Below are 111,989 nucleotides of genomic sequence, written 5' to 3'. Positions count from 1 at the left end.
AAGAATCTCAAAGATTTCATATGGAAATAATACTTAACCTGACAGTTAAAGTTCTGCAGTCCCCTTCAGCCTGTTACCCACTACTCTCTACCTCACCTTTGGACAACAACCCGTAACCATGGCAACAACCCGTAACCATGGCAACCACAATGCCAACAACCCGTAACCATGGCAACCACAATGCCAACAACCCGTAACCATGGCAACAACCCGTAACTCATGGGCAACCACAATGCCAACAACCCGTAACCATGGCAACTTCCTTGTTCGCGAACGGCAGGTAAAGTGCTGAACGGCAGGTAAAGTGCATCTTTTTGTTTGTTTACTTTTGTGTGTTTGTGTTTTCTCTAATGGGCCTCAGATGACGGTTTGCTTAAATTTGGGTCTCAAAGAATCTCAAAGAAGCAACAACCATGGCAACAACCCGTAACCATGGCAACAACCCGTAACCATGGGCAACCACAATGCCAACACCCGTAACCATGGCAACAACCCGTAACCATGGCAACCACAATGCCAACAACCCGTAACCATGGCAACAACCCGTAACCATGGCAACCACAATGCCAACAACCCGTAACCATGGCAACTTCCTTGTTCGCTGAACGGCAGGTAAAGTGCTGAACGGCAGGTAAAGTGCATCTTTTTGTTTGTTTACTTTGTGTGTTTGTGTTTTCTCTAATGGGCCTCAGATGACGGTTTGCTTAAATTTGGGTCTCAAAGAATCTCAAAGAAGCAACAACCATGGCAACAACCCGTAACCATGGCAACCACATGCCAACAACCCGTAACCATGGCAACAACCCGTAACCATGGCAACCACAATGCCAACAACCCGTAACCATGGCAACCACAATGCCAACAACCCGTAACCATGGCAACAACCCGTAACCATGGCAACCACAATGCCAACAACCCGTAACCATGGCAACTTCCTTGTTCGCTGAACGGCAGGTAAAGTGCTGAACGGCAGGTAAAGTGCATCTTTTTGTTTGTTTACTTTCTAATGGGCCTCAGATGACGGTTTGCTTAAATTTGGGTCTCAAAGAATCTCAAAGAAGCAACAACCATGGCAACAACCGTAACCATGGCAACCAAATGCCACAACCCGTAACCATGGCACAACCCGTAACCATGGCAACCACAATGCCAACAACCCGTAACCATGGCAAACACAATGCCAACAACCCGTAACCATGGCAACAACCCGTAACCATGCAACCACAATGCCAAAACCCGTAACCATGGCAACTTCCTTGTTCGCTGAACGGCAGGTAAAGTGCTGAACGGCAGGTAAAGTGCATCTTTTTGTTTGTTTACTTTGTGTGTTTGTGTTTTCTCTAATGGGCCTCAGATGACGGTTTGCTTAAATTTGGGTCTCAAAGAATCTCAAAGAAGCAACAACCATGGCAACAACCGTAACCATGGCAACCACAATGCCAACAACCCGTACCATGAACAACCCGTAACCATGGCAACCACAATGCCAACAACCCGTAACCATGGCACAACCCGTAACATGGAACCACAATGCAACAACCCGTAACCATGCCACAACCGTAACCATGGCAACCACAATCCAAAACCCGTAACCATGGCAACAACCCGTAACCATGGCAACCACAATGCCAACAACCCGTAACCATGGCAACACAATGCCACAACCCGTAACCATGGCAACAACCGTAACCATGGCAACCACAATGCAACAACCGTAACCATGCCAACAACCCGTAACCATGGCAACCACAATGCCAACAACCCGTAACCATGGCAACAACCCGTAACCATGGCAACCACAATGCCAACATCCCGTAACCATGGCAACCACAATGCCAAAACCCGTAACCATGGCAACAACCCGTAACCATGGCAACCCAATGCCACAACCCGTAACCATGGCAACTTCCTTGTTCGCTGAACGGCAGGTAAAGTGCTGAACGGCAGGTAAAGTGCATCTTTTTGTTTGTTACTTTGTGTGTTTGTGTTTTCTCTAATGGGCAACTCAGATGACGGTTTGCTTAAATTTGGGTCTCAAAGAATCTCAAAGAAGCAACAACCATGGCAACAACCCGTAACCATGGCAACAACCGTAACCATGGCAACCACAATGCCAACACCCGTAACCATGGCAACAACCCGTAACCATGGCAACCACAATGCCAACAACCCGTAACCATGGCAACAACCCGTAACCATGGCAACCACAATGCAACAACCCGTAACCATGGCAACTTCCTTGTTCGCTGAACGGCAGGTAAAGTGCTGAACGGCAGGTAAAGTGCATCTTTTTGTTTGTTTACTTTTGTGTGTTTGTGTTTTCTCTAATGGGCCTCAGATGACGGTTTGCTTAAATTTGGGTCTCAAAGAATCTCAAAGAAGCAACAACCATGGCAACAACCCGTAACCATGGCAACCACAATGCCAACAACCCGTAACCATGGCAACACAATGCCAACAACCGTAACATGGCAACAACCCGTAACCATGGCAACCACAATGCCAACAACCCGTAACCATGGCAACAACCCGTAACCATGGCAACCACAATGCCAACAACCCGTAACCATGGAACCACAATGCCAACACCCGTAACCATGGCAACAACCGTAACCATGGCAACCACAATGCCAACAACCCGTAACCATGGCAACTTCCTTGTTCGCTGAACGGCAGGTAAAGTGCTGAACGGCAGGTAAAGTGCATCTTTAAATCCTTAAATTTGGGTCTCAAAGAACCATGGCAACAACCCGTAACCATGGCAACCACAATGCCAACAACCCGTAACCATGGCAACCACAATGCCAACAACCCGTAACCATGCAACAACCCGTAACCATGGCACCACAATGCCAACAACCCGTAACCATGGCAACAACCCGTAACCATGGCAACAACCATGGCAACAACCCGTAACCATGGCAACAACCCGTAACCATGGCAACCACAATGCCAACAACCCGTAACCATGGCAACCACAATGCAACAACCAGTAACCATGGCAACCACAATGCCAACAACCCGTAACCATGGCAACAACCCGTAACCATGGCAACTTCCTTGTTCGCTGAACGGCAGGTAAAGTGCTGAACGGCAGGTAAAGTGCATCTTTTGTTTGTTTACTTTTGTGTGTTGTGTTTTCTCTAATGGGCCTCAGATGACGGCTTGCTTAAATTTGGGTCTCAAAGAATCTCAAAGAAGCAACAACCATGGCAACAAACCCGTAACCATGGCAACAACCCGTAACCATGGCAACCACAATGCCAACAACCCGTAACCATGGCAACAACCCGTAACCATGGCAACCACAATGCCAACAACCCGTAACCATGGCAACAACCGTAACCATGGCAACCACAATGCCAACAACCCGTAACCATGGCAACAACCCGTAACCATGGCAACCACAATGCCAACAACCCGTAACCATGGCAACTTCCTTGTTCGCTGAACGGCAGGTAAAGTGCTGAACGGCAGTAAAGTGCATCTTTTTGTTTGTTTACTTTTGTGTGTTTGTGTTTTCTCTAATGGGCCTCAGATGACGGTTTGCTTAAATTTGGGTCTCAAAGAATCTCAAAGAAGCAACAACCATGGCAACAACCCGTAACCATGGCAACCACAATGCCAACAACCCGTAACCATGGCAACAACCCGTAACCATGGAAACAACCATGGCAACAACCCGTAACCATGGCAACAACCCGTAACCATGGCAACCACAATGCCAACAACCCGTAACCATGGCACAACCCGTAACCATGCACAACCATGGCAACAACCCGTAACCATGGCAACACCCGTAACCATGGCAACCACATGCCAACAACCCGTAACCATGGCAACCACAATGCCAACAACCCGTAACCATGGCAACAACCCGTAACCATGGCAACCACAATGCCAACAACCCGTAACCATGGCAACTTCCTTGTTCGCTGAACGGCAGGTAAAGTGCTGAACGGCAGGTAAAGTGCATCTTTTTGTTTGTTTACTTTTGTGTGTTTGTGTTTTCTCTAATGGGCCTCAGATGACGGTTTGCTTAAATTTGGGTCTCAAAGAATCTCAAAGATTTCATATGGGAAATAATACTTAACCTGACAGTTAAAGTTTCTGCAGTCCCCTTCAGCCTGTTACCCACTACTCTCTACCTCACCTTTGGACAACAACCCGTAACCATGGCAACAACCCGTAACCATGGCAACCACAATGCCAACAACCCGTAACCATGGCAACAACCGTAACCATGGCAACAACCATGGCACAACCCGTAACCATGGCAACAACCCGTAACCATGGCAACCACAATGCCAACAACCCGTAACCATGGCAACAACCCGTAACCATGGCAACCACAATGCCAACAACCCGTAACCATGGCAACAACCCGTAACCATGGCAACTTCCTTGTTCGCTGAACGGCAGGTAAAGTGCTGAACGGCAGGTAAAGTGCATCTTTTTGTTTGTTTACTTTTGTGTGTTTGTGTTTTCTCTAATGGGCCTCAGATGACGGTTTGCTTAAATTTGGATCTCAAAGAATCTCAAAGAAGCAACAACCATGGCAACAACCCGTAACCATGGCAACAACCCGTAACCATGGCAACCACAATGCCAACAACCCGTAACCATGGCAACAACCCGTAACCATGGCAACCACAATGCCAACAACCCGTAACCATGGCAACAACCCGTAACCATGGCAACCACAATGCCAACAACCCGTAACCATGGCAACAACCCGTAACCATGCAACCACAATGCCAACAACCCGTAACCATGGCAACTTCCTTGTTCGCTGAACGGCAGGTAAAGTGCATCTTTTTGTTTGTTTACTTTTGTGTGTTTGTGTTTTCTCTAATGGGCCTCAGATGACGGTTTGCTTAAATTTGGGTCTCAAAGAATCTCAAAGAAGCAACAACCATGGCAACAACCCGTAACCATGGCAACCACAATGCCAACAACCCGTAACCATGGCAACAACCCGTAACCATGGCAACCACAATGCCAACAACCCGTAACCATGGCAACCATAATGCCAACAACCCGTAACCATGGCAACAACCCGTAACCATGGCAACCACAATGCCAACAACCCGTAACCATGGCAACTTCCTTGTTCGCTGAACGGCAGGTAAAGTGCTGAACGGCAGGTAAAGTGCATCTTTTTGTTTGTTTACTTTTGTGTGTTTGTGTTTTCTCTAATGGGCCTCAGATGACGGTTTGCTTAAATTTGGGTCTCAAAGAATCTCAAAGAAGCAACAACCATGGCAACAACCCGTAACCATGGCAACCACAATGCCAACAACCCGTAACCATGGCAACAACCCGTAACCATGGCAACCACAATGCCAACAACCCGTAACCATGGCAACCACAATGCCAACAACCCGTAACCATGCCAACAACCCGTAACCATGGCAACCACAATGCCAACAACCCGTAACCATGGCAACCACAATGCCAACAACCCGTAACCATGGCAACAACCCGTAACCATGGCAACCACAATGCCAACAACCCGTAACCATGGCAACTTCCTTGTTCGCTGAACGGCAGGTAAAGTGCTGAACGGCAGGTAAAGTGCATCTTTTTGTTTGTTTACTTTTGTGTGTTTGTGTTTTCTCTAATGGGCCTCAGATGACGGTTTGCTTAAATTTGGGTCTCAAAGAATCTCAAAGATTTCATATGGGAAATAATACTTAACCTGACAGTTAAAGTTTCTGCAGTCCCCTTCAGCCTGTTACCCACTACTCTCTACCTCACCTTTGGACAACAACCCGTAACCATGGCAACAACCCGTAACCATGGCAACCACAATGCCAACAACCCGTAACCATGGCAACAACCCGTAACCATGGCAACAACCGTAACCATGGCAACAACCCGTAACCATGGCAACCACAATGCCAACAACCCGTAACCATGGCAACAACCCGTAACCATGGCAACCACAATGCCAACAACCCGTAACCATGGCAACAACCCGTAACCATGGCAACTTCCTTGTTCGCTGAACGGCAGGTAAAGTGCTGAACGGCAGGTAAAGTGCATCTTTTTTTTGTTTACTTTTGTGTGTTTGTGTTTTCTCTAATGGGCCTCAGATGACGGTTTGCTTAAATTTGGATCTCAAAGAATCTCAAAGAAGCAACAACCATGGCAACAACCCGTAACCATGGCAACAACCCGTAACCATGGCAACCACAATGCCAACAACCCGTAACCATGGCAACAACCCGTAACCATGGCAACCACAATGCCAACAACCCGTAACCATGGCAACCACAATGCCAACAACCCGTAACCATGGCAACAACCCGTAACCATGGCAACCACAATGCCAACAACCCGTAACCATGGCAACTTCCTTGTTCGCTGAACGGCAGGTAAAGTGCTGAACGGCAGGTAAAGTGCATCTTTTTGTTTGTTTACTTTTGTGTGTTTGTGTTTTCTCTAATGGGCCTCAGATGACGGTTTGCTTAAATTTGGGTCTCAAAGAATCTCAAAGAAGCAACAACCATGGCAACAACCCGTAACCATGGCAACCACAATGCCAACAACCCGTAACCATGGCAACCACCATGGCAACCACAATGCCAACAACCCGTAACCATGGCAACAACCCGTAACCATGGCAACAACCATGGCAACAACCCGTAACCATGGCAACAACCCGTAACCATGGCAACCACAATGCCAACAACCCGTAACCATGGCAACCACAATGCCAACAACCCGTAACCATGGCAACAACCCGTAACCATGGCAACCACAATGCCAACAACCCGTAACCATGCCAACAACCCGTAACCATGGCAACCACAATGCCAACAACCCGTAACCATGGCAACAACCCGTAACCATGGCAACCACAATGCCAACAACCCGTAACCATGGCAACAACCCGTAACCATGGCAACCACAATGCCAACAACCCGTAACCATGGCAACAACCCGTAACCATGGCAACCACAATGCCAACAACCCATAACCATGGCAACCACAATGCCAACAACCCGTAACCATGGCAACAACCCGTAACCATGGCAACTTCCTTGTTCGCTGAACGGCAGGTAAAGTGCTGAACGGCAGGTAAAGTGCATCTTTTTGTTTGTTTACTTTTGTGTGTTTGTGTTTCTCTAATGGGCCTCAGATGACGGCTTGCTTAAATTTGGGTCTCAAAGAATCTCAAAGAAGCAACAACCATGGCAACAACCCGTAACCATGGCAACAACCCGTAACCATGGCAACCACAATGCCAACAACCCGTAACCATGGCAACAACCCGTAACCATGGCAACCACAATGCCAACAACCCGTAACCATGGCAACAACCCGTAACCATGGCAACCACAATGCCAACAACCCGTAACCATGGCAACTTCCTTGTTCGCTGAACGGCAGGTAAAGTGCTGAACGGCAGGTAAAGTGCATCTTTTTGTTTGTTTACTTTTGTGTGTTTGTGTTTTCTCTAATGGGCCTCAGATGACGGTTTGCTTAAATTTGGATCTCAAAGAATCTCAAAGAAGCAACAACCATGGCAACAACCCGTAACCATGGCAACAACAGTAACCATGGCAACCACAATGCCAACAACCCGTAACCATGCCAACAACCCGTAACCATGGCAACCACAATGCCAACAACCCGTAACCATGGCAACAACCCGTAACCATGGCAACCACAATGCCAACAACCCGTAACCATGGCAACTTCCTTGTTCGCTGAACGGCAGGTAAAGTGCTGAACGGCAGGTAAAGTGCATCTTTTTGTTTGTTTACTTTTGTGTGTTTGTGTTTTCTCTAATGGGCCTCAGATGACGGTTTGCTTAAATTTGGGTCTCAAAGAATCTCAAAGAAGCAACAACCATGGCAACAACCCGTAACCATGGCAACAACCCGTAACCATGGCAACCACAATGCCAACAACCCGTAACCATGGCAACAACCCGTAACCATGGCAACCACAATGCCAACAACCCGTAACCATGGCAACAACCCGTAACCATGGCAACCACAATGCCAACAACCCGTAACCATGGCAACTTCCTTGTTCGCTGAACGGCAGGTAAAGTGCTGAACGGCAGGTAAAGTGCATCTTTTTGTTTGTTTACTTTTGTGTGTTTGTGTTTTCTCTAATGGGCCTCAGATGACGGTTTGCTTAAATTTGGATCTCAAAGAATCTCAAAGAAGCAACAACCATGGCAACAACCCGTAACCATGGCAACAACCCGTAACCATGGCAACCACAATGCCAACAACCCGTAACCATGCCAACAACCCGTAACCATGGCAACCACAATGCCAACAACCCGTAACCATGGCAACAACCCGTAACCATGGCAACCACAATGCCAACAACCCGTAACCATGGCAACTTCCTTGTTCGCTGAACGGCAGGTAAAGTGCTGAACGGCAGGTAAAGTGCATCTTTTTGTTTGTTTACTTTTGTGTGTTTGTGTTTTCTCTAATGGGCCTCAGATGACGGTTTGCTTAAATTTGGGTCTCAAAGAATCTCAAAGAAGCAACAACCATGGCAACAACCCGTAACCATGGCAACAACCCGTAACCATGGCAACCACAATGCCAACAACCCGTAACCATGGCAACAACCCGTAACCATGGCAACCACAATGCCAACAACCCGTAACCATGGCAACAACCCGTAACCATGGCAACCACAATGCCAACAACCCGTAACCATGGCAACAACCCGTAACCATGGCAACCACAATGCCAACAACCCGTAACCATGCCAACAACCCGTAACCATGGCAACCACAATGCCAACAACCCGTAACCATGGCAACAACCCGTAACCATGGCAACCACAATGCCAACAACCCGTAACCATGGCAACTTCCTTGTTCGCTGAACGGCAGGTAAAGTGCTGAACGGCAGGTAAAGTGCATCTTTTGTTTGTTTACTTTTGTGTGTTTGTGTTTTCTCTAATGGGCCTCAGATGACGGTTTGCTTAAATTTGGATCTCAAAGAATCTCAAAGAAGCAACAACCATGGCAACAACCCGTAACCATGGCAACAACCCGTAACCATGGCAACCACAATGCCAACAACCCGTAACCATGGCAACAACCCGTAACCATGGCAACCACAATGCCAACAACCCGTAACCATGGCAACAACCCGTAACCATGGCAACCACAATGCCAACAACCCGTAACCATGGCAACAACCCGTAACCATGGCAACCACAATGCCAACAACCCGTAACCATGCCAACAACCCGTAACCATGGCAACCACAATGCCAACAACCCGTAACCATGGCAACAACCCGTAACCATGGCAACCACAATGCCAACAACCCGTAACCATGGCAACTTCCTTGTTCGCTGAACGGCAGGTAAAGTGCTGAACGGCAGGTAAAGTGCATCTTTTTGTTTGTTTACTTTTGTGTGTTTGTGTTTTCTCTAATGGGCCTCAGATGACGGTAACCATGGCAACAACCCGTAACCATGGCAACCACAATGCCAACAACCCGTAACCATGGCAACCACAATGCCAACAACCCGTAACCATGCCAACAACCCGTAACCATGGCAACCACAATGCCAACAACCCGTAACCATGGCAACTTCCTTGTTCGCTGAACGGCAGGTAAAGTGCTGAACGGCAGGTAAAGTGCATCTTTTTGTTTGTTTACTTTTGTGTGTTTGTGTTTTCTCTAATGGGCCTCAGATGACGGTTTGCTTAAATTTGGGTCTCAAAGAATCTCAAAGAAGCAACAACCATGGCAACAACCCGTAACCATGGCAACCACAATGCCAACAACCCGTAACCATGCCAACAACCCGTAACCATGGCAACCACAATGCCAACAACCCGTAACCATGGCAACCACAATGCCAACAACCCGTAACCATGGCAACAACCCGTAACCATGGCAACCACAATGCCAACAACCCGTAACCATGGCAACTTCCTTGTTCGCTGAACGGCAGGTAAAGTGCTGAACGGCAGGTAAAGTGCATCTTTTTTTTGTTTACTTTTGTGTGTTTGTGTTTTCTCTAATGGGCCTCAGATGACGGTTTGCTTAAATTTGGGTCTCAAAGAATCTCAAAGAAGCAACAACCATGGCAACAACCCGTAACCATGGCAACCACAATGCCAACAACCCGTAACCATGGCAACCACAATGCCAACAACCCGTAACCATGGCAACAACCCGTAACCATGGCAACCACAATGCCAACAACCCGTAACCATGGCAACCACAATGCCAACAACCCGTAACCATGGCAACAACCCGTAACCATGGCAACCACAATGCCAATAACCCGTAACCATGGCAACAACCCGTAACCATGGCAACCACAATGCCAACAACCCGTAACCATGGCAACAACCCGTAACCATGGCAACCACAATGCCAACAACCCGTAGCCATGGCAACAAAAAGCTGTGACTTTGGAGCTGTCTACATGTTTCATAAACACTGTTTAAAGTGTTTTTGTTTTCTTTTTGACTTCTTTGACCAGAGCCCTACACACTTTCAAGACTGTGAAGGTTAGCATTGTTTCTTTTAGCAAATTTAATAATGACAGCACCACAGTGGATTTTAAATGAAACATGTGGCATCTATGAAACAATAGATGCCACATGATAACATGTGTACTTTTTCCTCACCAAATGTATTATTACAAGATCTTTGACACTGGATTTGGTCTAGGTTTCAGAGAAACTAACTGGCAAGCTAGCTAACTGATATTATTAGTGTCTTGTGTTTAGTCATGTCTTCACCAGGGTCTTTGACATTTCGCTGCTGTACTGTTCACTTCAGTTTTACGTTTGATTTCTCACATATTGTAATGGCAGAGATATTAGGATATTTAAGGGCCTGCAGTGGCTGCTACAGCTGTGGGGGGCAATACTTTGGTGAAATGTCCTGGACCCTGGAAAAGAGACTGTGTAGACTGGGTAAGCAATTAAAGGTTACTGGCCCAGAGTCATTGGGCAACTGGGTAAAGGTGGATGTTGATATTCAGTGCCAATTATGCAACCTGTTCAGCCATGTCTATGTGCTCTTTTTTCATGCTGTTAATATAGGGGGAAAAAATAAACTTTAATCAATAAACTGATTAAAGAAGCATTGTCTATGGAGCCACAATCTGATCCTGTAGTGTAGCTGCAGTTTGCACATTTCATGTATTCTCAGCCAGATTTGGTTTAGAGCACAGCCAATATTTAGCATAAGTAGATTTAAATTCACACACAGATGATGGCAAGCTACATTGTAGCCATAGCCACCCTGGGGCGCACTGACAGAGGCGAGGCTGCCGGACACTGGCATCACCGGGCCCTCTGATCACCACCAGTAGGCAACAGGTGAAGTGTCTTCCCCAAGGACACAATGACTGAAACTGTCAGAGCCGGGGCTCGAACCGGCAACCTTCCAATTATAAGACGAACTGGCAACTCCTGAGCCTCGATTCAGTCATCCACCCATGTGTGTGAATGACTGAATGTGTAAAGTGCTTTGGAGTCCTTAGGGGACTAGTAAAGCGCTATACAAATACAGGCCATTTACCATTTAAATTGAAAATTTTGTTTGAATTCTGCAATTGAAGACATGCTCAGTTATTTATGAACATGGTCTTTGTTTAAAGCAAGAAATGGATTTGTAACATTGGGGTGCATATCTCATTCTGAAAAAACTTTAACAACTAATAAGTGTTACCCAAAGCCAATCACCATCATCCAAGGCATCAGTATGGCTCTTCTTTGGAAAGACATGAATTCTTAAACACAAGGGATATTGTGTAATTGTAATTGTGTAATTTTATTTATTTTTTTGTCTTTGAACCCTTTTATAGCCGACAGGTATTGAAGACACGTTTTCTAACAGGATGAAAGTTGGCATTGTGATGGTGAAAGAAGAAGACATCATCGATGTGTTGGTTGTCCTTGAGGCGGCAGTAATCCTGTCTAATCTGAGGGATGTCTCAAGTGCCATTTCCATGCTGATGGGCCTTCTTTTTGCCCTCAACATAGACTATCCAAAGGAACTTAAGGGCATCTTTGAAGTCATTCAGAACGTCCTAATGAACATTGGTGGAAGGCAGTGCATCTCACTAGTGCATGGTCTAAGAAACAGACTCTTGCAGAAAGCCATGCAGAACTGTAATTGTATGCTCCTTAGTGTTAAGGACAGTTTTTATTTTACTGTTTGTTTTTTTATTCTTGCAAGTTCTCATTCTCACTTTTGTATGTCACTAAATGACTACACTTTACATTCCAGATTAGACAATTACTCATTAGTTCATGGTTTAAGAAACTTATGTGAACAACAATATAATGGTGGACTTTGCAGATGCGTATCTCATGCAAGTCAGTAGTTTTTCCTTTGTTTTACAATTGAGCAGACTCAAACTAAAGTTTCTGAAATATCCATCTTATCAAATGTTTCAGAAGCATGCACTCATTTTCAGAGATATTGGTTCTGTGGAATTTGTTGCAATTGTAAACAAAGACAAATACAAGAGTTTGATGTCTTAGTTGTTATAAACTGATCTTTACTGTCACTTATCAAATGTTTTGTACTATTTTAATATTTCAAGTTTTATGCTAACAGGTGTGACTGAGCACAATGAAGTTTAAAAATTTTGCAAATGTAAAGAATAACTTTTCTAAAATAGCAAGTGTCCCGTTTATACATTACATTAATGCAGACTTTATGTTGTTACTTCACAAGAATCACTACTGCTCCTAGAGTATTGGTCAGAATTTAATCTTCACCCAAACTGGGCTCAAGACCAAGTTCAAATTTATTGTTTCACGGGGAGCAACCTTTGAGTTTTGATGGATTGTGAGCCTGATGAGCTACGTCACTGATTTTTCTGTTTCTCAGATGACTAAGATGGCACAATAAATGGTGAATGTTGGGTGCTCATGAGTAATTGTCTTGTCATGTTCTTAAAACAAACTTTCTGCCTGAAATGATCAGATACACTTTAATGGAATCTGTGGGGTTTTATTTTTTTTCTGTAAACAACAGAAAATTAATTTAAAGGAATGTAGATATTTAAACCTGAGATCTAAGATTAACCTAACAGGTAGTTTTGCTGAAATGGATATTAGAAAGCTAAAATTAAAAAAAAACTTAAGATGTTCAATAAACATTTTTCTTTACATCCAGTCAATCAACTCTGATAATTAAAATGAAACTGATTTACAAGTTCACTAAGCTACCTTAAGGAGCTCAGTTAATTAATAAACTTAAATCAACTTAGCTAACAGGTTATGTTAGTTAAGCTAAAATAGATTCCTAAGTTAAAAGAACTACTAAAGTATTTGAATTAACTAAAAAACCCAAGTCAACTGAACTTGGACAAGAGTTTAAACAATAGATTATTTTAATTTAGCTGAAAGGGTTTTCCCAAGTACAAATGACAATTAAAGGAGTTGAACTGACTAACAAATCTCAGTCAACTAAACTAAGACAAAAGTTTAGACAACATGTGATTTTTCATCAACATAACATTTGGTTGTGTTACAAGAACAAACTCTATTTCTTGACTTAACTTAAAATTTTAAGGCAGCCCTGTACCTGATATTTTTAAGTTGAAACAACAAGTTATATTTTACAGTGTAGTTGACTCAAGTGTTTAATGGTAACAGACCTAACAGTTATCATTCCGTCATTGATGACAGCAGGTTCCAATTATCTAACGAAGCAAATTTAGACTGCCCTTTTTCAATTTGCACAATTCATCCTTGGGGGATTATGAATCAAACAAATTTGGTGACAGTCTATTTAATATTTTTCCAATATTGATAACTAATTCATAAGACTGACAGACCAGCCATAATTGCAATCCTGAGAATCACACCTCATCTGTGACTAAAATTATATCTGGTGAATGAACAGTATAATTTTTCTTCCATAGACTTAACTGATTAATCACTTCTCAATGGATCCCAAACCTCCATCAGATAGGCTACATTAGGGCTTTTTAATCAGTCTGTTGAGCAACTGCAATCAAATTAAACACTAAAACTGTAGTGATGATTTAAAAATTCTCAGGAACACCTTGTTAGAGAGAACATTTTTATTTCTGCAATACCTACAAAATAACAGCACCATAAACAGTAAGATTAGTATGTTGCAATACTTTTATGAAATATGGACTCCTGCGCACACCAGCAAATTGCAAAAATGCATATACTTCATGTATCACAAATGTAAATGCACGTATTTAGTCTGCCTTAAAATACTACTTACAGCATACGTGCAAAATATATGCAGGAGAGCAATGCCAATTGTGTCTGTTCAACTAGATATAAATGCCTCTATGGAGTGCTACCAAATCAGCAAATACACGTTATGAGGGATTGGGCTTCGTGTCAGTTATTGCCAAGCATGCATCCAGGGTGCCATCAAATCCAATCCCCACACTGATGATGTTTAAACAAATCAGCGACATCCGTCATCTCCGATGAGAGCGTGAGCAGTGAGTCAATACCCTCATTAGCTGTTAGAACACATGCTCATGTCGATAAGAAACAGTCCGGCTCTGACAGGCCAGATTATTTTCAAATGTCAAACTGTTTAAGCTAGCAGATCGGGAAGTCATCCTAAAACTGTGTATGTCTTTTATGGATAAACTAGGACACTCGAAGAGTACAGTACAGACGAACTCCTGGGTACACATTTAGAGAAGATACTTAAAAATACCAAACTGTTGAGGGGATCAGATGTTAAAACAAAGAACCTGTAAATGATTTATTGCTCATCGTGACTCAGTAGTACTGGAGTAGACTCGTATTCTGCGCCAAAACTCCTTTGAGGTGTAACAAATGGATGCGAATGCTTCCACGGCATGATTCACACAGCTAATTACCCCTGTCTAATAGAAAACCTCACTGCGAAAGGGAAATGAACACTGATATACACTGATGTATGAAAGACACGAGACATCAAAAGAACGTAATGTAGTCGTTAAATACATTTTTGTTTGGACACCACTTGAGTTTACATTAATAACCAATTGATTAACCGCCAGAACAGCTTTCAAATGGGCACTTGAGAAGTGTTTAGAATTTAGCCCGGGGGTTATTATTCAATCTATGATTCTTCCTACTGTATGCATTAAAAAAAGAAGGCTTTGGTGCATAAGAAAGTAATTATACCCAGATCACTGTGGGCTTGCTCAGCAAATACACAAAGAATTTTGGATGCATTCGTTTAAATTACACCTACGTCTGCTTAAAATTCTGTGCACATTGAGTTATATCTTACATGTAGGAGGTCTTGCTGATTATTTGCAGACAACTCACTGGAGCAGAAAAGACTTGTGGGTATCAGTCTGTGGATATACATGTGTGGCATGAAGGCTTGTGTATGTTTTAGCCAGATTAGAATCTGTTGGTTTGTCAAAACCAGCATTTTAGTCAACATTCACTCATTCCAACATGTATTAGACTGCCATGACTTCAGTACAAATATTCACTGTCCACAGATAAAGCCAGCTGACTTTGATCATCCTCTGACTGAGTGCTCAGCAGGTTAACTTTTTTTGCTCTTAGTAAAATATCTTGATAACTACTGGATGAATTCCCATTAAACAATATGCCCACTTTCAAGAGAATCATGCCCGAGGTTTCCTACAGAGATGGATACACATTTGTGATTAAAATTTTGAACTAGCTGCATGAGCCGATATGAAATAAATGACCACAGAGATCTAAAATAAATCCCATCAGCCTCTGAAGCACTTAATGCTCGCTACTAATCACAAATGCTAACATGCAGATAAATGCCCAAGTGCACTTATTACGGATCCAGATATGCTGCCGTGATGCTCCTTATCCATTTCGGGATGTTAACACAGGTCTGATTCAAAGCTTAAAAAACTGGTAATGGACACATTAATTAAATTAAAATTGAAGAGATTCAAATTGATTGCAGGCTTTTGTACCAACATACTCACTCTATCTCTCAGTTTCCATAGAAACAGTAAGACAATAAAACCTAACACAGTTGCTTTCATTACATCATTTAGTTCGTTTTTTAACAAAAAGCAATAATGAGCAGCTGTTGAAGTTCAAAAATCCCCATTTTGACATGCTTTATAATTCTGAGTTTCGCTGAGCTGTGCAAAGTTGTAACCAGTTTCACATTCAGATAAACCAGTTTTGTAGTTTTGTAACATAACACAACCCTCGACAAATAAAATGTGACTTTTATAAAAACCAAAGAATTACCTGTTAGATATAAAAAAAACCCTCATCATGCTCAACATTATTACTTACTCTCTCACTAACCTCACATTCAGAACCTTGCAAAGCAACAAGACAGTTTTCATCCAGCCAGTCTCCAAACTGCTGTTTGAGAAACCATTTCTTCCTGTGAAATGCTGTTCCCTGCTGCTCAGTTCACCCACAAACTGCACAACACTAATACTTCGGATAGCTAGAACCCTGTTGCAACATAGCAGCAGTAGAAATGTAGCTCCCAAGCCGGATGAGGTTATGTACATACATCGTTCTATAAATAGTATTTAGCAAATGTCAACATTCTAACGCACTGAACCACGACGCTGAACATAATAAACAGTGGTCGTCACTACTGTGTCTTGCTCGAAGCACTGTTGTGTTTAAGTCTGGTTTGAATTTGTCAAGTGTTTTTTTGCAGGGCAACAGTACACAGACCACGGCAAGAGTTTCAGTTGGCACAAATCCGCAAAAGTTGCAGATGATTTTAATACACAAATCAAAGACACGGCACATCTCGCTGATTAAATATTGAAGGCATTCACAACAAAGTTGTTTCCCGCGTGATTGTGTGAAATATTTTTAATAAAGACATCTTTTGGAAGTATTGCGCTCTATTGCAATATGCTTTGCTCCAGTCTTGCTTAAGCATGCAGTTAGAAGCATCTTTTTTTTACCATCATACCTTAATTCTAAGGCATTATTTAACTTCTATATTTTCCAAATAGTAAAGTACAGCAGGACTTGGAGAAACATGCAGTCTGTACACTATAACTTGGCTTGATGTAAATGCTGTGTGGCTGCTACTATTCTTGTGCATGTGGGTTTCACATGTGCAGAATGTTTAATTATTGATAATAATTTGAGACTTGATCAATATTTTATTGGATCCCGCTGATTAAACATCTTAAGGATATGCTAGTGTTGTGGGAGATTTTCAGAGATGTTCAAAGTTAAATCATCCGGGGGGGGTCTACATAATGCAAAGAAGGGCACTGCACACAATGGCTTTGATTTATTTTGAATGAGCGAGATGAGCCGCACGTGTGTGCATCTTCATGGCAACCAGCGTGTTTATGGAAGAGTTCATATGTAAATGCTTGCTAATAAAAACACACCCACTCTCAGAGGTTTAAGCTTTGATTAAAGTATGCCAAGCTACATGTATTCTGTCAAAACACTGAGCAGAGTAGAGTTATCTTTGGAGTGTGAGATATTTCTGCTAGCAGCTGTGAACCTGGATGGACCTCACTGGTGTGCTCTTTTCCCCCCTTGCTTTCCTCATTATAACTTCCAAGCATTTAAAATAAAATAATAAATTATAAACAGCTAACAAATCACTTTTGACTCATCTTGTTTATCTGAATTCATGCTTGCAATGAGCCTCCTGGTGAGAAAAATAGGAGCTACAGCCTTTTCTGTTTGTTTGTTTGTTTTTTTCCCTCCTATTCATGTTCGAGAAATGCCAGCGATTAATTTCTCTACTGGTGCTTCATTGTTTATCTTTGTTCTCCACCTTGGTGTGCATCAGTGCAGCTGACAAGATTGTGTCATGCGGTTATATCCTCATTAAATGTGGCTGGTGTCTGTGCACCGGTCCAAAGATAACTCGCTGCTCATGGATCATCTCTTAATGGCATTTCAATTTCCTTTCTCAGTTTACAAGAGACCGCGATGCAAACATGCCGTGCTTTGGCAAAATAATATTCATGATGGGGTGTAAACAGAAGCTGAATGGAAGTAAAATCGGCTACTGCACCCTGACTGGAGCTTTGCGTTTATTCGCTGGATTGGATTTCAACTCGCTCTTCCATGGCTTAAATTAAATTTTGCTAAAAAAAAAAAAAAAGTCCAGGCTTTTCTTTTATGTAGTCCGAGATGGTTCTTTGTGAATATGAACAATTGCTAAAGCAGCCTCAATGACAGTAAATTAAAGCCAGATATTGCGTTCACTGTGAAAATGCCCTGGTTGTTTTTTCCCCGGAATACTGGCACATTCATTTTTTTAAACTGTTATATTACTCTTGTTTTAAAACACTCTTGGGAGTCGGTTAGGGGCAGGTTATTTCCATTTCCTGCAATGACATTAAATATTGAGGCCTTGGTCCAAGTTTCTGGACTTTTATTTGGGGTTCCCCCCACCCAGACGTATGTTGGCTCAGTGTTAAATGATTACAATGACAATATCTTGTATTTATAACTATGTGTACAGCAGGACAGGTGTATTGTAGCTGCATTGTGGATTAAATGCTCACACATTTTGCATTATATGAGGCTATTCATCACCATAAAGCACCAACTGTGTTGGCCAGATTGCCTTGTTACTGCCGGGGTACAGGAACTGAAAATATCACTTACACAAAACAAATGTATTCTTTTAAAGGCAGCCCTATTATATCCACTTAAAACTCTTGGTGGAGCCCTCAGTTCATCCTCTGGCACAGTCCTCTGGAACAAGCTCCTTTCCTTTTACAAAAACCTTCTGATTGGCTGTCTGAACAACAAGTGGCCTCCTGTTTTCGGCACAACATGATTGTGCTAGTGATATCTGCACTCAATGACATCATCCAGTGGAAAGCACAGAAAAAATTTGCTTCAAGTGGGCAGACAGGAGCCTTAGACTTTGGTTTACAGACTTTCACTGTCGAAGAACTAATTATTTGATCCCCTGCTTAATTTGCAAGCTTGGTAAATTTTGGCTGATATTGTGTCTCTCTCCATTAAAATGAAACTACCAGTAATTTCTTACAAATAATAATAAACAATAAACTTACAAATTCAGCAGGGGATCAAATCATTTCTTCCTCTACTGTGCATAACCTAACCTCATTGTTTCAAACTTTAACCATGATAAAAATAAATACCCACCACTTTAACAGTGTATATATGACATAAAATAAAGGAAAGTATAAGATTAATATTAAATTTTTGATTCAGTGTCTTTAAAAACCCACCTGTAGTATAGGTGTCATGAAAAAATGCATGTTTGTCTAACTGATATTTGCATTTGGTGACCTAATATAAGGTTCTTGCATAAAAAAGTCTTATTTTTAAGTACCTACCAAACCCAGAGATTTTCATCTCTTCTCCATTTTCACCTCTGAAGTGTCCAGTCTATAGATAATTCTCTCTCTGCTGCTCAGTCATAGACCAAAAGTATAAAACATAAAGTCACAAGCAACAGCACTGTGGCATGACAGTTGTGAAATTTTAACCAACAAATAGAAGTGCCAACTCAAACCATTAAGTAGGTCAAGTGACAGAGGAAAAATCTCTTCCAGAAAATAATTATATATTTCACACTTAAAGCCATTCCAGAAGCTTTGTGTGTATTTTAAGACAGATCCCCACGATGAACTGCTTAACAAATTTGCTTGAGGGCCACCGAGGAGCTATCTATGCTGCTTTGAACTGCTGGCAGGTAATACATACTTCTGTCAATTAAACCTCAAACCCGGAATCCTAAGTATGTACTGAAAGTACAGCCACAGCCGTTTGCCTTCCCTCTCGACTTTGTCCCCTGTCACATCTGCTGCAGTATGTGGTTTGACCAAGTAAATTATATTTGCACACTAAGCGACCTGATTTCTATAATGATGCACTTTGAAGTAAAGAAGTGCTTTTTGTACCCCTGTGTGTGTGTGTGTGTTCATAACAGCAAAGGGAGAGATGTTATTTTGCTTTTGTTATGCACCATCTTTTCATTTTTATTCATACCTTTTGAAGTAATAAAAATGTATTGTGAAAATATGCATCGTGCCAGTAAAGCCTACAGGCTAAGGATTTTACCAAACTGTAAATAAAAGATGGATATAGGCATTGGTTCGGGAACTCACACTCATCATAATATTTTATCATAATATTTGTAATATAGCCATTGTGACATATTTAGTTGTTTTTTCTTTTGTTTGTTGGGGTTTTTTGTAGCTATAAGTGACCATATTTGGACAAGAATGTGGAGGTCTTAGTTACTACAATCATCTAATGTTAGCAAGCTTGGTTAGCAAAGTGCACTGCACGGATACAGATAATTTTAGGAATCAGCCAAATAGAAATCTCATTCAGGTTAAAAAGCTCTCTTTTTAGAGTCGCCTTTTTAGAGTCACAAAAAGGAACATTAAAACAAACATAGAAGAACAATTAAAACTCTTGTATGAATGTGTGGGTGTGATCAGGCTTGTAGCAAAGAGTGCTTGAGTGCTAAGTCAGAGTACAAAATGCAGATGTACCAGATAACTGCTAAGTCGTGCTGTAACCATAGTCAGTATAAAAGATGGACCACTGTAGTCATGAAATCCACCACTGGTTTTGCAGTTATTTTAAAGCTTCAGTACTGGTGTTTTGGCCGCTGACATTTTGGATTTTTGGAGTCCTACGTGACCATTTTAGATGGAAGCGTAAGGCGGTAGGTTGCTACCCCTACCAAACTGCATCTACAAGCTACACTAGTACAATGCACACACACAAATATGTGATAATTAGTACTAAATAACAGACTCATGAAATACTAAATTACTGAAGCACATGCTTTAGTATTAACAAATGAATTGTGAATGGGTCGTACCATATAATAGTCAGATAATTACATCAAATGCTCCATAAAACACCAACAGCACAGACTGTGTTGCAGTGTTAATCTTCATTGACTCCAGTCACCAAAGGTGAGACCTAAACTATCCATAGAGGCCAAAACTGTGTTTTGTAAAAGGATATAAAAATGTTGTGTCTCCAAAAGTGATTATTTTAACAAGTAATGGTTTTTGGAACCAACCAAACGGCTAATAAAGAAGCTACCGTTTTTTGTTGTTGTTTTCTGGCACTTCTCTGTTTTTTGTTTTTGTTGTTGTTGTTGTTGTTTTTGTTTTGTTTTTTTGTATTCACAAAAACTAAAGCACATTCTTGGGCTTCTTATTAGGTAATGTCATTAAAGTTCTTCAAAAAGCATCAACACCACTGGTGGAGAAGTCCAATTAACTGAGAGTGTTTGCTTTATATTTTGTAGGCTGCCAGTTCTGCATTTCGCTCACAGAATCTAGTTAAAGTCAAGTTAGTGCTGTTAACTGAGGTGGCCTGTTAATGACCGCGCTGTCAAAGCCAGCCTTTTGGTCCTATCCGTACACCGTAGTTCAAGCCCGGTTGCTTAGTAACACTCCCAAACTGAAAGCACTGACTGGCTACTACAATTCAAGGAAGTATTTGCTATTTTCGATGGGTTGCTCTGTATTCAAGAAAGCAGTAGCTAAATGGGACATGAAATAAAAAGAAGTAAATTGTCATTAGTGTAACGTTAGCAAAGTAACGCTTTGAAATGGACTTAGATATTCGCCTGCATCTAGCCAAGGCTAAAGAGAACAAAGGTTTGTCGCGCAGTCAGTTAAGTAAATGAAGAGTTGTGAAAACAAGCTTACTGTGTTTATTTCGTACATGCAGACTGTGGAGCTCTGCAGTCAGCCTACGATCTAATCAAGGGGGCAGCAGTAGTTGGAACCGGCGGACGAACTCCACGCATTGATCCGGAGTGGTGCGTCCTGTGCGCCGAAGCTGGGCTACAGGTGAGAGAGGACGTGGAGTTACTGTCGGAGCTGTTGATGAAGAATTCACTTGATGATCGTTTTGCCACCAGGGTCGAGGTGATGAGTTGGAAATAAAAGAAAAAAAAGGTTGCAATGCTAATCTTATTTTATCAATTAGGTTTTGAGTATTAAATTTTTATGCTTTAGTACAGTGGTTCCCAAACTTTTTTTGCCAGGCCCCCCTTTTTTACAAGAAAAATGTTCGCGCCCCCCCCACAAACACATCCTCCAAACACACATACCCATATTTTTGCTCCATTGCGGTTTATTTCACACCTCAAACATTTAGTAAACAATTAAGCAAATACAAGTAAACGGCAATAAATTACAGGTAGTAATAAAATATACTACTAACTCTTTTACGCTACGTCCACACCTACACGGGTATTTTTGAAAACTCAGCTGTTTCTATGCGTTTGGGCTTTTCGTCAACACGTAAAAGGCGTTGCGATTCACCGAAAACGGAGATTATTTAAAACTCCTTTTTTGCGTTTATGTGTGGACGAGGATTACAGAGTTCGTCACGCAACGTCAAAGGTATGTGCCTCTTTTCACGTCACGCTGTGCGCCACGTTATTGTTTACATGAGATGAATTGCAGAATGGCAGATAGAGACAAAATACTGTTAATCTGACTATCTTCAGGTTTTACACGCTTATATATACACACACAGTTACTGTCCCTCCATTTAGAAAGGCAGAGGCGTCACGGTGTGATTATTTTACGTGTAGTTGTTTTTTTTTCCTGTGTAATAATATTCAACATTGCTGTCAATACATTTTTCAAAAAATGTCTCTCTGTGCAAAATGGGTTTAAACACATAAACAGCTGTGGGATCCTGTTTGTCCGTGATTTGGAGAGCCCAGCGCTGCTCCCGATGCAGGGAAACTAATTTTGCAGGGGAGACCTACCTCGGCACTTGTGCAGGTGAAGCCAAAGGGAAGATATGCTTCACCATATTTTCTAGTCTTTGGCTTGGAAGGAAGTTGGTTTGGAAACATATTTGGCGATGCTTCATCTCCTGCTTTGCGTTTATGTGGGAGCCCCGTCAAAAACCTGTCCACAGTGTCCAAGCGCTCTTTTTTTTTTTTTTCCTTTTCATACCGTGCCCCCCCTGCAATGGCTCTGCGCCCCTCCTAGGGGGCGGGCCCCACACTTTGGGAACCTCTGCTTTAGTGTATGCTAAATTAGTTTGAATTATATTACTCTTCTTGTTTATTTCCTAATTGGAGAATCAGAGAGTACCAAGTTGATTAAATTCTGTCTCATAACAGGCCATGTTTGTAGCTATTGTTCGTAACGTATATTGTAGATAGGTGTATTTATTTTAATTTATGAATCCCTGGACTTTCTGCACACACATCTGTATTTTTGGATGAAAGGCTAAAAGCTACAGGAGGGGGCAAAATTACCTTAAAATGACTTGGCAGACTACCATTACTTCTTCTAAATGTGATGAAAACATGGCACATAACAAAAAAATGTCATGTGCCATTGTTGTGTGTTTCCGTTATATGTGTTTCCATTCTAGTTCCTCTGTCAAAATTTAAAAAAGGTATTTTACTAAGTATGGGTTATCGAGTTGAATCAAAATACAAAATACTACTATTACTACTAATATATAATGGTCTTCTATCCTTCAAGCATAGGTCCTCTACCAGAGGCTTATAGCTTGAAGGTCCAGTGCATTATATTTGCTGTTCCTAGGACTGCACTCTTCTGGACAGAAATCTCAGATGTCGCTGCTGGTATCTGTTGGAGCCACTCACCCAGTTTTGGGGGAGTCACTGTACCAAGTGCTCCAATTGCCACAAGGACAACTGGTGCATTAACCTTCTAGCTTCTCTCATCCCTCTTCAGCTTCTCATTTTATTTCTTCCTGATGTTTCTATCACCTGGTATAGCCACATCTATCATTACAGCCTTATCCACCACTACTATGTCAGGTTGTTCGCACGCACACATCAGTTAAAATCTCACCAGGTTTATGTTGGTAGATCAGTGAATACATCAAATGTAGATGTGTGTATTAACCTACACTCAGCATCAGACTCAGACAGGCTGAATTTCTTTGTTTGAAAGACTATAATGAGAACACACATTCTCTGAAGGTGCCTGCAACCTTGCTTTCCAACTGCTGTGAGAAGTGTTTTTTATGATGTGAGAAGCTCTTGACTGCTGAGTTGTGGCATAAGACATGGTGCTTCAAGCAGCCTCCTAGAACAAAAGATTGGCATCTGACTGTGAAGATGTGAAGCTTACATTTTATAAGCAAATGCCTGCTACAGTTGTGAAAGCTCCTGAATTATTAAAGCTCCATAATAAAGCAGGTCCTAGACATTTGGATGGGTTGTTTGTTGATTAACATCAGTGCTTTGTTGCTGATGGTATCTACAGGTATTGATATAGAAAAATCAAGGTAATAAAAAAGCCGGCAGGACCTCCCTACTGGAGGACTCGTTTCATTATGTCACTGTTTTCGTGCAGTAACTTTAGTTCGTCTAATCGAGCTATTTTCCCAGTAGGGAATAGTAATGAATATTCACTAATACAAGCTGAGCTGTCCTAAGGCAAGGGAAACATATTTGTATAATGAAACACAGGGATATTCCATAATGTGATTTGTTCTCTCTCCTTTATATCACGCAGCAAGTTTTCTATGAAAATGCAGCTTAGCCTGAAGACTTAAGTGTCAGTGAATGCTGAATTAGTCTTCATCCGCAGTACAGTTCCGTTGCAGTTTTCTTCAATTTTCCAGAGAAGCATAAATATTCTTGTTGTATTAAGACATTTGCTAACATACTAATCCATTGCTCATTACTGTCAGGTTTTACTTATTCAATGATCTTCCAGCCTGACTTATTGTGCTTCACAACACATATAAAAGCTTGCAGAACAAAAATTTCTGCTGCATGATCATCTTCCACGATAGTGCTGAGTATAAAGCAGCTGAGTTTGAATTAATTTTACAATTAACAGGAGGCAGTTTGTAAAACAGCATGGAATTAATTTGTCGTGCATAAAATAAATGTGCACCTCCCCATACATTAAGCCCTTTCGCAATAGTTTTTAATAATGCATCATACAGGGCAAATTACCGGTTACACGATCTAACTGCAGATGAGGCTGAATTTTTTTCTTTTTCTCTCTGGCCTTTGTGCCGCTCTGTCTCTGTGTTTTCAGCTGGGCTGTTTGGAGATAAGCGCAGCGTGTCTAAAGATGTACTTTGAAGGGAATCCGCCGGCTAATCAATTTCTGTGTCGAGCCTACCTCTGCCAGGGCCAGCTGAAGTCTCCGCCGGCCACTGGGAGTGTGGTGAGGACAGTAAATTGGACACATCCCCTCAAGTGTATTGTGTGTGTGTGTGTGTGTGTGTTTCTGCGCCCCAGAGATATATACACATGCAATTACTGTAGCGGCATACTGTACTCATTTGCACTAAAAACATGCAGCAGCTTTGCAAACAAACTCCAGTGGTTTTACCATGCTTCTTCGGTCTCAAACAAATATTGGCCTTTGCCACATTTGAGTGCAGCTTGAAGTCTTTTTTTGCTAAACCGTTTGTCAGCGTTTTTATGCTTTCTATGTTCTGACAAGTTCTCATATCCCCTTTTTGCATTATTTTCTATTTTAGGAGGACTTTGAAGAGGCTGTGATGTATTTTCTGAAAGCAATTGAGATTTCAAAGCAAGAACCAAGGTATGCGACCTCGAGTATGCTCGTCTTTGTTGTTACAGTTTCGAGAAAGATGGATGACCATTTTCTGTTGTGTACAGTTGATCATCTCTGATATTATTTGGCAGTTGCTGCCACAGCGGTAAGGTGCGCTGGTAAAACACGTAATGAAAGCCAGACATTCTCACCAGGGATTGTTGTTTAGCTGTGATAGGTTAGGTTCTGTCTGATGCGCAGAAATATGCTACGAATAAGAATCAAACATAACACGATTTTTCATGCTTCACTCTGACCCCTTAGTCACAAACGGATCGTTTTCATTGTGTTTTCATCTCAGTTTTAACAGCCGACTGGATGCATCTGTGAGCAGGGTGAAACGGGTGATGCACATATCGATGCAATAATAGAAATTGTGACAGATGCGTTCCCTTGTTATTCGCTTTGACGGATGCATTTGGAGGTACTCGGTTAGCCTTTGTAAGCAATGAGCGCTGGTTTTCTTTGCTAATGAACTCATAACCTGTCAATAAAAAGGCTCAATGAGGAATTCCAATTAACACCAAAGGGAATACATATCTAATTCAAGCAGCCCACGCTAATGCGCAGCACGCTCTCTGGTGAATAAATTAGCAGCGCTCAAACAGTCTCTTCGCACAGTTTTCTTTAAAACTGCAGCTTAAATTCATTAATTCCTTATTATTTCACAACGAAAAGATTCGGCGAGCCACTCTCCTGTGGCTCATTGGTCGATTGTTAATCCACACAAATTTGGAATTCACAGGACTTCCTCACAGAGAGCTGACACTTGGTTTGAATTGAGTCATACTAAGAGATAAAATGGCTTGCATGTGTATCACATAAATAATTCATTGCTCGGTGTTTACTTTCTTCTGCATTTGATTTGTGCCTTACAGATTTCACTTTATGGTGTTCAACGCCTCGGTGCTGTACTTCCAGACAGTGCAACCTCTCCTCCAGCCGGGGCGGAGCCTCCACCTGGTGCCCTCTCTCAGGGAGGTGGTGCAGAGTCTGGAGGAGGTGGCAGACCAGGATCACAGCTGGAGGGCTGAACTCATGATGCAAGTGACCGCGCCGTGCTCTCTTACTTAGACCTCATTTATGACCACAGCTTCATGCAGCCCCAGTCAATGGGCTGCTTATTTCTCTTCTATGGAGTCAAGTATCTGTTTTATTCCAAGCTGTTTAATCTTTTCTTTCTCCAGAGCCCAAATATTAGTTTTATCTTTGATCAGAGGAAAAAAAATGTATCATTCATATATATAATGATGGGTCAGTGAGAGATCTAATCAGATTAACATGGTGTGCTACATTTGTTATAAGAATAAGAAAAGTATGTCCAATTTATGATTGGCTGTGAAATGTTCCATCACAACTGGACATACTAAGGGCTTCTCTCCCTTTCTGTGGGGAACTCAGAAATTTTGGGGACTAATCCTGTTGTGCTTGTATTCTTGGAAATTTGTTTCTTAAGATGCAAAATTAGGGAGAAGAACATTTAAATCCAGCACGCGAACTGATTGACAAATGTTTGCCACACACAATTTACAGCACAACTTTTGTAAACCACCCGTAAAACTAGCCCCACCTATAAAGACTATTTGGTGATTGCGCGCATGCTATTTTGCTCCCTTTAGTAAATATGGCTCATTGTGTTGCTACATTAATGCAGTATGAGAGGAAGTCTAAAACTCAAGCTACATATTGACCATGGAGGCAAGCATTGTCTGATATCCCTATGTTGGGATAAATATATACATATATATTTTTATATATATTGCCTCAGGACAATCAATGTCACACTGTAGCTGTGACTAGTGTTTTGTGTGCATCCACAGACGAGCACAGTTTCAACCCAGACTACAGTCCTTTCCTAAACCAAACAAAATTTAAACTGAAATAATAGAAATATTCTTGAACTGAGTACAAGAAAATAAGAGTCAACATCGACTTTTGGTTTTACACAGAACAAAATACCCAGTCTGTCAGGTGAAGCGGATCCATACATCCACCACCAACCTGCTCCTCACACTCACTTTGTAGCCCTGACTTCTGAAAGCCTTTCTACTTTAGAGTGTTTTTGTCAGAAAGCTTTTCTGCCAGAACGCCCTAAAGGCACCTTCACCCACTGCTGTCTTTTTCCCTAAGATAGTCCTTGAATAACATGAATTATGTTGTAGTAACAACACCAGCATGGTAATATCAGATAGCTCATGCCACACAAGTGTGAACATGACAAGCTTCAGAAAAGAAAGGCTGTTATTTGATTATTGGCACATTAATTACATTAAATGTACAGTAGCATAGAAAAACTGAGCACTTGGCTAATAGCACTTCGGAGACTGTGAAAGTCGCCTTGTGACACATGCCCACATGTTTGCTCTCTGTCTCTGTTTCTGCTCAGGCACCTGATCAAATGTCTTGTGGACTTGAAGAAGGTTGAGGATGCAACAAGTTTTGCAAAAGTTACAGAAGAATTCATCAAGTCGCATACTCCAAATCTTTATCCAGGACTCTTTACTTTATTGGTAAACACAACATGTTGCTTTCATGGCAGTTTTTGGTTGCTTATACATCCAGTAATAACTAAATATATCCTCAATAATAAATAAATTTATTAAGTGCTGTAAAACTACCTTAAAGGTTTGTGACATTGCCCCAAATAAAGTTCAGAGCTGTACTTCTCCTGTGCGTGTCCAATTCAACACTACACCATGGCTTCATTAACGTGTCCAGTTCTCTGGCTTGTCCCAACAGAGCAATTAACAAAGCATTAATTAGAGTAGATGTTATAGATGCAGTAACACAAAAACAATAAGCCTGTTGATACCTACTCAACACAGCAACATGATTGGCTCATGTTTCCTGGTTGAGCTTCTGAGTCACCTTTGGGGGCATTAAGAATTTGATTGCCATGCAATTGTATCTTTATACAAGTCTTATAATATGAAAATACACGATTCACATGTCTTCAGGAGTCTTATTTGCACTACATGCATAACAGTAGCTCGCTAAACTCCTTGATGTTGACATTAATCATAAAATTCAGCCCTGTCATAACCTGATAATAAAGCATAACTTCCAACTTCACTCTTCTTAGGTGCGACACCATCTGTCACACAGTGATGTCCTCCTGGAAACAAGCAGGCAATGCACTACGTTAGCAGTCATTTACAAAATGCAGGAATTAAAAAAGTAAGTTTCTGTGTTACATTCATATAAATGTTTGCTTTTTTTTCTGCTTGGACGTTGCTGGAGGGTTTGTTTTGCTGAAAGCGTCGTTTTTGTGCTGTCAGGATGAAAGTCCTTTGCATTTTTATCTGTCGCTAGGAAAAACAAGATGTACGGTATCACCAAAAAGAAGCCCTTGATCTACTCCAGAAACGCTTGCTTTGGAGATTAAACTGTTTGAAAGCAGGCTTTTCTAATTGACTGCATGTTTATTGTTTTTAGAATGCTTCTACAGTATGCTAACAGTAGAGGCAGGTTGAGTCCTAAACCTCAATTATGACCTTGTTTAAAGGTCTAAACATTTTAAATCTAGGATTCTGCGTATGTCTTTATTTTATTCTGTGCAATGTTATGTTAAGATGTGGGGCTTAGAGTGAGGATTTTGTTGTGGTTTTTTTTTTATATTAAAAATTTATGCCTCCAAATACGTTTAAAAACTGGGAGACATAGGTCAGCGGGTCCATTATCCATTGGCTCTCAGCGCATCCTGTGGTGGCCATGTTTTTCTGCTGGCCTGCATACATTTGTAGTACAGTACCATGTCTTCTGGTGTGGCTTATTCTTGTACAGTCCCATCCCCCAGCCCATTCCTGCAGGCATGTACTCGACATGTCACAGCTCCTTATGGCTCCTCATTTCAGTGTGACAGCATGACTAAGTCAGACTCAGCTGTCATCAGCACCATATAGGTTATTTAGCCTAAGGTTTATGCACTGTTTTGTGTGAGTCTGTTAAAGGGCAAATGAAAGTATCAGTTTAATTCTGGATGCTCACATGCGTGTACATTAATGTAAAGAGAGTTTTCCTGATGTTGTAGCAGGTTGGGAGGACTTAACAAGGACATGCTGACAAAAGAGAATTCTACTAGGCTTGAGGAGATTTTCCATCTCTTGGTGGACTGTAGCAACGAGCCTGCTACGCCTCTGAACTCCAGTCCTCTTCAGAGCTCAACACCCATCCAGCCATCTGACAGGTCTGTGACCTAAAGTGTCCTGATCAAATCTCCTGCGAGATTACCTTCTATTGCTCCCTGTTCTCTTCCTAAACCGCTCTCTACCATAAACCCACACATGGCTATCCCAGGGGCAGTACATGTCTCAGATTACTGTACTGAAGGATTGTGAATTGTATAAATTACGTTTTATCTGGGATTTGCAGAGTTGCCTTCCTCCTGGAGTTGGCTCTGCTGGCCTTGCAAGTGAAGCATCAGAAAGTAGCTGCCGACTGTCTGAAAGAGCTAAAGTCGTCAGGAGAAGCCGTGAGTGTCCGATATTCTCTTAAAACCTCGGGCAGTAGGGGCAGAAGATGTAACTGCACACATTTTACAAATATGCAAATGTATGCATGGGGTTTGACATTAACTGTGACCTATTATGCCTTCCCTTATTTTTTGTCACAGGTACAATGGTGAGTGCTCTTATGTAACGTGGCCAAAATTTAAATAATGAGGTTAGCATACGTACAGTTAATCACTTTAAACCGGGACTCAGACTGCTCTCACTGCTCTGCTGTTTCTACTCTTGGCTCCCTGTGGTGTCAGTGAGAGCACATATCCCTAATTTTTGTGACCACAGGAGCGGTACCCCCGTACTGTTTAAACCTTCTGTTTATAAGGAGCTGCCAATCAGAAGAAATAAGGGAGGAGGGAACTAAAGCAGTTTGTTTCAGACAGTGGACAAATTGATGGGAAAGCACAGAATAAATAAGGATTATTTTGAGCTGTGAATCATGCAAAGCTATTCTAGTAAAGGTCAATAATAAAAACAGGCCCTTGACAATACATGAGATTAATTGCGTTTGACTTACAGTAACTTAGCATTCCCAAAGTTACTGTAAGTCTGTCACTGCCTGTTTAGAAATGTGAACTTTTTCTTTTGCCCAAATCTGAACCTGTGGTCGCAAGTCTTATCATCAGATGAGCCCAAAATGAAGCGCTTCTTCATACATTTGCTGACATTATTTAAAATCTCACTGTCTTCATTTTTAAAATGTAGTTGTTGTAAACTATTTCTGATATACCAGGAGGCCACGCCCAGACTTTGGGAATATCTGGCTTATTAATAAAAGCTACAGAGATGCTGCATTTTTCTTTGAGCAATATAGAACCTACAGGGTGTATCAGGGTGTATTTAATTCCACAGCCGTTCACCCGCAGCGACTGAAAAACCTACTGTCAGAAAGAGCAGATTCGTGCAGTGACTCTAGACATGCTTACAAAAGTAAGACACACTGAGCATTTGTGAGCATTGTTCAAGTTTTGTATGTAAAACTTTAGCCATATACTTTAGCTTTTTTTCTCCTGAGTGAATTATGTGCAATGACAACATAATTAGTGATGCTGCGTATGGAGGATCTTCTGAAAAAATCTGGTGATACAAATTTGTAGATTTTTCAGCCCATTCTCTGATTCCTGACCTCACATGTGTTTTTTTTTCTTTCTAGAGTGTTAGCCAACGCTTAGTAATGGAATGTGTCCAAGGTGAAATCAACCTCCTGAAGAAAGAAGTGAAGATGAATGACTATTCCAAAGCTAGTGTAGAGGTGCTTGGCCATATGTTTGAATTATCACCCATATGTTTTAGCCTCATGTTAGAGTGAAAGCAGCAGATCCATTAGCAGATGCTTCATTTAATAATTTTTTTTTTACAATAAAATGGCTTTTTTATTGTCATTAAATTCAGAGATCTGACTTGAATAGGTATCTCTGACGAACTGCAAGTCAAGATTTTGAATTATAATCATCCTAATATAAGTTCTGCAGTTTTTTCCCCTGTAATGAGAAAAAATGATGTTGGAAAGTAGGATCATGTAATCTCATTATACACTGCTGTGAAAACTGTCACATTTAAGAACTGGCACATACAACATATTCAACCCACTTTAATCCAAATTTGCTTGCCAAGTGATGGAAGTGTTGTGCAGTCGTTGCGACTGGAGAGATTCTCAATCTGTAGTTGTTATCCCACAGGCTCGGCTGAAAGAGATAGGCAAGCTGGATCAGTGGCTGCAGACTGCAGTGAGGGAGGGGGGCCCTCAGGCTGTGCAGGCAGTGTGCGCTACCCAGTGGAACTTGTGCCTGCCCCTCTTGCAGCACAACCTCAGAAAATGCATCAAGACACCTCTGCTCAGGGTCGCTCAGGCACTGGAAGAGACACAAAGGTTTTCATCTTTTTACATAATCATCGTGGCCTTGTGTGCATGTCCTGGAGCTTTTCGGGCTGCTTTTCGTTATTCTACTTGCGTTTCACTGAATATGTTTAGCTGAGTGTTGCCCTCTTAGAAACTTCCAGTTTAGCCATGATTTGATATGAGAAAGTCATTCTTTGCTCAGAATAACAATCACACACAGTTCATACAGACCTACACATTTCCTTACTTCCACAGTATATACTGGTAATAAAAAGTACACAATCCGTCAGTTCTCAGATTGCATAATCATAAAAAGGCCTTAAATTATAAATAAATGCACAACTCTCTTAAGGTCCTGCCAAGCATTTCAAATGGGTTGAGGTCTGGAATTGGGTGATGACTGGGTCATTGCAGCACCTTTATTCTTTTCTTTTTCAGCCATTCTGTTGGATGGTTGGTGTGCTTAGGATCATTGTCCTGTTGCATGACCCAGTGTGGCTCAAACTTTAGTTACTGGACAGATGGTGTCACATTTGAACCTGTCTTTACATGGTAGACAAAGGGACTCCAAGGTGCCCAGGTTATGTGGCTGCAAAACAAGCCCAAATCATCACCCCTCCTCCACTGTGCTTGAATGTTGGTTTGAGGTGATTGCTCTGATATGCTCTGTTTGATTTTCATCAACTGTGGCACTGTGCATAATTACCAGACATCTTTGGTGAGATCAACTTTGAGCTGGTCTTTCCAAAGGATATTATCTCTAAAGTGCTTTAGTTTGTTCATATGCACTTTTGCAAAGCTAAAGCTATGTCCACGCAGGAAGCAATTCGCCCATTGCACAACATTAGTGACCTGATGGTTGATCACTGGTGGAAATTCCTGGCTACAGTTGCCTAGGTAACTCTAATATATTTAGTACCCTGTCAAAAGTCATTCACTGGTATGCTGCACTCTCAGTGGACTTCCTATGGCCTCTCATCACTATGCTGCTGTGAGCTGCTTTGTGTAGAATGATGGACTTTAAATTGTTTAGAAATGGCCTTATAAGTCTTCCCACCCTGAAGAATTACTGCTTTAAGATCCTTCCTGATACCTTTCCTCTTTGGCATTTTATTAGCACACACCTGAATGTTCCAGACATACAAAATGATAAAACTTCTGCTTTTAGTAAGGTGCTCACAACTTGCTGATGGTTTATTAATCAAGTGCATTTGAATAGCAGCACCGAGCTGCTACTCACCCTCTTAATTCTTGGAAACGAAGTAGTAAGGCAGTACTTAGTTTTTTACACACTGCTTCTTCATTTTGGAATCATTAGTGTTAAATAAATAATGACACAGTGTAACATATCTTGTTGTTGTGCATCTGAACCTGTATTTACCATATTTTAAAATCTGTTGAGAACCATTTTATCACATTCTGATATGTAGAAACTCAGAATTGAGAAAGGGTTTACTTTTGCTTTTTTACATGACTGTATTAAGTCATACTGGAAATATTTGTGTGCTACTATTCCAGTATGTTGTTGGAGCTGCGCTGTCAAGTCCACTCAGAGCTGGCAGTGACTGAAGAGGAGGAGGGGCGCCTTGAGGCTTCTTTGACTCACCTTCAGAAAGCCATGCTGCTGGACAATGGGACACAACAAGAACGCCTGTCTTCAGCTTTCCGCCTCGTGCAGCTTAGGCAGACCCTCTACCAAACCCCTTCCCGCATTGAGGACAAAGCTGCTAAGCTTATGCAGCAGGTTTCTTGTCCATCTGTACTGTGTAACATTACACAACAAACAAAAACAAATTTAGAGTAGGCTGCTGAAAACAAGAGTTTTTAGTTAAGCTAAAGAACTTTGAGTTAAAACATACCTGACCTTTCTGGGTATGGTGTGTTAGAGCTTTAATAATATGCCCAAATAAGTTCACTTTTAAAATATATGCTTTGCTTGAATGTGGTTGCTGAAGGACTTTAAGAGTCTGTCTAGTCTACAAGTTAATTCCCTTCTTCCATGTCTTTCTCAGGCAAGAGACATGCCGCCCCAAGATAAGACAGACTTTCGATCCGTCCTGGTCGCTGTGGGCCTTCTTTTGGCCCCTGATGATTTTCAGATGGTCCTGGATGCAGATGACACTTCAAAAAGTACAGAATTCTCTTCCTTACTTTCACTTTTCAAAAAGTCAAACTAAGACTTTTTCTTATGTTGGATTTGCAATAAGATGTTCTCTTGAAACAGACGTCCAAATGAAATGAAGTTCTTTTATCTACACCAGGAATAACGCACGTCGTTAGTACTTCATAAACTGACAGTATACATGCTTGAAGGACAGGTTAGCCTAGAAGAAGAAGCAATTCATATTGTTCAGCTATACCTTTGGGACAGTTATTTTGGAGTATAAATAAAACTGAAATTAGACAGGATTTCTTTTTCACCTGGAAGTTACAGTTCTGCTGCTATCTTTGCTATTTATTCTCTCATAGAAATGTGACAGTGATGTACAGTAATGTGACAGTGGCTAGTGCTGTCATCTCACAGCAGCTCCAGGCTTTTTGTGTGGAGTTTGCATGTTCTACCTGTGCCTGTGTGAGCGTCAGGTACTATTTCTCAAAACATCCAGATTAAACTTAACATGGTTTAACATGGACGGGCGATTCTAAATTGGCCATGGATGCATGGTAATGGTTCACTGTGGCAATCTTACTTCTGTTAGTGAGTCATATGGCCTAGGACCAGGAGACCGTATAAATTATTGTATAATCATATCTGGAACTGTAACATACATATATACTAATGCTTCACAGCAGAATGTCTTTGTGAGCTACTTGATCTTAGATAAACCCCACTGATTTGTGCTGACAGAGCCTTCCTACATTTGTAGAATGCACCTAGAATGCAAACTCATGCAACAACTGTTTAGTCATAAGTAAAGTTGGCAGTCATTGCATGCAGGCTGATTGAATGTCACAGACCTACACTGATGTGCACTGATGTGTTGCATTTAAATTTGACGCACAGTCTTCAGAGTTACTTCCCGGGGTCACATTGAGCTTTTGTTGCTCAGTCGTGTGCAATTTCTCAGAAAAAAAAACTGCTTCGACAGTGTGTTCTAGTTTTGCTAACAGTGAAAGCCACATCGACAGTGTGCGATGAATCATGGAGCAGAAGGGCCAGAGCTTGGGGAGAGCCTTTGATCTCGCACTTGTTCAAGGCTCCTTGCTTCATAGCATCAAATGAACATTCAGCAGTCCTAATGACCCGGGGAAAAACTGACAGCTTGTCAAAGGGCTCCTACTGCAGGCACGGGTTAAAAGCTTTGGTCCCTAGAGGCACCTCTTGTTTTTGTCCATGAACCTTAAGCATGCCCTAGATGAAGCCACTTAATCATTGTGTTGTGAGCTTCAAAACCAGCACATAAAGTAACCCTTGAGACTACAAGAATTAATTAAGTGCGCCATGGTGCCACAAATTATTTTATAGTTCCTAAGATGTTCATCAGTGAGAAGTGTGTGTGTGTGTGTGTGTGTGTGTTTGAACTTTCAAAGTGAGCACACCGGCACTTGTGCATTTCGCCGCTCTACACACAGTCAGTGTATTCATAATTCAGCCCCATATTTGTGTTGGTGCAGATGCATTTTAGTAAAAATGTGGAATATGCTGCCATCTAATCTGATTACACCGGACTCAGCAGTGTTCCTGTTTGAAAGAGTTAGCAATTGAAATAGGCTGTTTTCTCTTCAGTGCCCTAAGTTGTGTTTCCTTTTGCTTATGTGGATGTTGCATAAAACAGATAGTTGTGCAGCTTTGTCATAATTTCTATGCTGATCTTCTGAAGTCATGTAAGCCTGAGAATTTGTACATTAGAATAAGTGTGCCTTTTATTCATACCTACGATTTTCATTACAAAAAAAGGGGGGAAAATAGAAAAAGCTTTTCCGGTATTAATAAGGTTCGACTTGTGCAGTGTTTCAACATTTGTCTAGTTCCCGCAGGCGGTCTTGGATCTGGACCAGTGACTCAGCTCGCTGCAAAGGCTCAGCATCACTCTACATCCATACAGAGGGTGGAAGGACACCTGGACAAACAGGGCAGCGATACAGATCATACAGAGATGTGTGTGTTTGCAAATGCAAGTCTATTAATTGTGCGCATGTGCTGTTGATGTATTAATGTAAGCAAAATCATCCCACCAGTGTAAGGTTTTCTCAGCGGTTAGTTTTACTTGTCACACTTCCCAGAAACCCAGTTGGAAAATTGCCTGTATAATCAGACTTTTATGGCTTGTTGAATTTATTACTTCTTGCTTTTACCGAATATTAGATACTAATGAATGTTTGATCTATTGGTCCTCTCTGCTGTTAAGGTTGTTGTGCGACTATAAGTCTGCACCCTTCCATTTCATTTCCCTATTCAAAGCGCATAGCTGATTTCCTCATGTCTGCCCCTGTCATTACCGTTAAAGAGATGTGCACGTCAGTAATGGCAGACTTAATGCTCAGGAGACGGCAGAACCATCACAACTTGAGAGCAGATTTTTATTATTCATGACCCTGCAAACAAACAATATTCGATCATATACAACACGTAGCTGTGCCCTTGTCCCAACCTTAACCTTTTCAAAAAGTACTTATCTGTAATTTATCTTTATTTCGTGGCTGTTTCAGGGTGAGGCTGTGGGCAACATTAGTGAAGACAGCCAGGAAGCATGAAGTTTGGGATGTGTGCCGAGCTGCTTGTCGATTCTGTTTGCTTTATGATGACGGGAGATGGAAAAAGACTGACAGTAAGATGATGAATGATCTTAAGAGTAACACTAAAATAACAGAAATATTTCTAATACTGAGTTTCAGAATACAGAATAGTAATGAGAAGTCAGGCTTATACTCCTATGGCTATAGTGTAAGTTTTTGTGCTATTGCTAAATACAAAAAGAGCAGGAGAGCTGTCACTGATTATTCACATAACATATTTTGCTAATTCTCTCCAGCGCACAACTACTTAGAGGGGGAAAGCTGTGCACAGTGTCTTCACGGTTCCAGTGAAAGCCAAAGCTTTGTGCACCTGCTGCGCCTTTTAGCTGAAATTCGCTTCATTAGTGCTGAGGTTTGTTCTTACTAACTAACACACACAGCCACTCTTCAGCTCCTGTGTTCCTAGAGATGTAACCAACACACTCCAGCAGGTTTCTTATAACTCCAGTATTATAAGGTTGGTACTTTTGATTAGTTATTACAGGGAAGTATTATAGAAATATAAAAAAAATGTGGAGCAAAAACTTCTTGCACAATGGTCAATAGAACAAGAGGAGACTGAAGAATGTTGTGATTAAACAAACACAGCGAATTTGACCGGCCCAAACTGAGCAACAGAATGGGGTAGAACGGTAATGTAAGTGACTTGAATGTGTAATGGTGTCAGTGTTCTGAGTATTTCAGGAACTGCTGATATACTCGGATTTTCCCAAACAACCATCTTGAGAATTAAAAATTAATTAAGGCAGTTGTGAAAGCCAAAGGGGCTTCAGTTCTGTACTAGCAAGGTGTAACTACTTAAGTGTCTAGTGAGTGCAGGGTAGCTGTTCTGTGACATAATTGTTTTTGTGAGTATCATAAACACACTGAGAGGTTTCTTGGTTTCTCTTAAAATGTAATTCCAGTATGATCTGAAAGCGTGTTTTGGATGAGATAGTAGTAACTGAAGTTGAAGGTTTTCATGTTCCTACTGTAATGTACATTCAGAACAGTGACTGGTGTAGCATCAATGGGCTCATGTTCCTTCTGCTTTTGATAATTAAAGATGGTAGATTTATTATTGAATATGTTCTTATACAGATCAGACACAAACTCTTCACACTGAAAGTCATTTGGCTATAAAGGCTCCATTCCTGGTTTGTTGGCCACCAGCTTTTGAATTAAACTTTATTTGAATTCAGATGTTTTTGTTATAAGGTGTTCATGTTCATTTTTTGGATGATCTTAGATCAAGCTGTTTCTTTTAGGCTGCGCCATCCTTTTGAAATACACCATTAGAAACAAAGACTGCTTGCAGCAGTAGACATGCATTATGGGAGTTTTAACAAGCCTGTGAAGTTGTTGGTGATTGGTTGGAGTCAGACTGTTGTGCTTGTCTCATGAGTTTGTCTTATTCTGCATACTTGCTTCCCATCAAATGTGTAGCTCCAAGTCTTTATTAAGTCTATAGAGACGTTAACTTGACAGCACTTTAAAGAAAATGAAGACAACTATCCACACCCATGGCACAACCTTGCCAAAACTGACACACGCTGTAGCCTCTTTTCTTATACCTTTGTTCTATGACACAGGGATATGTTTTCTGAAAATTTGATTAGATTTCATTAATTCAAAAGCTACATTCTTCTCAGTCTGATGATGAAGACTGGTTCCTCTTGTCTTAACCGAGTTGTCCACCCCTGGATAAAATGTTCACCAGTCATTTCTTTTTGTCTTTGATCTGTATATCTGAGCTTTAATACCTTTAAAGAATCTGTCATCCCCGTAGCAGGAGGTTTTTCTCGTTTTTATTATAAAGTTGTCAAAACAGGAAGTCATCTTTAATATTATAGTTTGTGAAATTAATGTATTCTTTCTTGTTCAGGCCACTATCCAAAAGCTACTTGAAGAGGGGGTGCAGCTAAATAGCCCTGCTGTCCCCCCACAGGATAAACGGTTTTGCATGTCAGAAGAGGATCCACACTGGGTTATTTACAGGTGAAAACACAATATACACATATGCACCTGTATCAGGACACCAGATATTTTGATTTTGTGTGTCTTTGCTGTTTACTGCACCTTGTTCTTTATAACTTGAATGTGAAAGTAATTTGATACAACATTTTTTACTTTTTTAAAACTAAGGTTAGAGTACTTTGTCTTACCGAAAAAGCAGTCTTTGCATTTAGGTTGCACACGGTGGTTATGTTGTCCCAAGTGTGTGCACTCTGTTCTGTAGCAACAGTGGAACTAAGTTCCATCATAGTGACAACTTTAGCTAAAATTACAAGTTAGCGATGGCATAGCTGCAGCACCAACATTGGTCTCCACTTCAGTGGGGCTCACCACTGTTGCAGTGTTGTGGAGCTGTACTGAGCATGCAGGTGCTTCTTCAAAATGTGATCCTGGCACAAAGTATACTTCCACATTGTAAGCCATTCGATCCACCATCTTGCTAGCTAAGTTCTAGAGACATGCTTGGAAGACTTGTCTGCAAATCTTTGCTGAAAAAATGCTACACAACAGGGAGACATAGATGATAGACAATTTGCATTCTAAGAAGAAGTTCTGCCTTTCCAGTAAAACCAACACATTCAAAAGGGTTTCACAAGTTTCACAAATGCTTAGTGAGCAGTTGGAAAGTGTTTGCTAACTACTTGGCATCTTCCATGCAAATTACAAGAGACTGGAGCAGTCTGCTCGCGACTAAAGTATTGGCAAGGTTTTACAATATACCTCATAACCACTTTCACCTAGTGACAGCATGCCTTCCACAACCATTAACCAACCAGCTAGGGAATAAACATTTTCCCTAGCTGGTTATCAGGGGATCACTGACTGCTCTTGGGGTGTGGCTGGGGCTAAAGAGTTGATTTCACATCACATTCCAGCAACCTCTCACAACCAGGAAGTATTCCTCAGTTTCCTGGTTGACCCTGGTACAAAACAAGGGTTCCAATTTCTTCTGTAATGTGATTACCAGGCCACCACTCACCGGCCTCTAGGCCTGTGTGACTGAAGCCCAAGGTTAATATGTGCACTGGCATGGACCTAGTATTGGATACATTCCACTTGTACACATCTGTGTGCCAAAGAGTTGGGGGGGAGACACAAACATTGGGAAGGTCATGAGCTTTTTTCCTGTTCTTTTTCTTCCATCAAAATAAAAGTAACAGAGAAATACCGTCATATTTAACAGAATTTGATTGCCTCTTTGAAAAAGCATCTAAATACCTGATTAATTGAAACTAAACTGTTACATTAACTTTTACAATTAAACAGTAATCGAGTACTCTGCTTTGCACCTACTAATTAAATGAGCTTAATTTCCTTATTTGTCAAACTAAGAGTTCAAACCTGATCTGGGAACATTTCTAAAGCAATCAGATGTTATGGAAGAAGGGTTCAGATATCTTGTGTAATGTAGTTAAAGACAAAGTTGTTGCAAAGGATCACATACTCCTCATTGCTTGTTATAGTGAGATCAGCATTATGGTGGTCAGGGTCACTATAGTATGTTATTATTTATCATTTGTTTAATATATTTTGGGACTGGAAAATGGGAAATTGGATAAATGGACATGTGCATTTTTTATTTTCTATTTTTCCAGAGTGTTTTCCATCTTGTCTTCTGTCTTGGATCCCAGCCATCGTTGTATTAGATAAAACTGCAGCCTATTTTCTTTATTGACTTGACAAGACTTGACACATGACATTCACCATTGGAATTACTGTACTGATGTACTGTGCCTGAAATTTGCCTGAAATCTATTTCTGGCATTATGTAGAATTACGAGGGCTGCGAGCTATTACTGTGAATTAAGATGAATACCTTGTTAAGTAGAATTTGCAAATTCTGTAAAAACTTGATTGAGTAATTTTCCTTTAGTAGATGAACAAGTTCATGCAAAAACAAGTTTAAAGATGAAACTGGAAAATATTGTACTGCACACAAACACGCACAAAGAGTACTTTTTCTATCCCTTTTTCACTCTCTTCTATATTTCTGTGCTTCTCTCACCCAGGGACTGGATCCAGGCTCTATGTGCCTACACCACCTCCAACTTCTTGCGGGCAGGGGAGCTTGGAGCAGAGATCAGAGAGTCGTGGGTGGTAGCTAATGCAGCCATTTACCTGTGGAATTACAGTAGCCACTTGCTGGCAGCTAGGGAATACACACGCCTGCTTCCCACCTTCCAGAGTCTGGTGGACATGCTCCAGAAGACGGGGTACACTGGGTAGGCTTTTTTTTTAGAAAATTATACCTTACCTGCGGTGTCACAGCGTCACTAATCTAACATAAAGGTAATTAAAACACACCCTAAGAATCTGTAAAAACACCACAGAAAAACTATGAAACAAAATCCATGACATTCTAGATGAAATCTGCCTCTTATCAAGTTGTTAAGTTCATACTCATTACTTCTCTAAATCAAGGTCATGCGCTGCATTAGTTATAGCCGTTGTTGTTTTTGCCAGCACTTAGGATTATCATTAAATTAGTTTTTTACTTCAGGGCAGCTGGGATAGGCTCCAAGATATGCATTTAGTAGTTTCACAGCACAGCAGACATCCAGGAGACACCACATTGTTAATTTAGTGAGTATATTCTATGTTCAGCTGGATTCTCAGAGCATATTGCATTTTCTGTGGTCTTATAAATTCTTCTTCCCACCTTTCCTTGACTTCATGACATTTTCCACTAAGGTCAAGGATAAGTGGTTGTGAAAATGAGCTATTCGATGCGCCCTTAGATTCTGATTAAGTTCATATGTTTCTTCTTAGTCCTTGTCTTTGTCTCTGTCTGTGTCAGATTGTTGTCATTGCATACCAGACTTTGTTCTTATTTTTTACCCTTTTGAGATGCCATCATAATGCAGCACTCTTTTTTTAGTTGGTTATTATAGTGCCTTTTTGAGTCCCTGCAAGCCTCAGCTAGTTTTCTGTCTGCTTTGGATCTTTCCTCATCAGCATGACACCTGCAGCTCCTCGCACTTTGTAGTTTAGCTTAAACAGAGTAAATTACACAGGATATTAAGTCTTGCATCTAACTAAAAAGGTTAGATGAAATCACATAAATATCTCTTGTAAATTCATTGTGTGTTGAGCAAATAAGAGCAACCTCTAATTGACAAAACCAATTTTGATTTTCATCCATTTTATTTACATTATTATTTAGATTTTATTTTGATTATTCTCTACCTCCCCCAAGGTGTTTTTTTGGTAGCCTTTGAATGTGTATTATTCTGTCTGTAAATACGATAGCTTGAAACATTTTGAATGAAACTTGGTGCAGATTCAGTTCTTGTTAACAATCCGTTAAAATTTGTTTTACATCCACTAAGGTCAACTTAACGACCTATTGGTCTAAAATTAAAAAGCCTTAGAACTTATAAACTATCATTCTTACATGCGTGGTGTGTATTGTCAACACATAGGAAATAACATGCAGAGATGTAAAACCTCTGACCACTTATTCAAGCTCAAGAGATTGATATATAGAGAGCTATATGATTATGGAGCTATTTCACACTTTGTTTCTTACTGCTATTGTATGTCTATAACATACAATACCTTTCCCTTAAAAGTAAATACTGCCCAGAGAATGAGCTGCCTTGACGGAGTGCTTCTTGTTTTTATTTGTTTTATATGTTAGAGCTGCTTAACCAACAATTAATTAATAGTTTTATGCATTTTTGTGTGTTTCTTTGTTTTGTTTTTGTTGATACACTCTGTCTTTATTCATGAGTACATTGTTCCCCATTTCTTAGAAATGAAAATGTTTTTAGACTGATGATCACACACATTTGATCTTATTCTGAAAGACTTTCATCAGGCCACACATTTTTTATCTACCCTCTGTGGAATAAAGTGAATACAAAGTCCTTCAGTTCAGGTAAAAACTTACAAAATGTGCATTCATCCTCAGAAACGTATCTGAAGCTTATTTCTTTTGTTGCTCCTGACAGTAGAGGAGACCATTTAAGCACTGCTCTTATTTTTGGCTATGGAAAGAAGCAGTGAACGCTCATGAGAACAGACCAAACTCTCCTTGGGCATAACAATAATTGTGCAAATTTTAGAATACACTGGCATTCTCATGTGACATGTGACCCAGGGAACACTTCGTTTTTTCCTGGCCAAATCTGTGGTGATGGTTTCTAATTTCAGGAAAAGCCAAAATAAATAAATAAATAAATAAATAAATAAATGAATATTTGGCCTTCAAGACAAACTTTGAGTCCTTATCCTTCCAGAAAAATGTCACTTTGGAACATTCGTTGTTTGTGTTTCTCAGGAACCGTGTTCTTTTTGTGCTGCTGTGTGATGCTGTGGCCCAAGGGTTGATTCAGCCTCTGTCTGGGCCACACAGCATTGTGCCGGCTCCAGCAGAAGACAAGGGCAAAAAAAGAGCTGAGAAAGGCATAGCAAAGGCTGCCAGCACCTGTGGGGGTTTCTTAGACCCTGCTGGCCTCCAGGATGTCCACAAGGCATTAGAGGTGAGTCTCTTAATGTGGCTGTGCATTTCTATATATTACACAAGTTATATTAAAACTTCCTGACCTAGGAATTTCTGAAGCGGTTTGTTAGGTCATAGAGATATTTTCATCAAGATTAAACATGTTTATCTTGGGATTTCTTTAAAGCAAAGCTATCTCCAGGGGCACTGATGATTGGAGCTGATTTTGGCTGATACTTGTGGAGACGATAAGATATAATTAGACCACTGTCTCTACAGGGACGTGTTTAGAAAGGTTATGTAACATGTAATTATGACAAACAGGGTGTATATGTATGATACATTCCAACTAACCAAAGCACATTTAGTTAGAAACCTGCTAACATCTTGGATGGATATTGTGGAAGAACACAGAATCAGCCTTGTGTCTGACTGATTGGAGTGTTTTGAGTTTGTTTTTGTTCAGTTTTTATCTTTTCACTGTGAAAACAATGTCTGAAATCCCAGCGCTGAAAGCTTAAGAACTGATTGGAATCTGTGAAAAGAGTTCAGCACACAGTGTGTACAATCTCTGAATGCAGTTTGCTGAATGTTTGCAAGACGTGTTCAGAAATTCAAGCGTTAATCTCTTTGTGCAGATATTACACAGCTAACAGTGTGAATTTAACATTTACAGACTGACATCTTTAAAAAGAAAAAAAAGCTTTAGACTTTCAAATCTAAATTTTCACTTTCCAAATCAGAGTTTAAACCATCAGGACTTAGTAGAAACCTTTGAAATGCTCCCCAGCTGATTCTACTTTATGCAAACAATGATCTGTTTGTATAGAGAGCAGCCTTCATGCTCTCTTGATTTGGCCACTGAGCATTGAATTGTAGTTTAGCCTTCTCAGCTTTAAAATGGGTGCTTTTTTAGTGGTCTGTGACTACTCAGTCACTCAGCAGTCACTTGCCCTCTGGTGTGTCAAGACAGCAATAAAATGAGACATAGATGGAGTCAATCTGATATTAGTTTGTGATTGGCGGGGGTCAAGTTGTCCATTATATCTGCTTGTGATAGTTTGGCAATTAGCTAAAATAAACTTGTGACAATTGTAAATTTGTTGCCATCCACATTCAAAGTCAAGTCAGAATCTCCCTAAATAGCAATGTAGTTGCTGCAGGAGAGCAACATAACAGCAAAATGATATAAGGTGCTTGGCAGCCTTGCTTTTATAGGCACATTTAATGAGAATACAACGAGCTGGAAACACATTTGGGTCAAGTCCCTGATTGCAAAAAGATGAGTTGTCCTAACCAGCGCAGACTGACTCAGATTTATTGCAGCATAAAGGCAATCTGTCTGCATTTATTAACTACATGACAATTATTTGTAAACCTTCCCAGTCTAACAGTGATTGCAGTCACTTCAAGTCGCTTACAAGACAAGGGGACTACATGCTCAACCGCTCAAGAAACAGCCGGTCACTGCAACTATTACAATTGCAACCAGGCACCGAATGCAAAAAAATTCAGGGCAATAACTGGACAAACATGGATAGTGTGACCACCCACAGGGGAATATCAGTTCTTTGATGAAACATCACACAACTCTTAAAACAGGAGATGTATTTTCTTATTCTGCACATCCACCCATTTATACACAGACACGCACACACACACTCACATGCACATACGTGCGGACACGATCACATGTTGCTTTCAAGACTACGTCTTTGTTGAAGACTGATTCCTCTGTTCTCTCGCCTGACAATTAAACCTTGTTTCCTTTCTCCTGATGTATTCTGATGGTCTGCCATGAAATCCAGCTGTAACTTCAGATGAAAGACACGTTATCAGTGAATTATTCACTAAATTTCATTGTGTCTATTTCCATTTTAAAGAAAAGAAGAAAAAAACTATCCTTTGCGGTGTATGTTTTATTAATGGTATAGCAGGGTCAGATCCAGTGTCCAACTTGAACAAAGTCTTACTGAATTCTGACTCCTTTGTAGCTTGCATTAGGGAAGTATAATTATGCATCATGATGTATAATAATTGACTAACACCTGTTAAGTGTCTCAGATAGCTCATTATTGTTTTCTGCTCCTCCTTCTAGCTATGCGAGCACGCCCTTCGCATATCAAATTCTACCATCCCAGGGGAGACTGTCCCCATCGCAGCAAGGAAACAGGTGTTGGCTACATGGGTGCAGATCCATGGGCTCTTGCAACAGCAAATTGGTTCAAAGATGAATATCCTGAAAGAAGAGGTACTATTCTTAGCAGTTCTCTTTAGATTCATTTAAGGGTGCTAGTTCATGTCTAGGGCCTAATCATTCTTACGAAACCAAGTATCACCATTGAAAATTAGTTAGCATTTCAGAGTTAATTTAGAGTTTGTGTAATTTACAGTCTCGAAGATTTACTATACACTATACACTATATCAAATATTAGTTCAGACAAACAACTGTTAAACTAACAGTCACTGGGTATAAATAGTGTATGTGGCAACATAAGAAGTATTTTGATGTGTGATAATGTTTGTTTTAAACCAGCTCTGTGTCCATTTATGTTTGACCTTTCTCTACATCTGCAAGCTGCTTGTATACCCACCTCTCCTGCAGCGCTTCCATGTCGTGCTATTTTTGATTCAGTCAGCTCCCGCCACTGTTCTCACTGGCTTCTCAAGTATAGACATGAAGGGGACAGAGATGTAGACTTTCCTCATTTTAGACTTTGCGCATACATATGTACAGAAGGGTTGGTCCTAGAACAGAGCCAGGACGGAATAACAACTCTGTTTTGACTAAATTAATCCTGACAGAATCAAATTAAGTTAGGTTAATGCTTCAGAGGTTGTGTTTTTTATATCGCTGCGTTTGCAGTTTTCCAATGGAGTTGACATAAGTGGATAAAAAAATAAAGAAATAAAAAAGTTAACTTCAGTGATATAAGCCCTCAAGCAATTCAATTTTCCTCATGTGACAAGAATGATTAAGAAGAACAAAGCTATTTTTCTACCCTCCTGTGCATGCATTATTTGAATTTTCACTTTGAGGGTCACTTCTATAGTTTATGATAAGCCTAAAACAGTAATTGTGGAAGCCTCTTGTTACATAACAAAATACGTCAAATGTAACATAGGATGGATTGTTGCTGAGTCATCTGTGTGGCTCAGTGTCATAACATAATAATGTCATTATTATAAAGTATTAATGTGCTTATGATACTGTTACGACTGCTGATATGCTCTGTGATGCTGTAGGTGTTGCATCCGCCCTTTTCATATTCAAGCTTTGTATTTGCTAGTGTGTGTGTGTTTGTCTCCAGATGTCGTATGGTTGAGTGGCTTCAGAGGGGGACAAAAACACGGGGAAAGCACAAGTGCGATTTGTCATTCGAGCAGACCGTTCAATTAGTCACCGTAATCCTTTAACTGTTCGTCAGCCGAGAATCTCCCGCCCTACATTAGTTCCTTTGGCCTGATGTGTTTTTGACTCACAGCTAGATGAGGTTCGCTTCTTGTCATGCAAATTAGGAATTGCACTGTTAATATAAGTGCGGCTCATCTCTAATTGCAATCAATAAATCATTCATCGACTCATTTTCCACACAATGGGAAGTCATACATTATCAACAAGACCATCTCCGCAGCATTTGGAACACATGCGATATGTTAATTATACTACATCTTTATGTGTAATTTATACACAAATAGTAATACATGTATAGGAGTTTCAGTTAATTAAACTGTATGTATATATTGAGTAGATTGCAGCTGAGTATGAGTCGTTTTCCACTGTGTTTGCAGAGTGAGAATGAGGACATGTCTGCGATGGCGTGTGTGCTGGTTGGAGTGGAGATGCTCCAGTGCAATAGGAACCCGAGGCATATGGAGTTCTCTGTTCCCAGTCTCTCCACAGTACGTATTTCTCTGTTTTCCTACTGTAGCCGATGCCCAGATTGCAACAACAGATGTCAACATGACCCTTTGAGCCCTCGCAGCCTGTCTGCATCTCATCATTTGTCAGTAGTGTCAGTAAATGAAAAAAGTACTGTGCCAACCTTGATCATCCAGCTTTACTAAGATTATGGTTGTCACTTCTTTGATATGACTAGCACGTGTGCATTTATTTTATTTTAGTTTCCCATTGAAAATTGCTCATTTAGACAGTTTGGCCTTATTCCACCCCTCTATCTGCTTCCAGTCTTTCTCTTATTCTTTTATCAGTGAGGACAGATCCTCGATGTTTCTGCTTTTTCCATTCACTCTTTTCGATCTTGCTCCATTCACTCTTTTCGATCCTTGTCCTCCTTTTTCTTCCTCCTGCTTCATCCTTTACACCCATGCATTCACTTCCTTCTCTTGCCTTTTCACTCGCCACTCCTTTCCTTATTTCTCACCTTTCTTTTTCTGCCTCCGTTCAATCACTTTTCTGGCCCTGCCCCAATCCTCCCTCTGTCTGCCCCTACCTTCCCTTAATTTCATTCTCTTCCAACTTCCAGCCCTCCTTCTTTGTAGTCCCACAACCCTCTCATCATTTCCTCTTCCCTCACCACCACTGCCACCACCATCATTTTCATTCCCTCCCCTCTCTTCACTCTTCACCTAAAGCTGGTGAGCATGGCGTCGGAATGCAGATGGTCCGACGCCGTGGTGGAGTTGCAGGTGTGGTGCCAGCTGGCTGCCTTCTGCCACGATGTCAAGGACTACAGCTTAGTGTGCAGCTGCACCAAGAGGGCTCTGTTGCTGGAGGAAGCAGCCACAAAGAGTCTCCGCACCATGCCGTGTGTTTTGTAAGTGTGGTTGGTTTATTTCAACTGTAAAATAAGTACCAGGGTCATTTTTTAAGATGGGGATCCCTTATAGAAAGCATTTCGGGCAAAGTAGTTGAGACTTTGAGGCTCAGTTGACATCTTGTCCATAACCCACTGATAATTCAAGAAATCGATGTGTATTAAGCTACCTGTCTATTTGCCTGCTCTGTTTGGCTTTGACAACTATTCAGCCAGTCCGCTTCAGATTTGGCAGATGTATTGCTTTCGTCCCGAGTAAGTCCGGTGCCAGGTTTGATCTCGTTTGATTGAGATATTCTCATATGTTTTTGTTCTGTGTTACCAGTATTTCACCTAGAGCTTACATGGGCAGAGTATAGCCTGAGGGCCAGAACCAGCCTGTGAACCATGTGAATCCTGCCTCTGAAATCTTAAAAAAAAACCCATTTTATTAATGAATCTTAAGGTGACTAACTTAAATGAGTATTTGATTCCAACAGAGGGCGCACCACTTATGATTGCCACCTTTAATGATTCGTTATTCAAATAGACAATATGGGTCTTAAATGTCTAATATCTGTTATAAGTAGAGATGCAGTTCTGTACTGTGAAGATCTTAAAGTTACAGTTACACATATTAGTCTAAAAAAGTCTTTTTGCACAGCATTTAGTTCGTTTTCCAATAAAAACTATACATAAATATAGCAAGTTATAAAAAGTCAAAAAGTAAAAAAAAACATGTCTTGGGGTTTGTTTTGTTTTTTTCAATAGAAATTCAGGCCTTCAGGACCGACAGATCCCTACTGCAAAATGTTCTCTTATTTCTCCTCTAAGTTATTAGGTTTAACAGATTGTGAGATATGTCTGTCAGTTCAGTTTTCCAGTGCTCTTCACTTACTTTGTCTGAGTCAGTATTGACATCTTCTCCACGCCGTGAATGAGGGGAAGTGGGGTGGGCACAAATAAAGCTCTCACCCAGGCGTTCTTGTTTGGCTGTCAATGTGAGTGCATTCACTGGCGTTAAAGCTACAACGCCAAATCTGCCTACTGTGTGCAGCCACTTTTTGATGAGGTACATTCACACAAATAGCGGACAAATGCTGTCCACCTAAAACAGCTACTTAACACCCTTGACAGGTCTCCAACCTCTCGCAGGGATAACACTTAAAGACAGACAACCATTCCCACTCACGATAACACAGACGGCCAATTTAGAATTACCAGTTAACCTAGCAAACATGTTCAGCCCATAGGTTGCTAACATATGTCACTTTTACAGTTTGGTTTGTTGATTGATAATACCTGATAGATGATCTCACATGTGTAGGTATGGCCCAACTGCAGTGAATGAAATGCTGAGCATTGCAATCTGCCTGAGAGGTTTGAGCTTAGTCCATGAGTCCAGGGGAGATCTACACTCTTACAGGGAGGCAATGGAAGTGCTCCTGTCAAGTGTCAGGTACTGTAAACTGATTTATTGATTAATGCTTTAGGCTGAAAATGTTTTTTGTTTTTTTTAGTCTCTAAGTCTGCACTTTCAGGCATTTTAAATTTCTGCCCTTAAATCAGAGTTCTCCCTTCTCTCGTCCATAGTTTTGCAGAGAAAGCTGTGAGTCCAGCATTGTGTGTCACTGCTGCCAGGCATTACTGGAATACTTGTCTACCTCTGACAGGGAGCACTGAGGAAAGGCAGCAGCTCCGGGAGAACCTAAAGATGATCCTGAATGCCTTGGTTCATACCACTAAACAAGAAAATGTATAAATCGTTTGTTATTTAATGAGCTACTCTCATGTTCATCCATATAAATTTATCCAACAATTCAGAGCAAGAATTTTACATAGATGACCCTTCATATTTACGGAAATCAAAATAATTAGTTATCCAGCTGTAGTAGAAATAGATACATTGCACATATAAATTAAATATCTTAAAGTAGAAGTATTTCCCATATGTAGAAAAATCTCCAGACTGCAGGTATTTGCTACTGTTCTTTGTCTGCACCTGGCCAAAATACATATGTAGGAAGGCATTTTTTCCACAACTACAATGCTAGATTTCTGTGATGTTTAACAATGTGGTGGTACAACACTAACACAGAGCTCAGCAGTAACGAAAGCAGACACTGAGCCTCCATGTTATGGGAAATGGTTTAGACAAAGCGTCAGACAGCCTCTCCCAGATTTTCTACTATATCAACAGCCGAAAAGACAAAACATCAGCCTAAAAAGTCAACAACAAAAACAGCCACTAATGAGCAAAACATTAAAAATAAAAAAATCTCTATTTCTTTCATGCCATTTTTTAATTTTATCTTTTTGAACGCTTGATTTTTGTTGCTATCAAGGTGACTAAGGTGTCTTAACATCCTCTGAAAATCAGTGCAGTTTTTTTTTTTTCTTTTGGTCCTAAAGGGGAAAAGCTTGTGGGTGTGCTCAATTGTGCAAAAACATCTGCCCATCTCTGCCTGTGAACAGCAATCCAGCCACGGGGATAAACAGCAGTTCAACTGCAAAATCTATAATTAAAGAGCACTTATGTGAGAATTCAGAATGATGTTTATCTGTTGTGTTCTTCTCTTCTCAATACTGTTCTTAAGCAATGGTGCAACATGTTGTAAGTGGGGGTAAACATGATCTAGCTTATATACAGATGATGGACTTTTTTTGTATAGTATTCCTATAAGGAAAGGTCACACAGCCTTTGCTCTTATGTGTTATCAGTGAGCTCTAACTATGACCAACTACCTACTACAAATACTCAATTTCCCAAGAGAGTTAAAATAAAGCATTAATCCTTTTCCTGTTGTATTTCAGCAGCAGAGCAAAGTGAAAAGGCCGCTGACCCTGGCAGCACAGCCTCTAAGGAGATCAAAACACGGAGCAACAAGTAAGCATCAAAAAGAGCCTCAAATGGTTCAGCTAACAAATATTTCCTTTTCCAGGTTATAGTAGTAGTTATAATAGTATAGTATAATATATACTTTGATACAATCTACACAAATGTACCCTATAGCTAATTATTTGACCTCAGTATAGCTATGTGCTCCTTTTTGATGGGCAATAACATACCTGTGAATTCCCAAGCAGTGAAAGTCATAAAATCATAAATCATAATTTACTCTTGGGTTTTAAAGACTTTTATTCCTCATGACGGTGATGCACAGTGGTGCAGTGGTTTACCGTCTCGCCTCACAGATTCAGTTTCATACCCTGGTTGGTGCCTTTCTGTGTGAAGTTTGCATCTTCTCCCTGTACATGTGTACTCTGGCTTCTTCCTACTGTCCAGCTTGAGTCTACAGTGCTTTGAGATCCAGTGTTAATAAATAGATAAATACCAGTCCATTCCATGTATTTAAGTGAAACACATATAGAACTTTCTCCCAAAACTGCAATGAGTTTTATTCTGTATCTGTTTTGTATATTGGCGGTATGGTTGTGCGGTAAATAACACTGTTTGGCTCTGGGTTCAAACCTCTGTTTTCCTGTGCTTGGCTGTGTTTTTTCTGGATGCTTTGCTTTCCTCCCACAGTCTAAATACATGCATGCTATGTTATCATAATTAGTGGCTTTTGCTGGCTACCGATTTTACCGAAATTGATAACAAAATGGTGAACACGCACTTGTTTGCTTTGCATTAGAGGTGAACATTTAAACTCTATATGTTTCTGTGTCTGTATATTTGCGTCTTTGAAAGATGAAGAGGTCCTAACCCTGAGAGCAGCTATTTACCGTTTGTTGCTCCAAATCTACATCGATGATGAAGACTTTGAAAGCGCCCTGCAGCTGCTGGCCAAAGCTATGAGAGACATGCCTCGCAGTAGACACCGGTTGTGAGTGAAATCATGAACATGAAGGGATGAGAGGCTTAAAAACATAGACATTTGACTCTTCTTTGTGTTAACCCAGGTCTCTGCTCAAATATGGTGTGCTGGTGAAAGCACGGCTGGGAGAGAACGTACTGCCAGACATGCAGAAATTAGAAGATGAAGGGGAGCAGTGCCATTCGTTCATGTGGCATCAGGTGGCACTGTGTGCTGACACGGCAGCCAAACAACTGACTTGCTACCAGAAAGCCATCGTCTCTCTCACAGTAATATACCTCTGCCGAAATGTAAAACATAATGCATGCGGATGATTTATAAACCTTTCATATTTTTAAAAAAAACTGTCATAAAGTGCATAATATTAATTCCTGTGTTTTGACTGTGCATGGAGGTAGTGCAATATTTGTAGCAATGGTTTTAGTACCATCATGTGGTGCTGACATGCCATTACAACCCACTTCAAATACCTTTTTATTTGGTTGGAAGAGGTACATATGATCGGGCTTGAATTTTTCACGTTTTTTTTTTTTTACTTTTGTGTTTTTAATGTCATCTCTGAACAGAGCGCAGAGACTAAATGGCAGAAAGTCAGCATTCTGTTAAGTTTTGGACAGTGGCTGTACAATCGCAACTTCCCCAAAGAGGATGCCAAACCTCAGGTTCAGTGGGTAATAGATATCCTTCTACACATGGAACCTGGGAAGGCAGATGGAGTAGGTAGGACTCCCTGTCTCGTCTCGCTCATTGTATTATGTCAAACAAGTGTCACTGACTAGTTAGTTTTGCCAGTTCTGCTACTGTGCACTCTGAAATCTCTGGGGGAGAAGGTAACACATTCTGAGAATTCCCCTGAGGTTCACATCTCAGGAGTGCTTTTCCACTTGGATTAAGTCTGCATGTGTGCGATTACACATTAGCACGTGTGCCTGCATGCTTTTTTCTTTTTTTTTTTTAATGATCCCTGATGTTTTACACTGTGTTAGGTTAAGATAGAAAACAACATCTGATTAGTCTGATCTTAAAATGAGCATTGCCACTGCTTATGTGTAATTGCTTCAACATTAAAGTCATGTGTTCCCCTGTGCAAACAAAACAAAAAAAACTCCAAACTGGATCAGAGAAAAACAAAGTGACCACTCGAGGAAACAGATTTGTCAAGATCCCACGTGGGTACCCACTGAGAATAAGATAGCACTGCTTTAAAGAGAGCTGTAAGAAGTCTTTATAGTCTCCTGCTGCCAGTACCATTAATATTCCCTCAGAGATAAACTGCCCTCTTCAATAAAACCTCTTTAGTATTCTCTTAAGTTGTAACTGTGTTTCAGTCATTCTGATAGATTATCCTAGATATGTTTCACGTTTAACACCTTTTATGTCTCTTTTTTCTCTAGAGGACGAGTCTGTAGAGAGGGATTTGGGCCCTGTGAAAAGTGAGTACGTGCTCGGAGTCCAGGGCTTGTCATTTACACAAAATGTGTCCGGTCTGAAGGAAGTGCGTCGTCTGGACTACTTGATTCAAGCACACACTCTGCTTGCCATCATGGAGGACAAGACTTCGCCTGAGCACCAACTTAACCTGCTCAGAGCCTACACTTTTGTGCTCCAGATATGGCAGGTAGTGCATCTTCAACACCACTGCTCTTGACAACTTTGACAACAGCTTCAGATGCAAATTGGGCTCAAGCTGAGTGCGGTATGTGCTGTGACGTGTGCACCATATTTCACTACAGGTTTCTATGGCAGCAGCTTGTGAGATTTCCAGGGAGATGGCAAAGAGTGAGGCACTCCAACCTCCTACCTCTGCTGAATCCAAAAAAGGCAAAGACAAGGGCAAAGACAAAAAAGCCAAACAGGTAAGTTTCTCATATTTGTGCCTTTGCTTGCTTTGAAATTTAACTCAGTTACTTGACTTAAATGTAAAGTTATGCCACCCAGTGTTCATCCACTCTGCCTGTTTGATTTCACGTTTCACAAGTTACGTGTTGACTGCACACCGGTGTTAAAAACAAAAAGTCAGGACTGTGTCTCATCTGTTTGACCAGCCTACATCTGCTGATGAAAGACCTAAAGCTGTTATCTTGGATCAGACACCTCCTTCCACCACGAGGGACTGGGCCTCCTTTGTCTGTCCCGACCAGGCCAGGCAGATATTCAGAACCAGCAGCAACCCCCACTGTATCAACGCTCACAGCATTACAAAGCAGGCAAGACTACAAACTTCTCTCATACATTTCTCTCCGCATTATAAGGTGTACCATCTGTGGTATTGTCTCAGACTTCACTTTTTATTTAGCAGAGGTTGTATCTCCCAGCTATATAGAATTAAAGGCTTGGCTATATAAAAGCAAAGCGGTAACTTAAAGTCAATGTTGCTGTGAAGTTTTGTTGACAAGAAAGCACACTTATTGACCTTTGGGGATCAAGTTAAGCTGTCAGAAGATGATAAAGCCCTGGTATTCTAAATTAAACATGTACTGTGATCCATTCATGGATCTACAGCCTCAGTGGGACGAGAAGACTTCATCTAATTGGTTAGAAAAAGGAGCAAAGAATCATTTTCTATTCTGATAAAACACTGAAAAGTATTGATGTATACTTGTTAGTGAAAGTCTTTAAACCTTTATGTTTCTCTTTGTGTTTGGCTGTAGAAACAAAGCCTGTTTTATCTCAACCTGCTGGAAAGAGAACTGAACTCACTGTCACTCGGCCACCTGACCTTTCCTGTCGTGCATCTAGCTGAGACTATTGCTCATGAGCTTTTGGATATGACAAGCCTCTCTGACCTCTACAGGCTTAGGTAAAACAGGGTCACCTAAACCTCATACTCAGGTCTTAGGTAGTACTACTGCATATGAGAAGAATGTTGTTTAAAGCGTTTGAGGTTCAGGGGTGGTACAAAAATCAGATAACTTGCTCAGTGATGAACTTTATTCACTAAATACATGATAATATTCTCTGTGTGCTGTTCTCTGGTGCTGGGAAGATAAAAAAAACTGGACTCAAAAAATAATTACACCCAAATTGCTGACTTTAAATCACTGGATAACATGTAAATTTGCCGTGGAATTTTTGCTACATGAGTGCAATGTAAAACATCAAATTTCCTTTGTTCAAATTAAATTGATAGTTTACTGGAATCGGGTTAAATCAGATTTACTTTATTGGTATAGAGCAAGTTTACACCAAGCATGTTTTCCTAATAATTAAATATTTGAATAAATAAACCTTTGATTTTATCTATATCAGCTACATTTTACATCATGTTTAGTGTGCCTATCAATTTTTCAACATTCTGTCAGTTTACAGGTATTCAGGTATATATGTGATAAAAGTTGTATAAAGTTTTATGGCTAAAGAAGGCACTGTGTGATGTCTCAGGTCTCATGAAACAGAATTGGTTGGGTCAGAACACAGAGGATGGACTCAGCTAGAGGGGAGCTTACTGTATCCTAATCTATGTTTAAAAGCGCTGCACACCCAATTCTCTAACCACTTGCATCACTGTTAAGGCATAAGGTGTGATTGAAAAGTTCAGGGAACTGGTCAATAAGATGACTTCTCAAAAGTCCCATTCTGACCACTATCACTGTGCAGCAGTTTCTCCGGTGAGACAGAAACTTAATATAATAAATATCAGTTTCTCTTATAAATTTTCTCGTCTTCTTAAAAAGCAAAGACGCACAGTTCTTTTTCATTTCCTGCCTGCAAAGTTTTCCACTTTCCTAAAATGTAAATCAAGTCAAAGGATTGCTTTTGACACAGTGAGATCCCGTACACACTACAGACTTCTACTGAGAGATCTTAAAGTGCTGAGAGATCTTGAATGAAAGATTGGATAAATTTAATTCCGGTGAGCGTTTTCATTTTACCTATTAGATGTGTTCCCAGAACTTTTGGATCATAGCTCGTCGATACGCAGCAATAAAGTTGTGTGTGCTTAATCAGTGAATACTTACTGTTTCCAAACATTAATAAATATTATGTCAGTTTTGTATACAGTAAGTGTGGCTGTTTCCAGCACACATTTCATCTCATTTAAACTGTGTGCCAGCGCAAAAGAATTACTTGACTTAGCTGACTGACTGAGGAGCATCAGCCTGTGATCATTGAATGTCATGTTCCTCTTCCTGTTTTCACCTTATTAGAATTGTCAGAACCTGTGTTGAGCTGGGTTTGGAGACACACTCACCATATCAGAAGAAGCTTCTGCCTCTGAGTGCAGTCCCAGAACGAGAACAAATGGGGTACGTGAATTGGGCTATAAAGATTTAATGTTTGTGCATCTTTAATAACCTATGATATCATATTCGTGACTGCAGGTGCCGCAGAGCCGTAGTGCTTTCGCAGGAGAGGAGCAGCCTCCGCAAAGCTCGTAACCAGGTCAGCTTCTTCTTACAAAACAGATGCATCTGTGCTTATGGTTTACATGTTAAAGAAATTATTCTTTAATTAGCATTCATTGTATTGCTTCTCAGAGGATGATTGACAACAGCCCCAGTAGTTGTGGTATTTAAATTAGTACTTTTATAATATAGCACAGAGTTATGGCAGATTAATATTGGATGTTTAAGATGATGATTTTTGTACCTATAGTTATCACTTTTTTCCCATTCTTCAAACTCTGTTATTCTCTACAATCTCAGCTTGTTAATAATGTTAATTATGTAATAAATTTTGCACAGCTGATAAACACTATAACACTCTGATCCCAGCAGGACATGTAATGATTTTTACATGTTACATACATTTGGTTGCGTAAGGTTACATCCACATTACATATTACACATACACATGATGCGTTATGTGTATGTGTAATATGTAATCTTCTTTTTGATAGCATATGTGCATAGACGATATCTCATGTGTATGCAACATGTTGACAGCTGAAAGCTTGAGAAAGAGTTTGATTCAGTTTATAAAAAAAACGTTATTGTCTTATACTTTGGTGAATACTTTGGCAGAACGGAGAGATGGGTGAGAGTGCACCGGACATTTGGCTGAACAAAGCTGAGGTTTGCCTCAGTATGGGACTCTATCAGTCAGCCAGACAACTCCTGGCTGAGGCCCACATGGTGTCTATGGTAAGATTAGGAAGAAAATATTTGAAAATATTACCCTAAGCTTTATTTATTTCACTACCCATTACCCTGCAGCATAGCCTAATATGCAGTGGCACAACAATAAAACTGTAGGCTACATGCTAACATGCTGGCACAAATCCATAAACTACTAAGGAGGACATAGAGAAGATTTTCTTTTAGTATTGAAGTTGACAGCAGTGTTGTTGGAAACCAGGCTAGATAACACTTCACAGAAAAATGATACTGACACAGCAATTCTGCTGTACTGCCAGGGGTTAGCATGGGCCACAGCAATCTGGCACAATGCTTCAGCAGCTTAGATTAACGAGTAGTCAATTCTGAGGACTCATTAATTAAGTTTAATAGATAATCAGTAAAGTTGTTGTCACAGAACTTCAGCAACTAGCTGGCCAGTGCTACAGAAGAGGAGCGAGAATAAACAGAGTAATGTTCAGAATTAGTAGGTGATTTCAAATGTTTCACACAATTCAACAAATATCATCAAACAAAATGTGTTTCTGTGTAGGATGTACCAAAGTGTGTCTGTGAGCTAAACGCCTGTGTCTGCATGTCTCATTGAGAAAAAAAACTTTTAATAATAAGTTATATATAAGTTTAAAAAATTCGCTGATCACAGATTTTCATCTTCAGAGGTTATGTTTTTTGGCATTGTGAAAGACTTGAAAAACAAATTAATGTGTAATAGTTTGTATTAGTTAGTTAGTTACTTTAGAGCAGCAGCAGTGGTCAACTGATAACTCAAAGAAGGCAAATTTACTGGAGCTCACAATACATATTTTCACAAGTTTTATTTCAAAGTGATTTTAGGTTTGGGCATTAGGTTTCCCCCACCTTCTAAATCCCACTGTAACGCCTGATTACGGCCAGCCATTACCTTTGGCTGCCTGACATTTATCTCTAATATCACATCGACCAGGATTCTTCACTGCTGCCTCTGTCTTTTAATGCTGTCTTTGAAAGAGTCGATCCCTTGTTAGAAGCAGTGGGCAGGTGTTTGTGGTCTGATCACAATTCGTACTTTATCATTAGATATTTGTCCTCTCATACTTATAGTTATAGACTGCTTCACTGTTTTTCCCCTCTCGCCTCAGAAACTGAAAGCAGCTGATGGCAACATAAATGTTCTACTTCTTTGAGTTGCTCAATTTAGGAGTCACCACAGTGGACTCAATCTCACCCTATCCCTAGCATCTTTGTCTGTCACACCAACCCTCAGCATGTCGTCCTTCCTCTTCCCTGGTGGCTCCATCATCTTCTAATTCTGCATTGCCTGGTCACTGCATGTTAACTAAAGGCTTAGCATCTTTCACTTCTTCTTTTTTCCAGTGCTATCATCTCTCTACTTCACCCTCTGTTGCTTTGTACAGTTGACAACAGGTATTTAAAAGGCTGCTCCAGGTGAGGCTCGAACTCACAACCTCGGCATTGCTCTACAGTGTACTGTCATATAAGTACCGCGCGCTAACCGATTGCGCCACTGGAGCTTGTGCTGTGTTGCAATTCAAGTATCATCGTAATTGTGTAACTGTAATAAGATTACTGAATTTAGCTGCAGAAAGATGTATTGTGGTTACAGTTTGGAAATGCTATGTAGTCTTTAACACTATACAAACTGAATTACAAAAAAATATGATGATGTCTAGATTAGAATTACTTCAGAGCCAAATTGCATTTGGTTGCTTTGACTCTTCTATAATTGATTTAATTTCTGATTCAAACTGTTTCTGTTGAGGTGCTTGGAGACCAAAGTGTTATATCAAGAAGTTTGCTCTATCTGGCCAGTTTGGCTTGTAAAGAGCAGAACTATGCCCAGGCTCTGATTCTGCTGGACAAAGCCCAAAACCTGGGCGGGGATGAGGACTTCTGGTACCAGCTCACCCTTACCAAAGTCACAGCTGTGGTAGGCCAGAGAGACAAAGATTTTCAAACAAAGGTATAGAATTACAACCTTCTGATGAGTCTTTGCACAGTGTTGTGTTTGTAGAAATTTTCCTTCAAGGCTTTTTGTTTTCTTTTATAGGTTGATCAGACTATAAAACAAGGCTGTAGAGCTCTGAAGCTAGTACTTGAGCAGCGGGTGAACCAAGCCCCAGAGGTCACATTCTTGATCACCTCATTGGAGATGAGGTAAACATGAAGCTTTCTACTCAGATGTGCTGAGTGTTTACTTTTTCTTAGTTAAACTGATTATATTATAAATGTTTTGTTTTCTTAAAAATTTTTTTACTTTCTGAACTTTACGAGTGAAAATGAAACACTCATGTTCAATAAATATTTCAGATAAATTTTAAATTTAACCACAGATGAATATTTTTATAAATATCTTATACAGCTTTGAAGCATTCAAGAAGTAATTTGAGTACTCAGAGTAGAAAAGCACTATATAATTAACAGTTGATTTACCGTTTATCTACCATTTGCAGAAACAACTATTGTTTTAAGTCTAAGCATTATTTAGTTGTATAATATGCTTTCACATCTTTTCCTAAACCTGCACGCAACTACAGAACTCCCATAACTATTTTTTAAGTACTGTTTACATTTTACAGAATGTCACAATGTGCCTTCACTACAGACTTGGGCTTAAACTTTAAGAAATCAAATCTACTTTGCATGTTGGAAACTATTCTAGTTGCTTTACATGACGTGCCTTCAGTATAATTCATTTGAACATCTGTTTCAAATTATGTTATAACACTGACAACACTGATTATGTAGCAATGTCTACATCATTACGTATTTGATGTCATCTTTATCTAACTCAGTGTGATGTGTTGCTTTTCAGAGGAGCCTTGGAACGTATACGTGCGACTGGTAGTGGGGAAACTTTGGAGACAATCCACACTGAGGCTTTCCAGAGGCTAATGGCTGCATGTGATACACTCAGAGAGTGCGCCAGTGGCTTTACTAAACTCGGCTATAGACAACAGGCAGCAGAGGCACATGGAGAGTGTGCGCATGGTTTGAGGTTAGTCAGCCAACAGTTACACCAGGCCTAAATTGAACAGTATTTAAAACTGGAACAGTTTTGAAACCATGCTATGTGCAATATAGAAGTGCAGATTTTACAACAGCAAATAAAAGTGTTATTCTGTTTCGCCGTGCTTATTTTTGTTCAGTGCAGTTTTCTCATACAGACAAACTTTTGCCCAAATCCAGCTGGTACACTCTCTCCCTAGCCACACTCAAATAGTTTTCTACTTGGGTACTGTTCTAAGCTGTGTCTTTCTAAAAATCCAAAACAAAAAGAAAGGAAACTGTGGTGGTGCAATGGTTAGCACTGTTGCTAATAAGCAAAAGGGTCCAGAGTTCAACTCCACCATCAGGCCAGATGCTTTCTGTTTGGAGTTTGCATGTTCTCTCTGGGTGCTCCAGCTTCTTCCTACAGTCCAAAAACATGCAGTTAGTTGGGTGAGGTTAACTGATGATTTTAAATTGCTTATGTGAATTTGAGCCCTATGATAGCCTGGTGACTTGTCCAGGGTGTACCTTACCTTTTCCCCTGTGATAACTGGGATAGGCTCCAGCGCTGGATGGACTTTAATGTTTTGAGTTTTTTATAAAAAAGATTTATAGTTTTGAAAGTACTAAGAATACTGAACAATGAAGAAGAAAATAATCATAAGAAGTGACTGCATTTTGAAAGAATACCTGTATAAAACTAAAATGGACTCGGGTGAGGCCCATTATTATTGGACCATTTTTTGTAGTTTTGCCTCTGTACACCGCTGCAGTGTATTTTAAATCAAACTACAAAGATGTGATTGAAATGGGGACTTTCAGCTCTAATTCAAGGTGATGCTTGTGGGTTCTAGACTAGTATTTTTAGTATTAAATACAGACCAACAGACAGAGGCTAAACAAAAACTGTGTCTTTATTCAACAAATGAAATGCCCTAACTGTAGGTGCATTTTTCAGGAAGGGATGTATCTGATCTTAATCCATCCATTAGCGTATACAATGCTGCAGCTGCTGTAGTTAAAGTTTCATGTAAATGCATTATTCCTAACATAAGCAGGCAGTGAAAGCATACACCTGAATTTGTTTTATTTAAGAAGCCTGTCAGGGGCTGCAAGTGTGATCCCACACAGAGTTAGACATATTACAGAGTGGGAGGATGTAGGGGACAGATTGGAATTACACATGTTTTCTCTGTCTTGGTGTGCTTTTTATCTTCTACTATTATTAGCTTTTTATCCTATTACCATTATTACAGAATCCTAGCGAACCATACTACTGAAAGAGAGTCGAAACAGAGCTTCCTGCTGAATGGGCTCTCCCAGTTGCAGCTTGCTGTCACAGTGCAGGAACATGCAGTACAGAATGCTGAGAGTCTGCTCCACCCACAGGAGGAGGTAAATCTGTCATCTGTCATTGTCATGATGTTTTCTGCAAAAAAACGTTGTGAGCTTTTTAATCTCTCACAGGTTCTTAGAAACTTTGTCTTTTCCTCTCTGTACTTTCAGCAAGTCACAGAAAGTCTGCTCATGTTTGAAGCAGCAGAAAATAAGGCTGAAAAAGGACTTTGAGCAGTTGTGATGGTACATTTGTTTGGCTGTAACAGTCAGAGTTTAACAGCCAAGCACTCTGGCTGAGATTGTTGTGCAGATGGTGAAGTTTTTTCAATTTTTGTTTTTATTTAGAGAAGTTTTGAGCTTATTTGGAACGAGGAGGGGAATTTACTCTGGAACATCTAAGTAACAGGCTTTGTTTTTGCTCTTTGATTTACCGAATCACAATAAAGCTTGTATTACTGTGTCACTGTCACATTCTGGGCTTCCTTGTTGTATGATAGCTAATTATTAGTGTATGCATGTTTTCTTTATATACCTCCATATTCATTCATGAAAATCTACTTAAGTAGTTTAGCATGATTCACAGTTAAACATAATCATTTTTTAACCCACTACCGGGCCTCAGTGTAACCCTCACACTCTCATACAGATGAGGTTGTATGAGGGCTTCAGGGGCAGAGATGAACTGGCATAATGATGGATGCAGCTTTGATAGAATCACAAAAGAAAGATCGATCCATCAGTTCCCACAGCTGTCGCAAATCCTTGTTGAATTCGGTTTTTGATTAAATCTGCTATGGATGTTTGACTTAGCTGTTGGAGGCTGAAAGCTATGCTGTAGCACTGTGCTGTCGGCAGGTGGTGCTGCTGCCCAATACTGGATGAGTTTTGCCACCCTACGTTGAAAAAAGAAGAAAATAGTCGTAACCTTTGAAGTCATGCTCATTTATTCATCTTTATAATTTGGGTACACCTGTGTTTTAATTCTGTGCTATTTAAATGCAAGTTTTCAACTTTAAACTGCTCCCCGAGTTTCTTGATATGCACATCTCAGAATATCTGATCCAACTTTGTGTCTAAGTTCTTCTCTGAACTCATCAGCACAGCCCACTCGTATACCCAAACAGACCAGAGATATTTGTCAGCTGATACCTGGAAATGAAACACTACTTGAATTAAGGCTAATTTACATCATGGAGCTCTTCTCTTAAAAGCTGTCATCTATTTAACACTGTCTGTCACACTGGATTTAAGAAGTTAGTGTTTAAAGTTATAGTTTTTAGAGCCTGTGTAGTGTCATCTTTTGTGAACACAGCATGTGATGTCACTAGGTTGTTTGGAGTTTTATCTTAAAAACCATAGACTGCCCACTTTTATTCTCTGTCTCTTATTACACACTTATTACAACACTTTCTTGAAATATAAAATTTCTTGCGTTCTGTCTCATACACAACAACATATACAGAATATGTTTTTCTGTGTTACAGTTCTGTTCTAATCTGCTTCTCGTGTGTTTTTACACTTGTGCTGTTGTCATCCCTGCCAGAGACATGGACTGTCACTGCCAGCCGCGCGGAGGCTGCTTGGCCTGCGGCTGGCCCTGGTTGAATTCTGCCTGTCCATGCTAGAGGAGCGTTGTGCCGAGGAGACGCTGCAGGCTTTGGCCCGGGAGAAGATGACCTTAGCTGAAATAGCGCTGGAGGAATATTCACGCTGCACACCTGAGCCTAACTCCAAAGAAGAGGTTAGACTGTGAGCAAACACTTTGACATCAAATGTGAGATCTTTTTGTTGGATTCAGATGTATTTGACATGAGTTGATGTGATACATTTTTAGATTCTGCCATACACCAACGTTCTGCAATATACACATTTGAATTATTATTTATAGTTTTTGTTTGTTTGCATGTTAGCTTTACTTCATTCCTTCTTCTTTTTTTTAAAATATAATAATGCAAAACAGTTGACTCACATTCATGTAGGAATCTTAGCCTCAGTTATAATAATAAACCTTTACAGGCTGGTTATGTTGAAACTTTCTTACAAACTAACAAAGATTACAGCTGGAAACATTTCCTGTAGATTTTTATTTTTTAAAATGTGTATTCTTTCAATTTTATTTAATCTAAAAGTATTTGGGCACTTAGTTTTAGCTTTTGTTCATTTAACTTGACTATAATAACCCCACATAAATTGCACATCACAGTACTGTGCAAAAGTCTTGAGCCGCCCCTGATTTCTTTTTATTTTGCTTCCATAAAACCAGACTTTCTTGTAATTTGGAAAGTGGTCTTGATATAGTTCTCCAGGCTTTTCTAGCTTTGAGAAGTCAAATGTTTTTTGTACAACCAGAAAGAATCTGATTGGCAGCAACTTAATTTTTCAGCATGACACTACTAATGCAGTGAAAGCGTACCCGAATAGAAAAATGCACAGTGGAACATTATCAGTCATTGATTGGCCTCCCCAGAGCCTGGACTTTTTGAATTTTTGAAGCAGTGTGGGATCATCTTGACAGAGAACAGAACAAAAAGCAGACAACATCCAAATAAGAGCTTTGAATGTCCTTCAGGAAGTCTGGTGAACTATTATGACTATTTAACAAGAAAGCTGCCTAGGAGAGTTCAGGCTGAGTTTAAAAATAAAGGTGGTCATACCAAATATTCACAAGCTCATTAGAGGATTTCCATGTATGTTTGCATGTATCTGTAACAAAGTACAACAAAACAAGGCTTGACTTAAAACTTTGGCACCATACTGCAGTTTAGCTGAAATGATCTTTTCTAAGAAAATACTCTTTGAATCTAAAACATATTTTAAGGATAAAAAATAAAGCTGCTATTAAATAAATGAAAAAAACACCCCCATCCTCTTGTAAACCCTTAGTTCATTTGTCATGTTTCCTATGTACAGTTTTTCAGACAGTTGATTATGTCCAAGATCCATTTTTTCTTAATGTTTCCTTAACATTTAGTTCAGAAGAGTGTGTAAGACAGCTGCCACTTGGGGGTGCTAACATGCAAAGTACTAAGAGCCATCGTGTGTGCACTGTTATGAGAAAGTCCTCTGTGGGATTTCTAGTAATGTAATGTACAAAAGATGTTTGAATAGCTGCCAGCGTTCATGGGCTGGTATGCACTTACTCCTCTCTGCTCTAGAATGCTCCTCAGGTGAGAGAGATACTAGGATGTATTTCTTCTATTAAGATCCACATTTACAAAGGCTGCTCTAAACCTCAACTCTGTTGACAACTACTTTAGAACTGTATCCATTCTCAGTGTGCTCACTGCCAGTTTATGCATGTTTGGAAAGTCCAATAAGACGTTAGCAACTGCATCATCCAGAAGTCTGAAGTGGAAATTATTCATTTAATATTAATCATTTAGATTATGAGTCTGAGGAGGGCTAGCAGTTCTACGAGCATGACAAATACTGTCAACCTTTGCCCTTCTATCAGTCTGATAGAAGGGCAAAGGTTGACAGTGTGTGTTATTTTTGTAAAATCCCAATTCTTTGTTTCCGATCTTTCTGTCTTGTCTTCTTTCTGTTTTTCTCTTCATTGCGTTCTCCACATGTAGGAAATTATTTTTTGATAAATGCACACATTTTGTAACTAGAGTACTTCATGTTGCTTCCACACAGGCTGATTCTGCCTCTTCTTAGCAGCTTTCATAAAATCTTTTCCCATTACAAGAGAAAAGCAGATCAACTCAAATTTGATCAGCCAAAAACAGATCAAACCTGGGTTTGCATTTGCTTCCAAAGCAAATTTCTCTACAGCCAACTCCCCAAACATCAATGAATGAATGCATCCAATCAAATTTAGAGTCTGTGAATCCAGCTAGTTGTTTGTCAGTGCAAGTAAGCACTTTGTTTGTGATCCATCTCCTCATCTGACCTTAATTTCGTTGTGTCTTGTCCAGGAATGGATGAGTGTGGGAATAACCTTGGGGCAGATTGCTCTAGGCCAGCTGGCTGCAGTCAGCTCTCAGTCCCTGGACAACATGGAGACCAGAGCTCACTGCATGAGCCTAATGGGAAAGTACATGAGACTGCTGGCTGTGCGGGAGGATTCCATTTATCTGTGTTCTCTGTGGGACACACATAAGCAGGTGCATAACACAAAACTTCAGCTTATAGCTTTACAGGTAATGTATATGTATGCAGCCCTATGGGCCATAGAAAAAAAAACTGTAGAAACTTTATCCTTCAAATAATTTCTCTTTATCTGTGGAAGTCAGAAATCTTGGAGAACAATCAGGCCTTTTTGGATGCAGGCCCAGATACACACATACATGCACCGGTGCACAGATGACCTAACACGAGGTTACAAGCTTATAGTGATTAGAGAGATGGATATTCTTTTACATAATTTAAGACAGAGAAGCTTAAAACTTCAAGGTTTGTGATCATGATGCGATTTTATACTAATCGTGATCTTGAAATAACTTTGTGCAGAAGGAAGCCTGGGCCAGTTCTAAAGCCGTTTCCACAGAGGAAGGGGGTTCACAGAAAGACAGAGGATCAAGCAGAAAAAAGCTGCGAATGACCTCTGCCAAAAATTCTGAGCTGCAGGTACATACCTTCTGACAAGTGACCCCTTCACCTTAGACTCATCTCTAATCTGTGGTTTTATACTAAGGTTCTCCCCTCTTCTCAAATCCCTCGGAGGGAACTCTCCAGGCATCTTGCATAGTTCTCATATTGAAAGTGAGCACAGAAAGATCTGTAAACATCAAACTTGCAGAAGCAAAAGCGAGGAAGTGTATTATTTATGTGGCAACATTTTGGAATGTTAAGTAAGATTCGGTTTTGACGTGCCTGTCTGCTTTGAGATTAATGATATTGTCACGAAATGTGTTATTCCTAAAATCCCAGCGCCATTTGAATTTCATCAAAATGAGATAATCACCTGCACAGACAGCTTTAACCAGTTTCTCTATTATGCGGTTGTATTTGGGGACTTTAAAAAAGATTGTTGCCAGACAAAATTACTTTTTTTTTTTTAAACAGCATAGAACTTTGTAAGCTTCTGTAGAAACATAAACTTTAAAGACATAAGCTATGTTTTGCCTGTTAAACTGATTCTCTGTTGGAGAGCGTGATGGGGTAAGATGAGGTTTTTTGTTGTTGTTGTTTTTTTTCCTTATTTTGACTTGCTTACAACAACCTGTAGTTAAAGAAATATGAGGAATTAAACACATACAGCACCATTTTAGGACTGTTATCTATTAACTGAAACCTTAATGGTATGAAAAAAAAGGTCACAGAAGTGATCTTCGTGGTCTACATGCCCCACACCCTACGTAAAGATAGATCAAGATGCCGTTATTGTTGCTGTACGTATGCTTTGTACAGTGAAATGGGAACATGTAAGCATGTAGAAAGTATTTATTATTTACATAATATCTTTAAAATGAGCCATCGGAGAAACCAGTTGCAAACTATATTATAGACCAGATTTTAAAGCACATCCCTAAATATTATTATTCATAATTAAACACTTAATATTGTTGAGTTTTTGGAGGGCAGGAAATACATTTAACACCAAATGTATTTACACTTATTGTAAAAGTGTTCAACTCTTTATTCTCTGCAATGATTAGCTTTTTACTTTCGATGTCAACAGTATTTTTGCTGTCTAGATAACTGTTTACCTGATAAACATCACCTCCAATGTAGTATAAATACAGAAATATCTGCACATCATATTCAAATAGATTATGCTCCTCATGATGACAGGAAAAACTATGATTTGAAATTTCTGACAAATTGCATTCCACTGTCTCTGTTCTAAGGAAAAAAGCGGTCGAACCCTTGACATAAAAAGATTTGAGCTCATTTTGCTCCACAACCACTGTTTTGGAAAAAGTGCTTGCTTTAACAAATCACACTTACACTTTTGCCAATGTAGTCACACATTTCTACACACCTGTGATATAGCATTATAACCCTAGGAAAATACCTTTTTACATAAAACATATATGATCTGTGAAACCGACAAAAGTTTCCAAAGGCAAAAAACTTGTAACGTGGGGTGAGGCTGTCAGAGCTGGCGACTTGGTTTATCATTTTTAGCTGGCTGACAACATCAGGTTTGTGTGCGTCTCCTCCTGTGCTCTGTTGTGTGTTTTTCTCTGTGAAACAGACACACATGAAGCAAACTTGAGCAGACACAAGATTGCATTACCTTAGTTGACAACAACATGTAAAGTTACACTAACTTAAACACTGCATGTGCAAAAAAGCTTTGACAGTTGTGTTTAGTTTTAACTGCTAGCACATAGGCATGTTCCAGTGTGCTCTGGGCACAGTGTATTTTTTCATTGTTTCTGTGACTTTATCGCTCCCTTGACGTGCTGGAACAGCATCCTTCTCTGTGTGATAGAACATTTAGATTTACATATTAAACACTGGATTTTCATATCTCGTCTAAAACACTTACACCATATAGCAAGAGAAGTTAACTGTGAGTGTATGGGGTTCACTGATACAGAGCAACTGCAGGGATGCTATGTAGACAAGCAACAGAGGGGTGAGGCAGAGACTAATTTGCATATTTATACAATCACAGTTGTAGAATTTGATTTAAGCCATATGCAGGGGTAACTTTCATTAAAGAGAAGCATACATTTTGGTTATTTTGGCTCCAGAAGTCCTATTTTAACATGCATGTAAACATATATTTACAACTGCATGACCATGATGTGCACATGTGTGCTTCTTATGTCTCTTTATTGTGCTACAGAAAAGCCAGAAAGCTCAGCAACTGTTGGCACAAGCCAGCAAAGCACTGGCTGAGTCCATCAGCCTATGTCTCCAACACAATTTATCCTCCTCCATCTTGGCCGGTGCATCTCTGAACATGTTGGAGTGTCATGGCCAGTCTGACCCTGCAGTGGCAGGTCAATATCTTGCCCTGTTTCAGGTACAGCGCTGTGTTAGGTCACACGCACCTTCTTTACTTCACTGTTAATTATGTAGCATTTGCAGAATGCATAAAATTACATGCAAAACACATTCCTATTATGTTTTGCAAAGATGTTGTGTGATGTTCTTTAAGATGACTTATGGTATTTCTTAAGATTAACCGCTCTTTCATCCACCGGTCTCCTTTATTCCCAGAGCTGCCGTACTGTTGCTGTGATGGCTGAGGTCCTGAATTCTGCTTGTGCCGACACCAGTGCATCCCAGCTCTCAGCTCTGCTCAGCATCCGCAGGAATCTGCTCCTTTCTCAGAGACCCAGCAGCATGATAAAGGGAGTGGAGGACTCCCTCAGCAGCCTCTCCAAGGTAGCAGGTCACCAAACACCCATGCTCATGATTTATGGATGCTGTCATACCCAGCTCAGTAAATTCCCTTGATGGGGAGCATAATAGTGGTGCTGTTATGCCCTTTGCTTCAATTGCACTGTAGGGTTCCAGAATCACACAGAGCAGTGGAGCTGGAAACATTTTTCTGGGCTTTAAAGGGTTTTATGTCAAACCAGCAAGTCCAGTGTCTGACATCTTTGTAGTATTTGCAGCCCTGTGAGCATTCTGGGCAGCCAACGAAGACAGGAAAGCTTTTGAATTTTATCAGAAACAGTTCAATGTTTTGATATTGGCTATAAAATGAAATGAAAGAGTTAAACAGCTGTTTATAGCTTTAGAAAACTGCTGCTGAGACTTCCTAAACACGTGCATTGAAAAACTGATGATAGACAGGCGTGGACACAAAGGAGAATAAAGGAGAATATTAAAGGAGACTATTTAAATCAGCATTTATGGACGAGAAGAATATTTAGGAAACGGTAATAGAAATGAGAGAATTTGTCATTTCTGTCATTTGTAACATCAGAGAAAGCTGTTGTCATCAGAACATACCAATTTGCCATCTGAGCCAGTTGTTTCCTGGCTCTATCCTTCCAGGGGTAGCCTCTAGGGTAGGGTCTTGATGGAGGGTTGTGGGTCTCGTAGGTCACAGTGGGTAGAGCCGTTCATCTGGCTCTGCTCGCTGTACTGCGCAGGAACCTGCCCCTCATTTTAATTACACTATATTCATTAAGGTTCACAACATCATCAAACACATAGGGCCTTGGGGGACAGGTGGGTTAACCAGCAGCATGTTGGTGGGGCTGCTGTATTGGCCCCATTCACCCCTTCACTGCTATCTGCCCCTCAATTTTGGTATTAACGGTCTCCTGGGTTATTCTTGGGTGCCTGGAGCCCTGGGACCCTGATCCCGGTCCTCTGGGACTCCCACCCATCGGTCATGGGTGCCCCAACAGTCTCTCTCTTTCTCTCTCTCACACTCAAACCACAAGAAGATTGATTTATGTACCTGTGCATTTTCGAATGTTTATGTTTCCAGTGTTGTAAGATTTTCTTACAGGTGCAGCAGTTGGCAATACATTGTGCATTTCTATTTGTATTTTATCTTTTTATTACATCTTCCCCAACCATTACCATTCCAACGAAGGCACTGATGTATGTCCATACCATCAGAGATGCAGGCTTTTTAACAGAGACCTGAAAACAAGTTCTCAGTTCTTTAGTCCAGAGCACATGGCGTTCATGTTTTCCAAAAAGCTCTTAAACAGCTTAATCAATTTTAAACGTACGGAAGAGGATTAGGGCCACTGGAAAAAAAATTCTGAGAAAAAAGTCAGAATTCGGAGATTAAAGTCAGAATTCTGACTTTTTTCTCAGGATTCTGGAAAAGAAGGGAAAAAAAAGACATGCCCACTTTTTTTTTCCAGTGGCCCTAATCCTCTTCCGTATAAATGAGCTGTTTCTTTGACGAGATGGTTGTGTTTCTGGAACATGTTCCCATGTTGGCTTTTTCTTTGCATGACAGAGTTTTAACCTGCATATGGGATGACAGTGCAAACTTTCTTCACAGAGAGTGATTTCTGGGCAACAAAATGTTGAGTTTCAGCCTTGCCTTTGTCATGCGTCACTGTGTGTCAGACAAAGTGATGGACCCAATATGCAGAACTCACATGCAGGACTGAACTCAAAGCAGCTTTACTGCTAAAATAAGCAGGTACTTGCGCAAACTAACTAGGAAGCACTGAAGAGACAGAACAGAAAGCGTAGAGCAAGATCACAACAAGTGACGAGAGGAAACAGAGGTCTTAAATACACACACAAGGTAATCACAGAAATGGAACACACCAGGGAACGCAGGCGAACAAAATCAGACTAACGACTGGAGAAGCAAAACTAAACACAATTCACACCGGACAAGAGACCATCAAAATAAGACAGGAAACAACGACAGAGACCCAGACTACAGACATACAAACTTGACGCAGGGAAGGAAATAAACACACACGGAGATAAGATTGAGGACATAAGACGCATTAGAAACTACAAGAATGGGACACGGAGAAACCAGACAGACACGTAGACATGACTGGAAATAAGTAAACAGATAAGACAAGGACAGACACAGTAACATAAGCTAATAAAGTAAAGAGGAAGTAACAGAAAAGCAGTAGACACAGAGACACAAGTAAACAAATACCGAGACAGAGACTGAGCACAGGCAGAGAGGGAAACACACACAGAGACGAGAATGACTAAATACAAGGGATGCTAGGGAGCACACAAAGAGACAAGACGAAGACAGACTGGACATGAAAATGGAACTGACTAAATTAAACTAAGAACTAAAAATATACAAAACTCAGTATTTATATGCTGATGCAGTATGAGGATCAGGTATTAGGAAAACCAAACTTGAGACTAACTAGTAGAGAACTTAAATATAAATTCCTATATCACTCCAAAAGACAGTATTATGAGACTGTCACAAAAACTCCAAACACTTGGTCCAAATGCAGAGAGCCTAACAGTCCTTGCAAACAGATTTCTCTAGATTCTGCCTCACTTTATAAAATCTGCCTCTCTAAGTTGCTTTTTTTATACCCAATCAAACCCATTTCCAGTTAACCTAATTATTTATAAAAATATGCTTCCAGCTGTTTCTTTTTTGTGTCATTTACTTTTGCAGCTTTTTGTTGCCCCTCTCCCGAGTTGTCAGATGTATTGCTGTCATCAGATTCAAAATGAACTATGATTTTTAACGAAATCATAAAATATCTCAGTTTGGACATTTTGATATTTAAATGTTACAGTGTTTTTGGAATTGGGGTTGTGGAATACAAAAGAGATTTTTGCTCAGTAAGATCTTTACGATCTGATTTGCAGACCTTCAGCCACCTGACAATCAACTCCAACCACCTGAGCATTCTGGGAGAACTCCCCCCCACTCTTAAGATCTTGCTACTTCAGCACTCTGAAGACTGGTACTTTATGTTTTTTCATTTTCCATTTTATATCTTTGTTGTCTCTTTTGTGTAACTTTTGTCCCCTATCGCAATATTATCAAAGCAACTGAGCGAATAATCACAGGTCACAAGTCACACTAGTTGTAGTCCTGTCTGGAGGAGCTGAATGAGCCCAATGATTCACGTTGAGAGTAGCATTTAATGTGACTAGAGAATTCTATGTTCTTTTCAATTAAGTATGTTCTAAGTAAAGGTGATGCACCACATATTTTATGGGTTTATAGTTAAAGAGTAGAAATGATTTCCCTTTTTGTGCTGTTATTTTAGGTCACAACTCTATGGTGCTTTCTATGAGGCAACTAAAGCTCAGAAGGGAAGGACAACACAAGTTACAGGTGTGATACATTTTTTTTAACTAATACTGTTGAGATAGATCTTTAGGTGAATAAAACCTCAGATGAACAAGAACACATGACATACATATACACTGTGTCTAAGCCAAAAACTAAGCCAAAATGCAGAAGCAGTGTATAAAAAACAAACTTAAATACATCCAGTGCTTCCACATGAATTTAGATGGTAAGTAACAGCTAGGTACTGCTAATCAAATGCTGTTGATTAAGTGATATTTGACCACCTATAAAAGCAGAAGTTCTGTCAGTTTGCTAACCTGAAGCATTCAGGTGTCTGTTAACAAAATGCAAAAGAGGACAAACATCTGCAGTGATCTTAAAGAAGCAATTGTTGCTCTCTGTCAGACTTATTAGGCCATTTACAAAGACTTTGATTTCCATAATTCTACAATGAGTAAGATTTTTCACAAGTAGAAAACATTCAAGATGGTTGCCAGTCTTCCCAGACATCTCAGCAAATGTGATGAAAACCACAGCATATCAGCACAAACACCTCATAACAGCTGTCAAGCACAGCAGTGGTGGGGTGAGGATTTGGGCTGGCTTTGCAGTCACAGGACCTGACCATGAACCCTGACCATGAACTCCTGTGTATACCAAAGTATTCTAGACTCAAATATGAAGCCATCTATTCGAGAGCCAGAGCTTGACCCACACTGGGTCAAGCAACAGGACAATGATCCAAACTACAGCAGCAAATCTACAACAGGATGGATGAAAAAGAAAGGAACCCGTGTGTTGTAATGGTCCTGTCAAATTCAGATTTTAACATGGCTAAAATGATGCAGCAGGACCTTAAGAAATGTGTGCATAAATGAATCCCCACAAACCTCAGTGAGCTGAAGGAATGTTACAAGGAAGAGCATCAGAGTTTCTCCACAATAATGTGACAGCATGATAAAATCATACAGAAAACAATTACTTGAAGTCATTGTTGCTAAAGGTGGTTCTACAAGCTAGAAAGGTGTATTTAGTTTTTACACACTGCTTCTGCATTTTTCTGTAGTTTTTTGTAACATTTCATATGTTGTTGTTGGCCTAAGGTTGCATTTACCAAATTTTATGACCTTATATGAGAAACAGATGATATTTTTTAATGCCCTGATATATAAAAACTTAGAATTGAAAGAATGTGTACTTTCTTTTTCTCTGTATTTTTATACTGCATCTGATTTGTTTCATAACCCTGAGGAATATGGTCTTTATCTCACATATGTATCACTGTTGTCTGCATTTATACATAACAAGACAAATTTAGTATTTCCACGTAACATTTATCTGAAAGGCAAATGAAAAGTTCAGATTTAATGAGAACAAAGAGAGGGGATAAAATCAAGAAGTGTATGTGTGTGGGGGGGGATCTTTGACCTCTTTGGTAATGGCCTGGCATGAAGCACCAGCTTTCATAAGTCATTACATGATATTAGCATATAGCTTTACTTGTTCTCATGACCTTTTCTGGGATTTGATTGACATAAGAAGTGGTAAGAGTGGTGCAAAGGGCTGGATGCAGTGCCTGAGAATGTGAGAAAATTCATTAAACAACAAGCAGTGAGGAAAAAAATAAGATAGATGAAAAGAGCAAGAAGAGGAGGGTGTGGGAGATGCTCACGGGGACCAATTACAAAGCCAGTAAGTACTCAGCGTCTGTGAGTATGCATGTCTGATTGTGTGTCATTCTGTGGTTCCAGGTAGCCTGACGTGCTCTGGGATGGCCAAGGCTTCAGTCTGCCCGCAGGCTCTATTGGCACTGAGGGAACAGAGTCGGGCTTTTTGCCAGGAGACAAGACATGCCCTCCTCAATAAAGACTCTTTGCGAAGCGTTGAGGACAGGCTTGAGGCCTCTGAGGAGTATCAGGTTTTTCTCCATGTCTGTCCTGTTAAGGCCACGACTTGCCTTTCACTCTATTACTTGACAAATGCGCTCACTACACTGCACTTAATTTTACGTCATGTCTATTTCTTACTTACTGGGAAAACTTTTATTCCCAAGCAACATCTAACTGAAAGAAATGTACGTGTGAAACTGATCAGTGGTCTAAAACCCTTCACCCTGCTTTCTCTCGTTTCTCTATACAGAAACTATCAGGAAAAGAAGAGTTAGCATGTCGTTACAGAGAACTTGTAAAAGACATGGAAGAATATTTACATCCACTCCTCAAACAGTTTGACTTCTCTTGCTTCAGGTGAATATGTCAGATACTTTAATTCCTAACAACTACATGTTTTTTTAACCCATGGAAGGAGACTTTAACACTTTTTTAATGCTCACAAATCTGAACTCAATTATAAAAGGAGCTATTGAATGGAGTGTTTGAATGATGTACAATTCAAGTGTATGTGAATCTTCTGTATTGTTTATGCCATGGTTTATGTACACAAGGTTTTAATTATGAAACAAATGTCTGACCAATTCTGATAATATGCATTGTTTATACTTTAAATGCCTCTACATAAATGTAGTTTTGCTGATCCTCACCTGGTCTCATCTTCAGGCCAGATGCTGCATCTCTGCCAACCCCTGAAATGGCCAAAACCAAAGATAAAGAAGAGAAAGAGAGCTCAGGTAAAGGTGCAGTGAGCTGTTGAACATACGCTTGCCTGTGTCTCTGACAGCTTAAGGTTATTATGGTTATTTTTGCATTGAATAAGGTTATTAAAAAGCATTAAATTGTCATAAATCCGGATTGAATGGGTTGTAATTACCTTTAGTCATGTCATAGCAAGAACTTTCAGAGCATGACACCATTTTTACCTCCTCTGCACATTTAGAGTATGCAAAGTGACTGAAGCCTATGCCTTTTTTAGAAGCATAAAGATCCATATTGTTTAAGGCTATTAATGTGGCTAGCTTGCAGTACACTCGTGGGAATCCTGATGATTAGGAAAGAAAGAGGAATGCAGCCTTGCTAGCAATCCTGCAAACTGTGCTGTGTTGAGCCATGATTCCTCTGTATCATATGAACCATTATTCCAAAATGTGCTGGGATTTCTCTACTGTACATTGTTTGAATTAGCAAGCCATCTACAGTTTTCTTTTTAAATACTTTTTGTTCTGCACATATGGTTAAAAACTGTACAAGGTGATGTCTTATAATGTCTGTGCAGTGGGGAGTATATTGCTCTATGACATTTACACTGTCACAAAATATGTGATGCATGTGAAAGTTGTACTTTTATGTGTATGATATATACAGTTAAAATGCCAACTGAACCGGGGGAGTATGTGGTGGTACTGGCAGACAAGAGGTTGCTGGAGCTGCCTCTGGAATCCATGTCTATCCTGAAAGAAGGTGGCCTGAGTTCTGTGACTCGGGACTTTTCCCTTCAGCTTTTTTACAGTCGCCTAAAGAGAGAAGAAGAAAAAGGTAATAAATTCACACATGTATATATTCTAAAATATTTGTAAGCACGAACTAAAGTCTCCTACCCTTTCCAAGGAACCTCAACTTTAAGACCAGTAGCCATGTGAAAATTGATTGTATTTTTATGTAGCCCGTTAAAGAATTTATATCTGACATTTATAGACTACAGCTAAATATCTGCAATACTCCAGCCATTCAATGTGACTGCGAGGCATTGCTAAACCATGGATGTAAATTTAAATTAATGGACTATTAAAAATGTCCTAAGTTTGACTTGGTTATAGTCACCCTACACCCTAAAACACCCTACACACACTCACGCACACACACATTCATATATATACAAACCAGCTTGCTAATATTCTTTCATCGAGTTATTAATTGAAAGATGAGTAATGAAGTCCTTCATACAGCAAAGTTTTTTGGCAAACTGTTGCGAATGACTGTTGTAATTGGAGCTCCATTTATCATTAATTTTGTTATTGCAGTCTTTGACATCATGTTTAAATCTTTACAGTACTATTTTTTTAATTGCTCCTGGACTTTTAATTAAAGCCAACAATCACTCTCCAAGCAATACTGATTTTATCTCATTTATTTTTTAATGTAAGACAGAGTGTTGTTTCTGCTCTGCTATTTTACTTGCTCGTTTTTATTTTGGTGATATTACTGAAACAGAAAGAATTCTTACCAGTTTCTAGACACTAGTATAGGGCCGAGCTGTACATTGGAGGAGAGATCTGTAAATGAAGGAAGCCCTCTCTGGGTTGCCTAAACCCACTGATGCATAGGTGTACGATCGGACCTTTGCCTCACATCACATAATTCCTCGTTATCTGAGTGAAAAATAACTTACATTTGCAGAAGTATCTTGACATCAGCATGTAGACTGCAAGCAGCCATCCATAGAAATTTGTTCAGGAGAGAAAGGTCATTTCACATCTTGCTGTCATGCAGAATTTCATGAAGACGTCTGTGAACACCACGGCCTGCTTTTTAAAAAAAATAGATGTCCATTAACTGTCTGCTGCTTGTAATCAGCAGACAGAGTCAATGGTCCACAATGATCCACAAAAAGGCACCACATCAAGTTCTTCTTAAACTGTTGCACACTTACTGTCTTGACTTGCTCAGCATGTCAGAAGATGAACTTTAGTTCATCCTAAATTTTTCACTCAGCATATCATTCTTAAAATAATTTCTACAAAGATTGCAGGGCTTAGAGGCAGAAAAAAGAAAGAGCCTTAACCGAAACTGACACGACACACAGTTGTTTTTTCTTCTTTTGCCCTTCGAAATTGTATTCGCATTTATTAAGAAAAGGTTTTTGTTTCAGATAAATCAACCAACATAGCTGCAAAGCTATAAGGCAAATAAATGTAGCCTAGGAAAGTATTCGCATTGTGTTTTTATTTTTGATACAGTAACAATAGAAACAAATGAGCATAATTTTAATCAACTTTATTACACATATCGTGCCCGGTCCAGTTGTTTCCTTTCTCTCTTTTTTTTTTTGGTGATGGTGTTTCAGTGCTTGGGGGATTATGCACTTTACTATTTTGGAAAGAAATAGGTGAATAGAAAGGAGGTAAAAAGAGCACTGAATGGGATCCTGCAGACATCTGTACCTTTTTAAAGGTTGAATCATTTGCATCACTTGAGTCACTGTTCAAAGGTTACTGTTAAACTACTATTTATGTATGTGTGTGTCTGTGTATCCCTTGAGACTTGTATGCCACAGATGGGAAAATATTACAACAAGCTTTTCTTAATACATCTTTTGATGTCTGGATCAAATACATGGGTGATGATCAGACCACAGAAAAAAGGTGGTGTTTGCTTTTTTTCCCCCCAGACCATCATTACCATAATTTTGACATCTACAGTTTACCATTGTGTCAAGAAGATGTAGCGCCTGAAACCACTTCTGAAAGGGCTATTTGTTATTCTGTGCACTGCTTTGCATGAAGTACACACAGGACAAATTAGCACAAACTATAAAAAGATTGCCCTCAGGGGGTAAACACTTGTTTTTGCACGCGTGTCTGTTCTTACTGCTCCTTCAGATTTTACTGTGTGTGTATGTTAGTGAGTGATAATCACATTGTGTGATTTAAACTGTACAGATAGATTTTACATTTAATTTTCACTTAGGAAAAATAATAATAATGGTGCTAAGCAGTTTTGTATATTAGAATGAATTTTTAATGCCAGAAAGATTTATAATTAACTCTGGGAGTCACAGCAAACTGCGGTGGGTGGTCTAGATTAAGGTAGAACATACTGATACCATGTAGTCAGTGATGCTGTGTGATCTTTAAAAACATCCTGATATGAAAGGTATGCAGTCAAAATGTTAACAGAATATTTCCAACAAAGTAAAGGCATTTTTATTCAATCATACCAAAGTAATTATAAGATAAGGTGCAGTTGTGTTATGGCAATGGTCTCCTATGTGCAGGTACTTGGTGATGTTAGGAAGGAAGAACTTCCTTCTAACAGGACAAGACCTGGGGCAGAACCAGGGTCAGGGAGAGACAGCTACTACTACTATTGTGGGGTTGATAAAGTGCTACTACGTCTACTTTCAGTCCTTGGGAGGGTGAGAATAAAGAGATGGGAAAAAAGAGGAGAAGCAACAACAAACAACAAGGCCAAGAAAGGATGAACCATAGAAAGAGAAAAGAAAATGTAATGGCATGCAATAGTGGATTGTAAATATGACAATAGTGAAAAGAGTGAGTGCTTAAAAATGCTTCAGTGCAAAATGACCAACAAGCCAGAGCCCACAGCAGTACAACTAAGGTTGAGGATCATGTTATTCATTCCTAACTACAGTGGTCCCTCGCTATATCGCCATTCACTTTTCACGGCCTCACTGTTTTGCAGATTTTTTGGGGGGGTGCAATTTTGCATGTTTCTTTTGTTTTGTTTTTTACAGCGCATTGTGGTTTGCGTCCTGATCGGCTGTAGACCATTTTCAATCAATCTCGTGTCGTGTCTCCTGTACAGTACAGAATGTGTTCAGCTTGTCAAATTTACATAAATCTTCACTAGCAGAAGACAACAAACATAACAGTGTCAACGTCAAAGGATTAGAAGGCACATTAAGTGAAACCAAACAGTCAGATAAGTCAAACTTTACTCAACTTATTCTTCTTGCTTCCTCCACTTCTGTACCATTGATTCATTAGTGTTGAATTCTCTGGCAGCTGCTCTATCCCCATGTTCTGGACCTGAAAACAGGGTTTGATCTTTGGTTTCGACTTATTTTTCTACGAAGGTTTGAACTTTTTGAGTGTTTAAACAAGAGAGAAATGTGTGAAAATGTTCATGCCTGACTGAGAAAAGTGTATAAAGTGCGTGGTGAGGGGTTTTACAGCCTTAAAACATCTATATTATTTGTAAAAAATAAAGTTGGCTACTTCGCGGGTTATTTTTAGAACGTAACACCCGCGATAAATGAGGGAACACTGTACAAGGTTTATCAAAAAGAAAAGTTTGAAGCAAACTTTTAAACGGCAGATCCTGTCCATGTTCCACATGAGAGGGAACCCATACTGTCTACTTTTGGAAACTCAAGGGACCATAAGTGACACAAGAACTTATCGGAATGATTATTATGAGCTATTATGAGGTCTTTAAGAGATGACAGAGCCTGATTATTCAGGACATTGGATGTAAAAAGAAGAACTCTACATTCAGGATTGGAGACAAGCTGATATGGGAGAAATATGATCTCTCTGTTAGTCTCTGTTAATACTCTTATTTTGGCTTTTTGGTTCAGCTGATGGCTCTTCGTGGAGCCTTAGCCTGATAATAAAGGATTGTAAGGACTAAAATGCGTGAACTAGTTTTGGATATTTCTACATTTGGCAATAATGAATAGATTAAAGTTTTAGTAAATGATGTTCAGGTTAAAGAGCATAACCTGATGAAGATGCACGTTTATAATAATGGTTCAAAAAAATGAAAAGTTACTTTGTGTTTTTCTGAGATGTGCGTTATGCAAAGATCTGATTTTAATGACATGTTTGAGTACATGCTATACTAGGACGTTTGTTATCAAGGCGGTTGGGTTATTAAAATGTGTATATCAGAATGGATGTGTTCATAGGTAGTTTACCTACTCTCATTATAAGAGATGTTACGGTTTTATTTTTTTATTCTCTTTGTTATTTTACTCAAGATTGTTTTTTCCTAAAAGAAAAAATGGAAGTTTGGGATATGCCAAATTAGTTGAATTGTTGCATTGTTGCATTCAGATGGAGCCTTCTTCTACAGCCTGCTAATGGCCGGACACTAAATAATAACAAATGGAACAACAGAATATTAAAAATAAACTTGATGATTTCTACCTTATTTATAACGTATAAAGCATCAGTTTTGAGTAATGCACTGAAAATGATAACACAAGTGTTTTCCTTTGCAAAGGCGTTGCAGCCAGGAGGAAACTTTTGGTTCTTCTGTCACCAATAAGTGCCAATGACTTTGCAGTCTCTGAGAAAGTTGTTTTTTTTTATTTATTTTTTTTATTTACCAGTCCAAAAGCTGTGTAATCTGCCCTGCAGACAAGTGTATGTATTAATTCTGCTCCCTGTTTGTGGCAGTTGAAAGTGACAACAAAAAGGAGACCAAAGGTGGCAAGGGAACTAAAATGAGGGGAGATCAAAGCCAAGCCATCAAAGCGGTGAGTTCAGTAAATTAATCTGGGCCTGCCAGATACAGAAAGCAATATTCCTTTTACCTCCTGTCAGCACTGGCAATTATTTAAGTTGCTCCCCGCGTCTCTTTTAAGTGTGGTTTTTCAATCAATTACATAATGTTTTCATAAAGATCCTAGTTCAAGCTTCTGGGTATTTATCCCCTGTTGTGCATCACTTCTGTTTTTTCATCAAACCCTCTTCCCTGCTTCTGTTTTCTCAGTCGTAATATACACTAGTTGGTACATGTATGTGTGTACAAAAAAATATTTGCATGTTTGCACATTTATGTGATATGTCATTTATTTATTTCCACTTTGTATACATTACATTTTTAGCTGCTTTGAGCTGTAAAAACTCAAATTTGTTTACCCAGATACCTGCCAGTCATGTGCTGCCTTCTAACACCTTTCCAGTGGACACGCGTAACTTCAAATGTATCTTTTGTTTTCAGAATTACTTTTGTTAAACATAAATATTTAATTTCACATATAAGATTGGGTATTTAATTCAGATTTTTTAATTCAGATCCGTTATACTTCTTAACATGCCTTTTAAAGATCTCGTTGACCCCTACAATGACGGCCACTTTGGTAAGTAATTTGTTAATATTAGTGGAAGAGAATGGATGGATGGATGAATGGATGGATGGATGGATGGATGGATGGATAGATTCAAAGACATGCAACTGGTCATCATTGTGGGTTAGATAAAGTATTTAAGATCTCTAGAATAATATACACTATATCACACAGAAGGGACCAGTCTGAGCATGAAGATGAAGGAGATTTTGGAAACCCAGCATGTAACTCATCTGTGGGAGGGCTTCATGGGCAGCAAACAGACACCCAGGTGAATCTTAGAGTGCAGCAAATCAAAGTTATACACCATTTTCTCCCTCTTGGCTCTTTGAGCACAGCAACAGCCAACTGTATCTGTTACATTCAACACACGACCAGTCACTTCTGCTTTGCTAACATGTCTTTATATTTGTTAAGCCTGTCAGAAATGGAGCAAATGTTGTGCAGATGTAGTGGCTTTATTTACCTGGGGGTGGAACACTTCATGGAAAACATACCACCTGACAAACTAGCATCCCTCAATTTGTCTGGTACGTTTACACTCTTATATCACGTTTTCCCGCCTGTGATTGTAGTATTTGTAAAGGAATGTAAAGACAATGCATTTACTGCTGCCATCTCATATTTTAATCGCTCACAGTACATTCATCACTTTGTTATGGCTACTACTGCATGTGAGCATTAAAAAATACGAAGACTGTAATGAGTGTAATGACACAGAACCAGCCAACGTCATTGTCACACTGACATGAACTTCATAAGGTTGTTCTTAGTGCAGACAAAGCAAAGAAAAATGGTATATTAATTATATATATGAAATGATAGCCTAAAAAATTGTGACGTGGTTGACATACTTGGCAGATGTTTGATAAGGTAATACTGTGTTAATAAGGCACCGATGACGGGTTTGGGAAGCGAGAAGGAACAAAGGAGTGAAGTGACAACACATGACAAGCAAATTTTTAAAATAAAGCAAGAATTAAGCTAAAAGAGGAACAAAGAATGACCCATTAAAAACAATCTTTGGTTGGTTTTTTCATGTCACACACAGACACACACACTCACAAGATAAAGAAGTTCCAGCCACACTGTTGTGTGTGTCAGGGGCAATAAAAGCAAATAACAATTTGTGAAGCAGTTCCTTTAGCTTTTCAGCAGAGGTCAGTCCAAAGCAAATACTATCCACACAGGAATTATATTTCAGATTCTCACAATTTTAGTTAAGACATTAAATGTTAAAGTTTATGACAGTACAATTAGAAAAAGGTTAAGCAAGTGTGGCTTGTTTGGAAGCGTTGCCAAGAGAAACTCTTTCAATTTCATTTAAACAAATCCCAAAACTTTGGGAGCAATGCTCTTTGGACAGTTAATTTTAAAGTGGAGAGGTTTGTCCATAATGCATAGCATGATGTTATGTGAAAACCAGCGGATGATTTGGGCTTGTTATGCAGCCACGGGATCTGAGCACCTTGTAGTGATTTAGTTGACCATGAACTTCTCTGTGCACCAAAGTACTCTAGAGTCAGAGCCACTTGATCTTGCTCTAATCATAAGCCATCCTTTTGGCTCTAAATACCTTGGGGTGACTGTTGTTTTGTTTTGGCGCTGTATAAATAGAATTGAATAGAATCCTTTTATCAAAAAGGAAAGTTTTATGCCACATGGCTATAGCAATTTTTTACTTCTAATGCAAAAAACTTTATTTGTAAAGAAGTGTATGAAGTTGTTATAAATTCTAAGATAAATTCAGACAATCCTTATGAAAGGAAACAATTGAAGGCACCCAGCCCTGGAAGTCTAGGGCTGGGTGAGACAGGGAGACAGGAGACAGGGACAGGGAGCTTGAGGAAGTCTTGTAGCTGCTTTATGCTTTAAAAACTAAAATTTGTTTACCCACGACTTAGCCCATAGGGAGCAGCCAGGCAGAGCCCAAAGAAGAGATACTCCTACCTTGCCACCAATGTGTTTTGGGTGAAGTCAAGAGCAGAGGCCCTGCCAGTCCAGTCCCAATCTATTGTGGTTGGGAACTGGGACATGGAATGTCACCTCTCAGAGGGTGTGTGAGGTTGAGAGATGGATGTGGTTGGGCTCACCTCACTGGTACCACAGCTTGGGCTCTGGAACCAGTCTACTGGAAAGGGCCTGAACTCTGTTCCAGTCTGGAGTTGCCCTCGTGGAGAGGCGATAGGCTGGGATGGGTGTCCTTGTATTCACTCGGCTTGGTGCCTGTTTATTTGGGCTTTTACTGGTGGTCCCATCGTCTTGTTCAAGAACGATGGGAGAGGAGAGATTGACAGATAGATTGGGACGCATCGTCAGTCCGTTATGATCAAAAGAGACCTGACCATAAAAGCGAAGCTCTCAGTTTACCAGTCAATCTACGTCCACACCCTCACCTGTGGTCACGAGCTGTGGCTGGCTAGTGACCAAAAGAATGAAATCACAGATACAAGTGGCAGAAATAAGCTTTCTCAGAAGAAGGGTGGCCTCTCCCTTACACATAGAGTGAAAAGTTCAGTCATTCTAAATAGGCTGAGTCTAGAGCCTATTTAGAATGGCTCCACATCAGAAGGAGTTACTTGAGGTTGGTTGGGGCATCTGAGTAGGATGCCTCCTGGGTGCCTCTTGGGTGAGGCATGTATGCCCATCTGAAACAGGAAGGCTATACTGGAGATAGTATGTTTGTAGCACTTTGTAGGACTTTGTTAGATCAAGCCTAACTTTTAAAACTTTAAAAAGAACAACCCACATAGACACATGGAAGAGGAAGAGACTCGAGAGCATTAAGGGAATACCAACAACAAAGACATGGCAGAAAACAACAGTCATTTGTTCTCTTATATGTATCAGTTCATAAATTCACACAAAGTTTTGAGTTTCCTGGCGTGTTTTAGGTGCTAGACTAGGGTGAAAACAGGCAAAATACTGGAATGAATGAATGATTAAAATTTGAAGCAGCTTTGTAGATTATGTAAACAGTAAATGGAGCAGTCGGTTTAATCTCCTTAAACCCATCAATATTTCATTCCCTGAGTGAGTATAAATAGAAATATCCTTGCACTGCAGTGAGAAATCAATGAGGTTTTACTAGCTAATACTTGGAATAACATTTCCTCAACTTCACTGAGTGCCTGTAATAAATAAAGTAATATCAAAAACATAATGAGGATTAATGATTTTGACTTTAATACTGGGTCATGCTCACTGGTAAGGCTGCTGTTAATTGATTGTAAGGGAAATAATGCCTTGTAAAAATAAATGTAACAAGGGTAATTTACACTTTCCTCTTCAGGAGTTGGAACTGTAGAAGACGGGTGGTCTAATGCCAGGAACTTTTGCCTGTCGTAATTTATTTACCTTCAGGAGACATTCTGAGTTATTATAGAAGGTTTCTTTGCTCCTCCCTTTCAGCAGTTTTTAAATAAATGATAACCGGCACTAAAAATGCTTTTCACACTTTCAAAAGATATTTCAAAAAACAACGGTGCTTCATCTTCATGTCCCCTTTCATCCCCTTCACCAGCAAGCAAAGGTAATCTGAGATGAGACTTTTTTCCCAGTGTGATTGGCAGAGTGCCACATATGTCCTGCCCCAGGCCGGACATATGTGGCACCCACTAGACCGACATTAGTGCTGCTAACTATAGTGTGAATGACACAGTGGTCTGAATTGCAGCTGTTACTTCACAACACACTCGATTGTTACTGCTTAACTGGCCAACATGATGTGATTAGGTATTGTCAGATTTGTGTTTTTCGGGGAAAAGTGGTGCCATTGAGGACATGTAGCACCATCTGCTGCTTGTATGTTTTTATCCCTCAGTTGTAAAAGGCTGATGGGGTATTGTCATCACCCCATCGGGCGGACAGGGGGGTTGTGACCACACACACCCCGCCCAATGGGGGCGGTCACACGTTTGTGTGATCACTCATTCACAAACTTGCCAACATAGAACAAGTCGATGCAGCAATGCAGGACTTTCAAATTAAAACCATAGGTGTATGACTTTGACCTCAAGGTTTTCTAAAATGTTTGTGAATGCCATAACTTGAGAACAAGGGGACGTGGGATTTTGAAATTGATACCATAGATGTGTCTACTAGGAGGCTGAGGGCAGTGTTGTGGAGTAACAGATACGTATTTAAAATATGAGTAACTATATTCCGTTACAGTTACCGTTTAAAAAGGTGGTATTCAGAATACAGTTACTTTGTTGAAATAAATGGATTACACGGCGGTCTTTTCCTGTTTCATATGTTAGTCTATGCCCTCTCTATTTATGGTAATTCCACGCCGGTGGAAACCCAAAAAAACACGCATTAAGAGGCTCTAATGCCTGTGTCTCAATCTCGCGGCCCATGCCACCTCTACTTGCGGCCGCCTTATGACGTGAAGAAATATTTTTTTAAATTGTTGTTCAAAAAATGATTTAATATGAAGGCAATAGCAGAGTGTTACAGGCATAGTCCTAAATAATGTAGCCTCATGGGCAGTGTAGTCCAGCTGTAAGCTATTAAGACTCGACTGTACACTGTGTTCGTGTTTTCCTCCGAAACAATAAGTCCCGTTAGAGCAGCCTATCAGCGCCTCTCTCTGTCTCTCGCTAGCAAAGGTGACCCAGACAACGAAGTAAAGCTAGTTTTCGGCTACGAGCCGACATGAACCCGACGTATTAGCCAGAGGTCCCTTTACTACAGTTCGGAGTCGCGGACCTGTTTTATATACACGTGGAATAGATTGCTGCAAAAAGTGCAGCCTTACGTCTACTCTACTGTTACTCATTTTATATTAAGATTTAAAAATCTAGTTGGTATTGGTATGTCGAGTAGCCTTCAGTAATAGTAATAAATCACACAGCAATAGTACATTTATGTAGTTATAAAAAGCTTGATAATATATTAAGTAATCCAAAGTATTCAAAATACGTTACTCTCATTGAGTAATGGAATACGTTACAAAATACATTTTGGGGCATGTATTCTGGAATGCATTTTAAAAGTAACCTTCCCAACACTGGCTGAGGGGTATCACTGGCAATCACGGAGCTATGCTGTTGTAATATTTACTATCTAAATAAGCAAGGTCTTCTCAATGAAAGGCATTCTCTAGAAGGCCCAGTGTGCTGTTCCAGTAGCTTTACATAAACTGAGCATCAAGAGGGGTCCTCGTGGATGTGCCATGTGCATGTGAATGCCGACTTTTGAACTGTATGCTGATTAAAAGCCAGATGGCTGATACGGTGGTCGCTGTATCCGTGGTTTTCAGAAAGAATTTTCAATTTTGTCTGTCCAACTTAAATCAGCCAGCCCTGAGAAGCTGCTATACAATCTATGAGGGTGTACCCTTTGTATGAGGGTCACTTCTGCTCTCACCACCTTTGGCTTTCCATTTTTATCCATAAAAAGGTCAGGGAGGTGTGCTCATATGGCAAAATATAATTTACTCCACACTGAAATAACATTTCCTGGACTGCAGTCATCCTGACAAAACAGTACTTCATACAAAATAAGACTCTTTAAAGAACAAAAAGACTTTAATGTTGCTTTGACAACAACCTCAAAGTTGAATGCATTTACTGCCATACTAAAAATGAAACAGCTACAAAGCCAACGGGTTTGGAAACCAACATTACTGTCTCTGTCAGCTGGAGTAAAACGCCATGTAGCAGACAAAAGCACCAGTTTTCACAGCCACAGGTCGAGTACCTGTGTGCTCCCATGTAAATGGACTGTCCAACGAGCATGTGCAGGAGAATTTTGCTAAAAGCCTTTTTGGCTCTTAAACTAACCTTCTGTCATAACTTTTCCATATTTCATCTCATGTTTCTATTTACAAAAATAGAAACATGAGAGCTGAGAGCTGGCCAGATGTGGGGCCGTGGCTAAAATGTCATGATTTAGTTAAATAACAGATACTGTCTAAAGTGTGTTTAAAATCGCACTGTCCGTCTGTCGTTCACAGCAGCTTTAATCAGTTATCTCTCAAATACATCATACACATACATTATAAACACAACCTAGATCATTCATTGTGCTTAACGGTGTATTTAAAATAAAAGTAAAAAGATGCCATGCAGTTTGCATTTCTCTTATCCTTTGTTTAGCAAAAGACTATTCCGGAGACTTAAAATTACCCAAAGTATTCAATGTTCTGTTTCCAACTAATGATGATAATAATGTTTTTTTCCTCAGAGTGCCACATGGCTCTGCTCTTTGGCCAGGTTCACAACAAGGCTGCTGTTCTCCGTCAGTCCAAACTTGGCAGGCAAAGGAGGTATCAAAGAAGTTAGAATGAATAAAATACTAAATTTTCCATTTCTGTTTTGCCTTCCTAAAGTATTTTCCAAGTTTTTTTTTTCTTGGCAGTATTTATGACTGTTTGCTTGGTAAAGGTTTGTAGACAGCATTTACTCTCTTTGTGTCTTTATGATCTCAATATTTTCCTTCTCTCCAGTGCAGGAACGCTTGCCCTGCAGAATCCCCTGGAGACTGCTCTGCTGCTCAGTTTGAGTGGTGTTGGCTGTATTGTCCTGAATCAGTGGCACAGCAGCTTTCAACAGAACACACATAATGTGACCGCTATTTTAGACAGTAAGTTTGGGGCATGTATTTTACTGCAAGCTGAGATTGTAAATTAGCATTTGTAAATATTTACTTTGCACCTGTGGGCATTATTAGAGGTTACAGTAGCACTGTGTGTGTGTGTGTGTGTGTGTGTGTGTGTGTGTGTCACCATGTGTTGCAGATATACTAAGGATTCAACAAACCTCTGGCCAGGCCCTACATGCCCTTAGAAAAGGGGACAGTTCAGAGATACCACAAGGTATTCACAAGGTCAAAGGATCAAATGGTACGATAAATATATATGTATATGTAGCTTCACTTTTGCATTCTATTTCTATCTATTATTAATGCATTCAATTTGCATGCTTATGTTTCTCTTTCAGTACAAAGAATCACTATCTATAAATTCTGTTTGATCTATATTGAGCAGAATCGTTACCTAACTAAATATAGAACTGGCAATACTGCACAAAAGGAGCAAAATTCAATAAAACTTACAGCTAACTGCTTTCTCTGTAGATCAAGAGCTTCTCACTGTCTCAGAGGACAGAAAGGAAGATGATGATCAGCGTGAAATGGTTCTCCCACCGTCTGCCTTCAACTGCGTTCTTTTTGGCCTTCCCAACTTAATTGTCATGTGATAATCTGGATATCCTTAACTGAAGCTTCTTTATTTAAGAAAAAGATTCTTGATTCTTTACTTACATAGACATTTTTGGTCTCAGTAGTGATTTTGCCACTCATGGTAGTGCCCAACTGTATAAAATAAAAATGTTACTTCACAGCAAACAAATAAAAAATAAAAGCTTTTAGTGCTTGGGGAGTTGATACCTTCCAGTGATTTATCCTCTTTATGATTGATGTCTGTACCCGTGGGACCACGGAAATAAAGTAAATTTAGAAGTTTGAATGAAAATTGTCCATATTTAGGTAAAAATGGCAATTTTGCTGCAGGCTGATAGCAGTCATCCTCTGTTTCTAGCAGAGGTACCCGCAGTGTGCAGATGGGTGTTACAGGTTTTACTGTGCTACATTTAGTTTAAAGCTTTGGTTTATTTTTTGCAGCAGTTGCAAACTACCAAAGTATCATTAATGTCTTTGCCTCGTCTTTGCATTGGCATACAGAACCTGCATATTAGTGTGAGATTGGGTAGTGTAGTGGCTAACATTGTTACATCATAACAAGAAAAGGTCCTGGATCAAATGTACCGGCTGTTCTCTCCAGGTGCTGTGGCTTCCTCTCACGGTCCAAAGGCGTGAATATTAGGTTAATTGGTAATTTTAAATTGTGAATGATTGTCTTTCGCTATCTGTTGGCCCTGGAGTAGACTGGTGAACTGTCCAGGGTATAGTCTGCCTTTCACCCTGTGAAAGCTGGGATAAGCTCCAGCACCCCTGCAACCCTAAACTGGATGAGTGATTAAGAAAATAAATGGGTAGATGAATGTGAGAACGGAGCCTGAAAACAGTGGCTGATAGTGTGGCTTAGTCTTGACTGTAGTTAAGTAGCTTCACTACAGTTCTGTTATTGCTTTTTCTCAGAATCTCACCTATACAGTATAACCAGTCGATGCTGATTTAGTCTCTTCTACACGGCATCTACCAGAGTTCTTTTGTTTTCCCATGTCAGGCTGTCAGTTTATTTGATTCTTACAGAAGCATACAGTGAAGCTTAAAATAACTGTAAATGCGTATACTCATTTTAGTTTAAAGAGTGTCTTTATCAGATATTCCAGTACTCTAAATTTTAGTTTAATAAATGTCCTAAATGGTAAATTTAAGCCTTGAGAAAAAACATATTCTCACTGTAAGAACAGTATACCCAGATATTTAAATGTGACTCTACTTTATTGTAACTGACTGAGATTCAACTCAGCCAAAGCTAAAATTAGGAAAGAGAAAAGAAGTCTTAGCTTTCTCTTCGTATGCAGATAAAAAACACCTAACCTGCACATGTACCAAGGTTACAAAATCATCTTATCAGCATTTCTAAAGCTCACTAATTAAGACACTATATTTTGCTACTCCGTTGCCGAAGTTTTCGTACAACAGAGAATTTCTGCCAAGAAATAGTTGTTTATAACGCTGCATGTGTGTCTGTTTTTGTATGAATTCAATAGAGAAAAGAACCTTGTGCTGATGATACACATGTGGATTATTAAGTAATGTCAGTGCTTCCAAGCTTTAAACGCTGCATGCTCGTACTCTTTCCCACACTCTATATTATTTATTGTTGATCTACACGTCTGTTGCTGCCACGGACGCCACACGCTCATTGTCATGAGACACTCTCACAAACAAAATCACGGTTTAGTAACACAGCGTGCTTACGGGAAAGTAACAGTAATCTAATTGGGGGGGGGTTGCAATAGTAATCCCTTACTTTACTCGTTACTTATAAAAACTAATTGGTTTACTTCCCCTCTCTGTTGTTTATTTATCATGAGCAACGATCAACTGTCCAAAAGGCTGAAGAGTACAGCTTTCTTCCATAGACACTGAATAAGAAAAGTGTGAAGGGCCCAAGTGTTATCTTGCTGCTTTATCAGATGACAAATTTATGTAGATGTGGCCAGTCTCTGACACTTCGCCCTTAGCAGCATTCAGACTGATTTAGCTGATTTGTGTCAAGCCCAAATGTTGCTTCATGATGTCCTCGATCAGATATCGATGACAAGATCAGAGCATTTCTTCTGTGAAGACAGCAGGATTGTAGTGCTGTGTGAGTTGTGATAAACACAATACTGTTAGAGCAAAATGCTGATTTTTACATAACATTTAAGAAGTTATAGTTTCAGATCATGTGTTGCCAAAGTCTAGACAGCGTGTTCTTTTGCTGATGACATTCAAAGTAATTTGCCAGGATGAGACTTTTCTTCTTACTCACATTCTGATAAATAACTACTGCTTACTGTCTGTCACTGCTGCCTTTGCTGGCAGCAAACAGATGTCTCCCTCAGTGCACATGTGCATATACACACAGACACTAACATGTAACTCTAAGAGCTTTAAGAAGACAGCTTTACACTCATTTCTAACCCAGTTAAGCATTATGAATATACACACACACCAGGCAGAAGATGCTCTTCCTAAGTCTGTTGTTTGACCTTTATGTGCTGTATATATGTAACTAGGTCAGACAGAGGTCTTCACTGGGCAGCAGATTTGTAACACAATAGACGGAGGCGAGATACAAGGATGGGAAGAAAGCACGCTGCTGTAAGTACTGCTGCATTACTAATTGTAATGGGAGCAGTGTGTCTGCTTCCTTGTGAGTCTCTGCTGGGGTGAAAACTGGCACTGGATCAGGGTTGATGAAGGGGAATAAGTTTGGTTTTCCCGAGTACGTAAGAGGAGGCGGCAGATTTACATTTACTTGTGTTGTAATGTGTTCTGTTTGGCGTTTTGTTTTGTCCTACCATGTAATGTGTCTTAGAGGACCTTATATTGTAAATGTATGTCTTTCAAAAAAATGTCCAGTCAAAACTGGACCAACTAGACTGCAGTCAGGTTGAAGGCCCATAATTAGATAAAGCTTGAATTGTAATGAAGCTTTTGTAATTTACAGATTTCGTGTTTGTGTTTAACAAATTAGTCATTATCAGTTGTCGACTGTAGATTGAACAGCAAGAATACAAGTTTAAACCTTGATCTGAAGTGAAGGGTTCTGAATATTTTATGAAATATGTCCTGCTTAAATAAGGCCCTTAAATGGCCTTCACCTCTCCATAGAGAAACTAAACTCAGTCAAACAGTAGTTGCATTTCTTGATTTGGCAAAAGCAATTACATCAAAGAAAAACATGTAATTATTTAGATAAACTGCTGCATTTACCTTTTTATACTGAAAAAGTAGCTCCCGAATAGTCTTTAATTAATGTTTCAGGCAGCAGGGAGAGTTTTAGATTTTACAGCACTTGGTTTTGGAGAAGCTATCACACAGTATCATGTCCTGTTTTACCAAAGATGTGATATTGTGCTTAATGATTTTAAGTATAATTTATTGGAAATGAAAATTAGTAGATCCTGGAGCTGCTGGGATTTTTATGTAACTGTGTATAACCATTATATCCATTAAACACTGTCCTCACTGCTGTTACATAAAAAAAACCTCATATCTGCCATCTATAATAATGATTGTCAATGTATGTCTAAATTAACATTTAGAAAACAACATGCTTATGAAATAATTTGTATGTTTTTATCAACTCTTGGCGCAACACTTAGCCCATCAACAATGTCAAATCTGTTGATGATAGGCACTGTAATGCTTTTAGTTAAATGCCAACATTATAATGTTTACCATGTGCATCTTGCTTTAGCATATTTATTATGTGCAATTTAGCATAAAATAGACTGAACAGCTTCGATGAGCGGGGATAGCACAAGCTTTGCAGGTTAATTGGAGAATAACATACACCAGCAGGTGAGGCTTGATGAAGGCTGCTGTAAATGCATAAGAATTATCCCCTAAGGACTATTATTGTGTGTTTCCAGCCTTACATCAAACAAAGGGATGACTGCCATCCCTACAGCCGTAGTAGTAGTAGTAGTAGTAATGGTGCTGCTGAAAAACTGTATATATACTTGCCATTTAATTTCTTCAGAACTTTTCTAAAAAATAAGTGAGAGCAAGAAGTGAACTGCTCCCTCCCAGGTTCTTGCTATACCATATGTGAGGAAGGCGGACAGATGAGGAGAAATGAGGTGCACATGTTTGTTTAACCATGGGCTAATAGTGGAAAGATGTTCCGTGTCTGGCAGTTGGTACAAGGTCACGGACAGAGAGTAAAACAGCATCCACTTATCGTCATGTAAGCTTGAACTGCCGATGGTTGCGGTCCTTCCTGCATCATTTATCTGTTTCTTTTCATCTTTTTTGGGGCTTCAGTCAGACAGCATCTGTAGATTGGTTATTTTGAGTTACTGAGACTCAGAAATACTGTAGCACTTTATTTTGCATCCACTTCAGAAATCCAACATTTTTTCCTGTCACATTTGTAATGCCTACCAGTTTGTCCCACTCTTGAATTGTCCCATGTCCAAAGATGAATAACTGGGCTGTGTCATGGACATCACAGCTCCAGTTATCTTGTGACAGTTCACCTGGAGAGGGAAACTTTTTCAACTGCATTCATTTTTTCAGGGTATGTTAGCTTTAAAATCCCCATCAGAGAATCAGATGTTGGTCACTCCTCTATATGAGTCAAGTTCTTTTCTTCTGTGTTTAGTCTGGTAATGGTGATTCAAACTGAACACAAAAATCTGCTCTCCACAAATAAATGCAGCTTTAACTGTGACTTCAGTAAATAAACACTTATGTAGAAGTCCATATCCTGATCAAACCTCACATTTGCCATCAATTTGTCTTTTTTTCTTAGTGTGAGCTGACATTTTTCGAGGTTAGCAGACTCACATCTCTTGTAAACACCAATACCAACACATTTAAAGAGAAGCTGCATTCACTTGCAGACGCATAGATGTTTAAAAAAAAAAAAGCAAAAGACACAGTCACCTTCAAAATAAAGGCAACAAAATTGTATTGTGATTCGATTTGCATGATGTAAATTCATTCTAGTTTGAATCCGTATTTCATAAATGGCCTCTGGCATAGCCAAAGCATGGATGTGGACAGAGGCATACAGTGCTCAGGTCTAGAACAAATTGAGTGATAACCATGAAAGTCTAACACAGTCTTATGGACTAAAAGGTCAAAACTAACTTCAGAAAGCTGAATTACTGGTGGGGTTTTAAACCAAATAGTCCAACATTAGTGGTATAGTTACATAGTTATAGTTTCCCAAATAACAAAACAGATTCAGTGGTCCTGCCTCAGGAACCTGTGAAGTTGAGCACTAAGGTTTCTTGCCTGCTGACTAAGCCTTAGAGAATTTAATATTGTGGCCAGTTCCTCTCTATGATCCTTGGAACACATAAGTAAAAGTTTTTGTTTCATCCTGGCTTTGAAGTTTTCTGATGTCCAGGCGCTCTTTACCTAAAATCCATCCAGAACAAGAGACTGCAGATTTGTTGCCTTTTCAACAGGGAGGGAAAACGCAGGCAGTAATCCAGCATCATTTTATTACCAATAATCCCCCACTACATTTGGTCTCCATAGAAATAATCATATTATCCTGTCTAAAAAAAATGTGATTAGATGTTGTAATCATATCAAGGAAGCCAGGATTGAAGCTTGCTCACTGAGCACTCGTGTTCTCTCTGAGTTTCACCAGTTTAATGTTGAGATGCGGTGCACAGTGGGTCTAGTTTCAGATGTGGCTGAATAAGCTCTTCTTCTTTATGTGTGAGATTACATTTCAAGGACATTGCTGTACTACGGATTCAATAACAGCTTGGCATCTGAAGACGTGACGAGCCTCATATCATGCCTCAGAAAGTGCAGATCCACGGGGACTTGATGAAATGTGAGATGGAAAGACAAAGACAAATTTAAGTAGAAAATGATAATAGTATAGATAATTTGCCTGTTATACATACTGTAGAGAATATGTGTTATAATTGTAATTGATTTTATTATCAGGTGTCAAGTAAGGCTGTAATTTAAAGCTCATGTTTGCAGTAACTAAAATAATAAAGTAGAATATGATGACAGTATTTGAATAATTCAGATTTGCAGATGGAGAAAAAAGGGAGCACGCCCTGGCAGCAGTGACAGTTTTCTATTCTGTGACATTTTCCCAGATTATCTTCACCTTCCATGAGTAGAACTGCTGAGGCAGTATTCCATATTGCATGATAAGCATGGAAATGGCACATCTTTACTCAGCACAAAATTAGATGCAAGAGTCGGGTGTAAAATGCAAAAAGAAAAAGCACACTGCAATTTTAAACTGTTTTTCACATTCCTTTATTAAGATTTTTTGTTTGTTTGCTTAAAAATGTATACCCTCACTTTAAATTTGATGCCAGCAAGACAAGCAGGATGTCAGGGACATGACATGTATGACATGCTGCGGTGTAACATCTCATTTGGTCTTTTTACCTCAATTGGGGTCAAAAGTTGAGTTCTTTTTTATTCTTATTCTTATTTTTATTCTTTTTTTTTATATATAGGATTTCTAGCAGTCAGCACCTTGAGGCATCTGTTTTTTGGGGTTTTTTTGTCTTTTTTTAATGATCCACTGAGTATTTCCACTGGCTGACTAATATAAACTTTAAGGCAGACCAATGTATCATTTGACTCATATGGAGCCACGCTGGAATACGTGCAGGATGTGGTTTGGCAGGATTAAGCATGAAATATGTTTACTCTTTATCCTGCTGCTGTAACACAATCATTTCCCAGGTCCCCATGTGGGACCAGTGAAGTACCTACCTATTTACTTACTTAATTACTTTTACTTTCTTACTGACATTTTACTGATTTACAACACCAAACAACAGTTGCCTCAAGGCACTTTATATTGTAAGGCGAAGGCCCTACAATAATAAAAAGAAAACTGAGAAAACCCCAACAATTATATGGCCGCCTATGAACAAGCACTTTGGCGTCAATGGGAAAGAAAAAATCCCTTTTTTTACAGGAAGAACCCTCCAGCAGAACTAGGTGGGGTGGCCCTCTGCTGCAACCAGCTGGGGTGAGGAGTGGAAGACAGGACAAAAGAGAAAAGCCAGAGATTAATATTAACTAGTGATTCAATGCAGAGAAGTGTGTAAACAAATAGTGAGTGAGAAAGGTGACTGAAGAAGAAACAGTGCATCATGGGAATCCTCCAGCAGCCTAAACCTATTGCAGCGTAACTAAGGGAAGATTCAGGGTCACCTGATCCAGCCCTAACTATATGCTTTAGCAAACAATGCTGGCTTTTGAGGTAGGGTACTTAAAAACCTGATGGCTCCTTCCTCTTTACCTTTATATGATTTCTAGAAGTAATATCAGATTTTGACAGACCACAGGACATTCCTGCATTTGAATATTTCTATTTGCACATTAGACTTTTTTAACAAATGACAGTGTTTTGTTTCTGAAATGACCCTGACCCCATGCAGCCTTGTAGTGAGTCTTTCAGCATCCTTGCATGTAGATATTTCTCATTCTTTTAGTGATATTTTTGTTCTTTGCAAAAGTTTGAGTTGCTAAATAGTTCAGTATTTTTGGTGGTTAATCCCTCCACATCAGTATGTCTGAAAGACTCAGCCTCTCTGGGAGGCTCTTTTCATACACAGTCAGTTACTGACTTGTAAATTAAATTAATTAGATGTAGGATGTTCCACCAGGTGCTTTTCTTTAGAGTTACACCATTTTTCCAGTCTTTTATTGCTCCTGCCATGCAGAGCAGACCTGACTTTCTTTGACCTTTTGTCTGCTGTCTGCTATAACACATCTGAGATATATTAGCTGTTTTCAAAGGATAGACATCGGGGAGCAGAAAAGGTTGGATGCTAAAGATAAGAAAAATGTATATACTTACTGAAATGGTCTCACTCGATCGCGCTTTCTATCTGTCTTTCTCATATTAGTATCCTTTGTCCCGCTTTGATCTCACCTTCCTCTTCCCTTTGCCAGTTTTTTAACTGTCCTTATTAAACACACTATCATTTGGAATATAATAAAAATTAATTAAATACATCCAGAATTTTGTGTATAATTTACATTCTCCATAACAGCGCTGAAAGTTATGGGGGACATTGTTTTATTGTCACAGCATAATAATAAAACTCATTTTACAAGAGTGTTTTCTTTGTGACCCTCCAAACTACATCCTGGAGCTGTTGGGATTAGACCGCTGAATACACTAAAGGTCATTTAAGATGTCATTTTAAGGCTCCAACTGTCCTCTAGATATCCTGAATATCTGCACTTTTTTTGTGCAGACATATTTGTCGACATTTCCGTTGACAGGTCTGTCTGATAACTAATCAACAACTGCTGCTCCATATCTGAGCCAATCACTAGCGTGGTTCTAAAAATAATAAAGTGAATTAACTTGACTGAGCGAGTCGATCCATGGACGATGTGACTAATGCGCTGCGCTGTCTCACGCAACATTCAAGGAAACAACTGATAACCTTCTTTGATACTTTCAAGGCTGTCAGAGCCCAGTTTGAGCTCAAGGTTAAATAAGCAACATTGTCCAAACAACAAAAAGGAGTTCACTTGCTGTTCCACTCCTCGCCATAGGTAGTTTACTCATGTATGTGCTGTGTCATGGTGACTGTCCTATATTTACAGAGTCCCTTGTTTGCAATACTGATGTGGCATGTGACGGTAACGTAACCAAAGGTGCCATATTCTTGCCAAGTTGCCAAGCTCCGTTGTTTCCATCCCTATATCTTGAAAAATAAGTTATGTACTCATTAAAATGGCAGGGTTTATTTTTAAAGAGGTTAGGGTTACAACATTACTCATAAACATTCAAGCTTCATTCCTAAAATTGTGTTCAAAGAGAATCATGCAAAAGGGATCTGAACCCTTTCATAAAATGTTTAGCATTGTGGCTCACGAGCTAGTTGCAGATTGTGATAAAACAGCATCACATTTAATATTAATAAAGGAGAGTGGGGTGTTTGTTATGGCAGAAGCCTGTTTTTTACCACCGCTAACACAGTTTACAATCAGCAAATCTCTGAATTCCATGTGATATCCCCAGGATAATATCCAGATCCTCAGAGAACATGCAAACTCCACACAGAAAGACCCTAAACCGGATGGTGGATTCAAACTCAGGACCTTCTTGCTGTGAGGCAACAGTACTAACCACCCTTTATATTTTCTAGTGTGATCGATTTATTTATTCATCTTTATGCTCCTTAAAATGTTATGGAAAATAAGGCAAGATTTAGGTCTTATTCAAAACCTGAGGGTAACCCTAACCCTCTAAAAATGCTAACCATCGATGTTGTTGTATTATACATCTGCTTTCCAATTAAAAAAGTATAATATTTATGTAATATTATAACATAAGGAAAGAAGTTAATTTAAAGTTTCTCTATGAGTTCAATAAAGGAAGACCTCTCATGTTCGGTTTCTGTTCTTCTCAGTGAAATGGTCTATTATTAACACTCTGTTTTTCTTCATCGCTTCTGTTTTCCCTCGCTGTCAAATTCACCTCATTCAAAATGTCAGTGTAACTATTTTTGTCCAATAATCTGTCTTACCACGTTCTCTGAACCAATCAGTCCCCTACCCCCTGTCCTTTAAATTCATAATCATCTGTCACTGTGACTTTCAAGCCACCTATCGTGCTTCCCTCCTCCTCAACATCTTCATCTTATCCAGGCTGTCCATCTCCGGTCCATCCAGGCTGTCTCCATCAGCCATCTGCTTACTGTACTCCCTCAGCCCCACCACACATTTTTGTGATAAATTTAGCTCTTTTATTCTAAGTCATCAAAGGTGATAACCCTGACCACAGTCTAATCCTGCACTTTGAAGAAAGGCAAAACAGAGTCTTTGGGGAGTAGTTTTTCATATGTGTCCATTAAAATGATCATTTAATTTGTTTCCTGATTGCTAAGAATTGCATATTCTTATTGCACAGGGTTAAGGTTAGAGTCATCGGTGATGATGACTTAGAGTTTCGGGGTGTTAGGTAGAATAAACTCAAAAATTAAGCCAGTGCAACAAGAGCAAAAAAACTGCCCTGTAATTTATCAAGTGGTCGCTTGAGGCTGGTTCCAAAAGTGAGTAAATCCCCATGTGTCTCCATGCTGAAATGTTAAAATGTTGACCAGCTTATAATAACATTTCTAATCAAGCTTTCTTGGTGCATTAGCTGATAATTGAGCACCTCACCCTGTTTTATGATTTTCTCCAGAAATAGTGGACCGAAACAGAACTGCTGAGACAGATGCTTTAATCTTGAGAGCAAGCGAGAAAATTTCAGGGTGTTGATTACAAAACCCAAGAATATGTTGGGCAGGTGAAGGGAAGCACAGGGCAGAGGTGTCGGGACATGAGTATCTTTGCTGGGGAGTTTCCAGACCAGTGGGAATGTTCAACAGAGAATAGCTGGAAAGGAGGAAGACGGACACACCGGATGTGATCTAAGATGAGAGGGAGGTGTATGATAAGTGCATATGTAATAATCAAATAACACATAGAAACCATGCACTATTTACCACTAATGTAGCTAACGACCTGATGAAGAGGGGGTAGCTGCGCTGTTCGTTATTAGCCATGGGGAGGATGAGCCGATGCCAGCCAGACTGGGAGCAGGTGAGAGAATATGCCTCCTGTTGGTGCTCACACAGACACACACACTCATTTTCATGTCTTAGTAGGGACACTGATTATGTGGCAAAGTTGATCTTTGTTGTGCAGGACCAGTGGAGTGCCAAATTAAAATGACGGGAAAGTGAAAAATGATAAACGAGGAGAGAAACATAACACACTATCGCTGTCACATCTATCATGTCTCAACCAGAACAGTCTAAAGCAGTCCGGAGACTTGAAAGACCTGGAATTAGTGTCAGGAGTCAGGAGTGCTCATACAGAAGTGAGTCAGAGAATTTCATTTCACGGGAAGAGACCATTTCCAGTCTATAATCACAATCAAACATTAAACAAAATTGGAAACAGTTCCTACTATGCATGAGCACAGGGGAGGTTTTATATACTACAGAGACGCAATCTAGCAATATAGACTGTGACATAGCTTTTATATTCATAAACTTCTTTATGTTCTTTCTGCAGACCCTTATCTACTGCTGTATCTGATACTGTATGCTAGCCTCAGGGCTATCGTCCCATGTACTCACATTATACAAGTTAATCTGTGGTCTGATTGCTTCCATCAGCAACCTTCAGATTGCTCACCTTGTGTTTTCACACTTCACTGTGGTTGTGTTTAAGAAATTATGTTTCTGATTGAGAAGGCTGAGTTTAACAGAATGTCCTGGACTCTCATTAGCATAGTAAAATAGCTACTTAGCCAAGTAGAAGAATTTCATTTAGTGGAAGTGGGCTTCTGCGCCCAGTGTGACGATTGCTTCCTCATTTTGTTAAGTATTCCCCACCGACTCCAGTACTCCGCTGTGTGTCTCCCTCCCTTTTTATCCATTTGATCACTTGATTGCTGGCGTAAGCGTGTGAATCTTAATGGTTGTAGGAATATTCTTGCTGATGAGACACCATATGTGCCATGTGTATCTCTGTGCTGCTTTCCATTCATCAGAGTGGCATTAGGGCGGGTTTTTTTTCTTCTGTAATGTTCTACAGATGCTTACCTGCAGGGTGCACACTAGACTGGTCATAAAAATACAAATTAACTGTGATTTATAAAGAAAGTCTAACGGACATTTACCTGCATCACACAGTGCAGCTCCACTTTTCTAAGGTTGCAGTGAAGGAAGCAAAAATCAAACATAGTAAGAAGGTTTCAGGTGTATACTCCACACAAGGAGGGAGCCTCAACCAAGACTCCTACATCAGAAGAAAGGCCACGCCCCCCACTGTGGCCATCCAGCTAAGATTGTCAGAGTTTGACATTTAGGTTTTTGGACTGTAAGTTTCTTCTTTAGACAGCATCTTTTTACCGCAGTGACCAGTAAAACTTTTTTTTACTTTCAAGTCATCTCATCAGAGTTTTCTAAAGCTCTGTTTGTAATCAAAGAAACTGGCAAATAATTACATTTAAAACAGAAACACTGGGAAAATAAATATTCACCTTTAAATGTTGATTGCATTTTCAAACCACTGCTCCTCAGTTTGCTGGACTGACTATGTGTTAGTGATGGGAAGTCCAACTCTTTTCAACGATTCACCTCTTTTCACTCAGCTCCCTTAGAAGAGCCTTCCAGCTTAGCCTAACTTAGCAAATACGAACAGTTTGTGTGTTGGGAAGCAATTTTTTATTCAGGATAATAAATTCGGGAAAATAACATTGCATAAAACTAAGGTTGTCTTGAAATAATCTGACCATTATTATTGTACAAATGCATAGAGAACTAGATGTGGTTAGTTGTACTTTTAGTTAATACTGATACATTGTGGATAATGTTATTTAGAGTATTCACTCTAAAAATTGTCACCCAAATGCAGGACTGCTGAGAAAGTGTGCTATGTTTATTATAAAAGCTGGATGGACTAAACTGAGAGAGCTGAACATAAATGACTGAATGACAGGAAACACAAACAAGGAGGAGACAAGAAACTGAGAGAAACTGAGGGCTTAAACAGACTGGATAGTGAGGAGGATTGGAAACAGGTGTAAACACAGCAGGAATAAATCTAAGTAATGACACAGAGGAATTAAACTAAACCTAGTGCACATGTACAACAGGTGCGACCGTGGTTGGGAAGCTCATCTTGTAAATGGAAGGTTGCCAGTTCGATCCCCAGCTCTGTCTGTCTTGGTCGTTGTGTCCTTGGGCAAGACACTTCGCCTACCGGTGATGGCCAGAGGGGCTGATGCCGCGATATGGCAGCCTCGCTTCTGTCAGTCTGCCCCAGGGCAGCTGTGGCTACAACTGTATCTTGCCTCCATCAGTGTGTGAATGTGAGAGTGAATGAACAGTGGAATTGTAAAGTGCTTTTGGGGTCTTGAAAAGCGCTATATAAATGCAATCCATTAAAAGACTAACACAATAAAACAGGAAACATATGGGAAAACTAAAGAGTGACAACAGGTCCAAAACTGAAAACACTGTTGACACAGTCGACAAAATTAAGCAGTCCAATATCAACAGTTTAGGTGAGCGGGTTAGAGGTTTGGTGTACTCAGAATGTTGGTATCCACCCCCAGGGAATTTTGTAGTGGTTTATTTCTAATGATAGGCATTAAATATCCCAGTGTGTTCCAACATGTTATTTTGGGATAAAAAATAAAAAAGATGAATTAATTATTTTACTGTATACACAAATTATAATGGTGTGGGGTTTTTTAATAAAACAGTCCAGATCTGTGAAATTGTTGCTCAAAAAAGTGCTAATTACATCATGCTTGCTTTAAAATTGTTCTTCTTTCCAAACTTCATATTCTTCTATATCCAAGTGAGCTGCTTGGTGCTACTTGCTGCAGGAGAGGCTGAATCTTCGGCTGGTTAGAGGCCAATCAGTGATGAAGTTCATTTGCATTTTGCAGCTCTGTTTTCCTGCTTATTACAAAGAAACTACGACAGATGTTTCTGTTTAATAAGCCAGAGAATTAAACATATTTACATTATTGCTTTTTAAGCAAAGCAGAATGCTTGAAACCTAAGGTAGGATCAATTCAAGCATTATAAGACAGCATGAAGGCCAGTTGCTTCTACTCCTCAGAGTCAGTATGGAGAGTAAGAGAGTTCTCATTCACCAACTCTAAATCACATGCTCTGAGATCTCAAGAGAAATATACACTGTCATTATTTACAACAACGCTCAAATATAGATGTAACAATACAGCAGCACTGGAGCCATGGCTGTATTGTTGTAGAACAATGTCTTATAATTAAATGGGTTTATCAGTATTACTCCCTTTAGGGTTTATTAGTCAGGCTCCGAGCTCTGTTACAGATTGATCATCAGGGTCACTGTGTTTCTCCTTGTTTAGTCATTCCAACATGCAAACACAGATTGTATGGTTGTAAAAAAAAGCTTAAGATACTTAAACACAAAGAACGACACCTGTGGTGACAGGTAACAAAGGCTGTACCTGCAGAAAGACTTTCAGCTGTATAGGAGTCTATGAAAAAAGGTCAGTTGCTCTCTTGCTTGGACACCTAACTCCAACTTTGTAGTCTTATGGGCTCACTCACCAGTTTTTTAAGAAGAAGAAGAGGTTGTTTTCATCTCTCGGCAGGGGATTTTCCAAACTAACTACACTCACAGTCATGGTTTCTGGAGATAAAAAAAGAAGAAGTAGAAGAAGAAGCAAAAGAAGACTGGGGCTTCTTCTGTAAGATTGTTCATTGTAAATAAATATCTTTATCTGACTTGTATTCAGAGATCTGTGTAATAGTGTTCAGATAAAGGACCTAAATGCAGGAATCAAGAGTCAAGCTAACACGCCACAGAAAGGAGGAATTTAATGAACCTCACTGGAGGACAAAAGGTGCTGCAGTATGTTGGCAGTATAAACCATCAAGAGCCCAAACAAAGGCTGATCCAACAGAAACAAATACAAGGTAAAAACGCAAACTCCAAATAAGAAGTCAAGTCACAGGGGATTAAACTGAGGTACAAGGAGCTGTGCAGGGAAAGATGCTGGTAGGTTTAAAGGTTGGCGAATACACAGACAGGAAAGTAAAGAGTACGTATGCACTGATGGGAAAACTAAACCCCGGTGAAAAAAATGAGGGCGAGCAAACAATAACAAAAGGACAGAAAAAAGTGAAACCAGTGGAGACAAAGAGATAAATGACAAAAAAAGAAAAACAGTAAATGACTGTAACAAACAACTGCACAGACAGCCAGTGAAGTTTTTATGACACAGGAAAAAGAGTTCAAACTCCAAAAAGTGAGCAGAAAATAAAAGCAGAGAAGAAAACCAACAGAACCCTGACATGTAAGATTTAATGTTCCCATTTGTTTTATCCAAGCTAAACTGAAAAATTAAGCATGTGACAAACTGAATACTAAAGAAAAACAAAAGACAATCAAGTGACAATCGAGTGAGCTTGGGTTTGTGTGCAGGGAGGAGGACGAGGGTGGAGAGGTCTACAACTGTTGAGTGTGAATCTGGATATTACTTTTATTTTTGTTGCATAAAAAGATTAGCATACGATGATAAACTGCACACTGCAATCATCTGCACACTCAGAGTGATGTTGAGGCTGAGTGCATGGTGATCCCAACACGGCAGACTGATCTTCAGCCGGTGCCAAAGGCAGTGATGAGCAGTCAGGCTTGCATGGCAGCATTCTTTTCAACATTTTACCAACCTCACTGTTCAAAAAGATCATTCGCACTACTGGGCTGTAAAGAATAAGTCTTGAACTTCTGGCTTTGTCCCTTCCTATTTTAAACAGGCAGTTAGTTTGCCAACCTCTTGTAAAAAAAAAAAAAAAAAAAAAAAAGCCAAATTTTCCCTCCCTCAGAATTTTAGACCAATTTCAAAATTGCCTTGGATTTTTTAAAATTTAAAGAAGCTGATTACAGAGGTTTTAACTCTCTCTAACAGATAATACTCAAATGTACATTTCCCCCAGAGTAGAGGCAATTCATCTGTCCTTCAGGACCATATTAGTGTTAAAAAGAACTGGATTACAGCTGAGGTTCTGTCTTTAAATACAAAAAAAGAAGAAGCTCTTATTTGTTCCTCTGACATCTTTGTTCCCAGAGTAATTGAAAGTCTTGGACCCATTTCCTCTTCAGTGAGAAAATTGGGTGCATTCAGTTTTGATAAGTATACTGGCTGTCTCGTACAGAGTTGTTTTTTATTACCTGCAGATCAGGCCACATCTAAGCTAAAGACAAAAGGAAACTGCGCGTTCCCAAGTTCATGAATGCGTGAATTGGTGTGTGGAATCGTGAAGTGGAGTTTGAGTGTGAGAGAGCCTTCCCTTTTCCCGGATTTCCCTTTTGGATCTTTGGATTTCCCCCCACCATGTATATATATTGCACCTGGTGACTGTAACTAAAACCTGTACTGAACTGAGAAACCCGGTCTGCGGCTGAGTCCTCCCCACTTCCGTGACGCTTTCATCAGATTCAACATCTATGAACACTTTTGATACCTTTAAAAAGACCCAACTGTCCAAGATTGCCTTTATTTAGTTTTATGAATTTATACTTCTACAATGGAATCATTGTGGCAATCACTCTGAAGTCTCTTTGGACTAGTTTTCAACTTTGCCTTGTGTTGTTGGCTCTATTTTAAACCTAACACGGTATCTCACTGTGCGAGTGCCTGCGAGGACCAGTCATGGAAGCTCCACTAGTACAAAGTCTGTCCAAGAAAGACCAATCACGTCAAGGACACGGGGTCCCCGACCCCCTTATAATAGCCCCTGGTCTCACACCAGGCATTCCCGCTGTTCATACATAAACCCTAAAAGATGTATGTATGTCCCCATTAGGATATGGATTTTTGTCAGTGTGTGGCACTGCAGCCGAAGGGTTTACATTGTTAACAATTATGTGTCAGTGCATTTCAGGTCACGTTATGTAGCAACACAAAGTAAATTAATGAATAGAGTAACAAATTATTTTCTACTGTGTTACTTTTACAAAAAGTAACAAGTAATCTGTGATACGTTACTTTTTTGAGTGATGAGCTCAACACTGATGATGACACGGGCACCTGTAGCCAGCCAGTGGCTATCTGCTAAGCTTCACCTTTTGTTGAGTCAGTAAACTGGACTTCTTAAGACTTTGTGACGCTTTATTATGTATGCATGCATTTATTTATATACTTGTCCAACTGATTATGATTGTATAACAGCCTGCTGTGGTGTACAGTAGGTGCAAGAACTCTCTGTTGCAGCTTTGGTGAGGGAAATTCTATTAATGTATTAGATTTTATTTAGCACTGGTTAGTATATATGGAGGCAGTGTGATGACTACATCTGCTAGCATTAATTGATCATTTTATACCATGTCTCCTTGTCCCAATATGGTCACCTCTGGTCCTTTTTTGCACCCACATATTAATTCTGTTGTACAGTGCTTGGGTGCTGTGTAGCACACCTAAGCCAAGGATAAAGTGTGGGTTCTTTGAAGGTCACAACATTTCCACTTGTCACACACTTCAAATCAGGTAGAGTAACTGGGCCAGACGGATGGATCTATGGATCATATGCCGAGGTCCTGGGAAAACTCCAGGCAGCTGTGGAAAAAGCTGGAAACGATCCTTGAAGTGTTCGAGACAGCAATACATCACACCGTGATTGGAGGGGATTTGGGGGATTTGGTTACAAGGCACTTGCAGTGACAGTGTGTGGCTCCACTTGTCAGAAAGTTGTTTTCCTCTTTGTATGTGATAATGGCATTTCAAAGCGCTAGGTGGATAAAATATGAACCTATGCAGAGTTATTGTGTTTTTTGACTTTGTACCACCATGTTTGCTTTTTCCAAAGTCCTCTATAACCACAGGGTTATAAGGTGGGACAAGAATTTTCTGTTCACTTACGATTTACAGATTTACAGAGTCAGTCCGGTTCAAATATTTGATCCTACAGTCATTTATTCTTTAACCCAACTGTCTGACCTTCCTCCTTATAGCCTGAAGGAAAGGCAAAAAACCAGGCCAATCTTTAAAAAAGAATGCAGAGGGGTTCCAGACCATTTCAGTCTTTATATTGTAAACTGTTATATACATATGGGCGACCGTGGTTCAGGGGGTTGGGAAGGGCACCTGTAATCGGAAGGTCACCGGTTCGCTCCCCGGCCTCTCTGTCCTGGTCGTTGTGTCCTTGGGCAAGACACTTTACCCTACCGCCTGCTGGTGTTGGCCAGAGGGGCTGATGGCGCGATATGGCAGCCTCGCTTCTGTCAGTCTGCCCCAGGGCAGCTGTGGCTACAACTGTAGCTTGCCTCCACCAGTGTGTGAATGTGAGTGTGAATGAATAATGTCATTGTAAAGCGCTTTGGGTGCCTTGAAAAGTGCTATATAAATCCAATGCATTATTATTATATACATGGTACATTTTCAAGGACAGAAGTGTGCAAGTTTGCCTGAGCTCCTCTGTCTTTAATTACTCAGTGTGCCTTGTGTAATATGTGGCTAAAAGGTGTCTAAAAACACTCACCCTGTTTTGTTTAAGATATAATATTTCTAACTAAACAGTTAGGCTTGAAAAAAAATTGCAGATCAGGAAACACCCAAATGCATAGCAGTGTGTGTGTGTGTGTGTGTGTGTGTGTGTGTGTGTGTGTGTGTGCTAAAACTCATATTTGCAAAGATATATTCATACAGCCGTGGGCATTGTACATTCAAGGACAAAGGTTACGCATCTGCTTGAGAATTGTACACCTTGAAATGGAGAGCGGACCCAATAGATGGAGACAATCAAACAGAACTATAACAAGCCCTGAGCACCCCGCGCCCTCAATTTAATATACACCCCAAGCAAGGTGTTCACTCCATCCGAGGGGAAGTTGGAATGGCTCCTTTTTTACATTTACATTTTTACATGGATATTTATACGGTCCTAGCAAAGAAAAGGAGGTCATTTGGGATGGAGTTATTGCCAACATGCTGACAATGAAGAGTGCTGCTCAGTAGGCACACGGCTGTTCTGTGCCTAATCACATTAGGTTATTGGATTTGGTTTTGTCTAAATCAAGTTTAGTAGGAAAGATGAGAAATGAAAATAATGAAAACGTGATGAATTGGTGTCCGCCTTCATTTAATATATTTCTTTATTTTCCAGTCAGTTGATTTGTGTTTTCACATGAATTTAGTTTTGATGCTCATTTTTATCAGTTACATTATTATTAATATTTGTGACAGTTTAAAAGCTTAGTTGTTAGGTAGTTAGTTGGTTAAGCCACTTAACAAGAATCATTCAAGCATTTAAAAAAGAGACGTAATGGAAAGGAAGTGGAGTATATTTGAATGAACATCTTACAAAAAGAAATGCAGATATTGCTAGACAAGCTCGCATTTTACGGAAGGAGAAAAAGATTCAAGCAACCTGGACCAGGAACTGTAAAGTGATGATTAAACTGAATGGAACGCCAGAAGAAGCCAAGGTTATAACGATTAAGGGCCTTGAGGAATTGGACATTTATACGAGATAACATTATCAAGATACGCAAACGGTTACGACCAATCATGGCTATAAGCCTAAAAAACCCAATTAGTTCATCCTTTACAAGAACAGATGCTACTTCGGGTGGAAAAGGACAAAAGGAAATTGTAAATTGGACATGGAAGAAAACAAGATCAACGGACTTTAAAAGATGTCTGTACTGCCTCTGCTATGGTTGGGCAGTCAGCTAAACTCCTTCCCCACATCAAGACTCTGACGACACGATTCCCGGTTCACAGGTTTATTGACACAGGGAAAGGTGAAACTGTAACAAACAGTACAAGACATAATCACTGTACTTATTCACCATGTACATATATAACGAAGAAAATATATTAACCCAGTTTTTTAATATGTCGACATGCAATGTTCATATGAATTACTTCCCTTTTTAACTCAAATACAAACATCAAATTATGATTTTAACAAGTCTTGCTACAATGAATGCCTCCAATTCGTTTATCGTTCCCCTTTAACTAGCTCCATAAGCGATTGCTAGTGTAAACTGCATAAGATTGCATCATCATTAAACTTATAGAAAAATGAACTTACTTGAAAGAAAGTGGTCTATACATGCACATAAAATATAAAACAAGTTTGTACATACCCACAATGCTACCAAAGGCAAAGGATGTATGTGGATGCCACTGGATTTGTCTGACTAAGGCCACCATGCTGCACATGCCTTCTCCTTAATTCACAGACTTACTTCCCGTTTACTGACGACATCATGTCCTACTACCGACTACAGGTTTTAAGGTGGCACCAGAGAGTTACAATCGCATATTTAAACATTTAGCAAATCCAAGAAAACAGTCTAACTTAAAATAACTTTCAATATCAGAACAATGTCGATAAATGAATGTGCAATTGCTAAGGATCCCTTTCTTTTTTTAGGTTAATAGATAGTTTTAGAATAATTATGCATAATGCTCGACGACTCAGATCATAAATCATATGATTTTGAAGTAGGTATTGACCCTGAAAGGAATGTGCTTAATACAATGTCACATGTGAATATTATACAGAGGAGCAATTCAGGGATACGGTTGAAATAGTTAATACATTTTCATTAATTCATATTAATTGCAGAAGTCTTTATAGAAGTTTTGCTTCGATTAAAGATTTTCTGTATAGTTTGAGAGGCAGGTTTCAAATAATTGCTCTGTCTGAAACATGGTTAGATGAGAAGAGGGGTTGTCATTTTTGTATCGAAGGGTACGATTTATACTTTGTAAATAGAATTAAGAAAAAGGCAGGAGGGGTGGCACTTTTTGTTAATTGTGATTTGAAATGTAAAAAAGTTGAATGTATGTCTGTGGTTATAGACGATTTAATGGAGTCTGTGACAGTGGAATTGGACATAGAAAGAAGAAGGAATATAATTGTTACGTGTATATATAGGAAACTGGGGTCACAGATTGAGTTACTTACAGAGGCAGTAGAAGACTTATTGAGTAAGGCTAAGGGAAATAAGACTTTATGTTTGTGTGGTGATTACAATATTGATCTTTGTAAAGAGGCAAATGATAAGGCTGCGTCAGATTTTTTTGAATTATTACTTGGTAAAGGATTTTATCCTTTAATTATAAAGCCGAGTAGAATAACGGATAAATCAGAAACATTAATTGATCATATTTTCATTAATAGCTTGGAGAGTAATATTATGAGTGGCCTCATCATAAATGATATAAGCGATCATCTACCAGTCTTTTTCACTTTTGATTTAAATATGAAAAGAAAGGAAGAAGTTGGTTTCGTGACTCATAGAAGGTTAAGAAATAACGAGGCAATTAATAAGTTTAGACAAGATCTCATGGAAGTGGACTGGAAGGAAGTCTATGTTAATGAGGTCAACGTTGCATATGGAGCTTTTTTAAATACTTACTTGGCCTTGTATGATAAACATTGTCCAGTGGTATCATTTACGTATAAGAGAAAGAATAAGAATATGAAACCTTGGATAACTAAGGGTCTTTTAAATGCATGTAAAAAGAAAAATAATTTATATAGGGATTATATAACACAGAGAACTAAGAATGCGGAAATGAAATATAAAGTTTATAAAAATAAGTTGGTATTAATATTGAGGAAAGCCAAGAAAGACTATTATAATAAACTTTTTCAGGAAAACAAGAATAATATTAAGGGCATTTGGAATATTTTTAAGGAGGTATTGGGTAACAAGAACACACCCTTAGATCGGCCTAATTATTTTATTAAGAATAATCAAGTGGTCGAAGACAAGACTGAAGTAGTAAACGAATTCAATTCATTTTTTGTAAATGTCGGACCCACTTTAGCAAATTTAATTAGAAAAAATGACGACCCAGAATATGAGGAAGCCTGGAAAGGAGAAAATAGAATGGTTAATTCTATATTCTTGGCTGATACTACCATAAAAGAAATAGTAGCAATTGTAGAAAATTGTAAAAATAAAAAATCAACTGACTGTGATGGTATAGACATGGTTGTAATTAAAAAGACTTTAGACTGTATAAGTATTCCTCTGTGCTATATTTTTAATCTTTTGTTACAATCAGGAGTATTTCCTGATCGAATGAAAGTGGCAAAAGTGATACCCTTATATAAATCAGGAGATAAGCATAGTTTTAACAGTTATAGGCCAGTGTCTCTTTTGTCACAGTTTTCAAAAGTGCTTGAAAAACTTTTTGCGCAAAGACTTGATAGTTTTATTGAAAAATATCAACTAATAAATGAAAATCAATTTGGATTTCGTAAAAATAGATCAACGGCATTAGCATTGTTGACTTTCATTGACGATATTTCATCTGCAACCCATAATAATAAATATACAGTTGGGGTATTTGTTGATTTAAAAAAAGCTTTTGATACCTTACAACATTCTATTTTGATTTCTAAATTGTATAATTATGGTGTGAGAGGAGTGGCATTGAATTGGTTAAGGAGTTATTTAGAAAATAGATCGCAATATGTACATTGTCCCGGTAACACCTCTGAAAGATTGAAGATTGTATGTGGTGTTCCTCAAGGTTCTGTTTTGGGACCTAAACTTTTTAATTTATATATTAATGATATCTGTGACGTATCAAAAAGCTTAAATTCTATTTTATTTGCAGATGACACAAATTTTTATTGCTCTGGAGAGAATTTGAAAGATTTGGTTGAAATTATGACTTCTGAGATGTTAAGATTAAAAATATGGTTTGATGTAAATAAATTATCCTTGAATTTGACAGAAACGAAATTCATGATATTTGGCAATCGTGTAAAGGAGGATGAAGTCATTCTGTCCATTGATGGAGAATTGATTGAAAGAGTTACTGAATTTCGTTTTTTGGGTGTAATAGTAGATGAAAATTTGACGTGGAAATCACATATTGAGTATATTAGAAAGAAGATGGTTAAAAACATTTATATTTTGGGAAATGTAAGAGATTTATTAGACTATAAAACAATGCGCATTTTATATTTTTCATTGTTTTTCTCATATTTTAGTTATTGTGTGGAAATCTGGAGGAACACATATGAGAACACTATAAAACCTTTAAACTTATTACAGAAGAAAGTGATACGAATGATTCATAATGTTAAATATAGAGAACATACAAATAAATTATTTATAAAATCGAAATTATTAAAATTAGGAGATTTAGTGAAATTATGGACATTATTAATTATGTTTAAGGCTAAAAATAATATTTTGCCCTCTAAGTTACAAAGAGTATTTTTATTGTGTTCAGGGGGAGAAGATAGCAGAAGGAAATTTTATTTTAAGCATCAGTTAGCTAGGACTACACAAAGATTAATGAGTCCAACGGTTAGGGGTATACGACTGTGGAACTCTCTTCATTATAATTTAAAGAATTGTATGAATTTACATTGTTTTAAAAAGTGTTACATGCTTAAAACGATAACTCAATATGAAGAATGTGAATGAAATTGGGGTTCATTGAAAAAGGATCCATTATAATTTTTTGTTTTATTTATTTTAATTTTATTTTTCTCCTTGTTACTATGTGGAGTGGTATATTCTGATTGTAAATTTGTTGTTTGGTTTGGGTTAGGACCGGAGATAAATGTTAATGTTAGTTTGTTCCTTGATTTTTGGTGCCCACTTATAATATAAGTTGGATTGTAGATAGGGGGCAGGGTTTAATAAGAATATTTTCTTCTTCCTGCTCCTTTTCACACATGGTTGTAGTGCTTTTTTGATAGAAAGTGTGGTTGGTTTGTTTGAACTGTTGTACCAAGTGTGAAATAAATAAATAAATGAAATGAAATGAAAAGCATTGAAACCTTTAAAAAACTAGCATGGTGTCCTTAGAAAATATAGGAGACTGGACATGTAGAGCACAAAAGAAGTTGCCTAAAAGCTATATCTACAGTATGTGAGGGTCATGTCATGAAGAAACAGGAAAAAATCTAACAAAAATCTGAGACATGACATAAAAAAATTCTGGTCTTTGTTTATCAGGTGTATACGCAGATATTGCAGATGTGAATAATGTTCCTAATTCATTTGTTGACATACACTGTTACGAATTATGCTAACTCCAACAGCAGATTGTGTAAAGTGCAGCATAGCACTGAGTCTGAGTAATCACTTTATTTAGGTGTCATCTGCCTCATCTCTTGTAGCTCTTTTAGTTCTGGTTCTTCCATTGACCACTAACATTATAACATGTTATGGCAGCGACACCGTGAGGCCGCTGCTAGCTAATCTGCTTTAATTAGCTAAAGCTAACACAAATATAAGATGCTGGAAAGGAGAGAAGGAAGGCAGTAGAATGAATGTTATGATACACCGTGATAGGCAAGGCCCTCTTTGACCATCTTACACTGGTGCATGTCAAAGTAAATATAATTAAAGTACAGAGCTACAGTACACTTTGATGAGTTTGCTGCAGGTGTTTGAAGCCCAAATTAGAAACCATCGGCAAATCAAGCAGCCATAGAAAGTGAAGGCACTGGGATGGAGCAGCTGTGCACACACTGAAATGACAGCAAGGAGCTGTTAAACAGAATTTAAAGCTGCCTGCCCGATTCAACCGAGATTGCTGGATGACAGGAAACCTGAGCAGAGAGCCAATTCAGATAATAATTATGAATGCCATAACGTGTAATGAAAGAATTAAAGCTTTTCTAACAGCTCCAGTTTATATCAACTTTTAACACAATCAATAGAATTTATTTTGCAATACCTGCATGTCTTTAAATTGATTAGATGATTTACAAACGCACCCAAAGAAAAGTGTAATTAACCAAGTAGAGTACTGTGCCAAAGTGACTCATCTCCAAGCAGGTGAAAGAGAATATTCTAATCTCTCAAGACTAATTATTTTAGAGCCCAATTTAGCAAGTATTTAAATCCATTACCTATTCCAGCTAAAATCTATCACTGACACTTAGATTTATTTTTAGTCTCCCTCTGAATCACCCAAAAGGCACCAACAACACGGA

At 39.5% G+C, this 111,989-nt stretch overlaps 1 protein-coding gene and 1 non-coding gene across 8 annotated transcripts; one reads left to right on the top strand and one right to left on the bottom strand.

The window, feature by feature from the left end:
* The first annotated feature begins 21,360 nt into the window (after positions 1–21,360).
* cfap46 (cilia and flagella associated protein 46) lies at positions 21,361–87,751 on the top strand. 7 transcript variants are annotated; one of them, XM_005463815.4, is made up of 59 exons: positions 21,361–21,582; positions 21,656–21,777; positions 24,982–25,113; positions 25,433–25,497; positions 26,388–26,552; positions 27,896–28,019; positions 28,592–28,686; positions 29,540–29,695; positions 29,881–29,980; positions 31,165–31,263; positions 31,691–31,881; positions 33,370–33,595; positions 33,864–33,981; positions 35,821–35,950; positions 36,502–36,620; positions 36,825–36,940; positions 38,453–38,565; positions 40,593–40,805; positions 42,866–43,067; positions 45,126–45,278; positions 46,821–46,931; positions 47,625–47,806; positions 49,113–49,244; positions 49,379–49,541; positions 50,600–50,672; positions 51,480–51,615; positions 51,692–51,875; positions 52,173–52,326; positions 53,001–53,224; positions 53,340–53,462; positions 53,652–53,813; positions 54,258–54,406; positions 55,755–55,853; positions 55,929–55,989; positions 56,571–56,690; positions 58,444–58,644; positions 58,732–58,838; positions 59,497–59,679; positions 60,929–61,067; positions 62,554–62,751; positions 64,931–65,119; positions 65,466–65,582; positions 67,756–67,935; positions 68,133–68,300; positions 71,205–71,302; positions 71,612–71,679; positions 73,389–73,555; positions 73,777–73,883; positions 74,193–74,263; positions 74,895–75,065; positions 79,673–79,752; positions 80,142–80,202; positions 80,326–80,358; positions 80,521–80,617; positions 80,764–80,876; positions 86,539–86,620; positions 86,801–86,937; positions 87,092–87,196; positions 87,430–87,751. In XM_005463815.4, exons 1-59 carry the CDS (start codon positions 21,534–21,536, stop codon positions 87,549–87,551), a joined length of 7,755 nt encoding a protein of 2,584 aa, XP_005463872.1. In that variant the 5' UTR covers positions 21,361–21,533; the 3' UTR covers positions 87,552–87,751. The 7 variants fall into 7 exon arrangements, with proteins under 7 accessions (XP_005463872.1, XP_025753546.1, XP_025753545.1 ...); XM_025897761.1 differs by having other exon boundaries at positions 21,656–21,855; positions 29,543–29,695; XM_025897760.1 differs by having other exon boundaries at positions 21,656–21,855; positions 50,603–50,672.
* On the bottom strand, positions 58,102–58,195 carry trnai-uau (transfer RNA isoleucine (anticodon UAU)). Its single transcript has 2 exons — positions 58,158–58,195; positions 58,102–58,137 (listed from the first exon to the last, which is right to left on the bottom strand). It is a non-coding gene; the product is annotated as a tRNA-Ile (tRNA).
* Positions 87,752–111,989: the final 24,238 nt, after the last annotated feature.

Source organism: Oreochromis niloticus, linkage group LG13, assembly GCF_001858045.2.
Source record: "Oreochromis niloticus isolate F11D_XX linkage group LG13, O_niloticus_UMD_NMBU, whole genome shotgun sequence".
Classification (NCBI taxonomy): Eukaryota; Metazoa; Chordata; class Actinopteri; order Cichliformes; family Cichlidae; genus Oreochromis; species Oreochromis niloticus.
This window is presented reverse-complemented; position numbering and strand designations above follow the sequence as displayed.

Coding starts and splice junctions, on each gene's coding strand:
- cfap46 (XM_025897759.1), top strand. CDS start 21,534: ATGGACTTAGATATTCGCCTGCATCTAGCCAAGGCTAAAGAGAACAAA. Junction 31,264..31,690: donor ATTCCAAAGCTAGTGTAGAG/GTGCTTGGCCAT, acceptor GTTATCCCACAG/GCTCGGCTGAAAGAGATAGG. Junction 35,951..36,501: donor GATACAGATCATACAGAGAT/GTGTGTGTTTGC, acceptor TGGCTGTTTCAG/GGTGAGGCTGTGGGCAACAT.